The sequence below is a fragment of the Clarias gariepinus genome, chromosome 12 (genome assembly GCF_024256425.1).
Source record: "Clarias gariepinus isolate MV-2021 ecotype Netherlands chromosome 12, CGAR_prim_01v2, whole genome shotgun sequence".
Classification (NCBI taxonomy): domain Eukaryota; kingdom Metazoa; phylum Chordata; class Actinopteri; order Siluriformes; family Clariidae; genus Clarias; species Clarias gariepinus.
This window is the reverse complement of record NC_071111.1, coordinates 6,544,096-6,665,221: the sequence shown is the minus strand read 5'-3', so window position 1 is coordinate 6,665,221 and position 121,126 is coordinate 6,544,096. Positions and strand designations below refer to the sequence as shown.

The following is a 121,126-nucleotide window of genomic DNA, read 5'->3' as shown; positions in this document are numbered from 1 at the left end:
TATATATATATATATATATATATATATATATATATTGAATGGTGCATTAACATTTGCACTCAGCTGTTGCTAAGACCACATACTTTCTCCCACTTTTGCTAATGTCTCTGTCTCTCGTTTGTCTCTGTCACACTTTTATTCATCGTTTTTTTTAAGTTTACACACACTCCAAGGCTTTCCTCCACTTGACACTTGTGTAACCTGGATACAAAGTGAAGTGGAAGCAGGCATCAGTCACTGTGCCTCAGGTTTAATGTCCCGTACAGCTCACACATACACGTTTATCTCCATTAGACAGCCAGTTGTGCACAACTACAAAGTATGAAACACAAGGACACAAGGGACAGCTTAGGATCTTAATCACGTTACCTAAACTCTGTGTCATAAGGGTGACATTAATGTGTCGTAAATACGTCATGGTATTAGCATGATGACAGTCATGATGTATTATTCTTATAAATTATATATATTCTATTTACTGCATATTCTATATTCTAGAACTCCTTAAATGGCTCATACATGTGGAAATGGCTTGGAGTGAGGGTATTTTTCTCTCTTTTACAATACTGATTTTCCAGTGACCACTGAAACATAATTTTTATCTGTTTTTAAATTTTATGCCCTAAAACAACAAAACTCACAGCTTGCATTATAAATGTGAAAAAAAAAGCTCTGAGACTGGAGACTTCTTCCAAACATGTTAAATAAGTGTCTTGACCGTAAGAACAACTCCACTTGTAATGAAGAAGGACCCAGTGTTTAAGTCGTCTATAGAAGCAATGACATAATTGCATTAATATAAAGCTGTGATTTGCAGCCGTACCACTGTTAGAGCTGTTTCTACTGTTGTAGAATCTTCATCAACATTCTGCACCAATCAGAATTCTGAATGTTACAGATCAATCAGATAAAAAAGAGATATAAAAAAAGAAATGTATATAATCATTCCATCAGAAAGTCTCTATTCTACACCTCTGACCATGTTAAAATGGGTGTCTTAACGATTCTGTACAAAAATGATGTGTCATAAGCACCCTATGGTGAGATTTGGCAAGTTTACCTAAAATAATATTTTCCTTCCTAGAGTTATTTATTATTGTATTTCCCTGCAGTTACGGCGGCGCAATCCAAAGGAAGTGACCTGAGCGGCGACGCCGATCTCGACCTGAGCACACAGCCGATCGGTGGGTCACATTCTATGAACCTAACAGTGAGATAATAACCTCCAATATGGCTTAAATGGAAATGTCTTTTCTTTATCCCATGCCTTTTACGATCCAAGCTGTATACACAACAGTTAAAAACAGTAGCAGCATCCTTTTGTGCCAAATAACAACCCTAAGCCAGAAAATAGCTGGAATCAGGGAGGTGATTGTGGCAAACAGAGGTGCTCTGCATGGAAGAGATGTCACCAATGTAACCTTGGAGATGGTGTGTGTGTGTGTGTGTTTGTGTGTGTGTGTGTGTGTGTGTGTGGTGTGTATTAGTACAATGACCCTCCTGGAGGCCAAAGACGTGGTCACTCACAGGGTCGGTGTGGGGTCGCAGTGGGGTCACGGCAGCAAACACTGGGGTTTAAGGCAATCCAAAAATGGTGGACATGAGATTACTGGGTCCTGCTAAGAGGAAGATGAGGGAATACGATAAGAGCGGTATGTGTGTGTGTGTGTGTGTGTGTGTGTGTCACTCTCAATTGACAAAAACCTCATCTGACCACTTTGCTAGCTGAAATAGTCTAATTTCATTATTAGCTAATTCATCCATCCAATAAGCTAACTAATGTTAAACTAGCTAATGTTGTGATAAAGCTAAATTAAATGGTACTGTACACGTTTAAGGTTTAGCTGCTTGTGGGAGTTGGAACGCTAACAGGTTAGCAATCTAGCATGCTCGCTACATTGGAAATTTCAGTATTTAAGTCCCACTTAGCCTTGTTGCTTTCTTAGACAACCAGACCTTCTAAAATGCAGTCTTAGTTAAGTGAAGAAGGTGTTTGTTTATTTATTTATTTATTTTTGTTGGTAGATTAGCCTGATAGATAACTGGTAAGCACATAATGTCGCTAGCTAGCAGTGGCAGCTAGTCAATAAGGGTTGCCTGGGCGCTGCCCCCTTAAACTTAGGCAGAGAAGAAGGCTATTTTAACGTGTAATTATGTAACATAATAATTATTTAGTTAAATAATGAAACAAAGCAGATTGTTAGTTAATGTATAGTGGCAGCCGCCACTGCTAGCTAATTAATTCGTCACCGATCGGCATCAGTGAAATTTCAGTTGAATTTGTAGCTTTGTAATCTTCTTACTGGTTTGTTTTTCAGTTCATAAACAAACTATTTTAAAAATGCATTTTAATATTTACAGTGTGCTTCTTTGCTAACATTCGCTACATTAGCTAGCTAGCTAGCTAGCAAACTTATCTCAGCTAAACATTAAGTGCTATTGTTTATAGCTGCTATAATGTAAGTAAGAAGATCTTTAATTAGATCTAAAAATGATGGCGGTTTTGTATACCGTTGGAAAGGGTACTTTTGATTGTACGATGCATCGGCCTGCCTTTTGTCATCTGGCCTCATCTTGAATTCATTGCTGCTCTAATCCCCGCTCACACTGGTTCTGGTTACTGTTTCCATGCTCCCGTCACTTGCCTTGAATCTTTCCCCCTGTTGTCTTTAGCATTCAGCTGTAACTGAAGATGTCACCGAGGCCTATGAATGTCACCCACAGTCTAGAGCCGACAAAGGCGCACTAAGCAGGACTGACCCTTCGGGATTGTTTCGGAAAATACCGGGCCACTGTGAGAGCAGATTAGGGGCGTGAATGAGTGAGACGGCGAAGGAGAGATTAGCCATGTCCGGGACACCGTTTCGTGATTTCATTTCACTACTCACCCCCTAACAACACACAATCTAAGACCACACACTGACATTGTGGCCGTGCCGCCATTGTCTCAGCATTTAAAGGGGGGAAAAAAAAACAGTCGCAAAAGGATCAGCTGCTTTTGTCTGGTGGAAAATCCTCTATCGTTTGGACAGCGCTAAAATCCGGATACCGGCGCTTTGATTGGCACTTGACAGCACCAGCAGAAAAGGGTGATGTGTTGGGAAACTGGAGTCCGAAAGGGACAATCGTAGCAATGAATAATAATTGAGGAGGGATTTTGTCTTTCTTCCTCCGGCACTCCCGACTATTCTTCAGGCTCTGGGTGGCGGGAGCGGCCGGCTGATTGGGTCATCGCTGCTCATCCCTTTTTCAAACACACAAAGAAAAGAGATACACGGCTGACCTTCTTGCTTCACTCTGGTCGACTGCTGGTGGGGATTTCCACTCAAGATTGCAGGCAGTGTGTGTGTGTGTGTGTGTGTGTGTTTGTTTGTGTGTGTTTGTTTGTGTGTGTGTGTGTTTCCTCTTGGTGGCCTTGCAAAGGGTTAGATGGAGGATTTGACTCTGCCACTCTCAGCCAAATCCAACTATCTGCCTCTTTCAGACAGACCGGTTGGTATGGTAACCTTGTGCATGTGTGTGTGTGTGTGTGTGTGTGTGTGTGTGTGTGTGTGTGTGCTGAGGATGGTTTCTAAGCAGGCCGATGCCTTGTCTCCAGCTTTGACCATTCACTAATCAGTGTTGTGCACTAGAGGATTAGGTTGTGTTAGAACTGAAGATAGGACCGGCTGAATGCAGTCAGCTGGCCTCGAAAATAGAATAAAGGAAGAAAGCAAAAAAAAAAAAAAAAGGCAAAGTATAGACACACACACACACACATACAAAATCACACACACAGTTTGCAGGAGACCAAAAACACTGAACAATTACTTTGCAAAATAATTTCTTCTTAAAACAATTTCTTCACTGTACTTATTTAAAATAATAATAATAATAATAATAATAATAATAATAATAATAAATTTATTTATAATTTATTAACATACCATATGCTAATGTGTCAAAGAAAGACAGTTAAAAGAAAAAAAAAAGTTTTTTTAAAGGACAGTTTAGCTTTAAACTTGAACACTTCTCTTATTTTTCACCAGGTATTGAAATACATGGTTTTTCATGTAGAACTAAAAACCAACAATATATATAAAAAAACACTATATATATATATATATAAAAAATGTTTATATATATATATATATATATATATATATATATATATATATATATATATATATATTTATATATACGATGTTTACTCTCTCGTAGTCATGTCTCATTTGCTATGTCCAAAAAATCAGCCAGGATGTGATGTACGATTCTGCGCAAAGAAAGAATTACAGAGACATCAGAGGAGCGGAGGAGCGGAACCGAGTCCTGACCACGAGCTCCGTCATGAACGAAAGGCTGCCTAATGAGACATACCTCTGTCCATTACACATCCCAATATTTACATAGACAAAGTATGACAACTAACAGCATTTTGATGGAAAGTAGAAACGGGGCATCGCTCGGGTTAATGACCTTGAATGTCCAGGTAGGGCTGAAGGAGATATCAAAGGCTTACGTTTTAAAGGCATTTATGACTATATACAGTACAGGGCATGATGTAAAAAATAACAGGTGAGTTTTATATTAGAGTGTAATGATAATCTTTTTTAAATTAGCTTTTAATCCAAATATGCAGCTATCTTAGAAATAATAATGATGTCTTAAAACAGGATGACATTAGAGCACAGTGGAAAAGTTACATTCCAAAACACTGTGTATAGTGCTGTTTTGGGAAAATAATCAGTGATGGATGAAGCAAAGCTACTGTTCTCGCCTTGACAATCCAACATTTTCCCATAACATCATGCCTGCAAAGAATTGTATGCCTCAGTAAATTGTTACACCACAGTAAATGTCCAACTATTAATTTTTTTATTCATTTAAGTAATTTTTTATCTATTTATAGCTATGTGTTAATGACTAATGCTTCACACTCACATTACAGCAGCCGCATAAACTATAGGCTTAAACAATCATTCCTGGCTCCTTGAATGGAAATCTGTTATGTGCCAGTGTCTAAAATTAAAGGCCAGAAGCTTCAATAAGTTTTAGAGATAGAACACAAAAAGCTAACTCTTTGTGTCATGTGTGTGTGTCATGAATTAAATGCTGAATAGTGGGCCGCTGACTTTTAAAGCATTTTGGGAGGGGCAGTTACAAGAACAGGGTAAATTAGCGTGGAGGCGTGAAGTACAGGAAAGAAATTATTTGATTCTGAGAGGTGAGAGGAAGAATGGGGAAAAGAAGGAGTGGAAATTAATTAATCGAGAATGAACTGTCAAAAGTGGTACAAATATTGCATTATTCTAACACAGACATGAACTTTTAATACATTCACAAATCTGCTTTACTCTTGTTTAGGGAGTTACTATTACTTAAGCTTTTACAATTCTGTAATATTTAATAGAAAGTCATCTACTTTTTTAATCAATTTGTGGTATACGTAGTTACATTCAATTGTGTGGAATGTCTGTAAAACAAGATACTTTTCTTTTTCTAATATAATCACACTAAGTTAAAATGTTATATGTTAAATGTTATACTTTTCAAACACTATATTCTATTCCAGAAGGTACAGTACTGATCAATGCAGTTTTAATAAGTTGTTGTTGAAGTAACAGTTAATTTACGATGACGTATATGATAGATGGTGAACATGATGTTTAATGCATTCAAAATTATTATCATATGAGTCTTTGTGAATTATCTGTTACTACAACAACAACTTATCAGAACTGCATTAATATAAACCTGTCAGAACTGCTGTTATAGAAAATAAATCAATGCCTTCTGGCCAATCAGAATGATTGCAAAAGCGATGTTTAAATGAAGCATTTTGTAGCATTATCATTTATTTAATTTAGAGCCCAGTGCGACTGAAGGAACCTCTCAAAAAGCGGCTTGTCCAGGAACACGAGAGCGACCTGCTATAGGAGTGCGCAGGGGACCGAACCAAATTAAGGACAGGAGGAGGAGGCATCAAAGAAAGATGCTGGGAAAGAAGGGAGAAGAGCGGAAGACCAAAGCACTGCAAGTTTACACCAAACTGCAAGACGGAAACAAACCGAGTGAGCCCAGCAAGCCGAGAAGCTGCTCCAGGTTTGAGGACTGTAAGTAAAAATCTTGTAATGATGCTAACACGGCTAACAAAACCAAGTAAAGTTTGAACACATCTGAAGAAGTGATGATCTCATAATTTATTTCTCCTTTTTACTTTATATTATAAAATTACCAGCTAGGTGCTACCTAGTTAAGTCATTGTCTAGGTTGTGTTCAGCAACCACACTTGTTTAGAAATAGTGTTTCCCTAATTAAAGCGACCTAATTTTAGATTTTGTTCCATTTGAACATGTTTGAAATTTTAGTATCCTAGAATACTATACGTCACCTTATTTATAACATAAATTTAGCTGGAGTTGTAGTGCAAAAATGTTAATGATACTGATTATGACCATAATGCTACAAGTTTTTTGAGCAAAAATAAATATGTACAAATTTAGAAACAAGCAAGTAATTACACAAATGTGTTCCACAAATATTAACACACTATTCAATGAACTGTACTCACAATGAAGTGATTTGACAAAACTTTATTAAAGAATGACACATTTAATCTAATTAGATTAGATATAAATATCTAACTTTATATAACTATAGGCTATATAGTTATTGACCCCTTACATACAATAGTTGAACTAGGAATAAGCTGTTAATCCACATTGGTATTAACAAGGAATTTCATGAAAACTTTTTTTTCAAGCCCACCTAGCTTAGTTATATACTATAAACAATAAAAATGTGGCTTTTTAAAAATTTCCTTTTATGTAAGGTTTTGAGCTTATTAGCTCTTATATTAGCATTGTTAGCGTTGCAATCCACAGGATGGTCCTTTTCAGCTATTTGTAAGCCAAGATATAACACCATAAACAAGTGAAAGTTGGCTCAGTGCTTTTGTTCTAATATACCTGATTGGTTGGCCGGCCATTCCAACAATTCAAAACTGTTCGCTAAATCTGCATCCTGCTTCAATGATAAAATACTTCATCACTATTGAGGTTTAATCTTGTTGTTAAAAGTAATAATAATAAAAAAATACCATGATTAACCCCACTGCACAGGGTGCATACTGCCATGTTTTCACTTTCCAAAAAGACTACAATAGGGATCAGAGTGAAGAAACATTAGGGAGTGTCTCAAAAAGAGTCAGCTAGCAAAAACAGCGAAAAGAGGAAATAAAATAAAACTAATAAAATAAAATGAATGAAAAGTTTTTTTTTTTTAATGTTTATGCTGAGACTATGGTTTAAAGCCTTATTTTCTTTCTTATATAGTGTACACATTTCTCAGGTTGTTTGTAATACTATTTTTAATTACTACTGCTTATTTAATTAACAGTTAAATATGAGTTTTAAAAAACAAATTACACCTACTGTATTACACCAGCACTAAATCTCACCAGTGTAATCACACACCTTCCTGCTCCATTGTTTATCTTGGATCCCACAGCTTTGCACTTTTTTTTAATTAGCTGTGCTCTGAAGTGGCGTCCTACTCTCTTTTTCAATTTTTCAAGGGTCTGACTGGTTAGTAGGGGAGCGCTGTGTTCCCCCATCCCTCTTTTTTTGTGTGATTGGACACGTTTAGTGAAGGTCAAGGTGAAGGGGTGGAACAAGGTCAGTGGAGGTCACGGGGGGTGGTGGGTGGTGGGTGTTCATGTGTGAACGTGGGGCCAGTGGAACAAAAGGCCTGATTGGGCAGGTTCTCTCTAGCCCCTTAATCAAGCGAGAGATGAGGAAGCGTGCAGCTGTCGTTCACATGAAGTAGAAGAGTGGCACTTCTTTGTGGAATTTTTTTATGTGAATGGCCATTTAGGTTTTTTTTTTCTACGCATGGTGTAAATTTGTGCACAAGGTCACTTTATGTAACTGTCCCCAACTGTGTGTGTGTGTGTGTGTGTGTGTGTGTCTATCAGACGTCTCTGACACTTACAAACCTGGCTCCTCATTAGGCAGTGAAAGGCCCTAATTGGACTTAATTAGTGCACCATTTTCCAATAATAGTGCGCAAAAAATGCAACACATTAATAACAAGTGTTTAAGAAAAAAAAAAAGGTTTTTCCTCTTCCTCTTCATTCCCTTAATAAAAAAAGATCAACTTGAGGACCAGAACATTTTTGATTTCATTTATAATAAACGTCTTCCGTTGGCATTTTCACTCTAGTTACGTACGTTTACATTTACATTAAAGCTTTTAGCAGACACTCTTATCCAGAGCAACTTACATTTTTATCTCACTGTAACCCTGAGCAGGTGGGTCGTAAGGGCCAACAGTCTTAACTTGGTGGTGCTGGGGTTTCAACCTGGAATCATAGTAGTAGTAGTAGTAGTAGTTCTTAACTCCTGTGCAACCGGTTATCATTTTTCCTACGTTACCCATGATGCCATTCTCCCTGCTCACCTGCAGCAGCCAGAACAACATACCAGGAACTATGATTCCCAACATGGACACTCCGCATACGGAGGTATAAGTAAAACTCTTCAACAGTGAGTCTTGGTTGAAGTATATGGTCTTGTCAAATCCTTTAAGACTGTACAGTATACCAAGCACTTTATATTATCACTTTCTGATTATTTGATTGTATAAACATTATAATGAATTTGGATTATGTATTCAGGATTGTCTATGATGTACTGTTTGTAAATTGAATGACCTACTGCTCCCAGATTTTCTTCCTAATGTTGTCACATCTAATTCCCACCCATCATTAGCGCACTCCCACATTAAGGCTACTACCACCAGTCAAAGAAGGCTGAAGAACTGCTCGCTTAAATACCATTGGAAATGGTGTAACACTACGTAACGCTATCTGTTCCTTCGGCTTACCTGAGCTCACAGACGGGCCATGATTGACTGTAGATCTGAGATTAATGTAAGAGCACTAAGTGCCTCCCATCTCTTCCCTCTGAGAGAGCTCTGCCATCAGACTGCGCGAGACTGCAGCATCACTTGGGATTCAAACCTGTGATCTCCGGATGATAGGGGAGCACTTTACCGCTGGGCCACTTGGGACCTAAAAGTGTGTTCTTACTGACGATTGTGTCCTCCCCTTCCCGCTGCATAACAGATTAAAACACTTGCGTATTTGCTTGTAAGCCCGTAGATCGATAATGTTGTAGAGAATAGAGAATGTTCTCTTCCAGATGTTTGAGTCCAGTGTCTGGATCTACTGTTTGAGATTTTTTTTTTTCTTCTCTAACTTAACTAGTGCTGCCAAGTGAACGAGATAACAATGCTATTGTCATGCGCACAACCTGTAAGTCCAACACTAATGGATACATCACTAAATGCATCTCAAATCTTTTAAATTGCGCAGGTTAAATTGGGTGATCTGTGAGTACGGGTCTGGGAGAACGTGACTCACAGAAAGTGTGTGTGTGTGTGTGTACCTGAGCTTCCTGCCATGACTCATGACTGCCATGAGAGCAGATGAATGTCGGTGATGATTGAGAACACCTGGACTGCCCTACCCTAGCACACACACATACACACACTTACACACACACACACACATATATAGAGTGATGTGCATGCAGTTGTTTGCTCTGCTGTTGTCACATTGCATAAAAGCTGGAAAGTTGAATATGTGTGTTGTAGTGTACAGAGTCTTTATGAGAACTGTGTTTGCTAAGTTTTTATGGATTTTATGCATGTGTATGTGTGTGTGTGTTTACCATCAGAACAGAATGACTGAGTAAACAAACAAGCCTGGCTATTGACAAGCGTCAGCCATAGAACACTATGCACTCGGCATTCAAAGCGAAAGCAAAGCCAAGAGATTCTGTCAAAGAGTCCATTATACAGCGTCTGAACAGCGCCGGCGTTTCCTCAATGGCCTTATTAATGGCACAATGTCAAGGAGCGGCGCAGAAATAATGCCACATGATTTGTGCTTTGTGAAGTTATCGCTGCACATCGCCGGTTTGCACAGATGATTTGGCTTTTTTTGTGAAGTTATCAGTAGGGATCAGAGTCCAGCACCAGCATTTGTGAGGGATTGTGGCCTCTCTCTAAAGTGTGTGTGGGTTGTGTGTGTATGGGGGGGGGCCAGCCAGCAGGAGGTGTGTGGTGCCCGCGTGTGTCTTTGTTTGTTTTCTCTCTCCTTTTCAGGGAAAGTGAAGGGGCGGAGCCACGTGCCCACCATCCAACAACACGCTTCCCTCAGAAGGGTTGCCAAATGTTGCGTCCTTTCACCAACACCTCAAAACAACCCCGTTACCTAGAGACCAGAAAAAGGGGCAAATATTTATTAGATACAGTAAGCACTTCAGACTTCAGGTTGACGCATGGGTTGTCATTTCTCGGTGCAGTGACTTTATAGATATTATATGGGTGCTGATGATTTTTTACATGTGTCTGTGCTAACGGCTTACCAACACAAGGGCTGTTCAAGTCAAAGCGGGACTTCTGATTGTGTGAAGAATAACAGAACAAAGTTATGAGAGTAAAAACTCTGTATATTTCTCTATATAATCCCCTGTTACACTAATGCACTAATCCCAGTGTTTCACTAGTGCTTGGACACCATCAATGTAGAAAGTCTTCTCAGAACTTCCAGAAACTCCTGTAATGCCCCAAACATGTAGAAACGGCTTGGAGTGAGGTCAAGACTGTACGGGTTGATGTGGCAAGAACTCCAAACTGAGTCCCTGTAATGTGCAGTGGTGTTGGTGAATGATTGTGTGTACAGTTCCCACAGACAGATGTGTCTTTTCCACAAGTTATCCATCGATCAGGCGTTCCACTCATTCAATGTTCACGGGAACAAATGCAGTGAGCTCTGAGCCTCCTCTGCCAGGATCATCATCCACGGACGTACAACCTTCTTTAAAACATTTGCACCTTTGCAATTCTCTCAAAAAAAAGTCTCATCACCGTACTGCGCTTAAAGTCTTCTGTAAATCTCAGTTGCTTTTATGCCTTCGTTCATCATAAGGTTCATTACAAGTTCGACTTGAACGCACTTTATAGTAAGAAGAGCACACTTGCATGTGAAATATTGCTAGTGCTTATTAGCAAAATAAACGCTAGCATCTTCCTTTTATTGAAAAAAAGGTAAATGTTCATGTCTGAATGTACGTACGGGTTTCACTCAGCTCTTAAGTCTGATAAATTAACCAGATAAATTCACATAGATTAGTTAACATTGTAGATTAATTTCAGTTTATTTAGCCGTTTATGTTAACTTGACATTGTTAGCTTGCTTGCAAGGGACCTAGCCAGGTTTTAAGCTAATTATATAACACACTGTCAGCAAACCTGAAAACTCTGTTCAGATGCGGTATGAAGAGTTGATTAAGAAATATAGCAGAAGGTCAGAATCATCAAGTTCAAGGTATGAAATTAAAGTTTATGTTTTGTTAGCAACAAGCTAGGCAGCTAAGATTAACCCAGAAAGTTTTTTTTTTTTTTTCTTTAAAAGTAATGAAGTGATGATTTGTTTTACTGCATCTGTGGTTATTTTGACTAGTTTGGGGGGATTTATTTCTTAAAAGAAGCAAAATTCTTTGAACAATAAACAACAATTTCAGAAAGATTTGGCTAGAAATAAGCTTAACATTCTTTCATTTGGTTTGTTGTAAACTTAGGTTAAGAAATTATGGAAAGTTTTAGCTAGATTCAAGAATATGAATAAAATCGAGGATCACAACAATGTCTTTACTTTTATACATAGGAATTCCAACAAGCGTGTCGGTTTCCTTTGTTGTTGTTGTTGTTGTTTTGCTAATCAAGGGTTAAAAAACATTTTTAAAAAGTTAAATGTTTTAGATCAACGCAGCATTACACAGCTAGCATAAATCCCCAGAATACGGTATCCCAGAATGGTAGTGTGATTTTAAGGAACTGTAGATAAATGTGACTAGAATCAAGAATATGTCACTTGCTAATATTTCATTTTTTGCAGTCACCTAATCAGCTTTATCATTACAGAAAAAGTATTTTTCCCTTGTTCTCTTTAAAGTATGTACACTTCTGATTTCTTCCTGTTTCCTGCCCCTCACCTCGCACTTAGACCTCTAACATGCCGAAGGTTTGGCTATGATAGTTTACGTGTACCCAGGCTCCCCACCCCTGACTGTGTGCCTGTACCTGAGCAGTTATAGGGGAATGTTTTTTTTAAGTTTGTTTAGCCACACAGAGACCCATTAATCATTCTTACATAAAAAAAAAAACATCTAACTTAATATATGACCCAGTGAGAAACAGGTGTAGATGGTGAGAGATGATCAGGCTGGTGATTAGTATACTGGTGATGCTGATGCTGGAACAGACGAGAGGGGAAATGAGGTCGCTGCTGAGGCTGGTACATCAACAACCGATTCTTTATTATAACGCAGTAAAACATTTGTTTTTGTTTCTTTAATTTAATCTACACAATTTAATTTAACATGAAGAAAAAAAGACTTTTGCACAGGACTGTACATCTATGTGACTGTAGCTTTAAATTTGGATCCTGGTGAATGCAGCAGGCTGTGAGTGGGCCATAATGGTCTGAATCATCATGTAAAGGCAGAAGTCAGGATGTGTCTATGGAAAAACCACACACCCAGAGTTAATCTCCGTTTTCATCATCTATGGCTATTTTTATTAAATCTATAGTTTAACATTAAGGCTACTGAGACTACTGTCTACACAACAGCCTACACCATCCAATTATCCATTTAGTACACTGACTATCGTAGTTACGTTTCTGTTTGTTTTTCAGTTTTAGCACTTTTCTTTAAGGAATTAGAATGTCGCCTATAAAGAAACTAGGACACACACAAACACAAAACAACGTAATTAAAGTGTGTCCCTGTTAATAGAGCATTAGATGCAATTTTCTATACATGACAATGATGATGATGATGATGATGATGAGCATAAACAAAGACAAGCATAAATCAGGAGCAAATATAAAGAAAAGAAATGACTCCAAAAATATGTGTGTGTGTGAGAGAGATGTAAGGTCAATCAAAAGTAAGTGCAATTGAGTGCAAAAATAAAAAATTTACAACTTGATTTGTAAGAAGGGAAAAAAAATGTAAATAAATAAATAACCCTCTGAGAGATGTAAGCATTGTGCGTTGCATTGTGCATTGTGTTGTAATATCATGAATTACTCATGTGTGTTTGTATGTGTGTGTGTGTGTGTGTGTGTAGCATAAGTGTATTTGGATTCTGAGATGCTGAACATAAGGTGAAAGTGAGCACATCCCATCATCATCATCCTCCTCCTCATCTTCATCCTCATCATCATCCTTGCCTCAGAGTCACTCTTTCTGAGGTTTCTTGATTAACATTTTCTGCTAGGCTTCACACCAAAGAGCCTAACCCGTGCACAGGCCCGGGGTGTGGAAGAAAGCAGGAAAAAAAAAAGCCATCAGAAGCTGGAATGGAATCAGATAAGGCTATCAGGCTGGAGGATTTAGCCTCACGCCTTTGTGCCCCCTCCACCCCAACCCTGCTGACCCGCCTGGGCTTCCTCCCTCAATCTCTCACTCCACTGCACCTTTTGTTCTCCTGATTTTCCAACAGAAAGCTTTCCCCGACACACTCACACACACACACGCACGCACGCATACACATCCACACACAAACAGCGACTGGTCGGGCAAGAGAGAGACAAGCTTATTGTGGAAAGGGGGAGAGCTACACACACAAGCGACGAGAGCGTGATAGTCAGGCACTGTTGACTTTTCCGGTGATGCAAACATGAGTAAGAGTATAGAGCGCATTAAAAAAGGGAAACGTATCCCAAATTCCTGCCTAATACACACTTGGTGATAAAACCAGGAGGAATTTATGTCCTTGAAGCTGATTGGTCAGCATCGGAATTTAAATTATGGGTTTATATTAAAGCATTCGTAACTGCTTAACTGCTTTAAGATTAATTCTAACTACAAACAGGGAGAAACTTCATGTTGCATTTGAATTCAAAGAACATTTATTATAACTGATGAATCGGTGTAAGAGTTTAACTCAGTAGGGAGCAAGGACGCAATCATTTCTAAAAAAAAATCTTTTTTCTTTTCTTTAACGGAGACGTAGAAGAGCACGGCACCTGCGTAAGAGCCAGATGTATGAACGGAGGAGTGTCAGGACTGGAGGAAGAGCTGACCCGATCTGATAAAGAACACGACACAGGGAGGGAGAAAGGAGAGAGAGAGAGAGAGAGAGAGAGGGAGTGGGTTAAAAAGAAAATCGAGAGCGTCTGCATACCCCCCATTCTTTTTACGGAATCCCAATGTGGATCAGTGCAATGATCCGAACACATCTCTCTCTCTCCCTCTCCCTCTCTCTTCGTCTTTTCTCCTTCCCCATTGAGCAAGTCTGCCAGAATAGATTTCAAGCTAAATCCGTCCGCTGCTCTGGGACCGGCCACACGACGCCATGGCTGGTGCTCGTCCCCGGTTATTTGCAAACAGATGTGCGTCTCGGGGCTAAAGGGTTTTTGATCAATCAAGCCTTAACAAGTCAAGTTGACTAGATGCGAATGTAGCTCTTTGCATGTAAAAGGCGAGAAGCCGAGGTTTGATTAAGAGTAAGCAGATAAATGGAAGATTGAAGCGGCCCCCTGTGAACAGAGAGCAGGCCCGCTGGACCCCGGGCTTTAAATCCACACTGATAGCAACTCTGTCATTGCTATTCTTCACCCTGGCCTCATGAATGGACTCATTATTCAGTGGATTCTCTCTCTTTCACACTCTATCTCTCTCCCTCTCCCTCTCTCATCTCCTCAATCGGACTGGCAGCAGCTTAAAACCCAGCCTCTCTTAAGTTTCTCCCTGCATTTCCCCCCTCTTTTCTCTATAACGGTCGACGTTCTGCAATCTGCCCCGGCTTTAATCTGGACATTTTTGATTTTCTTCCAGCTCACTGATATTTGATCCTATTTGTTTCTCTCTCTCACTCTGACACACAAACACAACAGCATCTCCATCTTTCCCTTATCCCCTCTCTCTGTCTCTCCCTCTTTCTCTCTCCATCTCTGTCCCCGTCTCATTTTCACGCTTTGATTTTTTTACGGCTCAAAGGGTCCCAGTGGAGTGACACAAATGATGGAGGCGACCTGTCCATGTGGACCTGCTGCCTCTCAGTGTGATGATGAACAACAGAGAGGAAAAGCTACAGAATATAACCTGTTACACGAGAAATGTATTGTAACTACTGTTATAGGTATGTTTGATATAGGTATATAGATGTCACCTTGAATTGGACTCTTTTAGTCAAATGAATGAGGATGTATTTAGCTCATTCACTACAACATAGCTCGACGAGACCCTGCTGTGCTCACGTTTTCTCTTGGTCTACATATACGTCCTCATACAGGGAGTGTTGAATTTTACATTTTTGCCAAACTGCTTCTTAGGAAATACACATACAAGTACTTAATCATAGGAACTTTATGGAAAACCCTTAGGTTTGGTGTAGTACTGAGCAAAAATACAGAGACTGTAAAGTTGGAGATTAGATGCTTTTATGTATAGTGGAAAGGTTTTTCAAAGTTTTTCACCATAAACAGTATATATATATATATATATATATATATATATATATATATATATACTGTTTATATAGTTGCAAAAATTATTATTAGTAGTAGTATTATTAGTAGTAGTATTAAAATATTAGTTGTAGATGTACATTTGTAATTGTTTTTAATAATATAAATTAAAAATATATTATTGCACCAATTATTATTATTATTATTATTATTATTATTATTATTATTATTATTATTATTATTATTTTGTTGTAGGTGTTAATGTTTAATGTTTCTTAATTGTTTAAATTTAAATTAATTTAAAATATATAGTCATTAAATTTTGTTAATATAAATTATAAATAATATGAGAATAAATGGGAACTGGCTTTGACTTGATTTAAAAAAAATCCACATATGCAAATAAATAAATAATAAAAAAAATTAATTACCATTATTATTATTATTATTATTATTATTATTATTAGTTTTTGTGTTATAACATGTTATTTGACATAGTGTATAGATTACTAAAAGAATTCTCAGTCCTGCTGTTTGCCATAAACACTATGAAGCTGTATACTAGTACACACATTTATAATATAAGAAAATAATAAGATTCTCATTTTGGATACAGTATATGTGACCTCCACTAATCTCATAGACATCTAAAAGTTCCACATCTCTACTTAGTCCATAGTAACGCGGTCCTTTCAGCTTTCACTCAGGTGTAAGTTGTGGTGTTGTAGTTGTGTATGTGTGTTGTTCTTTAGGAGGAGCCGAGCGAGGGGAAACTAACTGTATCAAAATATTTTTTTTTACCTTACTGCCAAAATGTTTAGAACAAATGCCTGATACATAAACATGTTTTCTCATTGACACTGTCTCGTTGACTCTGTGTTACCGATTCTATCTCTTCATGCAGTTGATTTCCTGGCCAAGTACTGCATTATCAGTCCTGAGAAGCTCGCCGCATACAGACGTGCTTTTGAAGCTGTACGTGAGAACCACATCACACTCCATCTTAACCACAACCTCAGATCCAAACTGAAACAAACTTCTGTCTCTGATACGATTGTGTACAATTCATCTTTTTTCATCACTTTTGCTCCACAAGTGATTTCAGGCTAGCATTTGGTGTATGATACCATGTGTCAGTTTTACCAGCCAATCAAATTCCCGACATTAGTCCCGCCCTATAAACGTATGTTTTTTTTTTCTCTTTAAAAATACGTCAAACTTTTAATTTGTAATCTCAGGGTCACACTTTAAAAAATAAAAAAAAAATTATTATAATCACTAATTCAATAATAACCAAAACATGATGTTTAATCCAACACGGACAGAAACATGACTAAGTGCAAAAGTTTGCATCCCCTATGTGTCATAAGTGAAAAGTTTACAAATTGGCAAATGAAACGTCGGTGTATCGTATCACAAAATAATCTAAAATCTTTATCCTGCTCAGGATAAGCTGTACCTAGATCATGGGTTCATTGTTCCTTATCTCACCACCATCTCACGCTGCACTACACACAACGCCTGAGACAATCAGATTGACAGTACAACATTATTTTTCTAGCCAGAATCATTAGCATGCACTGATGTCAGAAGATCTTTTCAGAATCAGAAAAACACAGGTATGATAACAGAGCAAGATAAAGCGTTTGTAATGTTGTAATGTGTAATGCTATTACTGCTTAGTGGTTAGTACTGTCGCCCATAGTGTGTGAATGTGTATGTGTGTGTGTGCCCTGTGATGGATCGTGTATGTGTGTGTGTGCCCACCCTCATCCTGGGTGTACCCTGCCTTATGCCCTAAGTCTCCTGGCATAGGATCCCTGCCCCCCACGACTCATACAGGATAAGAACACATTACATTTGCAACTTTATAAAGTTTATTTCTTTTGGTGGATAAATTATAAAATGTTGGCTTCTTCAATTATTACATATGGGGGATGCAAACTTCACATCAATCACAAAACAATTATATTTGTCACTCTGTTTGGTTGTATTGTTTTCTTATAGTCTACATTAATGCACCATATTTATCGATATATATTGCTATACTTTATTATATTTATAGATAGATAGATAGATAGATAGATAGATAGATAGATAGATAGATAGATAGATAGATCACCTCTAAAGATAAAAATCTATGAGATAGACTGCTTATATATCAATGTCTTCTATTTTATAATTAAATTGTGAGCTGATGAAACTATTTTTTTTCTGATGATGAAATAATGTTTCGGTGGATAAAAGTAATAATTATCTCTGCAGGTGGACAGTGATGGTGACGGTTACCTGTCGTGTTTTCAAGTCCTGCTGGCTCTAAAGGAGATCATTCCTCCAGAGCTGCTGACTGAAGAGGAGGAAATCTATGTGTACAGGGTCCTGACATTTTAAATTGTATTACACACAGTCATGGCCATAACTGTTCAAAAATAAAGTAAAAGAAAAGTATTGCTTTAACACATGTTTTGCTATACACATGTTTATTCCCTTTGTGTGTATTGATACAAAATTCAAAAAAGGGAGGAATAAAAGCAAATTTGACATCTCCAAAAATGGGTTGGACAAAATTATTGGCACCCTGTTAAAATTGTGGATAAATAAGATTGTTTCTCCTTTGGGGTAAGTAACAGGTGTGGGCAATATAAAAATCACACCTGAAAGCAGATAAAAAAAGAGAGAGGTTCACAGGACAACAGGACAACAGAAAGAGGAAAAGAGAACTGTGTAAGGACTTGAGAACCAAAACTGTGCAAAAATATCAACAATCTCAAGAGTAAGTCCAAAGTCCATCTCCAGATATGTATCTAATGTACCTGGTCAAGGACGGAAGAGAAAAATTTATGAAAGGTTGCAACGCAGGATAGTCCGGATGGTGGATAAGCAACCAAACAAGTTCCAAAGAAATTCAAGCTGTCCTGCAGGCTCCTTCAGGGAGCATCAGTGTCAGCGCCAACTATCCGTCGCCATTTAAATGAAATGAAGCACTATGGCAGGAGACCAGGGAGACCCCAATGCTGACAGAGACATAAAAAAAAGCAAGACTAGAGTTTGCCAAAATGTACTTGAGTAAGCCAAAATCCTTCTTGTGGACAGATGAGACCTAGATAGAGCTTTTAGGTAAAGCACATCATTCTACTGTTTACTGAAAACGGAATGAGGCCTACAAAGAAAAGATCACAGTACCTACAGTCAAATATGATGGAGGTTCAAAGATGTTTTGGGGTTGTTTTGCTGCCTCTGGCACTGGGTGCCTTGACTGTGTGTAAGGCATCATAAAATCTGAGGATTACCAAAAGATTTCGGGTCGCACTGTAGGGCCTAGTGTCAGAAAGCTGGGTTTGCATCCGAGATCTTGGGTCTTCCAGCAGGACAATGACCCCAAACATACTTCCTAAAGCATCAAAAAATGGATGGAAGCATCCAACAAGCGAGTTCTGAAGTGGCCAGCAATGAGTCCAGATCTAAATCCCATTGAACACCTGTAGAGAGATCTTAAAATTGCCTTTGGGAAAAGGCGCCCTTCCAATATAGGACACCTGAAGCAGTTTGCAGAGGAAGAGTTTTTCATAATTCCGGGTGAGAGTTATAAGAAGCTTATAGATGGTTATAGGAAGAGACTGATTTCAGCTATTTTTTCCAAAGGGTGTGCAACCAAATATTAAGTTAAGGGTGCACACACAATCATTCGCCAGCACCACTTGCACATTACAGGAACTTGGATGGAGTTATTGCCATGTACAGTCCTGAACTTCAAGCCATTTCCACATGTTTGTGCCAGGAGTTCCTGGGAGGCCAGATTTGAACCAGGCAGTCTAATCTTGATGGTGTCCAAGCACTAGTGAAACACTGGGATAAGTTCATTAGTGTTGCAGGGGATTATATAGAAAAATAAAGGGAGTTTTACTTTTGCACAATAGCTGTTTTCTGTACAATTAAAAGTCCCAGTTTGACTCGAACAAGGTTAAACGTATCCAGTAATTTCCATTAGATGAATAATAAACCCGCTTCTCTTTAAAACAGTCATATGACTCAGTTTCTAATCATGTGCACAGTGAGAGCGTGGCTAATCTGACCATGCCATGGTAGGACATTACAATCTTAGGAATATATATCGTATATATTATAGTATAGTTAAAAATTATCCATCCCTTTGATTTTTTTTTCCCCTTGCAGATTTTAGAGCTGGTTGATTTCAGCGTGACTGAGGGTCTGACAGATTTGCGTCTCTTCGCCGTCATTGCCAGTCTGGCACAGAAAATAGCCACTCTGGAGTGAGTATCCTGAGTCAACTACTGATACACAACCCCCTCCGGAGCAAAACATACAAGAGTGTGAGTCTGTCTGTGTGTGGGATTGAACGAGCTTGTGTGTGTGTAAAATGTGGTCTTTTGTATTGTTATTATGTGTGGCAAATGTCTGTCTTGATATATGTATGTGTATGTGTGTGTGTGTGTGTGTGTGTGTGTGTGTGTGTGTGTGTGTGGGTATGTGAGTGACCCTGAGCAGTTGACTGGGCGGTCGGTTCAGTAATGCAATGTGCATTAGAGTGATGAGGTTGTGCGGCGAGCCTGGATTACAACCCATATGCCAGAGATTCCCACACACAGACTCTTTCTTTGGTTGCTGTGTTTTATGGGCCCTTAAGTGCTTCTGGGTCCTGCGGGTCATGTGAGAGTGTGTATGAGGTTGAGTGTGTGTGGCTAAGAATCATTGACTTGTGTTATGTGTGGATGCATACAGTTATTTTGGCCAGCCATCAAGAAAGTGTGAGAGTGTGGGGTGGGTGGGTGTATATATTATATACTGTCTGTCTGTCTGTCTGTCTATCTATCTATCTATCTATCTATCTATGAGTGTGTGCGTGTGTGTTTTGGGGTCATGCACAAAGTGCTTTGTGAGTTTAGCTCTTTGACCATGCTCAAGAAGCAGCCATTAAACAAATGAAAAGGAACAAGTGTGTTTCTATACAAAGGCCACAATAGTGACAGTTACATTGTCTCTTTTTATAAACCTCCGCTGAACCCAGATATAGATTTGACCCTGGTCATAGTGCCGACTTGTGCTCGTTAATTAAAAAAGAACAATCTTTCTGTACATGCTTTATAACTGTGATATAACTGCGCTTGAGGATCTCAAAAATAATTCACTTGGCTCACAAAAATGCTTCTTTCACATTTTGAGTGCAAATAAATGTAATCTCTTAAGCTTTTTTTTAAACCCATTCTACCTTCCCAAGATAAATTCCTAAAAGAGGAAATTGTGCCTGGACAATAAAGTAATTCTAACTGATATGATTCTCATTCGGATTCGGATTCTAATTCTCTGTTTCACAAACACAAGCGATTCTGATTCTCATTGTAATTCGGATCCTATTTCCCCGTTCACAAACGCACGTCAAATTGATTCTGATTCACATCCTAATTTGTCATACTGAGTTTCATAAACAAACACAATTCTGGTTCACCTTGTGCCTCTGATTTCCATTTCTTGGCTTCACAAATGCGTGATTCTGATTCCGATTCACATTTTGGTACTGATTCTAAATCTGGAATTCACAAACACTCTTAATTCCCGATTCTGATTTGCATTCGAAACACACATGTTTATGATTCTCATTCACATTCTATCTCTATTTCTCGGTTTACATAGAACACATGATTTAGATTCGGATTTTAATTCTCTATTTTGCATTTACACATAAATCTGATTCTGATGAAGTCTGGGTTTCAGAGGTGCACATGATTCTGATTCTCTCTGTCGCAAGCGCACACGATTCTGATAGAAATGTGTTTACCGTAAATAAGTTGGCTTAGTCACTTAGTCTTTCTTAATGCCCATTTGACCCAAAGACAGTCTTAATGTTTTACTGTGCAAACTGCTTGGTGCTGCTGCTTTGCGCACAGTAATTAGTTGTTAATTGGTTAATTGGTTAATTGCTTTGAATTGTTTGTGTTTTGGATAATAATTTTTTTTTATTATTTTATTGTATATTTATTTAATTTTTATATTAGGTCTGATTTGGTCTGATGAGGGCAAAACACTAAGTTCAATATAAATAAAACATGTATTACATATCTGTGATAGCGTTAGATGTTTGTACATTAATGCTTTAATATCAGATATAATGTAAAATAATTGTATTCTGGAATTTCTAAGGTTTATAATTGAAGTGATGTATGTACACACGTACCAATCATAGGTCAAAACATTGTTAAATCTGGCTGAATTATAAAAGCCAGGAGTAGTACTAAAGCATGAGATGCTTCTTATTGCTAAGATGAGCCAAATGATCTAACTGGCTAAAATGAGTCGCCTACCCATCACTAGTTTCTGACTCTATTTCCTACTTTAAAAACACACAAGTTTGATTCTGATTATAATAATGTCTTTCACAGACTCACATAAATCTGATTCTGATTTACATTCGGATTCTATTTCTCTCTTTTACAAACACACATGATTCTGATTCACGTTTTATTTTCTTTTGTTAATTGCTTTTCACAAACGCTTACGATTCTGACACAAGTTTTTTGACTGACTCTCAGCTACACAAGGGCTCATGATTTTGATTGAGTTAATTTGTCTTTCATAAACATGCACAATTCTAATTAACATTATGATTCAGACTCTACTTTTACAGGATTTGGCAGAAGCCCTTTTCCAGAGCAACTTAGATTTTTTTTTTTTTAAATCTCATTATAAAACTCAGCAGTTGAGGGTTAGGGGCCCACTAGTGAAAACTTGGTGTTGCTGTGGTTTGAATCTGGGACCTTCTAAACCGTAACGCAACACCTTAACCACTGAGGTACCCTGCTTTATTTCTCAGGTTCACAGACATGATTCTGATTCACATTCTAATTCTGATTCTCTGTTTCACATATATATGATTTTGTTTTTGATTTACATTCTAATTTTTCTCTCTCTCTCTCTCTCTCTCTCTCATAACTTAAAAGAGGCCCAATACTGAGCCTTGAGGAACGCCACAATAAACAGAGTGAAGGAAAGCAAAGTCTTCCAAATAGATCATGAGTACATCCTTCTTTGTAAATTGATTGCTCATCATTCTTTGCCAGATCTAAAGACCATAAATTGGTGTGCATGCATTAAATATGCAGATTGAGCAGATTTGACAGTTTTTAAATTGTCAAACACCCACCAAAAAAGACTAGCTCATTGTAAACAGCGCACGCTATTCTTATTATTCTGCTGCGAAACATTAACTGGGTCATTATTGCCGCCACGTTCAAACACACACACACACACACACACACACACACACTTCCTGGCTCTGATGTAACCATAAAAAAAACACAAGAGTCCGCCAAAATGTGGCCCATTACGTAAGCGTGAGGTCTCCTGGAGTTGGCAGTGGCGGGCATCCTAACAATAGAACTGGGTTAGAGCTACTATTATCCCCCTCTCGGGCTGTGCAGGGACTAGAGGGACACACACGAACACACACATCCACACTGCAGAGCAATTAATGATCATTAGCTGGCCTGTCCGTCCTCATTCTCGTCAAAAAAAACACCCCCCTCCACCTTCTATACAGAAGCAATTCTGCTCCCAGCATGCTCTTGTTGCAAAATGGGGCTGACCGTCGCCATGCCACACGCTGGACAGCAGAGCTCTGTCCCAAAATGAATGGCTTATGTCTTGGGGTAATTATCTTGTGTGTGCGTGTTTCGGTCAGTGACTAGTCACACTAACAACAAGCAACCCCCCATCCACCCTTTGCCATGCACTGGGGCAGTTTTTTATCGTTATCGTAGTGGGCTGGCCTTGTGTCCAGGATCTTTGTTTAGGGCCCAGGCCATGATGAGCAACCACAATGGGCTCAGAACACTTTACCATCAACGGCAACTGCTCATAACTCCCCCCCTTTCATTGAAAAGCTCCCCGCCAATATCAGCGCTAGTTATTATCCCGACTGTGTTTGGGATGTTCCGAATAAAATCTTTAATGGACGGCATGAAAGCGTGTTTCCTACCTATCCGATTGTATAATCAAGATACTCTAATGATGTGATTAAAGAAGATAACTACATTTTTTGCACTGAAGTTGCGTTTTTGCTACTGCCAATATTTTTGCCGTACCATGACTTTTCTTTGCTGGTTTCTTTTTTGGTTAGTTTTTAGATGTTAATTTAAAAAAAATGTAAATCCTAAAAATACCAACAATTCCAACTCATAAACAAATAATTATTTAACAATTTTCATGGTTTTTTTTTTGTTTTTTTCCGACAGCCAACCAAGTGTAAAAAAAAAAATCACACAATGTAAACCTGTTAAGTGTCTGAAAAAGGTGTAAAGCAATCCTCAAGTATAAATGTGCATGTTTTTTTGCTTGACAGACTCATCCGCTTGCTTTATATTGAAATATGAGGGGTGTTCAAGTCAAACTGGGACTTTGGTTGCGCAGAATAACAGAACACACTCTGAGAGTAGAAACTCTAATGCATATTCCTCTATATAATCCCCTGATGCACTAATGCACTTATCCCAGTGTTTCACTAGTGCTTGGACACCATCAAGGTAGAAAGTTCTTACATGACCGTAGCATGGCTCACATCTGAAACACTTTAACTAACTCCTTTAATGGCCCAAATTTGTTGAAATGTCTTGGAGCTAGGTCAGGAAGGCAAGGTTCTGCGACCATGTATGGGATAAGCAGTAAAGAAGATGAAGGAATAAATGACTTTCTTAACTCTCTTTCTGGTGCATTTCCGTTATTGAATTGTTTTTACAAAGCGTGATTTTTAAATGGACTAAAGACGCCTCCGTAGAGTTACTAATGCTTGTTTTTTCCTTGTATGTTTTTTTTCCCTCAGTGACTTCATGCGATCTCTCATTAGTAAGATGGATTTCAAGTCTTTGGAGATGAAGCTGTATAAGGCAAAGGTAATTTTTTTTCTCTCATTTTTGACATGTTTCATCCAAAAATTTTCTCATCCCAAATTTCTCTATCCCTCTCTCTCGGTCGGGGAGTGGAACTAATGCGGAGGGCTAATTATAGTGAAATAAAGACCGCTAAATGCTTTGAAGGGCAATTTGAAATGTAAAACTACCTGTGCACGAGCAAGGACCGAGAAGAGAAGAAGGGTTTTTTCGCTCTCCCTTCCACACTTCCTTTTCTCCTCTTCTCTCCTTTATTCACAGATTACAAGCGGTAATCTCATTAAAGTAGCCGGTGGTGTACGGCCGGTGCTATGCGCTCTGTAATCAGGCAAAGACACCCGGCTCGCCTCAGATGAGGCATATAGGGTGGCGATTGAAGAGCAAGGGCTGGTCGGACGTGCTGAACACAGAGGACCTGGAAAGGAGAGGAGACTTTGAAAGGCTGTGGCTAAAAAGGGGCCGCTGAGGGAAGTTGAGCCCCCACTGCCAGTTCTTAGGGTTAGTGGAGAAAAGGGCCGGCTAATTACAGAGCAAGCATGAGGCGGAATTGTTATTGGGAGGAGTGGAGAGTAGAGCAGGCATACTGCCAGGGGATTATAGGAAACACATACACACATGCGCACACACACCCTTAGTCATTGCCTTGGATGCATTTAACTGTGCAAACAGGTGCACTTACAGAAGAGCCAGAACAAGCTGCTGTAACTCGAGCCTCTTCAGACACACGTCTGAATGGGGGCACACACACACACACACACACACACACAGACAGGTAATAAACACATTAACCTCTTCTATCAAGCTTTCCCCTCTAACTTGTGATGAAATCACTATAAACACATTACCTATCTTTTTTTTTCTCCTTTCATTTAAATAAGCCAAGATATGATAAATGATGGGAGGCAATAATTCACACTTGAATGGTGGTATGGTGGCGTAGTGGCGTAGTGGTTGGCACTGTCACCTTGCAACTCCAGGGTCAAGGTTCGATCGATTTACGCCTCTGTGTTCTCCCCGTGCTTGGTGGGTTTCCTCATGGTACTCCAGTGTTCTCCCACAGTCCAAAGGCATGTAGATTAGGATGGTTGGCATTCTCAAATTGCCGGTAGTGTGTGAATGAGTGTATGAGTGTGTGTACATGTGCACATCTAGTGCAGGGTACACCCTGCCCCATGCCTGACATAGGCAAATAATAGAATGTTCTTGCGCAGTGTGAAAAGTAACGTTACCTCTGACATCACCTCTAACTGTTTTGCAGCAGTTGTTCCTGTTCCTGCTGGAAGGTCAGTCTGAGGGCACCGAGGTACCACAGGGTTGCATCAGTGCCGAACAACTGCTCGTAGAGCTGAAGGCAGGGGGCATCCGTGAGGAGCACGAGCAAGAGGTCAGACGCGAACTCCGGAGCCTTCGCTCCCTCGACCTGCTCGACTTCCTGGCGCACCTTCCCCTCTTCATCCTCATTCACAACTCCGTCATTGCCAATCCACTTGACGATTCCAGCAACCTGTAACAATAACACAAAAGCTCGGTCGTGTTTAAAAGGCAGACGCTATGTTGTACGCTAGCTATCTTGTCAGCCGCTACGCTACCAGTCAAAAGTTTGTACAACCCTGCTAATTCCATGGTCTTTTCTGATGTTTATTTCTTTCTACACTGTAAAAATGATGCTGAATGCATTTATCCAAGATAAGCAATAATCTCCTTTAAACAGTGATATTGAGATGTATCTGCTACTTATGCTCTGTAAATCCTTTATATCGGCTCTAACCTGAGTGATATTAGTTGTTATTAATCATAATTGTTTGTTAATGGGTGATTTCTGAGGCTCTAAATAAACTTCTCTTCTGCAGCAGAGGTGAGTTTTGGTCTTGCTTTAATCAGATTCATTAGATCACAGATCACTGACATGAAATGAACATGTTTTGCGCCAATAGAAAACAATAGCCTGTGAAACTTAATGTAATGTGAATAAATGTGAAAATCAATAATTTGTTTGTCCCATTTTTCTTCTAAAGGTCCATTGGTGCACATATGAAAACTTTTTTTCAATGACATCAGGACTGCCTAATAACAAGAAACAATTAATGGGCATTTATTCATTACTTGCAAAGTCTTGCCAATCCCTGTTTTTGCATAAATTCCGAGTCTTTTTAGTTATTGATTGTTTTTTGGTGTCTTGCTTGTTTTTGGGAACTTTCTTGAGATTCCCCTTTTAAACTTGTTGAATAATTGTTTCTGTTTGGACCTCTGGCTCTGTGGTTTCACTTTGTGATATTTATTATGATATTACATCTCTTCTAAATGAATCCTTACTCTTTACTGTTGTAGACAAATATGTGTTCTGAGTGCATATCAAATATGGTTGTCACCAAACTTTTTCTGACATATTGCAAACTCCAAACAAGATGTGTTGGTTCATATGTTGTCTCCGTGTCCATGTGAGTTTCCTCCAGATTTTCCAGTTTAATCCCAGGTCCACCATGATCCTGACAAGGATAAAGCACTTGATGAATAAATATCCATAGCAACCCCATTTTCAGAGAACCCTCAGCCATGTTGAGTACTCTTGAGGAATCCTTTTTAATCCTGATTTCAAACATGGTGGTCAACACTAACCGATGATCTCTAAGAACCATGATTGCACAAGTTTAGATTACATACAGTATGACATCCACACACACAAACACAATAATGGGAGAGATTTTCCATACTCCATGGAGCTGAGTAACTGTACCTCAGGAAGTGTCCAGCATAGTGAGAGTGCTGTCTGTGGTCCTGAACATGTTCAGCTTAAAAGCTCTCTGCATCTCTTTCAGAAGACTTTATTTTCTGAATGTCTCACTGTACTGTAGAGGAAATTAATAATGCATGGCTACTGTAGAACTGGTAATGATATGTTTTTGAAGTGGACAAACAAGGACATTGAGATCTTTCTGTAAAAAAATAATTGCTAAGAAAGAAAGATGGACAGGAAGCTTTGACAAACGGTGCAAAAAGAGTGCACCATTCGAAAAGAGAACATTTGTATGTCAAAAGGGAAAGGAAAGAAAAGAGAGAGAAAAGAGAATGACTAAACCCTCTTATGTAGCCTAAAGAAAATGTCCACAGCTCTCTGCCAGCAGACCTTGGAGCCAAGCTCTCATGGTGCTTGGGAGGAGGTGAGTGCTGTCGAATGGCGCTCGTCTTTAGCATCTGCAGTGTCTGTTGAAGAACTTGGAGAGGCGGCGATGGCAGCACTTTGAAAGGAAGTGAAAGGAAGGCGAGAGCAGAGTGATAACGAGAGCCTCCCCATGTCCCTATGAATTTTAACTGGGAGAACATCAGAGGGCTGGGAAACCAATCAGAGCGGATTAGCGCGTGTGTTAGTGTGCGTGCGTGTGTGTGTGTGTGTGTGTGTGTGTTTGTGTAAGAGGGAGAGTGAGAGACTGCCTCGTTGATCCCAAGGCATAACGAAGAAGCAATGTTGAAAAGACAACAAGAGACAACTGCGCAGGTGTGTGCCGCTTCACGTGCCAAGTCAACATGTTTGTAATCGAGCCAAAAGTCAAACAACTTTAGTACGTAATTAAAAAAAAATTTGACATGATATAGTATTTTTTATCTTATCTTCATCATATCATGATTTGTTAAGGACAGACTTATTTAAGATTTTTTTTCACAGTGTTTTAATTACTCTTTTGTAATATCTTATTATAAAAATAACTGAATGACTTAGTAAATCTAAATCTTACTCTGATTGCCCAGGTTAATTAATAACTGACTGCCCACTTTGGAAAAAAGTCAATTCAGGATTATCCCAAGTTTAGCTAACTATCAGAAAATATAGTAAATATTAGTAATTAATTTTTTTATATTAAAGATTCATTGTTTGAAAACATACTGTTGGATTTCTTCTGTGCATAATTTACTACCTATTAAATGTATACAACTGGTATATTTCATAAGATGTAGCGTAATGTTACGCTTATTAAGATCATTTTGTGGTATGCAATGCAACGAATGAATGTTTCTTACACTTGGGCCATTTATATCTGTATTCCATAGATACAGATCCATGTATCAACTTATTAGTATTATCAGTGAAGCTCATTACAAGACAAGGGGAAGTGGGAGCACAGTAATTAAAACTCAGAAGGTTTTAAGATCATATCCCAGCACCATCAAACTGCCACTTGCAAAACCCAGAACACTGAGCAAGACTCAACTGTCAATTGCTCAGCTGTACAAGGTGACATATGTAAAAAAGGTTTTGTCCCAAGTAATGGCGATGGTCTGCTTCCTACCTAATGGGATTATCATATAAGGTAAAATGGAGGGACACCATATACAGTATGCTCTGTGCAGACTTTCTAATGATGTCATATCCTCACATGGCTTTTAATACCACTGGTATTTTTATGATTCCACTCATCCTATCATTTTATTTCTCAGACATTCATGATCCTGCTCGGAACTCAGCATATGTGGTGCACATCTTACAACAAATGGACGCTCATTGCCTAGTGCTAAAGAACCACTGGCTGATTCATCACACATCAACATCTCTGTAGAAAACACCCTAAATTACAGCATATAATGATGCACTAAAACAGGGTCTCTCACTCCTTCTTTATAGAGACCACTCAGATGTCTTTTATCATGACTTCTGAAACTAATCTGAAACTTGTCCTTTAATTCAACCCTTCTCAGGCATTTCTCAGCTTCAGGTTTTAAATACTGATGCTCACCTACAAAGTGAAAAACCAAACCAGTACCCAAATAAATTAATACACTTGTCACTCTCTCCTTTGCTGCATAGAGATCCTCGTCTATTATCACTTCCTAACAAGCTAGGATATATAACAAGTCTTATACACTTATACACTAAATGCTCTTAGACACATGAGCACAAGAGTACCGTATATTATCCTAGAATATGTGATGTCTAAACTCTATACCACAACTCAAAGTGTTTGGTTTTTTTTTTTAGAGTTAATAGCACTTTTGACTGGTTCATTAAAATTTAATAGATTTCATTCAAACCACAATACTAAAAAAATAAGTCACCATCTAAATAATTTCATCTTCAAGCCTATTTAAAGTTAATTTTAAGAAAACACATGGTACTTATCTAAGAAACAGATAGGTACGTCACTGCCTAAAGATTACCAGTACCTCAGCTGGACAGCTTTATTCCCATTTTTACAACGCTGATGGCCTTCGATCAACATTCTCATACGCATTCATACACTACTAGGCCAGGTAGAGTGCATGTCTTTGGATTGTGGAAGAAAACCAAAGGAAACCCAGCGAACATGGGGAGAACATGCAAACACCATGCACACAGCCTCGAGGCGAGAATCAAACTAGGACCCTGAAGGTACAGGACAGTGCTCACCAATAAGACACAGTGACAAGACTCATTAATGTAATGAGAGTATTATTTTATTCTAATGTTATATTGCGGGGGGGGGGGGGGGGGGGGGGGGTTCGTAAAAAGTGTTGTCTTCGATTGTTTGTTTTGTTGTCAAACTATTTCTGGTTTGTGCCCCAAACACACAAACACACACACACTCTCTCTCTCTCTCTCTCTCTCTCTCTTTCTCTCTCTCCTCCCCCGGCAAGACACACGTCTTTCCATTCCACCGTGACGCAAGGCGAGCTCTCCACTCAAACGGCGCGCGGCGAGGCACGTGTCCTGGAACGCGCACGCGTGTGCACGAGCTACCTGTCACCAATTAATCAATTATGGGAGTGCAATATGTATGAGGGAAATTAAGGGAATTATTAATTATTAATAAGGAAAATTATAGTAAAATTGTAGAATTAGTGAATAGGCATTACTTTGGCCTCTGTCTCTCTCTCTCTCTTCATCAAAAATATGTGCAATAACCCCCCCCCCCCCCCACCCCCCTTTAGAAATCCTGCGATTAATATAGGCCCCATCACCCATCACCCCCTCCTACTACCACCAAAATCTATCCCCTCGAAATATTGAAATACACAATGGCATTTAGTTTGGTAAGAATTAAACGATCACAAAGACAAAAACAGGTATTTTAGAAACTTTTTTTTATTATGAGACTAAAGTGTAAAAATATGGATGTAAGGCATTTTCCCCATTTTTTTTCAGAGTTTAACAGGCAGTGTGGAGAGAAAACAGACCGCCGTGGTTTGGACAATAGCTGCATAACCTTTGATCACTGTGAACTTCGATTCATATTACATGTCGTTCCCGTTAAATAAGACACGTCGGTGCTGAAATCAAACCCTGGAGTGTCAAACTCCAGGAATAAAACACACAAAAAAAGAAACAAACAACAAGCCTAAAACCGTAAACAGATGCATTTAGACTACACGTCTGAAAAGGCAAGAGGTAATAAGCAACATACGGTGTTTAGGCTATGTTTATGTTTAGGCCAAAAATATATACATATTACAGTGAATGTGTACAAAAACAGCATCTATAAATCTCTTACATACATACAAAAATAGTTTAATATATTTAGAAAAAACAACGTGATTTTTTTTATACAAATAGAACTTCATTATAATAAATTCCGCCGGGTTGGAAGCATAGAGTTACAGCAAAATCCCCGGGCTGAGTGTTGAAGGAACACCTGCATTGCTGAATGAACTCTTCCAGTGCTAAATCTGTGTCCAGCTGAAGGTGTTACATCAACACGGGGGATTTTGGTGTGCAGGACAGGACGGTTCTGTGATTGGGTTTAGCATAGTATAAGAACAAATATGCAGAAAAATAGTACATCTTAAATGGATCTGTTGGGTCAATGCGCTTTGGGCTAAAGCGAACCCCTGCGCATTTACTTTATTTCTTTCTTTTTTGTTTTTGTTGCACTTGTGTGCTCTACAAGTCCTTTGGCTCGGGACACTTAGGGCCGATGATGTGTCGCTTTGGCCTCTCATCTTGGCCCAGTCTCTCTTTGTTTTTAAACTTGGGTCTATCCAACCGGACGGGAGCGCACACGCAGTGCCTTGTGTGTTCTCTCGGAGGACGCACTCGGACCTCCAGAGTGAGTGCTGAGAATCTCCAGGATCTTCCTATAAAGGAAAGAAAACATTAGTTCTGCATGCAGAATACAAGGTGTGGAATAAAAAATAAACGCATGGTGGTGATGATGATGGTACGAACCTGATGTTCAAAACCAGTTGGTGAAATCTAGGAGCTCCTGCTCTTCTGGACTGAGAGGGTCGTAGGATCCTTCGTCTGACGAGTATGAGGAGACAGGCGAGCCGGCCATTGAGTTCATGTCGTTGGAGTAGCTGTGCGCGACGCTGGGGGACAGGACGCCCGACTGGAAGGCTGCGCTCACGGCGTCGTGCTCGTCGAGCAGCTGCTGCAGCGCGCGGATGTACTCGACCGCGGAGCGCAGCGTCTCCACTTTGCTCATCTTCTTGTTGGCGGCGCCGTTCGGCACGTGCTCGCGCAGCGTCGCGAAGCCGTTGTTGACCAGCTTGACGCGGTTGCGCTCGCGCTCGTTGCGCCGCGCCACGGCGTGCGGCTGCTGCTGCGGCAGTGTGTAGCCGAAGCCCGCGAAGCTCAGGCGCCGCTTGCAGCGCAGCAGCTCCGGCGAGGACGAGCGCTGCCTCTTGGCTTGCTTGGACGCCGACTTGCCGGTGCTCTCGCTCGGGCTCAGGCTCTGGGACGCGGCGGTGGCGAAGAAGCACGCCGGGGCTACGAACTGAGCCTGCTCCACGCTTAGGTCCATCTTGGATGCGATGTCCATGTCCAAAATATATAAAGGGGGGTCTTACTTTTCTTTATTATTATTATTTTTTTTTGAGTGTCCGGTGACCGCGCGTCGCGCTCGTGGCGTTCGCGTGTGACTCGCAAAGCTCTCCAACTCTCAAAATCTTCTGAAGCCCGATGGAGAGGCAGCGCGCCTTTTCAATACACCGGCAGGCTGGCCCACACGCTCCCCCGCTCACCCCCCCCCCCTCCCTATTACTCTCCATACACCCCTCTCCCTCCCGCCCTGTCATAGCCACGCCCCCACTCGCGCGCTCGGGCGCCGGTGCGGTTGCAGCGCGTACGCCGGACGCGTGCCGCTCCTGCCGCTGAATAAACAACTCTCCGTGAAGTACGATTCGGGTTGTTCAGCCGTGGATGAAACTTTTCTTTTTGTTGTTCCACAAAGGAAACACAAGATTTAGATACCTCCGGATTACTGAGATCAAACGAATTAATATTATTATTATTAATAATAATAATAATAATAATAATATTCAATTTCAATAACTTAAGGGATTTCTCATTTCTTTTATGTATTATATATAAACAAATATTTTTACATCGTTTTCATTCTGGTCACTTTTATTTCTAGAGCACATGAGCACAGGTGTTGCTCAGGATATACTGTAACACTCAATACAAAGTGGAATGAAATAAACAAATCAAACACCAAACGTGATGAATATATCCACGTACTAAGCAGAAACTTTTTGTTTGTTTGTTTGTTTGTTTTTACCTTAAATTTATTGTATACACATATTTAGATGTAAACCTATCTCTCTTTTTTGGGTGGGTGGGGGGGGAATCTACATATCTACATATCCAGACCACATGCATTAATGCACATGCTTATTAATTACAAACACCTTAACCTTATTTACTGCCTTTACGCACAGACTTTATACAGTTTGCGACGTTCATTGTGTCGCGGTTTATACAAAGGCTTCAGTTTTTCCCGTCAGAGTCAGAAAGTGGAACTTTGAGAGGAATCAGTCCGACATGTGGAAAGGAGGAGGAGAGGCTGGGTGCACCCAGTGCGCTCGCTTTTGTGCACGATTGGTTACACACCATTTTGTTACAGTAGCCGCAACACTGTTCGTTCTCTTTTACAGAGCGGAATAATTGAACTTTTTTTGTGTGTTAAATTATTTTTATTCAAAGGACTGAAGGAGACCTGGCGACTCTCAGCAGCAGCAAGCGCAGAATAATTGCGCGTGTGTGCGCGCGTCTGTGTGTGTGTGTGTGTAGGGATTGGGTGAGGGGGAAATAAATTGTGTAATTTTTCTTACTTGGCTGTGGCATTCAAGATCAGGCCAGCATTCAAGCACCCAGCCCCCTTCAACTTTCCTTTTCTCTCTCTCTCTCTCTCTCTCTCTCTCTCTCTCTCTCTCTCTCTCTCTCTTTTAGCCCCTTCTTCTCCTTTTTTAGCGCAGCAAGAGAGTTGAGAAAAGAAGCGTGGGTTCTATTCACTTTCTCCCCCCCTGGTCTCCCCCTTTCCCTCCTGAGCCACGGTTCTCTGAAACCTATCTCCCATGCTCTGTCAGGACGCTCACAGGCTCCAATTAGCGCTTTGTGAAGGCTTTTCTTTCGTGCGCACGGCCGCCGGTGCCTCCCTCTTGTTTGGACGCTTCCACTCATAGGCGGCTGTAATAATTAATATGGCATCCGGGACGCAGCGACAACCCCCCCCCCCCCCCTCAACTCTCCACTACATTGGTTAATAATACTGAATTAAAGTTTTGACGCATGATCACTCTCCTCTCAGAAGTGTTAATACTAACTCAGGATTAAAACTTATTCCTATTCATGTTGAAAAACCTGGCTTCAAGTATTACATTTCATAATATCCTTCACATTTTACATCACTGAATTTTGCTTTCATGCATTTTATCTATGTATTGTTAATTATATGGTTGAAATGAGTTTTTCACAATTTAGCATATTACTATGCTAAACAGGGCACTGGTTCTATTCCCACCCAAACCAAAGCCACTGGATGCATTGCTGGTCCCAAGCCCAGGTAAAATGGGAGGGTTGCATCAGGGAGAGCACCCGGCATAAAACCTGTGTCGAGTTTTGCGTGGATTATATGGTCTGCTTTGGTGACCCCTCGACGAGAGAAGCCGAAAGATCAGGGAAGGGCAATCCTAATTCAAGGACTATAAAGACATGGCTTGATGAGTTCGGTGTGGAAGAACTTGAATGGTCCTAACACAGAGCCCTGACCTTAACCCCATTGAGCACCTTTGGGATAAACTGGAATGGAGATTATGAGCCAGGACTTTTCGTCCAACATCTGTGCCTGACCTTATACGTAAATGCTCCACAGAATGAATGGGCACAAATTTCCACAGACACATTCCAAAATCTTGTGGACAGACTTTCAAGAAGAGTGGAAGCTGTTATAGCTGCAAAAGGGGGACAAACTCCATATATGTATTTGGATACAATGTCAATGTCAGGTTTGGGCAAATACTTTTGTCCATATAAGTGTGTTTGCACAAAAAAAAAAAAATTAAACTTGAGCATCCAAAATGAGCATCCTATATGTGAGCAAACTTTTTAATGCCCAAAGTTGTACTTAAAAACAAATTAACAGCAAGGTAGCTACTGTAAGATTTACTCCCCCATGTCCTGTGTTAATAAGCTCCACTCTTCTGGGAAGACTTTTCACTACAGGGCATGGATGTCAGTATTTGTGTTAATTTCCATGACAAGAGAATTAGTGAGGTTAGGCAGTGATATTGCTTGAGGAGGCTCCACTTCCAGTTAATCCCAAAGGTGTTTAGTGGGGTAGAGTTCAGGGCTCTGGTTTTGTGGTTTTGTCTTAAGACAAGCCAAACATTTTATTGGGCCACTAAAAGGACCTATCTGGCTCTGAATCTCAGGTTTTGTGGGGCTACGTTAAACAGAAACATAGAACAACAAAGCAACCTAATGATTGCGATTCAAAAAGGTCCAGCATTGGTTCTTAAATGCGCACTCATCCATGTCCACCGTGTATTGGTGTGAACCTGGGCGTTAAACCACGCTACACAGACTTAACACAATATATTCAGGAGATAACGCAGTACAGAGGTGCTGAACCTTTGACTGGTATCAGAAGTGAAAACACTGATGGTTGTATCTGATGCTTTATTCACACATGTAAAACACACACGTACACATGCATGGAGAAGGGAAAAGTAGAGTTTGTGATTCATAGAAACTCCTATGTCCTGCATATTTTATGAAGGTCTCTAGTTTAACATACACTCACACACTCACACAAACATTTCAACTTTCTTCTTCTTTTTTTTTTGGGGCTGTCTCCATCTGACCCTCACCACATTGGTAAACCTCTTGGGCCTTCCTCTTTTCCTCCTGCCTGGCAGCTACATGTTAATGTATTGAATTAGATGCCCTATGCTACTAAAATATTTAGGGTTGGGAATCAGTGCGAAAATTGTTCATTAGGGCAAAATTCTTAGAATACATGCTTGCCATTATAATGAGCTTCCAGTACACTAGAAAACGTAGATGTGAGTAAATTTTCCCGAACATGAAGAGCACCCCTACTCAGTGCGCATGCACAGTGCCAAAAACTTCCCTCGCCAGGTGGCCAAAAATGTGTCAGTTGATGTTCAACCCATAATACACCAAGCCTGGTTGATTCTTGGATATTTTAGGGGAATTTCAAGTCACGGCTTTCAATAGGTTCTGACTTGATCTATGAGGAGCACTCGGAATTATTTTCAGAGGTGGTAAAGTTACATTAACTCTTTTCTTCTAATATAGTTTTATATGTGTGCTACCAGAGATATCATACCATGTCCATAACCAATGTATTATTAGAAATTAATGTTCTATAATCCTACATAAGAAGCAAAAAGTTAATATACAGATTAAAGCTTTAAAGATCATCACATAGGCCGCTATAGAAATCCATATAATGTTAATCTTCGTGATTAAACAGGACAACACTGACATCTAGTGGTAGTAGTAGGGTAGTATTGGGAAAAAATATTTTGTCATCAGGAGTTGGTTGAGATGAGATTTTTTTATTAATATTTTAAAATCTTAAGTTTTCCATAATTCCATTTAATTTTATTTATTTATATTTCTCTGTTAACAATGGGCATTGACACAGCAGCAAAGTTTTTTTTTTTGCTTAGCTCCTTATGAAAATAGAAACAGGGTTTGAAAGGAATGTAAGGAATTTAAGTTTGTTGTATGTGTGAAGTTAGCCAAATCTGTGTTTATATTAAGCTTGTCATGATGTAATTACAGCACTAAGTGTTATTTAGCCAGGTATTTGTTTTCTTTTTAACTCTTTGATGTAAAGTCAAGTGCACGAGAGTTAAATAAAGATGGTAGGTAAAAGCTGTTTTATTAGACGGGGTTGCTACAGAGTCAAACTTGTCTTCATCAATCCTTGATGTTCACGGTGACCACAGAGGGACTTGATGATGGTCTAAGGTCATGATGTTCACCTATAAAATGGAAAACTTAGACAATGGATGCCTTTTGGGACAGCTAAGAGGAAGAACTTTGTGGTCACTCATGGAATGCCAAGGAAAAGATGCTTGCATGATAGAGAAAGGAGACTCACAAAAGGGAAAAAAGGGCTCATGCAGACTCATAGCTTTATAAACAATGGAAGATCCAGTAACATAAAATCAAAGAGCATCTAAACATAGACTTTCCTGAGAGTTAAACTGCAGCTCACACCAAGGCACACTAGAGAAATTAAAGAATGATGTTACTAACATTTACAGTGGCACCTCGGTATATAAACATGCCAACCTAAGTACTTCATCTTAAGGACTGAAATATTGCAAGAAATTACCTCTTCAGCACACGAGCGACTAACATTCGGCATTAGCAGATAAGATCAAGTGCATCCGGGAGCAATTCAAAACTTGATTGAGTCACTGTGTTATGACACTGTGTGTGTGTCTCCATTGGACAAGCACTTCCTGAACCTGTGTCCTTTACTCTCGCCCCCTGCCTCCTGTATCTCCATTGGACAAGAACTTCCTATACCTGTGTGCCTTACTCATGCCTCCAGTGTGCACTTTGTGTAACTGTAATTAAACCCCATCCTGCCTGCTGCTCAGGAGACAACTGCTTGGCTTGTTATGGGGTTTTGCTTGCGTATATTTGACTTACTGCGTAACAACTTTTTGCTGCCCTTTTCGACCTTGACTTTTGTTATTGCCCCTTTGTAAATATCATCCTGTACATAGTGGTAAGTAGGGAGTCAACGCCCCCCCCTCCCTGGTTATGTTAGTCAGGGAATTAGGTAAGACTTGATGTATTTTGGTTCGTTTTTGCTGTTAAGTCAGGTAGAGTGGTTTCAATAGTTAGTGTGTTTTGTTTATTATTTTGGCATTGTCGGCTCCTGAAGATATTACTGCCTTTGTAAATACTTGTAGATGGAATTAAACTGCAATTTATCTCCCCCCGTTTATTTCCCTATTATTTTCGTTCCTTTTTCCCAATATTTTTTTTTTTTTTATTGTCTGTTGCTGCCTGACCCTAGACCAGGACGAAACAACTGGAAACCAAGCAAAGCGAGTTTACATATTTTTTTTGTTTTGTTCTTCTTTTTTGCATTTTGTGTAAGACTATTATTATTAGCACCATGGGTCCAAAGAAAGTTAGTAAGTATGGCAGCAAAAAGAAACGGGAGCCACTTTCTGTTTGTTTTTTAAAGCAGCTTGTTCAAAGAGAAATTGTGAATTATGGTAAAGTAGGGATTACTATCTATTTATTTCATACTTAACTTCATTTCTTTTCTAGATGTTTTGATTGTTTTTATATGCAAATGTGATTATAGTGTTAGAAATTGGTAATATTAGTAATATTTTTGGGTGGCTGAAACAAATTATCTGTATTTACATCACTGCCCATGGAAAAAAGCGTTTCGCAGTTAAAAATTTTCCCTTAAGAATTCTCCGGAACAGATTACATTTGTATGCCGAGCTACTGCTGTATATGGAAATTATACAGTAAATTGGAAAAAAAAAAAAAAAAAATGTCGTATTGATGCCTGTGAGGTCATTGTTAAAATTGCTTATGAAAGTATATCAGGCATAGATGGAGATTTTAATGATGAAACAATGTCGTACAATCCAGGCGACATTCTGCAAGCTACATTATAATATCCAAAATAGCAGATGCTACAGCAGAGTTAATAGCAAGTAAAGTGGAGTATGTTATTAAAGGTGGAAAAGGCAAGGTGAAAGCATTTCACGGTTAGAAGAACAACAGAAAAGTGTCTTAGCTGTTCAAAATTTTAAGCTGGAAAGACTTCAAGTTGACTTCATATAACTGCTGCACAGGCTAAACTGAATATCTTCAATCAAGAAGTGATGCAAGAGGCTGGTTGAATGCAACACTAGGGGGCAGCAGCAGACATCTCCACAGGAATCTGTTTCTCCAGCACCCATTCAGCAGTTTATTAGTTGTCAGGTGGCAGCATCACCTTCACAAACTGATGTGCCCTATCTTCCTCAAGCAGTTTCCGACAGCACAGCACTGAATAGGCTCCCAATTCTAGAGCCATCTGTATTCATTGGTTATCCAGTTCACCTAGGCTCCATTTGTATATCACTCATAGACAGAAAGAACATCTCTTTAGCAGACAAACTGCATTATATGCAAAAGATACGTGGGACGTCCAGCTAGAGAAATACATGATTACGTCTTTTATAGAAATAATGTTGAAGCCTATAAATATGCTTGGCACCGCCTGAACCACAGGTATGACCAGCCATTCATTATACAAAGAGCCGTCAGAGAAAAACTGGCAAGGTGGCCAAAGATCCAGTCAAAGGATGCTGAGGGATTTAAGACATTTGTGGACTTTCTACATGCATGTCAGGAAGTCATGCCTCATGTTTATGTTATGAAAAACAAGCAGAAATGTCCAGACTACTGTGGGCTTTGTCATACTGAATGTGTCAGAATTTGCCTGCAATCCCATTACCACCCTTTATGCTCTCCACTCATCAGGGTTCCTTACAGAGAAACACTGTCTTAAAGCAAGAAAACCTGAATCCAGTGTTGTTTATGCATAGGTACAGGTTATAAGTACAGTTGAAACCTGGTTTAAAGACACAATGCATACTCTGCCAAGACAGCAAGCATTGTCTGCACAGCTGTCCTGAGTTTAAAGCGAAGCCTCTGGATGAAAGACGGAAATACACAGACACCCATGATACATCTGTAAGGGTTATCTGTAGTGATAACTTCACTAAGGTCAAAACATCAGTCTCAAGTCAGAGCAGTACGGATCAAATTGCCTGTCAGTATGGAGACTAAAGAGCCACCCTCCAACACCTCCATGATTGTGCACTGGTTCTCCAGCTGCAGAAGTTATAACAGAGAGATACCAGTTGGCGAGTCTGAAGTCAAAAGGGTTCAGTCACTGAATGTACAAACCACAGAACAAATGAATCTCTTAGACAACTTGTCAAAATTTTTCTCATGGTATAAAATCACCCAAGCTGTCACGGGTCTTCTTTGTCATTCCAGAGTGACAGTTCAACAGGTCATAGCACTGTACAGGAGAAAGAGAATGCATTGTTCGTCATTGTAAGAGACTTACAGAGACATTTGGATGCCTTCTTGATCAAGACAGATTCCTTTGGGTGGGAATAAGACTGAAAAATGCATGTCTTCCTGCTTCACAGAAACATCCAATGATTATTCCAAAGGACAATCACATTTACCAAGATGATGTGACATCAGACATCAAAGAAAGAGTCTCAGCATTAATGAGATCAGATCGAATACATTTTTAATTCCAAGAATCAATAGGGCTGTTGCACACGTCGGTGTGTCATATGCGGGGAAACACTAGAGAATCACAGAAGGACAATGGATGGCACATCTGAAGTAATTTTATTGGAGCTAAAAATGACCTGAGAAAAGCTAGATGAAGGGAAATACTGATCTGAACAGTGTGTCTACAGAGAGCAGTGCTCTAAAATACACTCTTCGCTTTGTTTTGGTCAGGGAAACATTCAGCATGGCTTTAACCATGACAACATCCAGGGTAGACTTTGGATTTGTTTGCACAAAACGCACACTTTCTACATTAGTGTCAATATATTCTTTTTTTTACCCATATAACCCTGTATTTATAAATGATTATTAGAAATGTTGGTATTTCATCACACCTACCCCAGCCTGATGTTGCAAAGCACCGTAGTTATTGTGCAACAGCAAATATCTGCACTTTATTTAAAATATAGTCTGTACCATTGCTGCCGTCTATCTTTCATTTTCTTCAAATTATATTTTCAGATTTTCTTTTTTTTCCCTTGTACACAGGTTAATTCTGTGTTATATATTTTTATGTCATGGATATAATCAAAAATAGAATCACTGGCCCTTATTAGCTCAACTTGTTTCACTTGTTTTGGCCTGACCATAATCATTTTTATTGGATTGAGATTTCTAGCATTAAACAAAATGACAGATAGAAATAAGAGTTTCATGCAATTATTCCACATAAGTGGTAGGGATATAGCTATAGGGTTAGCATACCTCCTGTGTAGAGATCTTTCTGTTCATTGATCTTTTGCTTTTCCTCTTTCCATTGTTTATCCACTTGCCATTGATTGCACCTGCAGTCATTGCTGTGCAGACCAAGAGGATGGATTGGACACAACCAAGTCTCACAAGGGCAGGGGGATGTTGTTATTTGCTTGCCAATTAAATTGAATTAGGAAAGACAACCATGTTCTGTTTCTTTTTTTTTTTTTGTACTGTAATAATTTTAACTAATACAATGAGGTGAGAAAGAATAAAAGAAATAATGCTCAAACACAAAAACAGATGACTTAGAAGTGATTACTAAGGAGAGAAACTATTGTATACTAAATCCATGGATTTAGAAGGGGTGTGCAATTTTTTGACTGGTAGTTAATTTACTAATTAAAAAAGAAACTGATCTGTTCACTTCAGCACACTAAGAGAACTTTCTACCTTGATGGTGTCCAAGCACTAGTAAAATGCTGAAATAAGTGCATTAGGGTCGCAGGGGTTGATATAGAGAAATAAAGAGAGTTTTTAATCCAAGGACTGTATTCTGTTATTCTCCAAAATCAATTGTTCTGGTTTGAACACCCCTTATACGAAAAACATTGCATTAGGTCAATTCAGGGGAATCACATACACATTTAATAGCTATGTTTGGTCTATGGGTGGTTACGTTTAGTGTGATGTAGCTTGGTTAAAGTTTTACCAAAATAAAATTGGTTTATTTTGATTAATTTGATACTTTGATAATAAACATTTTAATTACATCCAAGAAACACGAGGCGAAGCTGCTCATAATGTGATGTTTTTGCATGAGAAATGCAATCTGAGTAAAATTATGTTCAACCAATAAATATTTTTCAATTTTTTTCTAGCATAAGGGTAAAAACATAGGAGGCACATAGTACTTGTATTTAACACACTGGCCAACCCCTTCAGGTGACTTGCCCTAATAGTGTCTTTAAGTGCAGGAAATAGGATGCAGATGCCTTATAGTCTCTCTCCTACATGCAAAGAATGAGGTGATGTGCCCTCAGACTAGATAATGTGACTTCCTGGGTTTCTCTGTAGTAAATAAAAACATGGCTTAATGATCTCCAGGTGTTTCTTCTCCCGTTTTTTTCCTCATTTTGTGTAGGATTTTAGACATCCTGTGTCCACTTCTGATTTAACATTCCACTTCACCCACACAGACTCTCTCTCTCTCTCTCACACACACACACACACACACACACACACACACCCAAACACCCAGATATAGATGAAAAGCATGCATTATGGCCAGGCTAACAATGCTCTCACTATATTTATTAAACACTAGTGTAAGTATGTGTCTTTTGAGGGTAAAACAGTTATATATAGTTAAAGGTTAAAGCTACTGTATACTCTGACCAGTACTTCTTAAGGTGTACACTCTTTGTAACTTATTAATACAAAGTTTTGGCTTAAAACAACTCTAGCGTGTTAAAATGAACTTATACCATGCCAGCACTGTTATTTCAAGGTTGAAAATATGAACTAATCTCACTAAAAATATTCAGTTTAGCTTTTCCAATTAATATCTATTGGTGCAGGGGTAGCACAGTTGAGGCATTGGACTACGATTCGGAAGATCCCAGGTTCAAACCCCACAACCACCAAGTTGCCACTGTTGGGCCCTTGAGCAAGGCCCTTAACCCCTTAACTACTCAGATGTGTAATAAGATAAAAAAAAAAATGTAAGTCGCTCTGGATAAGAGCGTCTGCTAAATGTAAATGTAAATGTGCAGGTTTTTCTAATTAAATCTGGAACATACCTGTTCATAACATCGCTTTACCGCCAAAGTTTCATTAAATTCTGTTAGATAGATGTATGATAGATAGATGTATGATAGATAGATAGATAGATAGATAGATAGATAGATAGATAGATAGATAGATAGATAGATAGATACTTTATTGATCCTGAAGGAAATTCCAGAACTCACTCTTTGAGTGAGTTGAGACAGTTTTGCACGATGGCATCCAAATGTCCTTTGAACAGTTGATATTGAGATGTGTATCTGCTACTTCTGCTCCGTAAATCCGTCATAACGCCTCTAATCGGAGGTGCTGGTTGTTAATTGGTAATTTCTGAGGCTGGTGACTCTAAATGAACGTCTCCTCTACAGCAGAGCTCAGTTGTGGTCCTGCTTCCTTTCCTGAGAAGGTCTTCATGAGGGACAGTTTCATCATGGTGCTTGATGGGTTTTGAAAAAGAACTGTTGCAGAACAGCTGATCTTTCTGTTCTAGAATCTTACTGAATAATAATAATAGAAGAAGAAGAAGAAGAAGAATATTATAATATAATGTCATAATTTTTAAATATCCAGAATTGTTATGGAATGTAGAAAATAAATCAATAAACAAAAACCATAGAAATTTAAAGTGTTTCCACACTTTTCACTGATACTGAATATCAATAAAGCCCACAAACATTATGGTTAAGTAAAAGTGCTGTTGAAGAAAAACTCATACTCATAGTTGTGTTTTATGCTGTTTGTCTCCACCTAGTGGTGAATGCATCTAATGACAATTTAAGGAACACCGAGACCCCTCACCTGCTCGCAGGAACTGACCAGGACACACAACTAAAGAAATCTAACAGACCCATGAACTAAGTGATTCTCGCTGTAATAATCCCAGTAGGTCAGCACTGAGAGACACACACTAACTCTTAGTTTCACATGAAATCACTCACTCCTAGTTAACCACTAACTTAACGTGCGTCACGTGAAACAAAGCTGATGGCCCAGGGTTGGGGGCGTGGTGTCACGTGACTCGCTTCATAAATGCTTAAAGTTGGGCAAAGTTGCAGAAAGTTGCTGAGCAAAATCCCCTAAAGTGCAGAGCAAGCGCAGACTGAGACATAAGATGGACGCACAGTTGATTAAGATCAATGGAGAAAATGAAAAACAGGTGATTATTATTATTATTATTATTATTATTATTATTATTGTGGTTGCTGTTAACTTTTTTTTATATATATAATAAAAAGGAACTTAAACCTGGACTTACAACCGAGTATAGGATTATATATAATTTTTATATAGTTTTTTATTTATTATTTTTTCATATTTTACAATGTACATCTATTAGATAGATAGATAGATAGATAGATAGATAGATAGATAGATAGATAGATAGAGGGAGGGAGGGATAGATAGATAGATCTAACATCTAATAATAATAAGCTTGATTTAATTGTTTACTGCTGATTAATTAAATATTTCTGGTATATCTATCTATCTATCTATCTATCTATCTATCTATCTATCTAGTCAGACACAGGTCAGATGTAAAACATTTTTCAATCTCACTTCAATGTAAGTCTGTACTGTAACTGCGAGGAATCTGAAACTGGTGAAAGTCATGAGTTCCTAAACTCCCTCACACAATCCTCCCCCCACAGACACACAGACACATGTGATCAAACACTAATGAGACTGTGATAACCAACTGCTTTAGGTGAAGTGTGTTACCTGACCTCACTCTACAGCTTGTAGGATCTGTTTGAGGGTTTAATGTGGTCTGGTGTGTGAAAAGGTTTTACACGTATATCTGAAACTGGGGAACACACTTAAACCAGTACTGTGTGACTGTGTTTTCTCGTAGCCTGTTGTCGGAAAAGACACCATTCGGAAGGGCTCCATATACCTGGAGGAGCAGATTAACAAGTCGGGCGTGGTGTCCTATATTTTCTCCTTGAAAGATGGGGTGGGAGAGCTGGTCCGAACCCTCAGGCTGTTCGAGGTGAGTGTCTGATGCACAAAACAAAGAAATACACCGCTTATTACATCCAGATGTGGTTCAATACACTGGAAAAGTGAGATATTATGGGACTTTGGGTGGGTTTGTGGCGAAAGGCTCATGTTGTGGGTTTATTGTGGAAAATTACAGAGAGTTTATACATCGCAGCATGTGTAATCTCTAGAGTTCTCTTTATACCCCGCAGGTTCTGAGTGTCAGGAGTGTTTCATTAGGATGTCTGTGAACCAGAGTTGATGAGGTGTAGTTCTCTCCAAAGTCAGCTTCATTTGTGGATTATCCTCGTTAGAAACAGGTGCCGATGACGGGTTAGGAATGACGAGTACAAGTTCTGTAATGCTAAACACAACACAAGTAAACACAACAAAAGTAAACAAAGGTAGCTACAGCTTAACACTGCTGTTTTAAAACATTAATTCAATTAATTCTCATAATTTAAAGGGCTGTGATGAGGTTAAGATGTTATAAAAAAGGATCTTAAAAAAGTGGGCTAAAATTTCTACTGTAAGTCAATTCCAAACATAAGCCGAATCTACGCTACCTAACCTAGACCTTATCCTAACCTCAGATTTGTTGGCTTATTCTTTGGACAACACGCCACTTGTATCAAAGTACAAATCTTGCTTTGAGATCACTTAGCAACAAATGTAGTTAAATATCACAATACATGTTTTTAAGATTTTGAGCCTGAACTTTGCATCTGGAACAACATATGTGCTTTCTTGATATACTGCAGACATTTCTTGATATGCTGAGTCTAGGAGAGGTAGCAGTTACTAATACTTCGGGGGAAAAAGAAAAATCATCAGAAATCTCTAGTGAAGAGGCAGTGAACATTATAACAAGCTATTGTCTTAACCTATGAAATCTCACAGGACGTGATCCACCTCCTACTCCACCCCCCAAAACTCTGTTATGACCGTCCAATGGCACTGCGCCCTCTCCGCTATCCACCCACAAACATGCCCCGTCCCCACCACCTCCCTAAAACGACCTCCTACCCCTTGCACAATACCGTCTGACTGCTTTTCCCATAAAAAAATTTAATAAAGTTTAAGCCCAAAAGGGTTAACGTTATATCAGCTTAATATATCCACTCAGACACTAAACCCTAAAGATGCTGGATATAAAAAGTCATTACATTGTTTAAGGACGAGAAAGATAAAGAGTTATTGTGCCATCTTTTCTGTTTAAAAAAAATCAACAATTCATAACTCTTAAATCGAGCTCCATTAATCTTATGTAGCTCTGAGCACTTCATCACATCATGTTGTAATTCTCTAAAAAGCTTGTTTATTGCTGTCAGTTTTCCTGATAACCATATTAACTCCAGAAATTTAATCAAAAACAAAATACCACACTTTTACACAGAACAATAGCACACACTTTAAAATCATCCAGATGAATATAATTTTTTTTTTTATTCAGGGGTAAAAATCACTTCCTTTTACATATTCTCAATTAAATTTTCCCCTTATAATTACCTATTACAGAGCAATTTCTCAAAATGTTAATTATTGTTGTATTTAAAAGTTAACTGATATACATTTTAACAGAATGCTTGTACCTTGGGATCCTGATGCTAGGATTATGCACCATAATCATCCGAACCAACATTTTCATTTTAAAACAGAATCATACAATATGGATCATAAACATCTGAGCCGTATTGTGGTGTGGCTATTCTGCTGTTATGTTGCTGTCGTGTGAAGGAATGCAAAATCCATATGGATCCAATTGTTTCCAGATGAGCAAAGAACTAATTAGATGCCGTGTTGTGTTCTGCTCCACCTCCTGTACAGACCTATCAGGCAGCAGTGCTGCTGTCCCGTCTCTAGATAATACAATGTAAATGAACAACACACGTCCGCGGTAGAAACAGTTTCATGTGTCTGCTACAGTATATGAACACAGGATCCAGAATATCCTTTATTGTGCTTCTGCATGGCTAGACAAACAAACAATACGATTCGGATTATTCCTCTTCCAGGATTTAAAAAAGTTCCTGGAATCCTGATCAACTCATGAAGGTGGTCTGGTGTTTAAAGCAAAGCATGGTGTGAGTTATAGATTACAGTACACGGCACTTGTTCCCGCCGGTTGGGCCATGATGGTACTGCATTTGAGCTGCAAGTGTAAATTTTTGTTATTAAAAATTTATGAATTCAGCAGAATCATCAGCATTTTTTATTGTCCAGCATCAAACAGTCAGAATCTAATTTTCACAAATTACTGTTTCACTTAAGGTTTTTACATTTGTTCTTTTATGTGGTTGTGGATGGGTTATTACAGTAACATATTCTACAATATCAATTATAACAACAATAATTGCTGTATGCCCATTAACATATAATTGTTCTGTTTATAAAATATATAGATGTAGATAAAAAACATTCTGAGTAGGTCTAGGCAACCCACAGCCCTCTTAATTTTGGGAACAGGTGAACTAGGGAAACATACACAACAGCACAGCACCACCTAGTGTCCAATTTAAAACAGAACACCCAACATATTGTAAGATTAACAATTTAACAGTCCACTTTATTATCAGTGTTAGATTACACACCAAGATTCATATGATAATAAAATTATACAGCACAAATAACCTGATAACCAATATTGAAATGCAAAATATAAATAACCCACAATACTGTAGAAAATACTGTAGATGAGCCTGTTAACCATCTCACTTCATAGAACTGTGGTCAACCTCAGAGTCTGTCTCTGAGAAAATAGCTACTGACAGGAGTGAGTAACTGATGATGATGATGATGATGATGATGATGATGATGATGATAGACAGATAATATTTATGGGCCAAATTTTCAATAGGTGGCAGTGTGGTCCCAAATAATTATTTCAGCTGAGCTCATCAGATCTAAAGTAAACCTAACAACCAAAACCACAGAACTTTATTTCTGTACATTTTACAGCAAATATGTACTTTTACTTCACTACATTTCACCATGGCATTACATTGCATAACCACAGAAGTTTATAATATTTGTGACAGGCAAAGAGAGAGAGAGAGAGAGAGAGAGAGGTAACTCTAAGGCTTAGTATTTTAAATATTTAAGTAAATTTAAAAGTTACACTTTTATTCAAGTAGAAATGAATATGGGGAAATTTCTTTACCTAATTGTAATGTAATCAACAGGAAAAGGGAGTCAACCTGAGGCACATCGAGTCACGTCCGTCACACATGAACAAGGACGAGTATGAGTTCTTCATCAGTGTCGACATGGGATACGCCGAGGCCCTGGACGAGGTCATAGACAGCCTGCGCACCCATATCATCGGTCATGTGCACGAGCTGTCACGCAACAAGCAGAAAGACAAATGTACGGGAGAGTGAGATCATCTTTTACCAACATCTTAGCATATTAGCTTATGTAGCAATGAAATATCGGGGGGTTAAACTTAGGCACATTGCATGCATAAATATAAACATATTTCTGTACACCTTTACACCAAGGTCAATCTGTATACACTGACAAACAAAAGGTCAACAGACTCATGCCATAAAATAACATTGGCTTATAAACTTGATGTAACTGCTATGGCTAGCAACTTAGATAGCTGTTTCAAATTTTTTTTTTTTTTTTATTTTAGTGTCTGTAGCATCTTTAGTCTCTTTGTATCAGACACTGTTCTTATAAATTATATTTAAAAAGACAGAATTGCAAAAACAATTTTCACTAGGAGTTGAATGTTAGCGTAGGTAAATAAGCTAAAGAAATGAGTGAGTGAGTGAAAAATAGTAAGTAAGAAAGTGCATGAAGGGAAGTAGGAAAGAAAAAAAGAAAGAAAAAAGTAACTAAAATAGAAAAATGAAAAACAGAGTAAAAAAGAAAGACAAAGAAATGAAGAAATAAAAAAGAGAGTGAGTGCAAAAATAGTAAGAAAGAAATTTAGTGAAAGAAGGAACAAAAGAGAAAGTAAAAATAGATTATCATCAGATTGCTAAAGTGTAAGAGGAATAAAAGAATTCGTAAATGAAACAGTGACTGGACTCTCATCACACCCCTCCATCACTGATTATTTTTCTCTATCAGCATGACCCCAGCTTATCTCCACACATGACTGCTCCAGCTCTGTGCTAGTGCAGCTGCTTCTAACTGAAACCCCAGCCAGGCGGCACAGACAGTATAAATCCACCTGAGCTGAACACCAGTCGTTATGGGTCAGTGTTGAAGTTAGAGTGGCCACTTCTGAGCTCAGAAACCCAGAAACAGCACAAACAGCTAATGTGACACAAAACACAACAACACACAGTAACTGTGCTTTACACTTAAACACTTCTGAGCATTAAACCTGCAGCAGGACTGGCTGTGTCTCACTCTCTGTGCTACAGGACACAAGAACCAGAGCTAATCAGTGTCCTCTCGTGCTCTCCGCAGTGCCCTGGTTCCCCACCAACCTCCAGGACCTCGACCGATTCGCCAACCAGATCCTGAGCTACGGGTCCGAGCTGGAGGCTGATCACCCTGTAAGGATCTATGTGTGTGTGTGTGTGTGTGTGTGTGTGTGCCTGCGTTAAAATATATTTGAGAAGAAAATCCCTAAAAGAAGAAAAAGAAAGACAAACAAAGAAAGAAAGGAGCTAAAGAACAAAAAAATGTGAGATAGAGAGAATGAGTGAAAGAAAGAAAGAAAGAAAGAAGTGAGTGAAGCAAAGAAGGAAAGAAAAAACAACAAAGAAAGAAGTAAAGAAAAAAGTAGGATCAGAGAAAGTAAAAATCAACCAAAGAAGTGAGGTTTTTTTATTGATGATTAATGCATTAAGACCTAAAGTGAAACCTGTATTACGTTTTCCTTTATTCTATTCTATTCTATTCTATTCTATTCTATTCTATTCTATTCTATAGACTTATATAAATAGAAGGGTGAAACTGCTTGTGTTCTGTCTTTAGTTATTATTCTTTGTTTTGAACCATGTGTGTGCGTGTGTATGTGTTTGTGCATGCGTGTGTTTGATATGTGTGTAGTTCACATGTGTCTCACTAAAGGAGCCCAGCAGTGATGAAGCTCCGTCCTTCGTTCTTTATTCTAATGGAAACAGCATCAAATTGATGTCATCACTTTAATTGAGGCCCTTTAATTATAAATAATTGCACCCTTTCCAGTCGCCATTAAACCCAAATGCATTCATCATGAGCTGCAAACACTCTACAAAGGCTTCATTTGAATACGTCTTTCACTCACCGCTCCCCAGCCGAGCCAAGCACTAATGATGATGATGTTGATGATGATGATGACGACGACATATAAATATAAATATCATATGTACGTAGTCATCTAGGCCTTTGACATTGTTGTTTTGGGTCTTTTTCAGGGATTTAAGGACGAGGTCTACAGAGCCAGACGTAAAGAGTTCGCTGACATCGCCTACAACTACAGACAGTAATTATTCATAAAGCAAAAAAACTTCTCTCTGAAACCTTTTCTCTTCCTCTTGTTCTCTCGCCCTCCCACACGGGCGCAGGGCCACGGAGACCCGCCCCAGTTCCAGCTCTTTCCCTGAGTGTGTTTTTGTGTGCCTTTTAAGGAAAATTGCCCCTGAGCAACAAAAGGGGGGAAATTACAGGGTGCCGGTGCGCATGCTGCTTTGTCCTCATAATAGAGCTGCATTATTCACATGAGCACTACAAAGGCCAGGAGTGCTCAATGAGAAAAAACGCCCACTGTGGAAACATGCATTTACATAGCACGCACATACACGCACATACACACCACGCTGCCCATGAGCCCACTAATTCCTCTTTAAACCAAGGAAATGTCACATCATTTTAGTTTTTTCCTCAGCGTCTATCTTAATAGAGCAGTTCTGCCTGAAACGCTGTTCTACAATTCTACAAAGAACCTTTAACTGCTCCATCAGTGGAACCATAAACATCTCTTATATGGTTTTGTTTTTATTATTTATTAGATAAATATTTCCTTCTGGGAAATTCCCAATAAATCAACATTCTGTTGTTAGGTTCTGGTTTGGAACCTTGACCAGTTCCACCAGAGAGACAAAACTAACCAAAACCCTGTTGTAAGTTTTTAATGGTTCCATTTAACATCGAGCCTTTCTCTGTTTGGGAAATCTTCTCATTTAGGGGTATATAAAGAACCTTAAAGAGTTCCTGTAGGGATCTATAGTTTTTTCTAAAGTTTGAACACAACTTCCAATAAAATGTTTTTTGCTTAGTGATTTTATTTTCTGCATTCTAGAGCAAGACTAGGGATTTTCAAAAATATGAGATAACACATATAGCATTAGGTAATTAAGTAACAACAACAGTCAATTTTTATTTTTAGACATGAAGGTCAGCTGTTCTGAAATAGTTCTTGCTAGAACAGTATTGTGTCAAATGCCTTTGCAAAACTCATCAAGCTCCACGATGAAACTGTCTCTCATGAAGACCTTCCCAGGAAAGCAGGACCAAACTGAGCTCTGCTGCAGAGGAGAAGTTTATTTAGAGTCACCAGCCTCAGAAATCACCAATTAATAAACAGCACCTCAGATTAGAGCCGTTATAAAGGATTTACAGAGCAGAAGTAGCAGATTCATCTCAATATTAACTTGTGTATTACAGTATGGATAATTTTATGGATTGTTTTACAAAGGTTTGGATACAAATGTAGAAAGAAATAAAAATCAGGAAAGACCATGGAGTTAGAATTTGAATCCAAACCTTTGCCTAGTAGTGTACCCTGTTGTTGGGTTCAACATAGAGCCTCTGTTCTAAGGTTTATAGTATATATTGTTGTACATCACTTCACAAAAACATCTCTTCCAATTGGAACTCTACATGGAACTTTGACTGAGAGGCAAAACTCTATGGCTTTACAAAGATGTTTATCAGTTTACCACAAAGAGTTCTAGATTACATTTTTTATTAGAATTTCAGAAGAGCATTTGTGTAGCATCCTCCTATCTGATAGCAAAATCTTCTGTTTTTGGTTGTGTAAAGGTTATACATTTTTATGTTAAAGTGTGGCATCTAAAAGTTTCCCCCTTAAGCCTTGTTGTAGGGTTCTTTAAAAGGAGCCAATAAGGTGTACATTATTTGTAAAAAAAAAAAAAAAAAAAAAAGCATGTGGGCATCCTTTAAATGTTTTCATTCTATATCCTTAATTCATTTAAAGTAATTAGATAGAGAATTATGGAAAATTAATTTCATGTGTATTAAATGTGTGAACCGCAAAGAAAACATGGTATTATTTACAGTTCCTTGGTTTTGGCAGGTAAATTTATTGTTCATGTGTTCTGACCTTTATTTTTCCTTTTTTCCTCCTTTTCTATCCACAGTGGTCAGCAGATCCCACGTGTCGAGTACACAGAAGAGGAGAAGACAACATGGGGAACTGTGTTTAGGGAGCTCAAGACCCTGTACCCGACTCATGCATGCCACGAGCACAACCGCGTCTTCCCCCTGCTGGAAGAGTACTGCGGCTACCGCGAGGACAACATCCCGCAGCTTGAGGATGTCTCCAACTTCCTGCAGTGTAAGGCTCTGCACCAATAAACACACATTCAGGCCTCACTAGCAATGACATCAGACTTTCTCATAAAGAGTGAAATTGTTTATCAGACATGTCAACTGTTGCTATGAGACCAAAGTAATACTCACTTTAGGAGAAGCAACATGAATGCTATAAGGAATTAATCAACAACAGGAGGTTTGCAGCACCAGTTAGCTCCTGTTTCCACTTGCATTACAACAGCTATAGACAGTTTTCTTTCTCCAAGAAATAAGAAGTACAAAAGTATTGATACTACCACAATTCTGATGTTGTATTTTTTCTAGCATGCACCGGTTTCCGTCTGCGCCCAGTGGCAGGGCTGCTGTCCTCTCGAGACTTCCTCGCTGGTTTAGCCTTCCGAGTGTTTCATTCCACCCAGTACATCCGCCATGGATCCAAGCCTATGTACACACCTGAGCCGTGAGTAGAGCTCACACAAAACACACCTACACAAACACTTCCTTAACCACTAAGCAATCACAGCAACACATAAGCTAGCAATTACATAAATCGCCTAGCAAATTTATTCAACTTTATATAAAACAGTAACAATTTAATGTTCTTGATTTTAGAGACATCTGCCATGAGCTATTGGGACACGTTCCTCTGTTTGCGGACACAAGTTTTGCTCAGTTCTCACAGGTGTGTTTTTTTTCTTGATCATAAAGGCTATAATTTACAGAGAGAATGCATTATATCTGTACATTTGAGGGCTACCTTGTGGATAGCACTCCTCTGGAGTGATAAAACCAACAAGATCCTTAATGTGGTGTCAAAACCTTTACGCATACTGATAACCAGCTGACTGATTTAATGGCTGTATGTTTATCTTTCAACATGCATTTAATAGAAACATATCAATGTAAGAACAAATATTGCAACATATATCCCTTAGTCTTTCTTCTTTTTTATTCAGAAAACAAAGGTGGATGCCAACTTTTGCACTGAGATAAAAATCTCTTAATGGTTTTCTTTCTTGACAGGAAATTGGACTGGCATCTCTTGGAGCCCCTGATGAATACATTGAGAAGCTGGCTACAGTGTGTATTACCTAGCTATAGTTAGTTATCGCTGTGGAAATGTAATTTAATGTTACATAACGTAATGTAATGTAACATAATTTAATGTAATATGAAATAATGTATGGTGGAATAAAGTTATGTACTGTAACATGCCTAATGCAATATTAAAATCAACCTGCTGCAAACAGTGATAACTATACGCCAAGACTGATCTAAAAAGATTGTTCTAGATTGTAGCTTTCTACAGCAGTTATTAATTATACAATTTCTAACAAACAAAACTTTTATATTATATTTTTACTATTAAATGGACCTACAAACAATCTTTAAAGAGTTTTTAATTTTGTTTTAGGGTTCCTAAATAATAGGAAGCCTAATTAGCTAGCTTTTAGCTCTTGCTCAGGCTTAGCCTAACATTGGCAAAGCTAGCTACAGAAGTCAAGTAACAGTTGTTTAAGAGGTACAATAAGCTAAGCTAACTATTTATATGTGCAATGCAAGTGCAGTGTTGTCATCAGGTAGCTGATCAGCTTATCTAACATAGCTAACTCAGGTTCTGATAATTCATTGTTTTTTTTTTTGTTGTTTTTCTGAGATTGTAACTCTGGATTCATTTGTTTGTGTAGGTTTACTGGTTTACTGTAGAATTCGGGCTTTGCAAGCAAGGCAGTGACATGAAGGCCTATGGAGCAGGTCTACTCTCATCCTTTGGAGAACTACAGGTGAGAGATTTGTTACTGTTACTAATTAATGACCTTCTCCAAACATCATTGCAGTGTAATTTTACTATAAGTCTGTGATTTGTCTTAGTCATTTTTGAACACACCTGAGAAAATATTGATAATTCTGCCAAATTACACAAAAAACAGCTACATACGGCTATGATAAGTATAAATACACTGTAATTTTAATACTTTCTGTCCTTTCTTAGTCATTTTTAACTTATCTAAAAAAACACTAATATTTCTGACAAATTTCGATCCGCTTTGAAGCACTTTTTAGTACATCTGAGAAAAATGTTAATAATCCTAACACATTTCTACATTTACATTATCTGGTAAATAAACATTACAGCTAGGTACAGCTAAGTGTAATGATGCAGTTATTTGTATAATAGTGAGCTTTTTTATAGTGTGAATAGTGTTATTCATCAGCACATCTGAGAACAATTACGATATTTTGGATATTTTTATTTATTTTCATTATGTGTACAGTATAACAAATAGCAGCTATATACAACTATGCTAAGTGTAAATACACTGTAATTCTGTCTTTTCTTATAAACATGACTAAGAAAACATTCACATTTATTACACATCATTTATATAATAAACATGTATAACAAAGCTAGATGTAATTGCAGTCTAATTTTAATCTTACTCTGGCTTTTCTTGGAATCTTATAATCAATTCTGAGGTAAATGTGAATATAACCAACACATTTCTGTATTTTCATTGTTTGTATAATAACATAAGCACTACATACATCTAAGGTAAATGTAATATGTATGAAAACAATATGCCTAAAATGAGCACTGGTAGTTAGGTACAGTAGTTAGCACTTGCAGGATTTCTCATGGAGGTATTGCACTAAATAGAGTGGCAATTTTTCTTGGAAGCTAATACAAATAATACAGTAACTGTAATATAGTAAAACTAACTGAGGAAATATCTTTCTATTTTTCAGTACTGTTTGTCTGACAAACCAACACTCTTGCCCTTCGACCCAGAGAAGACTAGTGTGCAGAAATACCCCATCACTGAATTCCAGCCAGTCTATTTCACTGCTGAAAGTTTCGAGGATGCCAAGGAGAAAGTCAGGTATATGTGACTATGAAGGATTGCACCAACACTATTGCTGAGCACATGTATCATATCTTTTCATCTGATTGCTGTTTTTCACATATTACAGGAAGTTTGCAGCCACCATTCCAAAACCATTCTCTTTGCGCTATAATGCCTACACTCACAGCATCGAGATTCTTGATGACACAAAAAAACTGCGCAACTTGGCTGACAGCATCAATTGTATGTGTTTATAAGATTCTACATTGAACCTTTAAGAATTCTCCACTAGGAAAATTGTATTATTGACCTTTTAAAATTATTGACATTTTATTTAAAGGTTTCTACTTAAATCCTTTAGGTAAGAAACCTTATGTTCAGAGTTCCTCCATGGTGAACCATATATTCTATGCTCCTGCATTTTACTTTTTTTTTTTAAGTGTAGCTTTCTAAATTGTACCAGAACTCCTTTTGACAGGGAAACACACATTTTCTATTAGAGTATTATACTTTATTACACTTTTTTTTTTACTTTTTTAACTAAGGAAAATGTAGATGCTTATCATCATACATCCCTTAAATGAAAAAAGGAGGCTGACAAATGTTATCATTTCTGTTTCAGGTGAGGTTGGGATCCTGTGCAACGCTCTGCAGAAGATGGAGTAGAACAAGCACAGAAACATGGATAAGATACTGAAAATGAGGGTTTAATAGATGACAAAATGTCAAATTCTCCTGATGATGTTTAAACCCTACCCTGTGCTCACACGAAGAGAAGTTTAATATGAAGCATGCTTGTATCTTGTATTTTAGAACATTTTTATATCCTAATATTTAAGCTTTAGTTTGTAGGCTAGAATATCTGTATTAGTTGATGTAGATGATAACATCATGGTTATTCGGATGGACTATTAAATAATGTGCATGCATTTATCTTTGTAATAGTTTGGAAGATGTTTAAGCCACTTTTGCATCTTGTCTTATGTGTCTTAACATTTGTGTTGTTTTTTAATAGCCTTCATCAATATAGTCATTTGTAATGTAGCTAGGGGTCATTTTTGTTAACTACTATTATTATTAATTATTTAGTCTTGTAGTATTACTTAGTCTTAGTATTATTGACGAAACTGTTCTTTCTTTTACAAAAGAAAAAAAGGGGAACTATTAGTTACAATTCGGCTATATTACTTGGTCTAATAATTATATTATGATATATATATATATATATATATATATATATATATATATATATATATATATATATATATATATATATATATATATATAATTTCTTGGTCTAATAATAGTGCATAGTTTGTTTTAATGGTAGATTATTATTATTATTATTATTATTATTATTATTATTATTATTATTAAAACTGGCACAAAAAGCCAGAATTGTCCTTTAGTAGCTTTTATAGTCAATAAGTGCAGACAACTGATCCATTATCTCAAAATTAATTGACAACGTGATAATAACAGGCTGCTGTTATTGGTTAATAACAGTTTGATAAGAAGGCAGAGATATAACGAGCTAAATGTATAATTAGCTTCATATTACATATCACCCTCTCATGTACAGTAAATGTTTCTTGTTAGCTGATCATTTCCCCCTTTCATCTGCTTGAGCAACAACGCATGCCTGATGACCTTATTAGATAGAAATAAATAGAGCAAAATTGTAAGAAAATCAAATGCTTTTATTCTTCACTTAATAAAGTTTGAACACTTGATAAATATTTTGCGCACAGTTTTTGTTAGTTTGATTAGCAATGAACTAACGGAGAAAAAAACAGAAACAATAATCTATTATTATTATTATTATTATTATTATCATTATTATTATTATTATTATTACTGGTTATAGTACCTTGGAGAGCACTATATATACTGTATCTCCAATGCCGAAGCTTTTTTTTCCAAACCTAAATTAAAAATAAATTAATAAATAAATAAATCTAGACTGTATATGCACTGTGACACGGATTAGACCTTGTTTTCAGAGCTCATTCGTGGTCGGCGTTTTATTTTTCTTAAAATGGAAGTGGAAAGCGCAAACGCGTGACGCAGCGCTGCGCCCACGGTGTCCGCGCTCCTGCACCGCATTTACATAAAGATCTCACGATTTCCCGGCGTATATAAATCGCTGGTTACATGACAGCACATAAGGAGAAGCCTGAAGCCAAGACAAAGCTGAGAAAAGTCTGCAGTAGAGACGTGAAATGAAGACGGAGAGCGTGGCGCAGAGTGTGCCCTTCAGCGGCAGAAAGCGGAGTCTCATCGAGGACGCGCGCAGGGACAGGGAGAGGGAGAGGGACAGGGAGAAGGACAAAGAGAGAGACAGGGAGAGAGACAGGGGAAGCACAGCCACAGCATCTCCGGGTCCATCGCGCAGCGGGGACAACGTGGTGTTTGAAGAAAAAAGCGGGAAAGTGACTCTCCATCTCGTCTTTACGCAAAAGAACGACAGAAATGCTGGCCTCTTCAAGGCTGGGAAAGTCTTCGAGGTGAGGCACTGACAAGGCGCTCTAAAATCATCTAAAATCTAAAATATCAATAGGCAAAAAAAAACAAAAAAAACAAACAAACACCTATCTCCTAGTTCTTTTTTTTTTGCATCATTTACTTCCTGCTGGAAGAAAAGAGTACTAAACTGCACATTTCCTTATCTTTGTGGCAGTGGCATCAAGTGTGAGAGCTTTCATCTTCTTTCCTATGTTTTTTATAACTTTAACATTATATGAGATACATAAGTAAACCGCAACTGTTTGAAGTAAACTTTTAAATCATTTTAAATAAGGCACAAGCGGTGCGCTTTTAATGTACCATCCTAGCATTAAGGAGAGGTACAGGTTAGAGTGTGTTTGATACACAAAATCAGATCTATGCGTGTGTTGTGTAGGATTTGTTAGTCTGAGATTCAAGATTTTTCCCCATAAGACTGTAATAAATGTATAGAAATGAATAAATGCATACAAATATTTATCAATAAATGCTTTATAAATAACCTTTTAATTGTGACGAAACATCTAAAATATTCCTTACTGCATATTTAAAGAACTAATAAGATATAGACCAATAATAATCATATTATTATTATTAGTTTAAGAACCCCAGTGTATTATTGAAGTATTCGTGTGGTATGTGCTTATTTATGGTGTGTTTAAATTAAGAGGTTTTTAATAAATTAGTGTATCAATATAGTCCACAGGATACACTTCTAATCCTGATTCGTAACTATTACAAAAAAAAAAAAAAAACCTTTTCAGACACACAAAAATAAATAAATAGAGCTAAAATAGAGATATTTTTTTCTCATGCGCTTTTCCCCGCATATTTCGCATTTGTAATCCCACTCGGAAGTTAAGTAATACAGCTTTCTAAATCTTTTAAGGGGATACAGTCCACATATGATGTCTTGGTGCAGATTTCAGCCAATATACCAAGAAAAAGCGTCTGTTGCCAATTGCCGATCAATTCTGAAAACGCATAAATAAAAAAAAAAACTTAGACTTAGATCGGATCGATCTGCTCCAGTCAACTTTAATACATGATATTTCTTATGAAACCTGATTCACTCGGCAATCCGTGTTGAAAAAAAAACATGTAGAGTGATTTCTGTAGATAAGCGAAATTAAGTTAACTGCACCTTGATGTGCAATTTTACGTGTGGCGTAAAAATAGTACCGTGAAAATAGTTTTATTTGTGTAAAGAACAGGATAAAAGTGAAAATGAAACTGAATCTGTGCGTAATGGCAAAATATTTAATAATGAGAATAACATATTTTGATGTCTTGGTGAAAAATTTTCCAGATATGGCAAATGATTATTATTTTTTCGAAAACAGTCAATCAATTTTAGGAATGCATGCTGCATTAAGGCTCGTATATTTACCAATCTGCTGCGGCCAACTTGATATTTCATGTAAAAAATCATTCACGCGTTGTGTTGCTTTGGGGGGGGGACTTGCAGATAGATTAGGTTATTAGGTTATTGATTGTTATTTTAAAAGGTTTAGCAGCTCTTTAATACAGAATCATCATTAAAAATTATTATTATTATTATTATTATTATTATTATTATTATTTCTCTGTCTAATTAAAGACCTTTGAGGCAAAGTTGCTGCACCTGGAGAGCCGTGCAGCTCGGAGGTGTAAGAAGATGCCCTCCGATGAGCTGGAGTTCTTCATGCAGTGTGAAGTGCACAGCGCTGACACCGACACCTTCATTAACGCGCTCAGAAGAGTGGCAGATGAAGTGCGGCTTCTGCAGGACGACCGGGGTGCGTAAACTTTTGGACAATAATTTATAAAGATCAGGGAGAATAAAGATTGACGCCGCCCTGAGTTAAATGGTTTGTAGTTTTGGATCCCGACATGGAATAAGGAATATTCTTGACGTTTTAAAACTGAGTGCTCTTGCTTTAAACAGGATTTAATTAAATCGCGCCTTTAACTGCGACAAATCTCCTTTTAAACTGCAGTTTTGCCAAAGTAATATTTCGATGTACCTGGTTTTCGTTTTGTCCGTTTATGCTTTTTTTTAACCACCATATTATTTAAATCTTAGAACATGTCAAAAAAGGTTTTAAGCCCCTCCCACTTAACAACCATTGTTCTTTAAATCTTAGGTTTTTATTTATAACTTCCTATAAAAAAAATAGTCAAATAAAATACTCAACTGTACTTTAAATAGACTTTAAGGTAACTAATAAATACCATATAGAAATCACACAAAATACTCTGGAATAAATGTTTATATATATAAAAAAAAAATTCTGCTAATTCAATATAATAGGCTATTTAAATTTCTGCCTTGGTAAATGACTGAGGCAAATCCAACAAACTAAATGAAAGCAAAAATGTCTTTCCTCATGGTCTTCTTTGCTGTGGTTTGCTTGGTGTAGCAGAAGTCCAGTGTTGAAACCATTAACATCATACATTTAAACCCCCACACTTTAGAAATCAAATTTAAAAATGCAAAAATAAACAATCGTAAATAAATCGTAAATCGTTTCTTTGTGGGTTTTAACAATGTGTACATAACAGATCAGGTTCCATTCCAACCATGTACTATGTATCTTTAACTATTTAACCCTGAACAGCAAAACATATATTCTTGATCTTTATTTATAAGGCAAGAACACTTAATTATATTTGTCCTGAGTATGCCAAAGTATACTTAAGTTTGGGCCAAAGTATGCTGAAACATTTGTGTATACAGGTTCAATTATATTTGTGTTAAGTATATCTCTGATATGTACATAAAAAGTGAACTGAAAGCATACTTACTCAGCTACAAGAAGTATACTATTGGCACACTTGTATAAACTTCTTATTTGGTAAGGAATTGATCAGTTAATTAGCACCAATAAGGTGAATAAAAATCAGAGGGGTGACTCTGTGGTAATAATTCTGCTAGTAGCAGTCCTCTCCGTAATTGTCTCCGTACAAAATTAAACAATAATTCACTTCCCAGTGGAATAGGAGAACGAGTGTTTGTTGGAACTCAGTGCTCAGAGATTGCAATGCTGCTGGCAGTGCTACTGTCCAGGCAGAGGGCCTCATCAGTCCCTATGCTTAGAATGACTCAACAGTCCTTCAGCAAGCAAACACTTTGTTTCTGAAGTAGAAAAAATGGTCAAGCATAAGCATTTGAGGAAAATTATAAGGAATTGTGATGGCTAGATGACTGGCTCAAAGCGACTCCAAAACTGCAGCTGGTCAGGACACACCAAAAGTGATCCAAGGAGGGAGAACCATGGAAACAGTGACACAGTTATGGTTGGCCATAACTTTAGTTGCTGAAAAGGTTAATGCTGGCTCCCTTAGAAAGGCGTCAGAACACATACTGTAGTGCGAAAGATGGGATCTATTCAATATTAGGTGGGTGGTCAAAATATAATGGTTGATCGGTGTATGCATGGTTTGTGCATTTTTATTAGTACTTGTTGACTCTTTTAATCTCATTCAATTAATATCAACTCCAATAAATCAGAAGGTTCATACACTAGATCTTGTGCTCTCATCTGGTTTAAACTCTCAATCTTTAACCCTATTGCTACTTGTGTAGCAAACCTGTGAGAAACCTGTGAGAACTGTAAAGTACAGTGAAACCTCGGACTGCGAGTAACGCGGTTTGCGAGTGTTCCGCAAGACGAGCAAAGATTTTTAATAAATTTTGACTTGGAAAACGAACAAGTCTTGGTTTACAAGTACCGAGTATCATAAATCACGCATGCGCTTCTTATTTTTTTACGCCAATCGTCACGTGATCACAACTGAGCCAATGGTTTTTCTCTCAATTTTTTCATTATACATGCTTTCCTTGGCACCACCTTTAAGAAACAGAAAATTCTTTATCGCTGTCAAAAAATGTTACCTTCATGTGTACTAGGCAGCCTATTTAACTGTCTTGATATAAAAAAAAACCTTTTGGAAATAACCAAAAACACAACTGAAGTACTGTACTGTAATTGTATTTGATCCCACTAGATTGGTTTTCCAGTCTAGTTAATTTGCTTGGTTCTTATGTTTGTACAATAAAGTTAAAAATATTGGTGTATTTCTGGATATATGATGCACATAGGCTTTGGAATAATCTCCTGGATAACATTATGTATGCTCCCACTATTTATAATTTAAAACGAAAGCCAAAGCCCCGTCTTTTTTCAGCTTCTTTCAGTCTATTAAAGGTTCTTTGTTTTTTTTTTATTACCTTTAATAATTAAGATTTTTAAAAACATACATTTCATAAATTTTTTCTTGTTTATTTACATTATTCATCCATTTTTATGCTTTTATTTACTTCACTGACTTTTATTTACTTTTTATTTTATTTAGTTTTGTCCTAGGTATTTTTGCTCTCTAAGATTATTTACATTGATTGTGTGTATAGGCATTCCACTGAGAAAAAACAAACAAACATTAGGACCATTACTTGTTACCGGTTACCCACAGAATAGTCTTTAAAGTGTAACTACTAGCTTATAAATCACTTAGTAAAAAGGGGTCAAAATATATTGCTCATGTCCTCATAGAATATTAACCCAGCAGGGCTCTGAAATCTTTAGGAAGCAGTCAGCTGGTAGAGTCTCGAATAAGAAGTAACCACACACAGATGGAACCAGTTTTTGGTAGATGATAAATGTGCCCCAACTCAAGCTAGCTTTAAAATTAAATTGAAAACTCAGCTGTTTTCTAGGACATTTGATTGTTTGATTTCTCTGCTTATTACTGCACCGTAACTGCACTACATTGGTGTTTCTTATGTACAAAGCCTGCTCGACTATGACACAGTCATGAAAAAGGACAACCAACACTTCATGCCTAAAATGAACACAATCCATGACTGTGAATTCTTTTACAAATGTGCAGGGAGAGATAGTTAAAGCTTTCGTGACAGGTCTTTATGAGCCAGCACAAAACTGTGACTTCGGACTGCTGAAAGAGGAGCAAGTGAGGAAGAGAACTGAGTTCTGGACAAATAAGTTTCCCAAAAACTGCAACTGAAGCTCACCTTGGAAAGAGCCATTCAAATCTCCAGACAGAGAGAAGGGGTGAAACTGCAAAGTGATGGTCGAGAAGACTACTGCTCAGTGGGACCTGCAGAACAGCAGTTAAAGAGCACATGTGGCAACACAATCCCCCACAACCAAACAGAATGCAGTGAGTTGAGTGAAATAAGTTGCTTTGGGTGTAAATCAGAATACTACCCAGCTCCAAACAAAAGCTATAGAGAATGTAGGAAAAATCACAAGAAATGGTATCACAAGTCCCGGTTTGACCTGAACGCTCCTTGTATATAATCTTCTCATCCTTAGTTAATGTATATGAGCTGTTAGGACTTGTAGGTATACATATGAATTATGATTGATGTTGCCAGACAGCAGTCGGGCTGGTCTGAGTATTATCAAAACTGCGATCTACTGGGATCTCTAGGGTTTGCAGAAAATGGTTGGAAAAAGAGGAAATATCCAGTAAGGGCAGTTCATTAAAATGCTTAAAATTGTTGATGTCAGGGGTCAGAGGAGAATGGTCAGGCTGGTTTGAGCTGATAGACAGGAAACTTTAACACAAAGTAACAATTGAGACATGCTGAAGAGCATCTCTGAACACACAACATGTTGAACCTTGAAGCTGATGGGCTACAGTAGCAGAAGACCGCACCAGGTGACACTTTTTGAAGTGTCTTAATTAAAATGAAATCCATTTAACTCTTTTTGTCTATACTTGCATGTGATAAACTATATGTATAATCTGAACATTACTGTTTTTTACTATTTTATCATTTCAGTTCCCTGGTTCCCACGAAAGATCAGCGATCTGGACAAATGCACTCACGTAATTACAAAGTACGACCCTGACATCGATCAAGACCACCCTGTATGTAACTTTTAATTGTATCATGAGTTATATGAGGAATAAGGGATAAGATACTGTATGTCATGCTGTTATGAGAAATAATCAAAAACATATGACATGATGAATCATACAGTAAGTTACTGTTACTATGTTAAAATTAAATATTCTCTTGTAAGAGCATCTGCAGAAGTGTTAGGCTGCTCTTATACCACAGCAATTTGCCAATAATTAATTTTTTCAATCATTTAATAAACAACACTTTATACTTTTTTTATTTATAGTTGCATTTAATGTTATTTAATGTCCACAAAACTAATCCCTGTTTATGTTTACATTATAGCAGCTATTAAACGCTATTAAATCCCCTTTCAAGTATCTACTGTAGAACTCGTAGTGCTGTGTTATTAATGTATTTGATGTGAACAGAAACTCAGTGTGATAAAGCCTGCAGTAATTTAGCTTTCTGTTCAATCCAGGGGTTTAACGATGCAGAATACAGAAAACGGAGAGCGTTAATCTCTGAATTGGCTTTCAACTATAAACAGTAAGTCAAATCATAATGATTTAGAGATGCTACGTTCACAGTAAATCCCCAGTATGGAAAGAACATCCTTTTTAATACAGTAAATGAGTGTATGTAATACTGTGTATTACAGTGAATATAATGCTTTTTTTCTAATGTAAATAAAAATGTAAATATGTACAGTATAATCATTTTTATTTTCATTTTTCGCAGCGGCGACCCTTTACCATATGTTGAATATACTCCAGAAGAGGTTGCCACTTGGTGGGTTTCATATAATAAACCAAATAGCTTATGCAAAACCTTTTTTTTGTTGTTGTTGCTCTTTTGTTGCCTTAGGGTGTGCAAATGTAACTATATTAGTAGTAGTAGTGGTCGTAGCAGCAGTCAACAAATTGATTTTAACAAGGTCATTTTAAAGTTTTTTGAAATGTAGTTTCCATTTACATAATTAATAAATCAATCAACAATATTTTTTTAATTACCTAAAACTTTAAAAGCCAAAAATTTTAACTCCGCAAGTCGATGTCCAGTGTGTAGTCCGAGCATGATCCTGATCCTGACAGGTTTTATATTTTCTCAGGAGAGATGTATACAGGACTTTAACCTCCATCTATCCGACTCACGCATGCAGACAGTTCCTGGACGGCCTGCAGCAGCTGGAGAAAGAGTGCGGCTATGGAGAGGACAAAATCCCTCAGCTTAGAGACGTGTCCAGTTTCCTGAAAGGTAACCTCTGTTAGGACTGTCATGTCAGCTGAGAAATAGAGGCTTGGATAAGCATTTCTATAAAGTACACTATATCGCCAAAGTTTGTCTCCTAACCGACATATACAGGACTTCAAGGATCTCAAGAGACCCTGATTGGAAAACCCTGTTAAACAGCTTTGGGATGAACTTGATCCAACACCAGAGCCTGATCTCACTAATGCTCTTGTAGCTGAATAAACACAAATCCCCACACCACACATACTTTTGGCAAAAAGCGTAATTCTGGTTCCATCAAAAACCATGTTTGACCTACATGCAACTTAAGGATCACATACAATGAATATAAATACAATATTAAGTTTGTGAAAATTACCATGCAGAAGGAACTATCAAAGCAAGCCCAGAAAAGGAAGATGTCGTGGTTTGTTGAGAAAATACATCCCAAACATTAAACATGGACAATAAATCTAATCTAATCAAAATGGAAAGAATTAGGAACAGCCAGTCTGGAGGAGGCCTTCATGTGTCACCTCATCAAACAGTAATAAGCAGAAAGTAAGAACAAAATGAAGGGCATCTACTGACATCTACTGTTGCATTAGTAAAATACATGCCATTTGTATTTTTTTATGTGAGAAACGTGTGCACACAATCAGATGTCAGTCAGTAGAAGATGGGTTTCTTTTCAAGTCAAGATTTTGTACTTACGTTTTCTCAGATAGTTTATATCTCTTCACATGTGTACTCGGCACAATTTGCTGAGAAAATCTGTGAAAAGCCAGCCCTTACAGCAAGGACCTTCTGTGGGTTACCTTTCTTATGGAGGGTGTCAACGGTCATCTTCTGGACAACTGTCAAGTCACAAGTCTTCCCCATGCTTGTACTGAACTAGACCGAAAGATACACAGTATTTATACTGTGTGAATAGTGATTTACGCAAACTCGAAAATAAATATTCTACCATTGTGTTTTGAGATATTGGATATTTGATTTTCATGAATTGTAAGCCATACTTATCAAAATGCATTTTGCACTTTACATGCATTGAATCTAGAATATATGAGCTTGATTTTTGAATTACGTTAAAAAACAAACAAAAAATTTAACAATATTAAAATTTCATTGTCATTACTAATGTCAGTCCAGTATGAGTGAAGTTTGTTACAATACTCTCTCACCTATGAAGAACTGTCAGTTAAATTACCCATATGTTTATCTGCTGCTACTGTGTGTAACGCTGTGTATGTATAAGATCCGATTCAGTTCCACCCTATAATATTTAGTTTAAACTATTATATGCTGATTTGCAAGACAAATATTATTGCAGCAGATGATACTTATGACATATATGTGTTTTTAGAAAAGACAGGCTTCCAGCTGCGCCCAGCCATGGGATTGCTGTCTGCACGTGACTTCCTGGCGAGTCTGGCATTCAGGGTGTTCCAGTGCACACAGTATATTCGCCATTCCTCATCACCCATGCACTCACCAGAACCGTAAGTCCCCTTGTGCATTCTACATTACAATTCAGTCACACAGACAGAAGCAAACACAAGCTAACCTCGTTTTATTTACTCAAATTTAGAGACTGCTGTCACGAGCTGCTCGGACACATCCCCATGCTTACAGACAAGGAATTCGCTCAGTTTTCACAGGTATTAACTTTTCATTTTACAGCTTTTCTTTTTTTAAATAAATATTTAAGCTTTTATCAGCTTTTAATAATTACTTTACAGTACATACTGTATACAGGTAAAAAGTTTTTTGTGCCAGTCCATTTTTGTTGTTTTGCAAGGGTGGAATAAACTATACTCAAATAGCAGTAAAAGTAAAAGTGAATTTTATTCAAAAGTAGATGTGGCTAAAAATCAATTTAAAAATCTAAATATAAACATATTATTAATTTAAATAATTCTTGCTTTTTTTTTGGGGGGGGGATTATTTTCTGAAAAAATGGAATTGTCTCAATGGAATATGAAATTTGCTGTCAAAATGTTTATATATGAAATCATTGTTGTTTTTTGTAAGTCAATTCAGCTTTTTATTATTATTATTATTTTGCATAAGGGGGAATAGATAATAACTTCACTTAAATACCAGTATAAGTCTTAGTCAAAAACTTAATCAAAAGTAAATGTGGTTAAAAGTCTACTTAAAAAAAAAATTCTAAGAAAATGTAAATTTAAACATATTTAAGTACTGTACCTATTTAATACCTGATCAAAAGTTCAAGTTTTGTTTAACTTAATACCATAATATGTGATATGTGAAAATATATATTTTTAAATTTGGCATCCTGGATAGCTAACATTTAATAATCCTGTTGGAAGGAATGGGCAATTATATTAGCAATGAAAAATAACTAGCACATTTACTAAAATTAAAACTAACTTTCTTCATGCTTATTAGATTATTTGGTAAAATTCACCAAAAGTTATCACTAGCTTAAAAATTAAATTATTTCTGTTTCAGTGAATAATAATACACTGATGTGTAAACCTAGTCCAACTCAGATGTGTTGGACTAATGGTACTTAGTTATTAACCTAGTTAACCCAGTGTAAGTATGTATCCAATGTTGTAAACATTAAAGCACTTTTTGTAAGTCGCTCTGGATAAGAGCGTCTGCCAAATGCCTAAATGTAAATGTAAATGATGTGAATTATACTAATTGTCCTTTCCTTCTTAAAAAAAAAACGTACTACTTTGAAAGTTAAAATAAAAAGAGAATTTAAGGAAAATATTACTTTTTTTGTAAAAGTAAATAGGGAAATATAAACCTTAAAAAATTAGTAGTGGAGTAATTACTAATGTATGTCTTTGTGTGTGTAATCTGCAAATTTAGTGCAGAAAACGAACATGTGCACTTCTATTTTAAATTTTTCTCTTCACAGGAGATTGGACTGGCTTCTCTTGGAGCATCTGATGAGGACATTGAAAAGCTGTCTACTGTAAGCAAGGAGCTTTTATTATAATGATAATTATGTATGAGTAGTACAAATTATGCATTATTTCAGTAAATGGTGTGATAAGTTAATGTAAAAATACTTGAAACAGTATATTTGCAATAAAAAATAGAAGAAATATTTAAATCTACTACTGTACATCTAGTTGTTTGTTAAGGAATTACGTGCAATTTTCTTTTTTTACACTCAAATTTACTACAGGGCTGCAAAACCTTAATGCAAAATAATAAAATATTTAACTCAGTGTCTATGTTCTCACTTCCTTCTACAGCTCTACTGGTTTACGGTTGAGTTTGGGCTCTGCAAGGAGAATGGAACAGTGAAGGCATATGGTGCCGGACTTTTATCCTCCTACGGAGAACTTATGGTGAAAGAATTTTAAAAAATCACAATATGATTATAATATGAGATAAACAGTTTAATTTAATTGTCTGATTAATATTAAATGTGTATGCGTAATCTTTTAAATAACTAATGTTCTTAGTTAAATTTATTGCAAGAAAAATACCTAAAATGAATAGATGCATTGTCCATTTGTAATTTTAAAAATATCTAATGTATAAAGATTTTGAGACAGTTTTTAAAATAGGTTTTTTTTTTTGTTGTTGTTGTTCCTGAAGTATGCGCTCTCTAATGAACCCCAATACAAGCCGTTCCTCCCTGCTGAGACAGCGGTCCAGTCGTACCAGGACCAGACGTACCAGCCCATCTACTTTGTCTCTCAGAGTTTTGAGGATGCTACGAACAAGATGAGGTGATGCCTTAAGGAGAAGGTGTAGAGGGTTGGGTTAGGGGCAGGACCGAGGAACAGACTTTAAATCTGGGAAAGAGAAGAACCATTTTACAATGAAGCTAATCTGGGAAAGTTTAATAGAGACATTTGTATTTATTTAACCTTAAAAAAAAGAGTATTTTAGTCCTCACTTAAAATGTAGATTGTTGCTTAAGACTTTATTGCAGAAGACACAAACATTGCGGTAGGGCTTTTTGAAAATGTATTTCCTGACTTTTAATACTCATATTATTTAAGATTATTTAAGATTTAAGATCAGCTTTTAAATATTTAATAAATATTAAATATCTCTAAATATCTATAATAAATAAAATGGTTATTACCAAAACAATAGCAGTTTAAAAATGATAATAATTTAACGACTTTTTGAATAAATAAAACTTAGAATAAACTGTAATACTTAAAAAAAAAACACATTTTCAGGAACTGTTTTAAAAGGTTTAATACATAAATATATCAAATATTTAAATAGTTAATAATATTTGATTAACAAATATAACAAACTAAAACAAGTAAATTTAATCGTTTTTTCAAATAATTGTTAGAGTAAATGTTCAGTAGGTAAAATTATTAAGTAAAATGTTAATGTTTAAAAATAAATAATAAAATAATTTTGAATTTAACAAGAAATAATAAAATGTACCATTTAAAAAAATACTTAATGCAAATGTGTAGATACTTTTATAACATTTAATAATGTTTTTTTTATCAAATAATAATAAAATGTGTGAAATGTTGACCGTTGATGATGTTTGTTGTCCAGGCAGTACTCCTCCAGCATCCAGAAGCCATTCTCTATAAGATACGACCCGTACACCTGCTCCATGGAGATCCTGGACGAGCCGGCTAAGATCCAGAACGTTCTGGGCCAAATGAACGAGGAGCTGAAGATTCTGCACAGTGCGTTGGAGAGACTCGGCCAGAGACGAGCCTGAAAGCCTGGTTTTACTTTAATCCCACATTAATCACACTGACATGGAGAATATTAATTCCAAATACACACAGAGTGTAAATATGTCTGCCTTTCATCCTGCACACTGTTCTTCAGTAGTTTTTAGGTGTGTGTGTGTTGTGTGTCTAAGAGATATACTATTTGCACTTAATAAATCTTTATTTTTGACTATTCATACTGCAATTGTGTTGAGTTTTACATTTAGATTTTCCTGTTTGATTCGAAGTGTGATCTTTATTGAATAAACATCCTCAGGATGAAACAAGGAAATTCAAGTAATTTCTTCCTGGGATTAATTCTTTACATTTTGGGTTTTTAATTCTTCCCTTAATAAATAAAATTTGCATGAAAGTATAACAGCGCCAAAATTCCTTAAAGCAAAACAGCATACTGAATCACATGAAGTGAAAAAATTCTTGCCTGTAATTTTTTTTTTTCAAACTGCTTTAAAGTTTTTTTTCAGTTAATGTGATTCAGTATGCTGTTTTGCTTTGAGGAATTTTGGCGCTGTTATACTTCCATAAATTTGATCTTTAAATCAGTTCTTAAACTTCCAATGCATGGATTGTCAGTTAACATCACTATCACTGTGTTGTTGGTCTTTCGGCTGCTCCCGGTGAGGGGTCACCACTGCACAAATACAAGCTTGGCCCAGATTTTTATGCCGGATGCCCTTCCTGACTCAACCCTCCTATTTTAACTTAGCTTGGGATCGCCACTGCATTCGGTGACTGGGGTTTGGGCACTGGCTGGGAATCGAACCCGGGCCTTCCACATGAAACATGAAACGGAAAACACCTACCTAAATGGTGGCTCAGGCTACATAGACACTACTGTATAACCATGACAGTCCTGCTCAGTCCTAGCTACAATAAGCTATTATTAGGTCAGTATTATTATTAGGGTCCAAACACTACGACAACAACCCTATGTTGTTATAGGTTGTGAAGGGCCCTATTGTTATTCTAAGGATTTTTTTTCAAAGGTTCTTTGGGGGTTCATCTTAAGATGCTCAGAAAGTCATGAAAAATCAGCAGACAGAATCTGTCTTCTCTCAGCAGAGTTTTTGATATCTCATATCAGTCAGACATGGTGATGCCTTAAAATAATGCCAAAATTGGCTAAGTTCTCAAGTGACATCATAATGAGTGGCAGCATAATGTAATGATTTTTCTCAGGATCTGGGGCTTTTTGGAGGTCTTAACATGCTCAAAAAGCACACAGCTTGTGTAGGGCACCTGGGCGGCAGTGTGGGAGGTGCTTGGGCCCAATCATCTTTGCTTTGCAACTTTAATTATTATTATTAAAATAAAAATAAAAAATAATAATAATATAAATTTACAGTCAGGTGCATATATTTTGGCATTCAGCATTTATACACCACCACATTGAGTTCAAGATTGAGTTCAACTCTCAGGATGTGAGTAAGGTCAAGGCTTTCAACAACTCAAGGTGTTTGACAAAAGTGAGGCATTACTTATTGAGGAATTACAGCCATTTTCATTACCCCACCCCTTCCAATTTCTTTGCAATGAGAAAGTCTTAGGTAGCATTTACTGTAGTTTTGCAGCATTTCGTCTGAATCTGGGCAGAGAGTATAGACCTATACACTTCAGAATGTATCCTGCTACTTTTATCAGCAGTCAGGTCATCAATAAACACCAGTGATCCGCTTCCACTGGCAGCCGTACACACTTATGCCATAACACTGCCTAAACCATGTTCGACAGACGAGGTGATATGATTTGAATCATCAACTGTTTTTTTCTTTATTCATACTTTTCTCTAATTTAGTTAATTTTGGTTTCATCAGCCCCAAGAATCTGGCAAAGTTTTTGTTTCGCAAAGTCTAATCTGGCCTTTCTGTTCTTGAGCGTTACCAGTGACCAGTGTACGTTGTTGTAAAGTGTCTGTATTTACTTCTTTACTTTCATAATGACACACTTACATCCTCAAGAGGTTACTTGATCTACCTAAATGTTTTGAAGAGATAAATTTTTTCCATGGACAGAATTCTGCAGTCATCCACTTTAGTTGTTATAGTTGTTAGTTGTTTTATATATATATAGTTAAATGCAAATCTTTTATCTGCGTAATTAGTCATGGAGTATCGAGGGAGCAGGCCACACCTCGCCAAGCAACTACTTGTCAGCAATTTGTTCCATTATTTACGAGCTCCCACAATAGATGTCTAAGAAAACTTTGCTGTAATTCTTGAATGGTTGAAGCCACATTTTGTCAGAACCCTTGAATTAAAGCTGAAAGACATCTTCAATGTTCCATTTCAAATTGAATGTGGTGGTGTACGAAGGGCCAAGAGTTCCCTTACTCAACCCTATACCCTAATTCATTTATTTATTTATTCTTCAAAATGGAGTCACATACCAGGAAGTCATACAAATTTCCTCAAGATCCTAAAAAAAAGAAAGTTGAGCCCTCACATTGTGTTTTCTGTATTTTAAAGTATATTGTGATGTAAATCTCTGTAAAAGAACAATCCTGTTAAAGTCAGATGGCAAATTATAAAATTACTGTAAAAAACAATTTTTTTTAAAATTAAGGACATAATTAGATTGTGCTAAACGCCTTCATAGTTTAGCATGAATGCTAGTTTACCACATTTTATGTTTTATAATTCAGTGTACAAATATCATAACCATATACCTCTTTAAAGATCTTCAGGTTAACCTTTTCAAACACTTATTATAATCTGTTAAATATCACGGTAAATAAAATAATATTACACAAGTTTGAGGTTAGTTCACCACACTGCTAATTCAGCAAACCAAAACAGGTCAAGTTTGGCTGATTAGCCTCGTGTCGAGGTGTTTTACTGCTGATGGATGATTTACGGTCGCAGTTTTTCGGGAGTACGAGCCACCGTGGCTCTTTTCCAAATCGGTTCTCCCGAGGAGTTTGCCTAGTAACTGTTCGCTTCAGTTCTTGAGTCCAAATAAGACCACCCTGCAGCACTGACCATAAAACCCAGCTGCTTCAGTTGATGCTGACGTCAAGGTTAAACCTGATAACTGCCATCTTTTAACATGAATCAAAAGAAATCTGGGATGTAAATAAAGAACTGGAAGACAAGATGATTTGCAAAACGAGCGAAAGATTTAAAAGAGAGCTCAAAAGAACATGAGTGATCAATCACAGCCCATATCTTATCTTACATGCTGAAAGATCCAGTCCGCAAATCCCCCTGTAAAACTGCAGGCTGCGTCCAAATCGAGCCAGGATCAAAACACATGTGCAATACCATGGCATTAAGATAAGCATGCTAGTGCGATTCTCGTCGTTCACGTCTATTTTACCCACAAACTCCCTAAATGTTGCTCCTAGTGAAAAAATTTTAAGAAAAGTCTTATAAATATGACGTTTTCTTAAATTTTCCCTTTAAATTTAGGATTAAATCTTAGTAAAGATATTTACAAACATTATGATTTTACTGTCTATTCTATTTTTACAAAGAGCGCATTTCAAGATCTTTACAGAGGTCAGAGGTTATTTTGTATTAAGCAATCACAGTCCTTGAATTGCTGCAACATCCCTAGCAATGGGGTCGACCACGCCTCCTCACTAAGATAAAGGTTTTCGTAAGACGTTTTCTAAATCACTTTTAGTCCAAGACTCCCAGCTACGGCATTTCAGGCTAAGTTAGGAGCTCTCTGAGAGAATTCTAAGAGGCTTTGTGAATACGGGCCCTGTGTTTATTATGATGACAGTGTGTTTTAGTGGCAACTCGGGAGTTCGAACAATAAGTTCACTGGAAATTTAAGAAGAACCTGAAACTTATTTATACCATAATTAACTGGTAACCGACTAAAATCTTGATCAATAAAGTGATTTATGTTGTCCATGTTTTAACTTAACCAACTCTTCCTGACTTATTAAGCCAAAACTTTTCATTCTCAGAAAAATCTGATCTTCTCAGCTGTAGCAAAGGAGTAACCACCAGATGGCAACCTTTGATTAGAATCACCTCAACACTTCTTCCTGATATCATGGCTCTTGTGAGAACCCTGGCTGCTGGTTCCCGACTCTTCATCCACTCTGGGAGTTATTATGTCCTTTGGAAAGACGTTTGTGTGTGTGTGTGTGTGGAGAGATGTGGCGGTGGTTGACGTCGACTTCTCACACACAGATGTTCCAGCGCTCGCTTCACACCACATTGGACTTGTTCAAACAAAGTCGGAGAACCTGGAGAGCAGTACCGTGTTATGCTTGAGGACGGTGGTTTTGCTGCTGCTCTCCAAGATACATAGAGCACCAACTAAAGAGTCGAGGTTCCCCTGAAACCTCCTCCTGTAAACCAGCCGTCTCAGCTGCGCTATAATGCCCACAGTCATGTACGTGCTCAGCACAATATGGCTGATTGTTGCACTCTGATTACGTGCACACGCATGCACTTACTGACTTATGTACCTTATGACCAACTTGTGTACTGATTAAGTATTCAGTTAATGATTGATTTAATTTATTAAATTAAATACTGACTTGTTTAATGACTGATTAACTGACCACAGGATTAACTTTCCTGAACTATTTACCTTACAACTGACTTAACTGAGTACTGACTTTCCTGACTCGTGTACCTAATAACTGACTCATAGACTGACGTAACTGACTTATGTATATAATTACAAATTCAAGTACTTGCTGACATATTAACTGACTTGACCAACTCATCTACCTAATGACTGACTCATATACTTACTTAACCTCCCTGAAAACTGACTTGACTAACATATATACCTACGCTACCAAATTACTTGTGCACTTAATGACTCACCGACTGACTTGACCAGCCAGTTTAATTATATAATGACTGATTTGTGTACTTATTGACTAATTAACTGACCTCAGTAATAAATTAACTGACATTTCTGAAATACTGACTTATTTGACTTGAAAAATAAATTTACTCACTTATTAACCAATGTCTGGTTTTTATACTGACATAACCGACATGTGCATATAACAACAGTCTCATGTAATGACTTTACTTGCTGGGTTTATTACTGACCCAAGTACTTACTGACTGAAATTTTTCCACTTTCTATCTTATTAAATGTGCTTACTAATTTGAGAATCAACAAGGCCATTTCTATTTAATGGCTATAGAACCTTTACTATCACTGGAGCGCCACCTCATGGTGCATCGCCCCATTTTACTCTTACTGTATGTGCGTGGTCAGCATTGAATGGCCTTCAAGAAGTCCAGATCTTAATCCATGTGATTTTTTCCCCCCTGTGGGGCAACACAAAGGAGGAGGTGTACAGGACAAAGGGTCGCACACCGGAGGACTTGGAGGCACAGATTCAGGAGGTTCTCAGCAACATCCCAAACGACTTTCTTCAGAAGGATGTGCATTCCATCCTGGTTGATGCCACCGGACATGCATACATTGAAATTTAAAGATTTGCTTTCATTTCTCCATGTCATAAAGTACATGTACAATTTGTTTCAACAAATTCGTATTAGAAATATGGACATAATTACCAATTTTTAATGCCTAGTTACTTTTCACCCACCCTGTACTTACTTATTAACTGACTTGTGTACTGACTGATTAATTTACTTCTTTATTAAATTTGTGTACTGATTAAAACTGACATTTTCACTTGCAAAGATATACTGACCATATGACTAATTTGCTGACTGAGAAACTTTTGTGCCCTAATAACGACTCATTAACTGACTTGCTGACTTACACTAGCGCTCAAAAGTTTGGGATCACTTGCAAATTTCTTTGTTTTTGTTCAGTGATTTATTTTCTACATTCTACAACAATACTGGGAATTTCAAAACTATGAAAATAACGCACACAATTAGGTAATTATGCAACAACAACAATAACAACAACAATAGTCAGTTGTTATTGTAAAGACACGGAGGTCAGCCTTTCTGGAATAGTTGTTGCAAGAACAGTATTGTCAAGTGCGTTAGCAAAACCCATCAAGCACCATGATGAAACTGGCCCTCATAAAGACCATTATTTAGAAGTCATTTAGAGTTACCGGCCTCAGAAATCACCAATTAACAAACAGCACCTCAGATTAGAGCCGTTATGAAGACTTTACGGAGCATAAAGTAGCAAATACATCTCAATATCAACTGTTTTAAAGATCATTGCATATTTTGAACACCTTCAGCATTGTTTTACTTCAATGTAGAAAGAAATAAAAATCAGGAACGACCATGGAGTTAGGAAGTGATACCAAACTTTTCAGCGGTAGTGTAAATGGGCATGCTTGTTAACTATGTAAATTACTGCACATATTATATTAGATCCTGTCTCATTTTAGTTGAAAGCTATAGAATTTTGTAATCTTTTAGAAAAAGTCACGCAACTTCTGTTTTTGCTACGACCATCCCTTATAACCAGCCTCCTACTTTTTCACTCCATGAGACCATGCCACAATTAATTACTCATTTACAAAACTGAGATTTTTGTTCCTGTTGTAAGGATTAAGAGTAATTGGTCCAAGCCTAGCATAAATGCCAATATTTACCCAGCTCATGCTGTCCTAAACAGTGTGTGAAAAGGAGCAATTTAAAAGTAGGTCAAGGTTTTCCCTTTCCTCTCCATTGATATATATTTTGACACTTTGAACAAGGACAAGGAACATGGAGACAAAAACAAAATGCAAAACCCCCCCCCAAAAAAAAACAAGGAAAAGAAAACCATTGTTTTACTAGCACAACAGATTTATTGAAGATGTCAATTTACAGTATTAAAGAAGTTAAAGTTGCAAAAAATAGAAGCGCTCTTTATAAGCATGACAAAAAAAAAAAAAAACCTGGGCTCACATCTCGGTCATCCAGAATGAGAGCTTTCGGTCTCCGCCGATCGCACACAGGGGCAGGGTTCTATGCCAGCTCAGGCCCGATCCCACCACTGAAGAGCCGATCATCACAGGCTGGAACGACAGTGTACAGGATGAGACGTGAAGCGTGACGCGCTGACTTTTAACGCACAATAAAACACACTCGATATAGACGTACCTGAGGGTGGCTGAGGTGATGTACCAGTAACTGACTGTTGATCTTTCCCGGACAGCCGGTGGTGGCGAAAAGATTTTCATTGGCCCTCGACCACCTGACAGAGGCAGAATATATGCGCGAGAATGTAATCAATCGTGGCTGAGATTTACACATGAGGATCGGGCCAACCTAAAACGAAACATCAGTGCTTACCTAAAGAGTCTCGCTCTGTCCAAATGCACTGGCCTCTTGTCTTGAGGATAACTATTAAACAGAAATTACTGTTTAACTTCTCATGTCTGAGGTTTATGATTTATTTTGAAGCTTATAGGAAAAAAAAACTCAAATTATCCATCACTTACAGCACAAAAATCACACTTGCTTGTACTGTATAACAAACATTTACACACAATATTAAGGTAACACATTAATCATAAAAAAATATATATATATTTTTTAAAATAAATAAAGATAGCCATCATTGTGCAACAATAATCTTAATATACGGTGTGCTCAGTGTGTTGATAATTGTATAACTCATAGAAAGCAGACATCACCTAGTGACATGTTTTACATTTAGCTCAATAAAAGGAATCAAATCAAGATCAATGACATTTCTGGTGAGCGAAGGCGTAAAAACTGATTGATGTTTATAGAAGACTTGAAGCGCAGTACAATGATGAGACTCTTTGCCGCAGTAAAACATTTAAATAGCGCAAACGTTTTAAAGATGATGTTCATGAATGACAATCCTGACTGTGGACTGAGGTCACTGCAGTCGTTCCTGTGAACATTCACTGAGTGAAACATCTCATTTTTAAAAAATTGTCGCCAACTTGCAGAAAAAAGAGACATCTGTACACACAATCATTCACCAATATGAACTTGTTTGGGGCAGTCCTGACCTGGCTGAAAGCCATTTCCACATGTTTGGGCTATTTAAGGAGTTCCTGGGAGGCCGGCGTTTTAGACGTGCATCAGGCAGTCTGATCGTGGCTCCGGCATAATGAGAAAACCTTCTACCTTGACTGTGTTCAAATACTGGTATAAGTACTTTAGCGTAGCAGGTGATTATATAGAGAAATAAAGGGAGTTTTTACTCTTATAACACCCCTTTATACTTTTATGATTTAAAATATTGGATATTTATTACAATTAGAATGTGGATAATGAAACCCTGCAGGGAATTAATTGACATTGTGCATGTTCTTGAGTCATTTATTTTTATATTTTTATATATATATATATATATATATATATATATATATATAAATAAATAAATAAAAAAAAAATAACAGCTTTTTTTGTTAGCCCCAGATTTTCATCCTAATTTACTCCCCAGGTCTACCTTGGGTCCACCTGGTGTTTCCGTACGTCTACCTGTAGTCCATCCTGTGCAGAGCCGCGTCACATGACGGCAGGGAATTAAGCGGTAGGATGGTATCGCTGGTAAATACTTTCTGCCCTTTCTCTCGATAACTGTGAAAAAAGTTGCCTTTACTATACGTTGCTCCTCCAAGATCTACAACGCGTCTAAGATTTATTTATTTTTTTTTTACACGATTCTGGCAGTGAGCTCCAGAATTATGAACCTTTCTGCTAGATATTCCTGGAGGTACTTTGCTGTGCTGGTTGCAGCAGGAAAAACATTTTGATACTCCTGACATAATGAGCTTCTTGGAGCACAATATAAGCTAATCAGCGTATAGAAAACAACTTGCAGCATCAGGACTTTTAATGTTATTTGAGTTGATTAGTTTGAAACTGCTCCAGATTTGTTAACTTGCTTTGGAAAATGTTTAATGTTAGTTAAAAAAAAAGAAAGAGGGTGGGAGTTTTTTTCGTAAGAAAGCATGGCGATGACAAGACAGGACATAGTTATGAGAGTTACATACTGTCTTTATTTGTCCTTATAATCCTCTGCTACCAAGTTCTCCCAGACAGATGTGTCTCTTCCACAAGATGAGGTTCTGAATGCTGAATGTTCACGGGAACGACAAGCCACCTGAGCCGAGATCATCATTTTGAGGTGGACATCTTTAAAGTGTTTGTGCCGTTTAAATGTTTTACTGCGGCTGAGAGTCTCATCAACGAACTGTGCTTCAAGTCATTTGTAAACGCCAATCACTTTTACGCCTTCATTCACCGGAAATTTCCCGGTTTGACTTGAACGCCCGTTTTATTTCAAAAGAAAGAACTAGAGTTGTTACCTGGATCGTGTAATATCCCAGATCACCCAGTCGCTCCCCACCACAGCGCCCACTTTGATGGTGTTGGCGAGGCACCAGTCGGCGGACATGAGCGGCGTCTGCCCGCTGTCCAGAGACAGGATGGCCTGCTGGGTGACGAGGTCATAGAAACGTACGGTGCCCTTTTTCTCAGCCACCATCAGCTAAGACGAGACAAAGAGGAAATAAAAAGGCCCTCAGCATCCTGAGTACGTTCGACACAAAACAGTGGAGTGGATTAATTACTGCTGATATTATCCCCCAGATCCTATTTATATCTTCAGTGCAAGATTCTAAACGAGGCTAAGACTGTGTGTGCTTCCCACAGAGAACATCGTGAGCCTGAACTCGGGGTACTCACAGTACTCCAACTCACCTTAAAGACCTCCTCGGGATGCCAGCACACAGAGACACCTGGAGACCAGAGTCGGAACGAGACGGTTTCGTTCCCGTCCAGATCCCAAACTCTGCAGGAAGAGACAAAAAACAAAACAAACACTTACGTTATTTCCAAGTCTCTAGTTTCAAGGTCAACTAAATATATACTCAGAGTGTTCTAATAAATGATCTGATGTTACAGTTCACTCTCTAGACCTTTAAAATGACGTGGAACTCCTGACAAAGTCGAGAACGCGTCCGGGAAGACGAATGAGTGCGCTGTGACAACCTGGATTCATGCCACATGTCCTCTAATAGACAGAGAACGTGTTTGAGGCAAAGGAGAACTGCTCACTTTATCCACATACATATAAAACTTAAAAAATGTATTAAAAATACACACACACAAAAAAGTTGTAGAAGTCTATCGGTAGTTTTGGACTACAGGTTACTTCTTGTAATTTCTGTCTGTACAAGGTGTACCTGCTGCCAAGTCTGTATGAGGTGACGAAGAAAGGGAAGTGGATTATATTGCAGATATAAACGACTCGTCATAAATCTATCTGCAATGAGAAAAACACTACCTGGGTTTTTAATGCACCTATTCTTCTGTTTCACTCCGGCGGAGGAAATAAAAGAAGGCAGAACAGGGACAGTAAGCCATCTTTTGTCCTTATGTGGTGTAAATCCAATACACACACACATACACACACAAACGGGAAAGTCTACAAGAAAGCAAAAACAAATCAAGTGAAGTGGAGGGCTTAAAAAAGGAACAGTGCTGTCAGAAATGTTTTTAATCAAACAACCAATTAAGCACACAAAAGGAAGGGGATGAAGCATTGTGTGATGTGGGAAAAAAAAAAAAAAGAAAAATCCTCTGATATTCCCGCTGAGCACGGATGTGAAGTTCAGGGGTCGTTTCGGCTTTTAAACAAGGATGAAAAATATGACTGGAGCTGAGATTCAAGTAGGGAAAAAAAAGGAGCTTTTAGTCAGACTGATAACTTACAGTAAAATGTGTGCACGTGTGTGTGTGTGTGCATGTGCGCAGTTCTTTGGCTGCTGCCCCACTGAGCACCCAGTGACGAACGAGCAATAAAAGCCACTCACTGAGGTATTATGAAGACGACTGTGTTCTCCAACAGGAGCGTGGAGTTCTTGCATGTCATAAATCCCCTAACTTTTGCAGCTTGACCCGTGCCCAAGAGACGACTGGGACTGCCAGTGCCGGCTTGCCGGCTTCCCTTCCCAGGAAAACAGGCTTTCGTGCTCTTTAATTTGGCCTCTCGCAAAGCCACGAAGACATCCTGGCCACGGTGAGCAGTGATAGAGAGAGAGAGAGAGACAGAGAGAGAGAGAGAGAGAGAGAGAGACAGAGAGAGAGAAGGGAGGGGGGCTTGTGCATGGATGGAATAAATCTCATGGATGAAGCAGATGGTTGACCCTGAAAATTAAGAACCACATGAGAGCCGTGAAGTGCTCTGAACGGGACGAGATGGTTGCAGGGGGTTCTTGGAAATGAAACAAGGTCATCATAATGAAGCTTTCATCGAAGATAGATAGACAAGAAAGACAAACTGATCTAATAATGCAGAAAAGATTGAATCTAAATTTGTGGACGACTACTTGTACTCTCGACGTGCATGTGTTAAAAAACAAACAAAACAATCTTGTATATAGACATTACATAAGACGAAACAGAGGTGAAGAAAGCGAGCCGAGATCGGATGTCCACTACGCATGATGTCGGAACGACGCGCTTGACCTGATCGGACCTTTCGCACTCCGGCGCGAGTGAGATTTTAAACCACGACACACAAACATTGGCTGGAAGGTTTCCGCTCGGCATCGCTGCCAAGCGAAAGAGATCAATCGCACGCAACACCAGAAACCAACGACCACGACCACCAGTGAACCGACGGTGCACTCAAACCTACGGTGTGTGGGAATGTGGAAGGAAAGAGGGAAGGAGGGGAAAAAAAGAGAAAAAAAACTGACCCAGAAAGATAATTATTTAATCTCGGCTCAAGGATAAGACATGATCGTGTGGTGATGCAGCATCAGCATGTTCGTGTTCAGCAGTTCTCAGCTTATGTAACAATGACTGCTTTTCTGGTATCGATACCACGACCTTGATCATCAGGCAGTACATTTCTTTCTATCAAATCTCTTCATAAGTAAACATCATCAGGTTCAAATACACCCTCCCTCCTTCTCCTTCCTTTAACGTGAATAACTGATATTTCAGCTTCATCCCCTGTTACAGGATCAGATCAAATTCATTCTATTTTCTCCCCTGATATCTAATCCACCTTTTGCCCCGTGGCTATGCCATCAAAGCAGTCGTCCAGTTTAGCAGGAACGCCTCCGCTGGTTAGTGAATTGTGTGGCAAATAATGCAGAAAATACTGCAGATACAGATTAAGGGCTGCGGTTTGGTTTAGTTAGTTCACATTAGAACATTAGAACATGGGGGAAACGGACGTTGGCGCCAGATCGACCAGGTTTAAGGGTTTTAGAAACGGATGATTTCCTGCACCGAATGTTGGAGGAGAATTTAACAAAAAAAGGATTTTGGTTGAGGTGTGTCTGAGGGTTGAAACATCTTGTTGATAAGACATATCATACATTTTTCTGCCAGCTCTTATGCAAGAACCTGCCTCCCTCTCTCTCTGCATGATTTTCTGCAGCCACAGGAAGCACTGACGTTCCTAATAAATTGACCGATGAGTGTGTGCACTGAAGTAATTGTGAACAGTGAATTCTGCCCAAGACCCAGGTACAAATTTTATGACTGAAAGCCAGACACACTCTGTCTCTCCCTTCAGGACTCAGGTGAGTCTTTCTCTTTAATAATGAACTCGCTCAACTCAGCAATTCCCTGGAGTGACCTGCGCTTCCGACACTCGCCCGTAGGTGGCATCGGGAGTCCAACCTGAGCTGCAAAAGAAAGCTCATCACTGCACACACACGCGCGCACACTTGTTTTCAGTGTTCACTCTGATCAGCAGAATGTCGATACTAATATATTTAACATGGCAGCTTCAGTATAGAGTGCAAAAGTTTGCATCCCCTTAGGACAAAATTTTGAAAACGCTATCAGCAAGCTTATTCTGTGTTCAGTTTTGAAGATGTGAGTCCATAGAACGCCTAACAACACCCAGGGAAGAGAATGTTACATACGCTTCTACGATACACAACATGCATTGTATGTAGGTTCTCTAACAAGCCGCCAGTGGTGTTGGGTTAAAACAAAACCTAAAAGTCAGCTTTTTAACTTATCTATTTAAAAAAACAGAATACAAATAAATTGAAAAAGAGGAGAGAAATTACTCACTCACTTTTTCACTCAATGTCTATACCGCTTTATCCAGTATTCAGGGTCGAGACGAGGTACACGTCAGACATGGTGCCAATCCATGTCAAGACACACACAAACACACTATGGGCAATTTGGCAATCAGCCTAATCTGCATGTCTTTGGTCTGTGGGAGGAAACCGGACAAACACAGGGCGACCATACACACTCCATGCACACAGAGGCGGGAACTGAACCTGGATGTAGCCTCAAATTCAGGTTCTTATAATTCCCAATGTCCAACTTGCAATTCACAAACTCCTACCTTCAACCAGAGCAATTCCCAAAACTCTACTTCCAACTTGCAATTCCCAAAACCCTACTTCCATCTCGCAGGGCCCAACCACCAACCAGAACACTTACTTACAATTTGTTGTTACTTTAAACCCCCACCTGCAACCTAAAAATCCCAACCCAATCCTTCAATACTCAAAACCCGGCAGAACAGCCACTCAACTCAAACTTTCTACTCGGGAACATTAATTATGAGTTTCACCAAGTTTGAGAGAAACAAAACTGTGGCACATGTGCCTTAACACTTCCTTCTGAGTAGTTCAACTTTTTTGCACTATTTAAACCACTGGGTCAAGCATGCTTCAAGGCAGCGATAATTCCCACTAGCAATCGTCAGGCTCTGGATGCTACGTCCTCTGGTGCTGCCATCCAGTGTCTGAACTGAACTGAATAGTATTTGGTACGGAGATACTCAAGACGATGGTATTCTGTCTCAATGTAGTAAAGGGGAGGCACACACAGATGTCTATAACTAGTGCTAGCAGCATGCAAAAAGGCACATGCTGAGGTTTTTTCTCTTTTTTTGTGAAGCGCTAATGTTGTAGCTCAAATCCGAAAAATCAGCCAAAGACATTCTGAACACGATGCTTCATCAGAAAAAGTCGGTCCCTCTCAGGGACTGAATTATTTATTTTACACAGTCTGTATTAACGCACATAAAGCTCTTTACCCGTTAAGTTGCTGCTTTTAACCAAGCTAATTAGACTTCCAGGCAGGTTCATTGGAGCTTTGACTTGGCCTGTGAGCTCGCTAATGAATGTATAATTTGAAGGAGAATGATTTTGTCATGTTCTGGAACGGAAAACTTGTATCTTATTGCAGATGCTTTCAAAAACGAGCCTGCCCTTGTAGTAATGCCCCCTTTTAATTTTTTTTTTTTTTATTGCTCCCATGTTCCTTCTAGTCTAGACACAAACACACAACCACACCTTCGATCAGATCGGACCATGTGAATGAAGTTGTATGTTGTGTGGGATGAATTAAAAAGACATCTGTCCCTCTACATTTCCACGCCGTGACATAATTGAAATCTTTCTGCAGATGGAGATGTTTTCTCTGGCCGGTGAGGGACACAGAGGCTGAGGCCGGCAATGTGGAAGCCTCGTCTCCCCACACCTCAGTTTAAAGTTTGCGTCCTTCAATGCCCTCGGAGTGTTCCGAAAACTGCTGACATCTTCGTCAGAGTCAGCACTAACAGCGACGTGCCCTTGATCGCACGCTGAATACCAAAAGCTATCAAAGTGAGCACGAGAGGGATGGAGGAATTAATCATTCAGCGAGCTCATCAGAGAGGAGCAATCGGAGATCAGAGACTTTTTCGACCCCGACAGCTAGTCCAGCTCATATACGACGCGATTAATTCAGATCTGCTCGCTGTGGAACATTCCGCCCCCCGACTGTGATAAAGACTGATATTCTCGCTCTTTCACCCGACCTCGCATTTGAACCGGTACCAACATCAACAGCGCGGCCGCAACACAGAGGACGATGAGGAGGAGGACGAGGAGGAGGAGGAGGAGCACTGAGCTCTTGAAAAAAATTTAGCGTAGCGCTTACGGTGAGAAAGAGTGCTGCGTCTAGACACATGCTGGAGTGGACATGAAGTGGTGGAGACAGGCATCCTGAAGAGTGGAATAACAAAAAACACAGGGAGGGAACACACACACATACGTTCGCGTACAGTAGAGCCTGCTGATACGGCGCGCAAGTCTCACACACACGATCAGCGTGGAAAAAACAACACGAGTGCAGCAAGTGCATCCATCTTTCTTTAAACCAACACGACTCTTCCAAATCAAGCAAACTGAATGAAATATGAAAGCAATACAGCTTGGCTTCTTCTTCTGTAACATATAATGGAGAATAGGAAGCTTATAAAGGGCTGATGTTTACACTCATGCCTGCATTTTACAGCTATATAAAAAAGAAATTTACAAAGTGAATACAGTAACGAGTTTACACCAAATAAAACTTTTTTTTTTTAAAGAATGAGAGGTGTTCAAGTTAAAGCAGGAGTTTTTGATTGCGCTGGGATTTAAAAACTCCCTGAAACTCTCAGGAACCCCTTTAATGCCCCAAACATAAGGAAATGGCTTGAAGCGATGTCAAGACTGTGCAGGGAATAACTCCCAGCTTCTGTAATGTGCAAGTGGTGTTGGTGAATGATTGTGTGTACAGTTTCCACAGATCCACTGGACCAAGTGAAATGTTACACATCGATTTGTTTTTTAATTCCAGTTGTTGAATGTTCCCGGGACCGACTGCAGTGTGCTCCGAGCCGCCTTGGCCGTGATAGTCATTTATGGACGTAAGACCTTCTTTAAAACTGCAGCACAGTTCAAACGTTTTACTGCGGCTAAGAGTCTCATAACCGCACTGTGCTTTAAGTCTTTTGTACCTTTTACATCTTTATTCACCAGAAATGTATTTAAATCACAAGTCGAGTGCCCGTCATAATATTTCTCATTTTTACTTGCTGTTGCATGACTTAAAGGTTGCACCACTTTGACTGGTACAAAGCACTGACACTGGAGACGACTTCTTTAAATCTGAAATACATTAAGAACACTTCATCATATTAATCATATGTGGGGGAAAAAATGTTCTGCTCCTATAGAAACGTCTCAGTACTAAATTTGTGGAGCTGACTAATTAGAATGTAGAAATTAACAACAAAAACATCAAATTACTATAATAATACTAAATAATATTTATACCGCATACTAATAACATATTACATGACGCAGCCAAAAAAGTTACACTAATATTTCATTGGACCCCTTTTTGCTTAGATTACGGGCGTGGCATCGTTTAAATAAGCTCATGCATCTGCTAAACATTTGCTGATACGCTTGTGCCATGTTACAACACAGACTTCGGACCTCTGTGTAAAGTCTTCTCCAGCACATCACAAGATTCTTAATGGGGTTAAGGTCTGGACGATTCCTGTGTGATGATAATGATGCATCTTGCTCCCTGAACCACTCTTTCACAAATTCTGCCCGTGCCATGAAAAAAAAGAATAGATTCGAAAGAATTGATTAAAAAACCTGGTCATTCATTATATTCAGGTCGTCAGCGACCTCATCTTTGGGCGCAGAATGTTTATAATGCCTTGACCTGATCAACAGAAGCAACCCCTGATCATAACACTGCCCATACACGCTTGTACGGTTGGCACAAGGCATGATGGTTATCTTGTTCTTAACCTGATGCACCAATCACTCTGGAATGGGGTAAATTTGGACTCATCAGACCACATGACCTTTTTCCATCGCTCCAAAGTCCATTCTTTATGCTCTCTAGCGAAATAAAGATGTTTTTACAATTAGCCTCATTGTTTAATGGTTTTCTTAAGGCTACGCAGCAGTTTAGTCCCAATCCCTTGAGTTCTCTTCGCATTGTGTGTGTGTAAATGCTCTTACTATCACTATTAAACACAGCCGTGTGTTCTACTGTTTCCACATTACTTTCTCGAAATCCTTCCAGGTTTTATTAATGCATTTTACAGTTCTGAACGACAACAAACACCTTAGCTCTTTTTTTTATGCAGGACAATAATTTGATCCTTCTGAAACAGAGGATTATCTTTGCCACGACCACAGGATATATTTTCTGTTTTTGTTTAAGAGTTGAGGAGCTGGTCACTGCATCAGTTAGGGTTAAATAACTTGCTGCCAGCTGAACCACATTCATCACTGCAGTAATTATCTTAGATAAATCCTGGTGGTAACTTTTTTTTTTTTGGGGGGGGGCAGGCAGCGTACATTACTATACTTTAACTCCACTATAGACATATTTGCGATACACAATATATCTGTTGGCATGTGTTGGCGATTATGGATCATGCCTCTCACCCCCTCCAAAGAACAGTTGACAACTGTACTTAAGTGTGGTTTCAGCAACAGACTCAATCACCCTCGCTGTTTAAAGGAACAGCACAGGAAATGTTTTTACCACGTGCCGTCAGACTCTATAGCTCATTCATACACATTAGACCTGTGGTCAGTGGCCTGAAGTTAATCATCTTCGTTGGTTTTTAGATGGTTTTAAAAGGTCTGGTTGCAGTTATTTTATTTATCTTACTGTATTACAGTATTATCTAATAGTATATATGCAACATCTGTACATTTACAAACTTTCTCTGTATATTTACCTTAATGTTACGTATCCAGCTGCTGCACCAATTTAAATCTCCCTTAAGGAATTAATAAAAAGTCATCCAATTTGATTTAATCTGATCAATCTAATATAATCTAAAATCTAATCTTCGCTTGAGCTTAATAAAACTATTTATTTCCATACAATATTATATTACCTATTTCTTACATTTATCATTACTTTGATTTATTTATAAATGTATTAAAAAAATTCTATTAAAAAATCTTTGCTTTACTTATAAAAAAATTGCTAAAATGTGCTGTTTTTTTAAGGGCTACATGCGTTGACAAACAGTGCCTCAAAGATTGTTTAGTTCTTTATTAATTCATTTTTTTTTTTACTTCATCTTACTTTTCATAGATGTGTAAATGAAAGAGGAGAGGGTTTGCAAGTTGGATCTCTAAAAAGTAAAATTAATAGAATTATCAAATAAATAAAACAATTATGGTGCTAAAGGTCATATGTATTTGTTATTTGGTGATGTCGGCCCGTTCCCCTGGCTACCACCGCAAGAATATTATTTCACAGCTGTGGCAAACACTGGCATGGCAGAATAATTTGTCTTGCCATCCATATTTTATCATCATCCTGGCCAGCCCTAATTACAAACAAACAAATATTAAGATTTTTTAATAGCTTGTTTTCAGCAGTAATTGCATGAAATAAGCAAAAGATCTGCAATTAGCTAATAAGCAAGAGGAAAATGCTGATCTAGTGTCTATTGTCATGGCCAGGATGCTCTATAAGCGGAGACACTCTGCAGGTCTTCTCTACAAATGATTCTCTATATGAAAGAGTTTCTGTCCACCTTGAAGTCATTACGACTGCTTAATTTCCTGGTGTGCGGCTTAGAAAAGGGGGCGGAAAAGCAGGCAGCGGTGTCCAGGTATGTCAGTTAACACGTCTCTGACGTAAATAGGGAAGCCCTGAGCCTCCTGGAGCGCCCGCTTAAGTTACCTCGAGCTGGCGAGGAAACAGCACCGTACCTCTGGGGTACGCTTGATTCAGGCCTGCTTGTTAACCATCACCAAGGAGATGGGAAGAAAAGAAACGGAAAAAAGAGAGAGAAAGAGAGAGAGAAAATCACACAGTTTGGGCCGCTGATTGGATTTCCACGTTTAACCAATTACTAAAGGAAACGGTGGTTCGCACTTACGCAGAGCGGTGTGTTGTGCTTAGGGTCGGGTTTCAGGCTGGAAAACGTGGTCAGGACTTTCTGAACCATTAACAGAGAACAGAACACAATAGGGTGGACACACACACACACACACACACACACACACACACACACACACACACACACACACACGTTTAAGGGCTTGACTGACCTGCAAGTGTGATCGTCACTGACCGATGCTATTTGCTTTCCTTCCGTGGGCTCAAATACGACATGATTGATGTAGCTGGTGTGTCCCTCCATCACCTAGGCAACACAGGAAACAGGAAAATCGCACACATATGGAGAATGTACATGGAAAGTTCACTTTCCTCCCAATCCCTGGTGAGGCGGGGAACCTGTAGGTACGGCGTCGACGCCGCGTCTGCCTTAGGCATCGTTTAAAAAAAACATAAGCGAGATCTGACAAGACTCTCAGCTCTCTATATACTAGAAAAAAAAATCGGTTCAGTTTTAAATCGTGATTCTTCTGTGTGGTGATTCACGTATCGTTGCACAGACTCCAAAATCGATTTCTTAAAAACTATTTTTACATTTATAACAGAGATGAACCGGTCGATTGGGCCGGTTGAATGACCAAAACCGTCTAGTTTTCAGTTTGATTGGCCGTGACCGGTGATCATTCGATCAGCCTCATATATAAACGATTCTGTACCCGGTGCAACAAAAACATAATTTTATGGCGTTACATTATTAAAAATCGACTGTGTTAAAAGCCTCGGATCTGTCTTTTTCTCCAAACTCTGAGAGAATTAGTCCCAAACGCACTCATTACACACACTTACACCAGTCTCACAACACCGCAAGCGTTAAGTAACACCCGCTCTTACTGTCAAGTTAAGTTTTGATACTTTGACACAAATTGTTTGAAGTGGTAAATCGCCACAGTTTCTTTATAATCCTACAGGTAGCGCACTCTGAACTATTTACACATTTTTATGTGTAACACATGATTAGTGTTATCATTAAGTTTGCTTATAAATAATGATTATATTGGATGACAGAAATATGTGACATACGAAATATCACGTACAGTATTAATTACGGCAGATGACAGGAATACGAAATCCTCTCAATTAAATGTAGCTTTTTTTGTTTAATTTAATTTTTTGTTTAATTTAATTTATTCCTGTTAAACTCTTGCATTTAAAGTTACTTTTGTATTGTTTAAATGCTGTACTTTTAAATGATAAAACTAATGTTGTAAGGAACAAGCTACATTTAATTACTCATAATTTTTTTTTTAAAGATATAAAATTGTAACAAAATCCAAGAATTTTTTTTTTTATATAGAATCAGGATATTTATAAAATGTGATACCTATAGCATCCCAATATTAATTGAATCGGCCCTAAGGTATTATAATAATATCCTATTAGGAGGTGACTTATGATTCCCTGTTGTTCCCTTATGATATGTTTTTCTTCCCAGTGTTTTGAATTATGTAATCGTTATTTTTTTTAACCTTGTTGCCCACGAAGCAAACTAAATTAATATATATTTAAAAAAATAAAAATAAAAAAGTCTCTTGAATTATCCCTGACTCACAGCCTGTTCTTATTCAGAAATGCCTTCCACACAAAACATCACATTTCCACTGCCTATAATCTAATAAAGCTCGATGGGAACGAGATCCAATATTTTAAGATGCATGATCACTCAGCATTTGGACTTTATGCTAAATTCCACAAATGTCTCTAATTGACGATACTGCGCGTTTGCTCGACTTTCCATAATGTGCAAATAAAAACAACATTCCAGCAGTTTCTGTGATGGGCCACCAAACAGCCTGGGGTCAAACTCAATAATCATACGAAAATTATTCGGAAGAAATAAACACACAGTCCACTGCGCAGTTTAAGTAAAAGCACGTTGTATATTGAGCAGCAGTGTGAGAGAGTAAACTCTGTCTTTCTAATGCTGCGAGACATTTTTTTGCCTAATATTGCTCGTTTCCCTTTACTGTGTAACGGCATATTTTTGAGGGTGAGCCTGTGCTAGAGTACTCTATGTAAATTACCATTCATTTAAATTGGGGAAGTTGCCAGGTCTGTCGTACAAAATAACGTAATATAATATAGTTGAACATAATATAATGTAATATAATGTACAAATGTGATGTAACATAATAGTGAATCGTTTAATGCGATAATGTGAGATAATGTAATGTAAAGTACTGTACATTATATTACCTTAAAATATATCATTACACAATATAATGTTAAGCCTAATGTAATGTTTACATAAACATAATTAATGTACATATAATGTGGTATAGTGTAACAATCTAACAATGTAAAATATAACATACTCTAATGAAATGTAGTGTTTATACTAATAATAATAATAATGATAATAATAATAAAATAACATGATAGCTGTAAACATCACTAAATACCGTACAGTGTAACATGGTGAATTAATGCTCATATTCTATTGTATACTCCAAATGCACGACGTGTCCCAAAGTTGAAAAAAGCAGTAAGATTAAAAAAATTTCCACTCATCAACATCGCTCTCCTTCTGCTTTTAGTTATAAACAGCTTGAGATGCAAATGCATCAGCAGTGAATTTTCGGCAATGTGGTGTGTGCAGCCATGATTTTCCCGGCCCGTTTGTTTATCTTATACTTTTGCAAATGCAGTAACCAGTACGTATGTTCACTGGTAATTACTAATTACAATCAAGTAATTCCATTATCAGATCACCCTAACCCACTTCCCTAGTTTGAACAGGGCTTTGGCGTGTGTATGCTGGCAATGACTTCACTCCAGAAAGAGCTTACCTTTTCTTCATTAAGATTCTGGAGATCTGAGGTGAGGAGTCTCAGCTTTCGGTCAGCTGATGCAGTGCAAAACCTGCAAACAGAATACAATATGTAAAATGTATATGCTGTATGTATATACACATATATACAGTCAGTCCCTTACTTACAAACAAGTTATGTTCTGGGAGCACGTTCGTAAGTCAAATTTGTTCTTAAGTCTGTCAAAATGAGTCTTTGACACAAACATACAATGCAACAATCCACTTGGCGAAATCTGTTTCCTTTCCCCACACTGCCATGTTTCAAAAACCATAATCGCATCTAAAAAAAATGAATCTTACAGTGAAATGTAGCAGTGTTGTCTCTGCGCTTTTAAATCCCACACAATACACCGGACTTTAGACATTTTATACATTTACATACAAACTGAAAATAGTGTATATAATTGTAAGTACTAGTATTTGGTGCACTGCAGTGTCTATGTGGGCTACATTTCCTGTTTGTTAATCTGATGTCTCTGGTAATAGTGTAAGACAGCAACGTTTAATTCACTGACATTCACTTGGACTTTTATTAATAAGCTTTTTATTTCACTTTCACAGTCAGATGGTTATGACGAAGCATACAGTACTAATCTTGAAATCTACACGTCAGAGTGCTCACAGTTTGCGTAAAATTAAACTGATGATGATTGATTATTCATTGCACCCCTACTGAGCTCTATTTATTTGATCCTAATTACAGTGCAACTGATTAGAGGCTGAAGCGTTGTAGTATATATACACATTACTTATAGAACATATATAAAAGGTACAAACATACAAGTATAAAATATACAAAAAGACATCTCTATAGCACTAACTGCTTTATAATTACTGTGGATTTTAATTCACCTCTGTAACTCTGAGCAGTGTGTAAAACTAAGCACACCCCGTTTACCTGATCATCTTAGGCAGTTTGTCCAGCCGGGATTCTGGACTCCATGCAAGAGCGTCAGCACGAACTCCGTGCATGAAAACTCGCAGGACGATGAATTCTATTCCGTCTACGTCCATGTCTTCCTCCTGCGTCCACACACAACACACCTTATTATGAAATACATGAGCAAATAACTAACTAAATGATCAAAATTATATAACCATGGAGTCCATGCAATCCTAAAATCAGTCACTCAACTCTTAAATATTGGTACCCTTAAAAAAAAGATTTAATATTAAATGCAATGCAATGATGAATATTTTAAGTTAATTCAAATTTATTTACAGCATGTTTATAAAAAAATAAAAAATAAATACAAATTTTAATTTGGACCAAAGTTCTGTACATGATAAAAATATAACAACCAGGATTAAATAACAGCTAAAATTGCAGACACTGCCCCATTTTGAGTGGTTTGGGGTTATTTGGAGTTAGATTGAGGTTATGACCCACTAGCAGAGGCAGTCACACTTCAGGTCAAAATGGATTATTAATTGAATCTTTAATCTATGGTGGCACATGGTTATGAGAACATCCTCTTAGCTCTGTCCTGTTTGTCCATCCGTTTGAAGGGTGCAGATAATTCTAGAGCTGAATATATAAGGCAGTTAATTTTTTTGTTAACTAATTTATTAGATAGATAATTTTTTTTGCAGTTAAAAGTTTTAACTGATTTAAATACTTATTTTATACAAAACTTGTGTGTACCATTATATATTATTTAAGGAAGCCAAATTTTTTCTTTAAGAGACATTATTTTATAAATAGAGCGGTAAAACAAACAACTCACCTAATGAATTCTTTCGCTAAAAATTATTCCAAGAAATTTGCCTCGGCATACAGTATGAAGCATTTTTATCATACGGCCGAAATAACCAAGACGAATCCGAACAGCGGCTATTTTGTGACCTATGTTTGGGAGCTAAGCGAAGCCAGTTCATGTCCTGAAAGCGGGCTCGTATTTTAAAACACTTGTATATCAAATCGAATTTCCCCATAGGAAATAATGGAAACTAAAATTATTCATTTGACAGCCCCAAAAAATAAATACATAAAAATAATTAACACAAAATATAAAGTAAAAATATAACAAATTAACCTGCACTTTACCTTTAAAAAATCCGCGCAGGCTGTGTGTGTGTGTTTGTGTATGTGTGCGAAGCTAAAATAAGAGGAAAGAAGGAATCAGCCCCTTCCCTTCTTCCTCCTCTCATCTTACACAGCAACCCTTCTTCGTCTCTTATTTAAGTTTTTCGCACACACACACATTAACGAAAAGACTGTTTTATTGGAAAATTTAACAAGAAACATCATCAATGACACTTGCGTGAGCGCATACTAATGGAATAACTGCTGTAAAGTAAAAATAAAACAAATTAACCTGCACTTTATGTTTGAAAAGAATCGCGACAGTCTCCATTCGTGTGTGTGTGTTTGTGTGTGTAAACGAGGCGAGGAAGGGTGTGTGCGTAAAGGCAAGAGGAGGTGTGTGTGTGTGTGAAGGGGCACAGTGTCCAATGACAAAGTGCAGGCTGATACAGAGAGGGAAAGAAAAAATGGATCTTTAACCTCTCTGATGAGACTTTCTTTTGCTTTACACGTGCGCTGTACACACACGCATACAGACGTGATACATGATACTCGGTATTCATAAACCAAGGCTTGTTCGTTTTCAAAGTCAAAATTTATTACAAATCTTTGCTCGTTTTGCGGAACACTCGCAAACCACCTTACTCACAATCGAAGGTTCTCACAAAAAAGTAAAAAAAAAAAACACTTGGAGAAACAGAGCGGAAAACAATTTATTCAGTTATGTATGGTGATCTTTTGTGTGGCAAGTCATGTACAGTATGACCACAATGACTACAAACTAAAAAATATTTAAATAATGTTTTATGTATTCGCATTTGTAATATGCTCCAAGCTCTATAATCCTACATATCCTAAAACATTCACCCATTGGCAGCCTGTGTGGCAGGAGCGATTTTTTTATTTTTTTACTGTGTTTAAATTTGAACAAATTATGGAACAAAAAAACCCTACAAAACCATGATATCTTAAGAATCACAATACAGATTGGCACCTGGGTATCGTGATTATATTGAATCAGGTGCTCCCTGGTGATTTCTCCAACGTAAAACGAAACGGTGAATAAAATAGGATTTTGCCACTCATTTTTTTCCCAGATTATTTAAAAAGAAAAAATCTGTGCCATTTAATCTGCAAATATGCCAATGCTTTTATTTATATGTAAAATCATTTCTGCCATACCTTTTAAAAGGTGCCAATACTTCTGGATCTCACCATAAGATATCCTTAATAGTTCAACTTATTGATACGTACACCGCGTTTTGTGAAAAATTAAATATGATCCCGCCCTCTGATTGGACAATCCCGGGTACGTGTGCCATGCCGCTGAGCTCACCTTGAAGCGGCACGTTCCCACCACCACGTGGCGGTTTTCGGCGTAGGCGAGGAGTGAGCAGGCGGCACCGCAGTCGTACGGACTGAACTCCACCACGTGGACGCGGTCATCACAGGGCAGTGTGTATGTGGCCGAGCGGCCCGCCTCCTCCTGCATCGTCAGCTCTTCACACTCCACCTGTTTCCAATTCACCAGAAAAACAGAAATTAAAAGAACATGCAGTGAAAATAACTTTTGTAAAGGAATAAATCAGTACATTAAGGTGGTCAGCTGACTTTATTGCCTTTTATTGAATTTTATTGCCACATAACACTACTGAGTCTAGACCTGAGCGACTGAAGCAACCCCAGATCATAACACTGTCTCCAGAGGCTTGTACAGTGGACACTATAAATGATGGGTGCATCGCTTCATGAGCTTCCCTTCTTACCTTGACAAGCCCATCACTACGGAATAGACTCAATCTGGACTTATCTGGTCACATGACCTTCTTCCATCACTTTTTCTGATGAGTCTGATGGGGACACAGCTGTTTAGTCCCCTGTGAGTTCTCATCACACTGTGTGTGTGTGTGTGTGTGTGTGTGTGTGTGTGTGTGTGTGTGTGTGTGTATGGAAATGCTCTTACTTTCACCATGAAACAATAGCTCTGATTTGTACTATTAATTTAATTTTACCATGCAACTTCATCAAGTGCTTACGTGATCTCCATTCATGTTTATTTCAACCCCATTTCTTCCACAAACAACAATTTAGCACTCTCTTTTTTGCTTGATGCATCCTAATAATGTGAGCCTTATGAACAATTTGATCCTTCTCTACTTTCAAAGAAACATGAAGTAAGAAAAAGTGCTTTGCGTATGTAAAAATAAAAAATAATAAACATCATTTCCTTTTAAAACCGCGTACAACTCTCACCATTTGTACAAGCACTGACAATTTATTTATAAAAAATGTCTAAGGATTAGTTCATCTCGACCTTTAAAACCTATACACACACTAGCATTCAGTATCAGTAGTATACTAATCATCGCCCTGATCATACATCATCATCTGCACCTGTTTCTCACTGTCTCTTGAATAATTCTTGAATATGCTTGAATAATTCATAGGCCACATTTACCCCTTTTCCACTGAAACAAAGAACTGCTAATGTCAGGGGTATGGGGTATCACGACCAACGAAGAGTTTGTCAGCACCATGTTAAAAAATAGACTCCAATATGCAATGGGCAGCTCAATGGGCTTTTGCACAGTACTCTATGTTACATCAGTTATTAACAGTCCGTCCCTTACCGTCCCTCTCTCTTGGCTTGTCAGCTTTCTGTATCTGAGAAAAAACAAACAAACATACAAATCATTAACTGTTAGAAAACACTGAAACTGGAGACTCCTTACATAAGCGTTAAGTGTCTGTTTACAAGCTGTAAATTACATCAACAATCAGACAACATGAAGCGTGTACAGTACACGAGCCTGGCAAGGTGTTGCCATGGAAACAATAACGTTTAAAATAATAACAATAAAAATAAAAATAATAATAATAATAATAATACCTATTTACTAATAAAATAAATTTTGGACCTAAAAAAAGAGACCCAAATACACTATATTGGGTATACAAACAGCATGAATAAATTAGAATACGAGTATTTACTTGAATATTAATATAAATAAATCCATGAATGTAGTACACAAACGCACGAGATAGGAGCAAACTAGCGCGTGCGCTCGAAGAGCAAGCGTCCTCATTAAACTTGCTTAATTAAATGAATTAATTTAAAGAATAAATCAGTTTAATTTACACCACCTTGTTTAATTTTTCCGGTGTTCAGAAATCCTTAGAAATCTCATGTCACGGTCAAAAACCGCCTTTCAACCACGTTTGAATAAGTTTAATGTTTATTTCCGGGTTTGCTTGCTGGCACATATTTTTTCTTCCGGGTTAATGCGGAGATCGCAAGTCTATTAACCGAGTTACGAATATAATTTTCGGACTTTTAAAGTTGTATTATTATTATTATTATTATTATTATTATTTTAGATTTCTTATACGACCAAACAGCACAGGCAAAATCACATGTCAATTAAATTTTAAATACATTTTAAATAAAAAATTGTAATAACATTTTTTAACATTTATTTTTTATTATAATAAAAATAAACAAGTTAACGTCTGTACAATTAACATTAACATTTTTTGTACTACACAAATTAGTTTAAACATTTAATTAACAGTGGCTTGCGTCTTATTATTATTATACATAGTATCTAAAGCGCACACATAGCGCATAAAATATTGTATTTATTTGTGTTTATTTTTTTTTCATAAATAAAAAAAATTATATTATACAACTCCTTCACCGTTATTTTTATATCGTTTATTTTTATTCTCCAACCGGAAGTAGAGCGCGCGCCTGCTTGGAGAGGCGTGGTCGTAATGACGTAATCGAACGCGATTGGCTGAGTTGTGCTTTCATGTGGATTTAAATTTTCAGACAGTATTCAGGGCTCAGGAGCGACTCCTTCATTGTGAGCTGTGTACGGAATTTCTGAATTAACACTGTTTCTGGTAAGTTTGCTCCTCTGGCAGGCAAGGTTCTCATTTGAAACTGGTAACTCTTAACAGGAGATCTGCTAACTGACATGATCTGCTTGTTGTTGTTTGTTCCAGCTGGAAACACAAGAAGATGGGTGTTGATGAGTTAAACCTGAAAGCACTGATCAGAGTCTTTAGGAGAGAGTGTCACCGGGTTTTTGACTCGGAGAGGACCACGGTACATGGGGCAGACAGCATGCTGATGGTCCTCCAGCTGGCCGCCGCTGAGGTCCACAAACAGGTAACAGCAACATGATGGTGAAGGTCTTCCAGGAGGTTCACTTCCACACGACTAACCTTTGTATTATTATCATCATTACCCCCTCCTCACTGACACACTTGTTCAGGACATTCCGGCACTCGTGTTACAGCAGTTCAACTAGCACAGTTGCCTTGCACCTCCAGGGTCCGGGTTCGATTCCCACCTTGGGAAGGAGTTTGCATTTTCAGTCTGTACTTGGTAGGTTTCCTCCTGGTACTCCGGTTTCCACCCACAGCCCAAAGAGCTAATTAACATTCCCAAATTGCCCCATAGTGTGAGAATAAGTGTGTATGTGTGCACCCAGTGATAGATCTCTCACCCTGTCCAGGGTGTACCCCACCTTGTGCCCTGTATACTGTATTAAGCGGTATAGAGGATGAGGCGGGTCCACTGTACTGTATGTTACATTAAATATAAACAGCCAGGCCCTGACCAGCCTCTCTTTTCTGACCACTTGGATTTTTTTTTTCTATCATCATATTCAAATGTACATGTATGAAAACACACACACAAAGTATAAACCGTTATAAAGCACTGAGACTGGAGACTCCTTCCATAAATAGCAATAAATCTATTGGTCACTATTGGCCTTTACGGTCCCTCGTTGGACTATAGAGGTTCCTAGATGGATGGCTGGACAGACTCCATTTACAGTATGTGCAATACGGACCTGACTGACCCTGGCCAAAAAAATATGTTGCCATTGTACAAGGGTCAAATTATTGGCCTGTATCAGGCAAAGTAAGCAAAAAATTCCTGGAACTTGGCTAAGAACTGTCCAAGGCATTGTTAAGACCTGTAATGATAGTGCTGACGAGTGAACTTCTCGGAAATATTAAACGCGGACGGAACAAAATAACGAATGAGCGTTATCAGAAATCACTTAAACTCCACTGCAATTTAAGTATTCCAGTCAAAGCGAGACTTTTGATTGTACAGTTATGGGAGTAAAAACCTTCCTTTATTTCTCTTTCTACTCAATTACTTATTTCAAGGTAGAAATTATTATAATTTTTTTTGTGTGTGTGTGTGATCAGACTGGGTGATTCGCGTCTGAAACGCTGGCCATCCAGGAACCCAAATTCAAATGTTATTTGTCACATGGACAACCATACACAGTATGATACGTGGTGAAATGCTCATATGACTCTGTGACCTGAAAAAAAGCTACAAATGAAAATATTACACTAGAAAAAAATTTAGATCGTCATTTTGTAAAATGAGTTGTACAATGCCAATGAAATGCAGTTAACATCTTTATTAGAAGATGAAGATTTATTTACAGTAAATAATTGTGGGGTGAATGAGGGTATGGGTCCACATGTACAGGGGTGAGAGTGGTTAATGTACAGGAAGTGCAGTAAGGAGATTGCGTGTGTTTGTAAATATAACTAATATATAATAGAAATTGTGTAGTGGAGATGACATGTCGAAAAGACAACATGATATACGTATGTACATGTATAAATGTCTGTTTGATTTAATATATATATACAGAATAAATGTGGATAAATATACAGTAGTGCAACGATAAACATAATTTATAAACTGATATGAGGTGTGTGTCAGCGGTGGTGTGTGATTATCCTAAAGTGTAAGATAAGCCACATGCAAGAAATCTGCGGCGTCTTGATTCTGCTGTGTTAGCAGGACGTGTTTGTGTTGTTTCTGTTTGTGTGTGTGGTGTTAAAAAAAAAAAAAAAAAAAAAAGTTAATTCAACCAGTTGGTGGTGTGGTTGAGGGACTGAAGAACCTTCAGAAAGAATCTCCTCCCCGGTCTCCCAACAGAGAGCGCAGTCCAGTGTTGGGGTGGCTGAGCTTCATTATCCCAACACTGGACATGTGGAAATGTCTTGGAGCGAGGTCAGGACTGGACGGAGGATGGGGCAATAACTCTCAGCCAAGTTCCTGTAATGTATGAGTGGTGTTGGTGAACGAGTGCGTGTACGGTTCCCACAGAGAGATGCGTCTCTTCCGCGAGCTGGCGACAAGTTATTTGACGACTTTCAAAAATGAGGCGTTCCACAGGCCGAATGTTCACGGGAACGGCTGCAGTGGGCTTCGAGCCAACCCGACCGGGATCGTCATTCACATTACTGCGGCTAAGAGTCTCATCACCGTACTGCGCTTGGAGTTAATCACACCGGCACAACACGTGTCTCTACGGGAAACAACAGCTGATCAATAAGAGCTCGGAGACAAAATGAACCGCGGCTGGCAATCAGAAGTTAATTTAAGGATTACGTGAGCCTGGAATGAAACTTGCGCAATCCCAGAACATGTTTGGAAGCTCTGAGCTACCAGTTACGCATCAAGACGAGCTCCTGCTTAATTCAACACACATTCGGCTCTGAATAATAGCAATCTTTTGTTTTCGTTACACAAGCACAAAGTCACGATGGGAAAATATTGACGCTATTTGCGAAGCATCAATTGTAATAAGTGTGTTATTTTTAATAATTTTTATAATCTGTAAATGTTTTTCGTGGCATAACATTTAGGAGGAAAAAAATGTGTTTTTAAGTAATTAATAAAGAGACTGCATTAAGTGTAAGTAATAGCACGCGTCTATTTATGCCACACAAAAAAATCTAAAGTAATTTACTTATTTTTCCCCCTCTTTAAGTTAATGCGTATTGGCTGCGTATGATACAAACAGAAAAAGTTAAAAATTTTCACATTTAAGATTTTACTTTCCCTGCACTATGAGCGCGCCCTCGTAATCCCACCATGTTGCTGTAAGATTTTCCGTTCCTGTACCTCCATGTGACAAACGCGTGTCTCTGGTTTTGCTCTAGGAAAGAGGAGAGTTCGGTGTATCTTTAAGCGACGTGCTGGAGTCTTGGAGATTCACGCTTCTGGACAAGCTCCACCTGTCCCGCCATGGCTCCCCGCTCCCTGAGAATTATGAGCTCATCCGGAAAGAGTACGACAGCTTTTTGAAGCGAACCAACACGGTGGACCTGATTGATGTCTATAACATGTACAAGGAGCTGAAGCGGGATGACGACCCCGAGGATCCCCTGACTGCAGTGAGTGCCTCAGAACAGGCGTCTGGCAGATTATTAGCACCGGTTATCCCTATTTGTATTCCAGGTGTTGTTTTTCATGCTTAGACGCAGATGTTCGAGTTCCTGCTAGGCAGCACGGAGGAGGGCTCGGGAGAAGCTGAGACGATCTTTCAGGTTCCAGCTACGCCGTCGAGCCGGGTCAGAACCTGCAGCGCACAGGTGAAGTGCTGAGGAAAGACTTCTCACAATCTAACATGAAGAAATGTATTTCGATATTTAGGACATCGTGAAGGGTTCTATTCCTCTCGCACCACAGCAATCTGCAGAACATGACCGAGTATTCTCTATATGCGATTATAGTCGCATGTAATGTCTCCGAAACAAGTTAATTCGTGTTTTCACTTGCATTACAGCAGCTATAAACTCAAGCTTACGAAAGTAAACTATACTCTATAGATAAGCTAGGACCAGTCTTAAATGTTTTTTCTTTTAAAGTTCATAAAACCAAAATGTGCAGCTTGTCATGTTCATGAGAAACGCCTATGTCGTAAAGATTTGAGAAAAATTGCAGTTACAGCTTTACCTCTGTTACACTATTCTTCCGAATTTCTGCTCCAAACTCCAGTCCCATAGGTGGCGCTATTGCACCAGTTGCACGTAAACTAAAAAAAAAAAAGAATCGATACTCTCGCATTATTTTCTCGCATCACGTTTATTGTTTGTTTTGCCTCAAGCAGCTTTATTTCTTACAGGTTTTGAAGTATTAAACTAACTACAAAACATGTCAAATAAACACTGGAATGCCTTGTATTTTTAATTGTACAATGTGTAAGATTTAACCGAATTAATTTATTTTTTGTTTATTTTGCCCCCAAGCCACTGCTCCAAACTCCAGCCGTATAAACTCAAAAGAAGAAGAATCGATACTCTCACAAATTAATTTATCTAATCCAATTCACCAGCACTGACGTTTATTGTTAGTTTTGCCTCAAGTAGCATTATATACTTCTTACAGGTTTGAAGTATTAAACTTACTACTGAGCGTATCAAAAAAACACTGAAATACTTGTGCAATCTCGCGTCTCCTACAAAGCGACGGTTCATTTTATTGTTTTGCTCCCAAATTTCAGCACCCGTCCCCTAGGTGGCGGTATTGTACTAACAGCACATGTATTTAAAAGAAGAAGAATTATTAATATTTCTTACAAAAGGTGAGCACTTACAGAAAACAGTCTGTTAATCAGGCATGGGTTATGTCTAATCAAGTCTCTGTAAACGTGCTGTTACTTCAGAAAAGATAAAATATTCTGTTAGTAATGGACGCTTTATATATTTAAAAAGCATATGATAAAAGATCATGAATACTTCTTAACGTGCTAAGGGGTTTATGTTAAATACAGTTCTCTATAGATCTCTCTTTCTCTCCCCAATTTTCTCACTCATCGTTAACACAAGCATTAAATCACATCACATGGTTTCAAGACGATCATGAATTCACTGATGCACGTGCAGCAATAATGCAGAGTCTCTCTGATGCTTTTTCCAGCTGTCAGGATCAGATTTATGAGGCTTGATGTTGGGATTTGATTCTCTAATACTGAAGCTGAAGAGGTTTATAAAGGCATTTAGAGCAGAGCGGAATAAAAAAAATAAAAAAAACTCTCCTCAGATATGCTACATGCTTATGGGCTAATGCAGTCTGACACCGTCATAAAATATTAACTGACACCATCATAAAATAGCATCACTACTTTCTTTTCTGGTTCTAAGAACACTGCGACTTTTTGTCGTCTTGGCGCACTTCTTCAGAGTGATCTAATCTACCTGAATGACTCGGACAAAAGCTTGGATCTCGGTCTGATTGAGAATATGATGAAGCTTGAGCAATTTTGCAAATAAGATTGGGGAGAAAAGAAGGGGAGAAAAAAATAAAAAAAAGAATCAGGATCCAGATGTGCAAAAGCTGACTTATTTCAAAAGACTAACCACTGGAATTGCAGCCAAAGGTGGTTCTACTAATTACTGACCCCAGTGGGTGAATATTTACTCGCTTGCTTGCCAAAATGTCTTACATTTTATACAGTATTCAATTTTTTTTTTTTTCCTCCAGGTTCCTGGAAAAGTTAAGATTTATCTTGCCCCACTAACGACGCTTCTTCCCTCAGGTGCAGCGAGCGGTCCGGAGGCTCTTTTGTTCATATTTGGCCATGCTGGTGAACACAAAGAACGACTTGGCCCTGGCACACACACTGAACACCCCTAACCGCTGTCTAGGACACACAGCGTTTACTGACCTGAAACATGCAGCACGCAAAAGCAGCACATCTTTGTTTCTGGTAAATGCGTCACCTCGGTGAATTCATTACAAATGCAATGTCTTTAAAATCTCTCTTCTTTCTTACGTGTTCACTAGTTTCTATGCAGCCGACTAAAACTTGTCAGATAAATAAAATTGGGTAAAATTCACTCCTCAGCAGAGACCAGCATGACTAAACAGAGACCAGCAGTCCCCTAATCTAAGTGATTCAGTTCTAAGTAGCATTGAGATAAGGCGACACTGTATGGAAATGGGGAATGGATGGATCCACCATAGAACCATCACTGAGCACGTAGGAGGGCGGTCAAAAATGATTTTTTTTTTTCAATGATGATTTTCAATCCGCTTGGTCAACGAAACTTTTTCATCAGAAGTGAATCTTCATCCTTTACAGGTGACTAAACAGGTGAGTTTCTCAAGTCTGATGAAGTGGGATTAGGACTATAGGGAGGATGCTTTAACGCCTCAAAACCAAGTTTTTGCAGAGAGTCGACAGTGTGGGCAGAAGTGCGGACATCGGCATGCAAAATCAGGACGCCCTTGGATAGCGGTCCTCTGCGTTTAGTCTTCACCTCTTCAATAAGCGTCTCACTGTAGTGAGCACTGGTGACTGTTGAACCTTTTTTCTGAGTGTTCCAATACTTCTGGCCCTTGAGCATTCCAGAAAACTGTAAAAAATTTATTCGTTTTCCAGCTGATGCTTTTTCTTGGTCGGTGATTGAGGATGGTCTTGTTCCAGACTCTGCCGTTTACTCTCAGGCTCGTACGGATGATTTTGTCTCGTCACTCGTAACGATTTTTTTTTTTTTTTTAGAAACTTTCACCTTCCTTAGAGTATCGCTCCAAATATTTAAACACTAAACACTGTTTCTGCTTTTCCGTGAGTAGTTTTTTTGTACCTGGTGCTGAAACAAATCACTGCACGCTGCTCTTATTTCGTGCAAATCACACGTGAGACGTCCATTTTTGCTCGCACCGCAGTTACAAATGAACCGATGTAACATGTTCACACCTGCACCGCAGGAGACGGTATTCTTGAACGGAAATCACCGATAAGACGGTACAGCCAACAGGAGCTTTAATATAACTGGGGTGTGGATCATTTTTGACTCTTTCTATTTTTATTTATTTATTCTTTTTACACCATGCTGAACCATTCTTGGTCTGTTCATGCTGAACCATTCTTGGTCTGTAACTCCAGGGAAAACCTGCTGGAGATGTACTTGTAACAGCCTGTCTCTGGTCTCTCCAGGCAGCTACTTCGTTTATCCGGGCGATCGAGCTGGGTGGGAAAGGTTACGCCCCTCCAGAGTCTGACCCTTTAAGGAAACACCTGAAGGGTTTGTCATTGTTCGTCCATTTCATGGACCAACTAGAAGAGATCCTTGGAGAAACCCCAAACCCCAGGTATTTCCTTTCTCTCTCTTATGTACATTGAAATATTTAAAAAAAATAAAAAATAAAAAAAGGAAATAAATCCTGAAATCAGAATGGTGAATTCAACAATGTTATATAATTGTTTTTTTTTTTTTTTTAACCTCGTTAGGAGGGACTTTCTTGTTAGATGAGTTGGTCTTGTAACGGTAGTGCTATACAATCAGTTGCTTAAAAATTAAACCGATTCATCGATATGAATCCAATATGAAAGGGGCAATTAAATACAGGTAATAGATGCATAATAAGTAATTTGACCCAACATAACCTATGGTCTCAAAGACTCACATTGTCCTAAGCCTCATTCATTAATGCATTTACTTTTTCTTTTTGTGTGTGTGGTGTTGGTGACCAAAAAAGTTCTGATTAGGTGCTTTCTTAGTATTTATCCATACATTCTGTGCATTCATTATTTTTCTATATCACTTATCCCAGGTCAGGGTGCCAGTTCATCTCAGGGCACACACACGCACACACACACACACACACACACACTACAGGAGATTTTAGAACAGCAATTAGCCTAATCTGCAGTAATCGAGTCTAAGTTTTTGGAGGAAACCCACCTACCACGGGGAGAATATGCAAACTCCACACACACATACCCGAGGCGGGAATCGAACCATCAACCCTGGAAGTGTGAGGCCACAGTGCTAACCGCTACGCCACCGTGCCACCCAGATATTAATATAAATAGCTAACATAAAGCACTTGCAGGCATTGTGCCGGATAAGAAGAGATAAGAAAATCACACCTGCTGTCACGTATATTACTTGGCCATGAAGCCCGGGAATATAAGCTGCCTTCATGCAAACACTCCTCCTGCCATTTTTTTGCTTTCAGTCTATATAAATAAATGTAGTAATAATAAATGGTACATTTAATAGTTAAATACCGCAGTATGTGTCAAAATATTTGCAACGTCAATCGCTAATCAAATCGTCCAGCCCTAAGTAACCCAAACCTTGGAAGTCTTTGAAAACTGCGTATGAACGCAAGATTAAATAGTTCTGGTAAATCAGGGAATTGTTTTTTTTTTTTTTTTTTTTTTTTTTTGAGAGTGTATTATGCTATGACCTGGTCCAAACCCAGATTCAGATCATGAAAGATTACAAGAGCTTATAGAAATTCACACACACACAGAGTTACAGCACTGTGAGAGAATTATTCAGAGTTGATGCACAGCAGCACATTTCCTGTTCTGAGAAATAGAATTGGATCTGAGAGGCGTGGTGTAGATGTAAGCAATCGGATCAACACGCAGAAAACTGGTAAAGCTGAACAGGACCGGGTGTTTTCCTGGGATCAGAACACTTGAGTTTATAACACTCTGTCATAAAGAAAGTTTCCAGTGAACAACACCTCAAACTGATAACGTGTGTTTTTATTTTTAAAGCAGTATCAGACATGGAAATGGTTATGAATGGGAACGGTTACGGGGAAAGCCTGATCTGGGAAAAAAAATTCTCAATTCTTTTCTAAAATAGCACTGTAGACAACTATCACTTTTTAAATAACCGATGATTATCAGGAAGTCGGCATAATTAGAAAACCTCCCTCAACTTCAACTGGAATAATTCCTGTACTGATTTGGACCTACGTTTGAGGTCGTCTGTGTTTGTTCTCGTCTACCTTCGGGAACTCCTCTGTGGAAATACTATAATTTTTAAGGGGAAGTTCCTTTTTTTTTTTTTTTTTTTATCGATCAAAGTCTATTAAAGCAAAGTAATTTCTCTGACTGAGGATAATTGGAACAGTTTTTAACATCCCCCTGGGGGCGCCAATAATTCCGCCAACCACTTCTATTTCAAGTTTTATTCTTCACAGAGCGTTCTAGCATGGCGTGTTTGCCTTCTGCGCTGTAATCAGCTGTGCTGTTAAAGCCATGACCTCACTTGACGTTACCGCCGTAATTAAAGCCTTTGAGTTCCTGTTCAGATCTTTCAGTTGATCTGATCATACTAAGAAGCCAGTGTTCCATTTTCCTTATCAAAAATCCACCTGCAGTATTTATCTACAAATCTATTTTTCTTTTTTTTTCTTTTTTTTCTTCCTCGATCCAACCTTGCAAGTCTGCAGCCCCACAATGATGTCATTATTAACGATATGGCTTGAATTGCTCGGGCATGTTTATCTGTGCAATATCAAAGCCTGTTCTAGTAAAAAGCCAAAGGCAATTCCATGGTTTGATTGCTGATTAGATGTCATACTTTGGAATATTTTCCTGATTGTGCTTACTTAAAAAAAACAAAACGCCTTCCCCAGGATGCTTTTCTAAATACGACATAACGCACGACATAATTTCACGATCTCATCTCACTGAGGCTTGATGAGTGCATCAGTGGAGCAAGTGCCTTGAACCTGCAGCCTCCTTTCACAGCTTCGGGGCTTCTCCCAGAAGATAGTGTGATTCGTCTCGAGCCAAAATGGTTCTTTCATCAGCCTGCGACCCTCCTAGTTTTTCCCCGCTGCACCTCATGGAGTACTGTATTACCACACACAAACAGCCGTTCTTGCTGGATCAGGGCCTCTCGTACGTCAAACATCTGTTTTCCCAGATGATTCTGTTACTGTAATTCCCTCGCACAAAAGCTGGGTCAGGGATTCAGGCTGGCCGGCTCGTTTCCCAGCTTCTCCCCAATGTTTACATTCGCTAATACGTCCACTCAGGCATGTATGCCGCCCTGCTGTATTGCTGCCCTCATACTAACCTCTTGTAGTAGACTGGGCGTTGGTTTTCTTTTCTTACTTTTTTTTTTTTTTTCTCTCCCCACGTCACCTGTTTCATACTCATGTCAACAGGTTCAGTGCTTCTTTTTCTCTTCCTTCTTTAAAATTTCCATTGCATTCTGGTGTAGAGCTGCCTGGATCCAGCATAAAGGTAGCGCTCCCAAAGGGGAGTACTGTTCAGCATCTTTGCAAAACGTGTTTTTTGTTTGTGTGTGTCAGCCAGCAGAAGAGATCATCTCAAGCGTAAGCTTAAGTTACTGTCTGTTCAGAGTTTCACGTGTTTGTCTCACACCCATGTGGCTTTGCTTTAGGTCCTCACCCTGCCTAATACGTAGACCGGTTGTGCTGAATTGCCGCTACGTTTGTAAGAACCGTGTGAATGTAGGAATGTGTGTCTCATGGGCCCCTGCAATGGACCATCTCCCAGACTCCATTCCAGTATGTTATACCACTTTATGACCAGTGTTCCCAGGACAGAGTCCAAATCAAATGTGACAGTAGGCAAGATAAAGCTCTCCTACACATCAGGGCAGTGGTAGCTCAGCGATTGGTAAAATGTTGGATTATCGATCTAAAGGTTGGGAGCTCAAAACCCAGCACCACCAAGCTTCCCCAACTGGGCTTTTTCCCCTTTACTGCTTAGTTGAACAACAGAAGATTAATGTAAGAGCATCTGCCGGATACCATAAAGCTAATGCAAAAGGTCCCTGAGTATGCTTATCAGCTTATCATAAACAGTGTAGGAGTGGGTGTGACTGGTCAAACTTTTTGTGGCAGTGGTCAAAACTTTTGTAGGAGTCAGGGGACTGGTCCAAATTTTTGTACGAATAGTCGTTCTTTTTGTTTGAGTGGGTGGGACTAGTTAAGCTCGTAGAAGTGGGTGGGACTTGTCTCCACTTTGGTGGGAGGGGTGAGTTTGGTCACACCTTTTGTGGGAGTGGTCAATATTTTTGTAGGAGTCGGTGGGCGAGTTAAACTTGTAGGAATGGTGGGTTTGGGCAAACTTGGAAGGAGAGGTCATGACGATTAAATTTTTGTAGGAATTAGTCATATTAGTTGTTTGAGTGGGTGAGACTAGTTAAGATTGTATGAGTCGGTGGGACTGGTCACAGTTTTTGTGGTCAAGCTTTTTGCAGCAGTTTGTGGGTAGTCACACTTGTTGGAGTGGGTGCATTTGGTAGGAGCGGGTGGGAATGGCAAGTGTTTTTCTCGAAAAAGGCCACATTGATCAAGATCAAGCGATCTTGAGCCATTACTTAAAAACGTCTGACTTAATATTCGTCAAACTTACTTTGGGGGTCGTGGGCAGAGGCCAAAAATTTGTGCAAGATTGGTTGGGTTTGTTTTGACTGGTTAAACTTACTGCTGGAATGGTAGGATTGGGTGTTGAAGTGGGGCTGTTGGAACTGGTGGGTTTTCTTAAAATTTGTTCAGGGTCAAGTTGAGCGTGGGTCTTTATTTGTGCCCTTATTTTTCCGGGAAATTCTGTTATCAGCTTTGCTATGTTTTGAAGAGGCAAAAAGGATGAAATTAAATTCTGTTAGACCAACACAGTTTCTTCAGCTGTTAAATGGAAAGTTGGGATTATGCTTATTATTATTATTATTATTATTATTATTATTATTTATGCTGCCAGTACTTATAAAAATGGTGCTTGCTTCTTTCCATTCCCTTGTAGCGCTGCTGGAGGCAGAATGGTGTCCAGCATTAGAGCAGTTTTCCTGAAGGATCTTAGTAGTGCAGATCCGGTGTACGCTGCTGTGGAAGATACTGTGAATGTGCTAAAGGAAATAATCCAACAAATCCACACCCTTCAGAAAGAGTCTGCTTGTGGCACAGGCATAAGTCCAGCCAGGGTACGCTTATTCCTTTAAACTTCTTAAGTGCAAAAGTTTAAGACAAAGTGGACCAGGGTAAAGCAATCAGCATTGTTTTATTTCTTTAAGAGCCTATAAGAGCACCACACTTATAGCAGCCTTCTAGTTCTTTACATATACTTCAAACTATTTATATAGTATCTAATGAATCTTTTCATTTTTTTTTTTTAAATTAAGGGTCTGAGATCTTGAAGAGTACAGACTGATAATTTCTTTCATTTTTCTTGAAATTAAAACATGCCTATATATAGGGCTCCAACCTTAACCACACATTCATGCTATGAATGTTAAATACAGCAGTATCACTTCACGATGGTTAAACATACAGTCTGGTTCCATTACAGCCTCGAACATACGTCATCAATCATGCCACTGCATATGCAGGCAGAGAGACTGTTAAGGTCCTGATCACCTTGTTGGATGAAGAAGCTCTGGCGCCGCCCTGCAGGAACAAAGCGCAACTGCTCACTGACGATCAGAACGTTCTGAATGAAGCAGAGCCCATCTGTCTCCTCTCGCTCTACAAGTAGGTTCTGCTAACTAATGCATCATCCAAAGCACCTGTTCACTTGTATACATTCATATAACAAAATTCCACAAAGCAATATTTGCTGCTGTTGTTAAACAAATTAATTATATCAACACCTAGAGCAATAATCATTTGTGTAGATTTGTTTTCATTTTAAATATAATAATTTTGCCTTGTCATTCCATTTATCTCAATCTTAGATAGGTGTGTATATATATATAAAAGCTAGTCGTAAAATATGAGATTATCCAAAGCATTTATTAATAATTATTACTTGCTTATTTAAAAGGCAGTCGTCTTCTAAGCCATGCTATACAAGTCCGCTTATGTTAATAGTGCGAATCATGGAAACTTGGGAACTGGCAGTATGACAGTATAATCAGCTTCGCACTTCTGCTTTCTTTCATCTGTATGCCTGCAGATCTCCAGTGGTTCCCACAGGACTTTCTCCAAAGCCCCTGCGCAACCGCGTCCAGAGCCAGCAAGAACACGTTAAGTCTAAGGTAGGAAAAAGGAAAAGGGGGGGGGGGCTGTGCTGAAACTAAGCAACGCTTTAATGTCTTGGATTTTTAATAAAAGCACCTTAAGGGTGTGTTCACATCTGCAGTGTTTAGTCTGTTTGATTTGACTCTTGGCATGTTTTTTGTGTTTTAGGTTTTTTTGTTTGTTACATGTGACCTGCAAAACATGAATCAAAAGACATCTCTACAGAGTTTCCTTAGAGACAAACAAAAACTAAAAGAGGAACTAAAAACTGAATATGATGTATTCTTACAGTAATTCCACAGGATTTCTGCCGAGATGTACAATTATTATTATTGTGTTGTCAAAAAAAGTTCTAGATTTGGTTAATGGTGTGTAATGTACTTAAAAGATCCAGCTTACAAATTGTTTCACCGTTCTTACTTTTAGCAGTGATACAGTCTTCCACCAGACTTTTTGTTTTTCTCTTAAAGATAACAATACAGGTTATCGAGTTAAAAAAAAAAACCAACATAAGCTTTTTAAAGTACAGCTTTAAGACCCCTACAAAGCTCTGACACTGGAGACTCCTTCCACAATGTCCCAATGTTAGAAATCCTATAGACTTAATATTAAGACCAAATTTAACGCATTCTAGCGCAGAGCAAGAAATTAGTAGAAATATAAAATTTACTACATTTGAAGCGGCTTACAAGCTGTGTCAGGAGAGGGTACAAGATGTACACAAGTTGCAACAGGTGCCCAAATTCGCCTCATTGACACATAATGGTGAAGGTACTCCCCACTGAAACAGAAAGTGCTCAGTTTCATTCCCTGTTATAGGAACCTCCATAAGAACTTTGAAACTGAACCTAACTGTGGATCTCATGGTCACGGAAACCTGGAGGTGAGCTCGTTGTACTCAGGCAACCAATCAGTCTCTCAGGATCATTGTGAAGCTGTCGAGCCACGCCCTAGCAACCACTGTAGAGCACCTTAGCAACTGACCTCGTAGACTGTCATCATAAACGGTCCGGACTGGAGTTTTTTTCCACGGAAGGCACCACTCACATTTTCTTCAGAAGAATGTACCTGTTCAGTTATTATTGCCATTTTGCGTTGGTTAATTATGTGAAAAACCAAACTTGCCCGAATAACAAGCAATCCAAAAGCAAAAGCTTATAATAATCATAATAATCTGTTGAAATCAATAAAATGCTTATTAAAGACTAGAGTTCAAGTCTTATGAAATGACCAGATATGTGCATTCTGTCCCGTAAAAGGCTTGACATGTTTGGAGATTTTTCCCCTTTCCTGTCTGCTTATGTTTTAGAACCAGGCGTTTCGCTGTAGAGATAAGCAGCACTTAAGTTCTCCTCGAGCATGCATGCTAAACACATTTCGTAAATTGGCGTCTTTATTTGATTGTGCTAGCAGATGTCACTTTAGCTGCCTCCACTCTGGCCGCCTTCCTGTGAGTGAGCGGTAATGGTCCCTGGGTAGCTCGCTGCTTCCTGAACTCGGCGGACGGAAGCTTTTCCGCATCTATTTTCGCTTTGAAGATATCGTATCGCTCGCGTAACCTGACTAACAAGGAAGAAACTTGAAAGGTTATTGCTTCCTGTTGTCTGCAGAACGACTTTATCCCGCTGCACCATCACGCTCCGTATCCAGGCTGACGTCAGCGTGTGCACTGAGAGCGGGGCAGAGATCTCACAGCACAGCTTTGGATCTAAAGCCTGGGGATTTTCAGGGATAAAAGTTTAGGGATAAGGATTAACACTGTGTGCTGTGTGAACGAGCAGATCCTTTACATCAGAGAAGTCGTATATATGTACAAAAAGCACAGGTGTTTGATGTTGATGGTAGCATTTACAGTTCATGGTATAATAGCAAAAAATCAACAATGTGTTGCCTATATATTGATGCAGGCTTCAAGCTAAATGTTTATAATGGATATCTTATTTGTAGTATGTATATTATATTTAATTATATTTATAGCATATTATATTTATAGTATAATAAACTGAGCTAGGTTGATTTCAAAAGGCAGTACATTTTAAATACAGTGCTGTTTTTAAATAATTATTATTCGTTGTATGTGTGTGTGTGTATATATATAATATATATATATATTTTTTAATATACAAAGAATTTGTATTCGTTTTTAAGCTGTCCAAACCTGCCTGGCAAAAAAAAAAAAAAATGTATTGGCCCCTCAACCTAATAACTGCTTGTTACCCATGTGGCAACAACTGCAGTCGAGAGTTTGCAATAACTGGCAATGAATCCTTCACATCTCTCTGGAGGAATTTTGGCCCTCTCTTCTTTGCATAATTGTCTTAATTCAGCCACATTAAAGGGTTTTCAAAGCATGAACGGCCTGTTTAATGATCTCAATCAGATTAAAATGGATTTTGACTAGGCCACTGCAAAACCTTTTTTTTTTTTTTTTTTTTTTCTTCTTCAAGAGCTTAAGATCATGAACTGATGGCTAGACATTCTCCTTCAGGAAATTTTTTTTAGTTGTTAGAGGGCAGAATTCATTGTTCCATCAATTATTGCAAGTGATCCAGGTCCTAAAGCTGCAAAGCCCCAGATCATCACTCTACCACCACCATGTTTAGCTGTTATGATGTTCTTTTTATGAAATGCTGCTAGTTTTACGCCAGATAACGCTACACACACCTTCCAGAAAATTAAACTTTTGTCTCATAAAAGTAAACAGAATATTTGCAATAAACAAAATATCTTTGTGCAATGATCATTTGTTTCATGATCGTGATCATTTAAGTGTGACAAATATGCAAAACAAGGAAGGGGGCAAAAATGTCTTTAAACACTGCAGAATGCTTTTGGGGTGTTGAGGGTGAATACAGGTAAAATGTTGGGTATCTCTGATATCCCTGATGTTGGCCATCTAGCCCGTCGCTAATGAGGACGAACTTTTATCAAGACGTCCATATTCCCCCAAACCCCCCCCCCCCCCCTTTACTTTTTAGCTTTGCACCGTAGAAGTTGAGTGCCGGAACTGGTTATAGACCGTTTTGACAGCTGAAGTTTGCGTTTGAGTGTTCAGCGTGCACTCTATTAGCATTCACCCAGAGAAACCTGGGCTTCTGTACTCAGCCTCTCTGTTGTTTCAGGTCTTTTAAGAACTCACTTTGAACAATTCTTTGATCTGCTATCTCCTTCCAAGCCCTAACTTTCCCAGTCCCACCCAACTTTTCTTTAAATATATGAACTGACTACTTCTCTTTTATTGAGGGCTGTTGGCTCAGAAGTCTCTGCACTTCTTGTAATCCCAAGCAGGAGTGGATCAAATAGGCACAACAGTCTTGGATCAGCACTTTTCTCTCTTCCTTTGAGATTTCAAAAGCGTTCTTTGACTTTGCCCCGGTATCGCCATCTCATCTCTAGCCTGTCTAATCTTAGAGCCTTTTTTTTTTTTTTTTAACCTTTTTTTGTTCTCTCAGGTAAAAGACAGAGGCATCCGTTCTCAGTTCGCCTGCACGTACTTGGAGGACGGTCTGCCTCTAAACCGTGTACTGGACTTTCCCAGCACGAGTCAACTCCCGACCTGTGTGCATCCTGCCCCTAAACAGACGCTCCCCTCAGCTGAGGACGAGTCTACAGGCGAATGCGGAAAACAAGGTACTCTTCCACGTTGAGTAGCAGTGCTTTTTGTGTAGTTCATAACTTTCACACATGGTTTGTGAAGGGTCTTGCGCACACACAGATGGGAGTGTTCCAGGTGCCTCTGACGCCACACTGTGGGCATCATGCCCAGGTTCAGCTCCTGAGCCAAGGCCTCAATCTCTGCATAATTCCTGTTCAGGGACTGGTACTTAAGATCAACCTTTTAAATGATTCCCCTTTCCATAAAACCTGGCTGGTCTCGCTTGTGTTGTAAAAAACTTAGACGTGCTCTGTGTGAGAACTTGAATGCAGCGCATGACAAATGTCCAGCTTCGGCTCTGTAAAATAAACATACTGCCTGTTAAACTGCATGGCTAACGTCAGCAATTTCACAATTCCCCTTTGCCTTTTTTTTCACCCTCTTTCTCCGTATTTTTTCTTTTTTTTTTTTTTCTCCTTCCTTGTTTACGCATGTTCTTCAGTCGAGGTGGATCAACAGGCGGCGATTCAGGGCTGCCGTGGCTCAGGGACCGAACCCGCCCTCAAGCAACGCAGCACCAACGGCCCGATTCGAACAGGTGTTTCAAGGAAAGGGGTGGCAGAACTCCAAACCGTCACCAAAACTTCCAAGAGGAAGCTGTCAAACAGAGAGTGTGTGGAACAAGGAGGTGATGAGAACCAGCCGCCCCAAAAGAGACCTCCTGCCAAAGCCCGTAGCTCTGGGCCAGGGAAGAAGAGCAGCAACATGGCTACAAAGAAGCTCATTGCAGGTCAAGGCAAGCTTACAAGCTTTTTCCGGCTTTGATTTAAAGCTTCCAAGGGCTGCCTTATCGTCACATTCTTCGTCATGTCCTTTCTAATACGAAGATAAATTAGAACATTAGGTACATATGTTTGTGAAGACTTGCGTGATTGCTCTGTGATTTAAACCCCTATGGGGAGCACTGTTTTTATCAATGCGTTGAAAACATATCGATGATGTAAGAATCAATCAATCAGTTGTTGCTCAATGGTCATGCATTGGTCTGTTTATTTTTGGTCAAACAAGTACATCATTTCTGGTTTTAATAAAGTTTTACTTAACTCTACAACTTTTTTTTGGACGGTTCTGTGACTACATAGTTAGAAAACATGACGGGATCAAGGTCATTAAGTAAGTCTTGGCTGTGTTCACCCTCGATCTTCAAGCCTACCAGCAGGGGCGGTACACCCTCCCGATCATGCACCGAAGAACTAAAGAGAAGCAGAGAACAAGATTTCAGTGGGACATCACTTGAATTACAGTCATCATTTGGATAGGGCTTGTATTACTCCTGGTTTTATTAGCAGCCATGTTTAACTACCACATAAATCCTTAAAAGGCTTAAATTGCCAGGGTAAATTTAACTGTTTGAATAATTAGATCTATACCACCAGTCAAAAGTTTGGACACATTATCTAATTCTGTGGTCTTTTCTTTTTATGCTTTAAAACAATGCTGAGGGTGACCAAAACACACAATAAACTCTTTTGAACAGTTTATATTGAGATGTATCTCCTACTTATGCTACTCTGTAAAGCCTTCGTAACGACTCTAATCTGAGGAGGTGTTAATTGGTGGTTTTTAAGGCAGGTAACTCAATGAGGCAGGTTTTGGTCTTGCTTTTCTGCGATGGTCTTCATGAGAGGCAGGTGCTTGATCATGGTGCTTGATGGGTTTTGCAAGTGCACTTGACGACAATACTTTAGGTGGAGGTGGGTCTGCATCAAGGATCGGCTCTAAGCCCCTTTTTGTTTGCTCTGGTGATGGACAGGATGACAGATGAGGTAAGACAGGAGTCCCCATGGACTATGATGTTTGCAGATGACATTGTGCTCTGTAGCGAGAGCAGGGAACAGGTGGAGGAAAATTTGGAGAGGTGGAGGTATGCTCTGGAAAGCAGAGGAATGAAGGTTAGCCGCAGCAAAACGGAATACATGTGTGTAAATGAGGGGGACCCAGGAGGATCGGTGAGGCTACAGGGAGCAGAGGTAAAGAAGGTGCAGGATTTTAAGTACTTAGGGTCAACGGTCCAGAGCAATGGAGAGTGTGGAAAGGGGGTGAAGAGGCGGGTACAGGCAGGTTGGAATGGGTGGAGAAAAGTGTCAGGTGTGTTGTGCGATAAAAGAGTATCAGCGAGAATGAAAGGAAAGGTGTACAGGACAGTGGTGAGACCAGCGATGCTCTACGGCTTAGAGACAGTGGCGCTGAAGAAAAGACAGGAGGCAGAGTTGGAGGTAGCAGAGCTGAAGATGTTAAGGTTCTCTTTGGGAGTGACAAGGATGGATAGGATTAAGAATGAGTTTATCAGAGGGACAACCCACGTTAGATGTTTTGGAGATAAAGTCAGAGAGTCCAGATTGAGGTGGTTTGGACATGTTCAGAGGAGAGATTGTGTATATATCGGTAGAAGAATGCTGAGGTTGGAACTGCCAGGCAGGAGGTCTAGAGGAAGACCAAAGAGGAGATTTATGGATGCAGTGAGAGAGGACATGAAGTTAGTTGGTGTAAGAGAAGAGGATGCAGAGGATAGGGTTAGATGGAGGCAAGTGATTCGCTGTGGCGACCCCTGAAAGGGAACAGCCGAAAGACAAAGAAGACGACTTGACGACAATACTGTTCTTGTAAGAACTGTTTCAGAACAGATGGCCCTTGTGTCTTACAAATAACGACTGATTGCTGCTGCTGTTATCACTTAATTACTCTTTGTATAACTTTTTGTTATTTTATCATTTTAAAATCTCTAGTACTGTTTTAAATTGTAGAAAATGAATCACTATGCAAAAATTAATTTAATTAGACAATATACCCAAACCTTTAACAGCTACTGTACACATAATAAATCATAATGTATTTCTTTTCTCCCTTTTTCATTTTCATCAATGCCTTTACTTCCATCGAAAAAGCTAGAAAGGCATGTAAAAAAAAAATCAGCAGAGCGCACAGAGAAAAGAGCCATCTCCCCTCTTCTGCATGGTTGCACTTAGGGGTAGCTCATTGTCACTCTAATTGAAAAGTTATATAGTTATATGTGTTACTTCACACTCAATTACAGTTTCTTGAATTTTCAGCTAACGGATGGCTGCATCATCATCATCAGAATTCAAACTCGATGATTAGGATGAATGCTTGTGAAACCTAAGATCCCCATGTGCATCTTTTTTTTTTTTTTTTTTTTTTTTTTTTTTTTCAGTGCAGTAGACCACCCCAGGCAGTGAAGCATCCTGGGACAATCTTGCATGGGTTTGGCTATTGTAATCTTAATTAAGGAAAGTGAGAATGTGCATTTGGATGGCTGTACAGACCTAGACTCTGGAAAGGATCAATGTCATGGGAACTGTCAAAACTTTGAAATCCCATCTTTTTCTTCCTTTAAACGACTCAAAATGACAGGAAAGAGACACCCACTTGAAGAAACACACCACCACATAGTGAGTGCAGCCAAGTCAGGCTATTAGCCATGTTCTAGTGTTGCATTCATCAATGACGCAAAACCTTTATTAAAAAAAAAAAAAGACTCACTTTTATTGTCCGTGTTCCTCTTGGCCAGGGGGATGAGATCATCTGCATTGTGCCACTCATCCTCCTGAGTTGCAGCTAGAGCATTGCTCATTCTCCATGGTGACAGCACGGGGAAGGCTCTGCCAAAACCAGAGCTTGAGTCACTCCCAGAAGCCCCTTTTGATCCTAAATTCTGAGTGGAACAGATCATTGACAATTACCAAGCGGCGTCTGTGGGCCGATGACCTTCTCTGCTGACCACCTTACACAAGCAATCTCATTCACAAAACTAAACACAAACCACTGTTTCCTCTTTAGGGATCTGTTGTATGAAGAAAAGAGCCTGAGTTTCTCCTTTTTTCGACCTCCACCTGGAGATGTTTAAAGATAATTTGAAAGGCACACACCCAAGAGCTCCTGAAGTGTTCTGATATGTAGCGTTGAGTATGGAAGCCCACATGAAACAATTGGTTCAAATTGCACCAAAGTTTCCCATGTCTCACTTTTCCCCCTTCTTAAAAAGATCACAGTGTGTCTGTTTATTCGCAGGCCACAGTTTCCCCTCTATGTAGCTATAACTTCTCCTCCCTTCGATTTGTTCCTTCGATTACTCTGATAACTATTTCAACATGAAGATCAACCCAGCATTTTCAGACAGGAACCTTTTCCAGTCCAGTCCACACGCCTGAGAAAGAGTTCAGCCAAAGATACACCTATTGGGGGAAAAAATGGCTCAATTTATCCACAACTACGCATTTGTAACGGAAGGTTGTAGCTTCGGTAGTGTTTACAGGGAGCATGTTTTAACAAAGACTCTAAGAGTCTAAGGAAAAGATTGGGGGGAAAAATCTTAGTAAAAGAGAAAAAAAATAGATTTTGTTAGATTTACGTTTGACAGATTTAAGTGTCGGAAGAAAAGCACCTTGAACTGCTATTTCTTAACTCTGAAAAAGAGCATTTGCTACCATGTGGTTTCATAAACTATGTCAAAATATATCAATGAAGAAATTTTATATCTTTAGTCCCCTTGTAGATCTGCTAAAACTATTGAGAAGGCTTATGTTCTTGGAAAAAACACTCTCATTTAACTTCAAAATTCCCAAAACAAAAAACTCTTGGTAAAAGCTTTAAACATATTTATATAAAGACGCAGAGGCACCAATTTTTCCTGATCTGTCCTATCCATCTTCAGTACCATTTTATTCCGATCAGGTTCATGGTGGATTCAAATCCTGTCCCACTGGTTTTAAGGTGAAGATACACCATGGACGGGTCACCAGGCCATTATAAATCACCATGTCCTTTTTAGACTCATCGAATCCTAGGGGAAATTTGGAGGTGCTAATACTAGTTTTGGGAAGATTAAAATGCAGGAATAACCCAGTTGGGCATGGAGAGACCACTACATGGACAAGGTTGAGCCAGGGGCACTTAAGATGCAAGACGCCACCCCGTGCACTAATCTACCACCATTGTGACAATTTCATAACTTTAGATCCTTCAGGTATCTTTTAAAGCCCTTGCCCTTCCTTCAAGCCATGGATGCTAAAGGGTGTTTAATTTGTTCATGTGCATAGAAAAGAGCTTAAAGGTCCTACTAGAAAACTACAATAGCTTCCAATAAAACCACATTAGAAATCTAAGGGCGTCACCCATCCAAAACCCCTTGAAGAAGCCCATTTTTCTAACCCTTCGATCAGGCAATACCTTCAGCAGCAATACTTACTGAAAGGATGAAGAGCCTCTTTGTGCCATCTTCATCAGGGAAACTTCCAAGGGGGAAATCACCAGGTCCTGCTTCATCCATTACTGAAATAAAGATATCTTGGTTTGTCGTATCATCTTTAATTTTACTCGCAGGCAATGCTAAGGATGCTGTGGGAAGGAACAAGTTGAGAAAAAGTGGAAGTGTTAAAACGAGCAGGGAAGAGTTGATCATGATGACGGGTGATTCTTGATTTCCTTTGTGGCATCCACGCGAGATTTGGTCAAACGTACAAAACCCGTACCACCTTGTCGCTTTTATAACTCTCAAGAGGATCAAAGAAAAGCTGCCTATCATCGTGATGAAACGTGATGTTATGCTATAATCTGCCATGTAATAGAACCATCTATAAGAGGATGATGATGCCATTGTTCATACAAATAAAAGATTAGAGTTTTGAGTGGTTCTTCCTTTTTTTTTTCCTTTTGAAAGATGAGATTATATTGTTGCTTTCATTTTTTTTTAAATGAATGTACTGTACTTTGCTGTCCTTCTTCTTTTATTCCACACCACTGAATGTTTTGCAGTTTCACCCTGGGTCAAGGGTCCTGCACCTTCTGGATAAAGGCACCTTCTGGATAAAGAGCGTCATACTGTGAATGGAATGAAATACAGCACAATAAATCTCAACCAACAAACTCTTTTTATATCCTGTAATCATCTTGTATTGTCCAAATTGATTACACGTTGTACTTTAATACTACAGCAAAAATAGGGGCAAGCCACACGCTTATTTGCAATACCTAAAGTTCTCTCTCTTTAAAGATGCTCTAAATATTTAAGCAATGCAGCATCCTCTTTTCTCCTAGGCTAGTTTTCGGTTCATAGGAAAACATAAGGGTGATGATTATTAATATCAATGAAGCTATAGCGTTGGGAAGAAAAGAAAAGAAATAGGACATGAATAATAGTTGTTGAATTCAGCTGAAGTGTTTTTACTTGGAACACTCAGCCTTTATTTTGTGAGTATTTTTGTTGGAGAGACAAAGCCTCTACTGAAGAACTAAACTGGTCTATGGAGACACTGGTGTTCCAGGAGCCGTATAACTGAGTTTGGAGCGCTCTGTTATTCTAACCTCACTTTCTCTGTTGCCATTCTCCTCTCTGAGACTTCTCACTCTCCCTCTGCAACATCTATAAGCATTTTCCCAGCTTCAGCATATGTACCTATTATGATACCGTAATAGAAAAAAAGTTACTTTTTAAAAAGATCTTTTAGTTCTCATGGGTTAATATAGATGCTGCTAATTTAACTACAAATAAAAAAATGCCAATTCTTTGGCAAAATTCTAGAAAGTAACACTGATAAATTGTTAATATTACAACTGTTAAAGTTTAAGTAAATAATTTGGAGAAAGAAATGGTTCTTGGGAGGGTAATGATTCTAGTTTTCGAAAGGTTTCTTCTTGGAAAACTTTTACAAAAGGAAAATCCTCTGTGTTTGGTTTGTACATGGAACCTTTCTGGCTGTCCAAAAAGACTAGCTGGAGAACTTTTAGGATATTAGATATGTACCCTTATGTTATCTAATACTGACCAATATTTCTACAATAAATCCTTTTGCATTTCTGTATTGTGATGCAAACAGGAGAAGCAGCTGTAGCTCTTTCATTTGGTTTTCTCTGCGAAGGAAACTGAACATCATGCCTACCTACAATATGTGAATCCAGAGGCCCTAAAGATGTTTGTTTGCCTGAAAATCTTGCAATGGCATAATTTTTGGATTTTATTAACAATTACAAAGTAATATCATTCCAAATACTGTACATCTTGTCATTCTCACAAAGGGCAGAGGTCAAAGGTAAACTATTGCAGTTACATCAAATGTCACTAGTGTGTACAGGTCTGGGGATGTTCAAGTCTTGGACCTACTTTTAAGATGTTGAAATTACACTAGATGTGTCATGTAAAAACTGGATTAATTATATGGATTATACATCAATCATCCATAATGTTAACACCAAGGTGAATTGAATAATATCATCAATTATCTACCAGAAACCTGCTGACCGGATCATGGGAAGCGAAAGCACAAACCGCTTACTGGAACACTCACTGTATCTCAGCCTGCCACATACCGGTCCAAGCGGGCAAAGAGCCCGAACCTGTTAACCCGGCCCACAAAATCTCCAAACCCCAATCCGATCGAGCACCCATGGGATGCGGTGTGTTCACTGAGGTCCAACCCCACAACCTGCAGCACCCAAAGTATCCGCACCAGACACCACAGCACACCCCTAGAAGTCTCGCAGTGGGCACATTTGTAACTTATTTGGCCATAGTTTTCCATTAAACTTATCACGGTCTGTGAGGATGTTTACTAGGTTTATATAGTTTTCATCTTTTTTACTGAGATCAAGAGATAAACCTGATTTCCGTATCTGACAACTGACTCAGTCAGATAATTGCTGGCACACCTCCTAGATCCTGTTTCAGGTTTGAATGCTTGTTATCCTGTTAATGTTTTCGCCCAAGCACTTGTAACCTCTGAGACATTTTTTAGTCCTTGGTGTTTTGCAGGGAGACATGGTAGTGTAGTCGGTAATATTGCCTCCTCTGAGTCTCAGGTTTAATTCCGAGCTTGGGTTCCTGTCTTTGCTGAATTTCTGTTCACGTTCTCAATGCCCCAATGTGGGTTTCCCTTGGGGGCTCTGGTTTCTTCCCACCTCTCAAAGACATGCCAGTAGGTGGATTGACTAAGATAATTTGTTTCTTGCAATGGACTGGGGTACTGTCCAGAATATATTCCTGACTCACATCCAGTGTTTCCAGGATTGACTCCAGATCTGGGAACCATCGCAACCCCAACCAGGATAAAGCAGTTATTTCAAGTCAGTGTCCTATAGTGTTCAACTGACTAAAATACCACACTCTTTCAGGATCATGCAACTGTTGCATCTTCCTTGGATCCAAATGCGGCTTCATAGCTTAGGGCAAAAGTCTTATCATCATCATTACCACTCACGTGTGCTGCTAGGACCTATCTTGTGGTTTCATCTCTTTAAATTGTAAACTCTTCGGGATTAACAGGAAGTTATGTGGCCATATTGTATTAACTTGAGTTGTATGTGGTTCAGTTGACACAGAGGTATTTTCTGCCAGTGCGCCAAGGCAAGTCATCAT

General features: G+C 38.5%; 7 protein-coding genes across 8 annotated transcripts; 4 read left to right on the top strand and 3 right to left on the bottom strand.

The window, feature by feature from the left end:
• Window positions 1-1,116: 1,116 nt before the first annotated feature.
• LOC128534509 (uncharacterized) lies at window positions 1,117-26,117 on the top strand. The gene is made up of 7 exons (XM_053508958.1): window positions 1,117-1,184; window positions 5,847-6,092; window positions 16,431-16,501; window positions 17,792-17,902; window positions 19,700-19,797; window positions 24,357-24,426; window positions 25,682-26,117. The coding sequence occupies exons 2-7, from the start codon at window positions 5,972-5,974 to the stop codon at window positions 25,931-25,933; spliced, it is 723 nt and encodes a 240-aa protein (XP_053364933.1). The 5' UTR covers window positions 1,117-1,184; window positions 5,847-5,971; the 3' UTR covers window positions 25,934-26,117.
• A 4,375-nt stretch (window positions 26,118-30,492) lies between these two features.
• On the bottom strand, window positions 30,493-32,255 carry ascl1a (achaete-scute family bHLH transcription factor 1a). Its single transcript, XM_053508876.1, has 2 exons — window positions 31,556-32,255; window positions 30,493-31,464 (listed from the first exon to the last, which is right to left on the bottom strand). Exon 1 carries the CDS (start codon window positions 32,148-32,150, stop codon window positions 31,563-31,565), a length of 588 nt encoding a protein of 195 aa, XP_053364851.1. The 5' UTR covers window positions 32,151-32,255; the 3' UTR covers window positions 30,493-31,464; window positions 31,556-31,562.
• An 11,263-nt stretch (window positions 32,256-43,518) lies between these two features.
• Window positions 43,519-56,005, top strand: pah (phenylalanine hydroxylase). The gene is made up of 13 exons (XM_053509050.1): window positions 43,519-43,625; window positions 44,322-44,459; window positions 47,632-47,815; window positions 48,875-48,963; window positions 49,810-49,877; window positions 51,775-51,971; window positions 52,274-52,409; window positions 52,562-52,631; window positions 52,973-53,029; window positions 53,638-53,733; window positions 54,698-54,831; window positions 54,923-55,038; window positions 55,418-56,005. Exons 1-13 carry the CDS (start codon window positions 43,581-43,583, stop codon window positions 55,459-55,461), a joined length of 1,374 nt encoding a protein of 457 aa, XP_053365025.1. The 5' UTR covers window positions 43,519-43,580; the 3' UTR covers window positions 55,462-56,005.
• Window positions 56,006-57,017: 1,012 nt separating this feature from the next.
• th2 (tyrosine hydroxylase 2) lies at window positions 57,018-69,086 on the top strand. Its single transcript, XM_053508585.1, has 12 exons — window positions 57,018-57,302; window positions 58,901-59,078; window positions 63,092-63,180; window positions 63,636-63,703; window positions 63,896-63,946; window positions 64,266-64,411; window positions 65,754-65,889; window positions 65,979-66,048; window positions 67,287-67,343; window positions 67,630-67,725; window positions 67,979-68,112; window positions 68,915-69,086. Exons 1-12 carry the CDS (start codon window positions 57,018-57,020, stop codon window positions 69,084-69,086), a joined length of 1,482 nt encoding a protein of 493 aa, XP_053364560.1.
• Window positions 69,087-75,809: 6,723 nt separating this feature from the next.
• Window positions 75,810-95,793, bottom strand: nup37 (nucleoporin 37). The gene is made up of 11 exons (XM_053508202.1): window positions 95,669-95,793; window positions 95,155-95,188; window positions 93,861-94,037; window positions 91,397-91,521; window positions 90,476-90,548; window positions 87,842-87,936; window positions 78,696-78,786; window positions 78,302-78,483; window positions 76,305-76,355; window positions 76,113-76,206; window positions 75,810-76,027 (listed from the first exon to the last, which is right to left on the bottom strand). Exons 3-11 carry the CDS (start codon window positions 94,014-94,016, stop codon window positions 75,914-75,916), a joined length of 981 nt encoding a protein of 326 aa, XP_053364177.1. The 5' UTR covers window positions 94,017-94,037; window positions 95,155-95,188; window positions 95,669-95,793; the 3' UTR covers window positions 75,810-75,913.
• A 544-nt stretch (window positions 95,794-96,337) lies between these two features.
• parpbp (PARP1 binding protein) lies at window positions 96,338-113,809 on the top strand. Of its 2 annotated transcripts, XM_053508110.1 has the most exons (11): window positions 96,338-96,430; window positions 96,533-96,698; window positions 99,518-99,751; window positions 99,836-99,949; window positions 101,896-102,066; window positions 103,300-103,454; window positions 107,890-108,067; window positions 108,433-108,614; window positions 109,039-109,120; window positions 112,556-112,733; window positions 113,201-113,809. In XM_053508110.1, the coding sequence occupies exons 2-11, from the start codon at window positions 96,549-96,551 to the stop codon at window positions 113,521-113,523; spliced, it is 1,767 nt and encodes a 588-aa protein (XP_053364085.1). In that variant the 5' UTR covers window positions 96,338-96,430; window positions 96,533-96,548; the 3' UTR covers window positions 113,524-113,809. The 2 variants fall into 2 exon arrangements, with proteins under 2 accessions (XP_053364085.1, XP_053364086.1); XM_053508111.1 differs by lacking the exons at window positions 112,556-112,733; window positions 113,201-113,809 and adding an exon at window positions 109,272-109,505.
• Window positions 113,810-113,852: 43 nt separating this feature from the next.
• On the bottom strand, window positions 113,853-118,177 carry pmch (pro-melanin-concentrating hormone). The gene is made up of 3 exons (XM_053508112.1): window positions 117,965-118,177; window positions 116,260-116,431; window positions 113,853-113,951 (listed from the first exon to the last, which is right to left on the bottom strand). The coding sequence occupies exons 1-3, from the start codon at window positions 118,175-118,177 to the stop codon at window positions 113,908-113,910; spliced, it is 429 nt and encodes a 142-aa protein (XP_053364087.1). The 3' UTR covers window positions 113,853-113,907.
• Between the last annotated feature and the right edge of the window lie 2,949 nt (window positions 118,178-121,126).

Bases quoted from the DNA above. Each gene is read 5' to 3' on its own strand.
- pmch (XM_053508112.1), bottom strand. From the start codon at position 118,177: ATGATCAACTCTTCCCTGCTCGTTTTAACACTTCCACTTTTTCTCAAC. The intron at 116,432-117,964 runs GTAAGTATTGCT...TGTTCCACTCAG, and splicing joins AGAGGCTCTTCATCCTTTCA to AATTTAGGATCAAAAGGGGC. The intron at 113,952-116,259 runs GTGAGTCTTTTT...GCTTCTCTTTAG, and splicing joins GAGGAACACGGACAATAAAA to TTCTTCGGTGCATGATCGGG.
- th2 (XM_053508585.1), top strand. From the start codon at position 57,018: ATGAAGACGGAGAGCGTGGCGCAGAGTGTGCCCTTCAGCGGCAGAAAG. The intron at 63,181-63,635 runs GTATGTAACTTT...TGTTCAATCCAG, and splicing joins ACATCGATCAAGACCACCCT to GGGTTTAACGATGCAGAATA. The intron at 68,113-68,914 runs GTGATGCCTTAA...TTTGTTGTCCAG, and splicing joins GATGCTACGAACAAGATGAG to GCAGTACTCCTCCAGCATCC.
- parpbp (XM_053508110.1), top strand. From the start codon at position 96,549: ATGGGTGTTGATGAGTTAAACCTGAAAGCACTGATCAGAGTCTTTAGG. The intron at 103,455-107,889 runs GTATTTCCTTTC...ATTCCCTTGTAG, and splicing joins GGAGAAACCCCAAACCCCAG to CGCTGCTGGAGGCAGAATGG. The intron at 108,068-108,432 runs GTACGCTTATTC...GTTCCATTACAG, and splicing joins CAGGCATAAGTCCAGCCAGG to CCTCGAACATACGTCATCAA.
- pah (XM_053509050.1), top strand. From the start codon at position 43,581: ATGGACGCACAGTTGATTAAGATCAATGGAGAAAATGAAAAACAG. The intron at 51,972-52,273 runs GTAAGGCTCTGC...TATTTTTTCTAG, and splicing joins TGTCTCCAACTTCCTGCAGT to CATGCACCGGTTTCCGTCTG. The intron at 55,039-55,417 runs GTATGTGTTTAT...TTTCTGTTTCAG, and splicing joins CTTGGCTGACAGCATCAATT to GTGAGGTTGGGATCCTGTGC.
- LOC128534509 (XM_053508958.1), top strand. From the start codon at position 5,972: ATGCTGGGAAAGAAGGGAGAAGAGCGGAAGACCAAAGCACTGCAAGTT. The intron at 17,903-19,699 runs GTCCTGACATTT...TTCCCCTTGCAG, and splicing joins AGGAAATCTATGTGTACAGG to ATTTTAGAGCTGGTTGATTT. The intron at 19,798-24,356 runs GTGAGTATCCTG...TTTTTCCCTCAG, and splicing joins CAGAAAATAGCCACTCTGGA to TGACTTCATGCGATCTCTCA.
- nup37 (XM_053508202.1), bottom strand. From the start codon at position 94,016: ATGCAGGAGGAGGCGGGCCGCTCGGCCACATACACACTGCCCTGTGAT. The intron at 78,787-87,841 runs GTCAGTCAAGCC...CTCTTCCTGCAG, and splicing joins AGTGACGATCACACTTGCAG to AGTTTGGGATCTGGACGGGA. The intron at 76,356-78,301 runs GTAACAACTCTA...TCTGTTTAATAG, and splicing joins TGGGATATTACACGATCCAG to TTATCCTCAAGACAAGAGGC.
- ascl1a (XM_053508876.1), bottom strand. From the start codon at position 32,150: ATGGACATCGCATCCAAGATGGACCTAAGCGTGGAGCAGGCTCAGTTC.